General features: G+C 41.9%; 3 protein-coding genes across 8 annotated transcripts; all 3 read left to right on the top strand.

The window, feature by feature from the left end:
• Window positions 1-16,175: 16,175 nt before the first annotated feature.
• Window positions 16,176-95,594, top strand: LOC120822335 (protein turtle homolog B-like). Of its 5 annotated transcripts, XM_078106510.1 has the most exons (22): window positions 16,176-16,479; window positions 32,850-33,041; window positions 44,444-44,590; window positions 51,493-51,644; window positions 53,691-53,808; window positions 60,692-60,833; window positions 62,933-63,078; window positions 67,265-67,407; window positions 67,601-67,741; window positions 67,843-67,959; window positions 68,358-68,508; window positions 68,856-68,979; window positions 71,089-71,264; window positions 72,583-72,809; window positions 74,972-75,056; window positions 77,384-77,548; window positions 78,477-78,522; window positions 80,986-81,072; window positions 84,970-86,607; window positions 91,609-91,736; window positions 92,779-93,010; window positions 93,458-95,594. In XM_078106510.1, the coding sequence occupies exons 1-21, from the start codon at window positions 16,416-16,418 to the stop codon at window positions 92,991-92,993; spliced, it is 4,404 nt and encodes a 1,467-aa protein (XP_077962636.1). In that variant the 5' UTR covers window positions 16,176-16,415; the 3' UTR covers window positions 92,994-93,010; window positions 93,458-95,594. The 5 variants fall into 5 exon arrangements, with proteins under 5 accessions (XP_077962636.1, XP_077962637.1, XP_077962639.1 ...); XM_078106511.1 differs by lacking the exon at window positions 93,458-95,594 and having other exon boundaries at window positions 68,856-68,967; window positions 92,779-93,131; XM_078106513.1 differs by lacking the exons at window positions 92,779-93,010; window positions 93,458-95,594 and adding an exon at window positions 87,674-87,719 and having other exon boundaries at window positions 91,609-91,724.
• A 4,897-nt stretch (window positions 95,595-100,491) lies between these two features.
• Window positions 100,492-106,231, top strand: acat1 (acetyl-CoA acetyltransferase 1). The gene is made up of 12 exons (XM_040182553.2): window positions 100,492-100,640; window positions 101,194-101,241; window positions 101,324-101,441; window positions 101,613-101,708; window positions 102,273-102,373; window positions 102,748-102,891; window positions 103,108-103,258; window positions 103,332-103,427; window positions 103,689-103,802; window positions 104,105-104,169; window positions 105,359-105,516; window positions 105,843-106,231. Exons 1-12 carry the CDS (start codon window positions 100,590-100,592, stop codon window positions 105,961-105,963), a joined length of 1,263 nt encoding a protein of 420 aa, XP_040038487.1. The 5' UTR covers window positions 100,492-100,589; the 3' UTR covers window positions 105,964-106,231.
• Window positions 106,232-107,577: 1,346 nt separating this feature from the next.
• Window positions 107,578-113,822, top strand: tmprss2 (transmembrane serine protease 2). Of its 2 annotated transcripts, none has more exons than XM_040183195.2 (14): window positions 107,578-107,764; window positions 108,094-108,128; window positions 108,273-108,474; window positions 109,592-109,684; window positions 109,800-109,916; window positions 110,011-110,140; window positions 111,137-111,253; window positions 111,359-111,399; window positions 111,552-111,720; window positions 111,847-112,019; window positions 112,094-112,189; window positions 112,354-112,496; window positions 112,581-112,733; window positions 113,603-113,822. In XM_040183195.2, the coding sequence occupies exons 2-14, from the start codon at window positions 108,114-108,116 to the stop codon at window positions 113,609-113,611; spliced, it is 1,458 nt and encodes a 485-aa protein (XP_040039129.2). In that variant the 5' UTR covers window positions 107,578-107,764; window positions 108,094-108,113; the 3' UTR covers window positions 113,612-113,822. The 2 variants fall into 2 exon arrangements, with proteins under 2 accessions (XP_040039129.2, XP_040039130.2); XM_040183196.2 differs by having other exon boundaries at window positions 107,680-107,764; window positions 108,060-108,128.
• Window positions 113,823-124,386: the final 10,564 nt, after the last annotated feature.

A 124,386-nucleotide genomic window follows, 5' to 3' on the forward strand; every position in this document is an offset into this window, starting at 1 on the left:
GGTACTTTTGTGAAAAAACACTGTCTTCCTTCCCTGTTGGGATTAGTCTGCCTATGATGACAAGGTGCACCAATCACCATGGCAACCAGGAACACACACGCGCAAGCACTTACTCTCTGCGTCTGTGATTGTATTGGCTAATTAGTGGAGATGATTAAACAACAAATTAAATTAAACTCACTGTTAAGAGCCAGAGCAGAATTTCTAAATCGAGAAGGAACTTTTACTTTAATGTGTCCAGACCAATCACTCCAACTCTCTCTTCAGATGAGTCCAATGACTTAGGGACATTACAGGAATGAAACGGGGAAAATCACCAGGATGAGATGGTATTCCCACAGAATATTACTTGTCTTTTTGAGATGTATTGGGTCAGTTTCTACTCTATATGACTAACAGTTCTATTGAAAGGCATTTTAGAGGACATTAATTTAGCTTTATTAACGGTATTACCTAAACCTGACATAGATCTCACACTATGTAGCAGCCGATCACCTCCCCACTTTGTCAATGCTGTCCCAAAAGCCTCATTTGCTCGTTCACTTGAACCACTGGCTCAAACTTTAAGAGAACATCCATCTATTTTCCCAATAACCTTTAATGACACTAATCATGTAATTTCTTTATATGCTGATGATACTTTTTAATTCCTCATATTTCAAGGACCCTTTCATACTATAGCTCCTTATCAGGTTATAAAATAAACTCGACCAAATCAGCTGAGATCCATACCTTCTGATATAGATTGTTCCCCCCCTCACAGACACACACACACGCTTTAAATACCTTGGAATAAAAATGTTAATTTCCCTGAATACAATATCACAAAATTATACGGGCATTTACAAATGTATTGAATCACCTAAACAGATGTACTCACAGTACAAAATTGCTACACATTCGAGTTTCAAATGGAAGGATGACTATCCTACCAAGGATCAATTTTTTGCATCCATGTTAGACTTGCAAGTCTCCACCACCTAATTATTGGAGCAAACTTCACTCCTTAATTTCGAGGTTTGTATGAGCTGGGAAACAACCACACGTTCAAAGACATCAATCTACAGGTGGGTTTTCAGTACGAAGTGGTCTTTTGTTTTGTGACCACTCTCAACCTGGTTAAATCCAGATGCACTCGCATCTTGGAAAACAATTGATAAAAACCTTGCCTTACCACATAGGTTAGAGGACCTATAGTTTTCTTTAATATCCCACTCAAACAATCTAAACTCTGCTTTGGCCCAATCATATCATTTGTATTATCAACATGGCACATTGTCGAAAAGGCACCTCCATACCCCAATTTTGAATAACTGCTACTTAGAGGGGTCCCATTTTCATCAACAACATGGTCAAGCAAAAAAGGACATACACTGGTGGATATCTTTGATGAGAATGTCCTGAGGTCATTCTACGATTTACATATTTCCTCTAATTTACCTTGGTCATCATTTTTTCTATACTTACAATTAAGATCATCAGTTAGAGCTTAGAAAAATCTATTAAAAAAGCTAATTAGTGGAGTCTGATACATGACCCTCTCGCCACCCAGTTCAACCATTTCAAAATAAAAGTCCCATGGATTCAATTATTTTAACATAAAGAAAAGGTTTGCTTGAGGCTAATAAGAAGGCTTTTCTTATTAATACTACAACAATTGTTATTAATGCTGCTAATAATTATGGTATTTTGACTGAAACTACTTCTATAACTACTACTACTAATACCACTGCTACAAATACATTTGTTATTACATCTAATACTAGTTCTATTCCTGCGACCACTGATACTAGTACTAGAAACTTTTACCACTACTTATATTCATATATCGTAACATTGATGGGCAGTAGCAGCCACAATGTCAAAATCTTCTAGTTCAAGGATTAGGAGCTAATAATAGTCTTGAACCCAGCGTGAATGTGCATGTCTCGAATGATCAAATTTTAGTTGTTGCATTAACACATATAAAAAGTTAAATTTCCATGATTTTGAAAGATGTTACACACATTTATTTCCAGGAGACTTACGACAACCATGAATGTTCTTTACCTTAAAACTAACCCTTACCTTAACCCAAATCTAAATTTAATTTTATATTATGACATTTAATGGACTTACATTCACTTCCCGAAGATTAACCTAACCATGACAGCTACTTACCTGATTATTACTCTTACCCCACACTCTAAGTCCTCACACTAAAACCTAATGCAGGGGAGGTTCATTTCATCCTCTTAAGGATGGTGATTCCCCACAAGATCACTGTGTAAACATGTATCTCCACAACATGAGTAATGCACACCCACACAAGTCCATATCTTGATAACAGTTTGCAAATGAAAAACATCGCTCTCTGACGCACTCGATATCTAAAATGGATTGTTTTGAATAAATTATTTGCAGCACTGTGTTAATCATGAGACTGACAATAGAAACTTAATGAAATAAGCATTTCCAAAGAAGATTTAAAATATTAATAAGTATGAGCCAGACTGTTTGGTTTATTCATGCTTTAGATCTTGTTGAAAAGCTGTGATGAAACAAAAGCAAAATCAAACTAATTATCCTTTCATGGATTGGATTAAAGTTTCTGGGTCAAGATACAATACTGAATGCAGAACACCGTGGTTTCTGTGAGCTTAAGTGGGTGAAGCGGCTCGTCAGTAAAGTGACAACATTGGTTCACCTCAAAGGTCGATCCTTGGTTCTTAGGGGAGCCTGGTCCAAAGTTGATGCTTAACTTTAGCACCGCATTTTGGCTTCAGAAGCCTTTCTTTAGCAACAAATAGCTACACTGACTTTCACTTTCAGTTTCAAAAACAACTTAAAAACACATTTGTACAAATCCAACATCAAAACTTTGCTGCTGCAGAACAATTTGGGTATATGACTACTGCGCTACAGAAGCTCTTATGCTGAAAAGGACCAATTAACTCTGAAAGCTGTGGTGACACGACAGTGAGTATTCCCGTGTCATCTCTTGCCTAACATAAAGTCAAGTGCGTGGGTACTGAAGCTGTGAACACATGCTCACACCGACACAACCTTTAGCTTGTTAAAGAAAACACAGACCAGCGGCCACCTGGAAAATTAGAATGATACAGGACACAAATGAAACAGTGATCCTGTGCTTTCTTTTTTGTATGCAGATCTTGAGGGAGAGCCGGGAAAGACACAAGTCACGCTGGAGGGATTATATCTCCCAGACGGCCCTCGAACGCCTCTGCATCCGCCAGGAGGAGGAAAATTTGGAGGTGAGTCTTGGTCAATCTGCTGTCCTGCTGCCATAGCAACCTGACCCTGGTCAAGCAGAGGAAAATGAATGAATGGATGTTGGGGCTGAAAAGCAAAGCAAATGGCCAAATGTAGAGGATTGTTGATGGATGGGTGAGAATGTGATGGACGCGTTTTTCAGTGTATAAGTGGGATACTGGGAACTTAAATGAGCCTTGGTTGCTTTTTCTTTTCACCCGGAGGACCAGTTGAAATCCAACACTTGAGTCACCCATTGAAAACCTAGCTCCCTTTCACCAACACGGTCCATGACATTTTATGAAAAAAAGGAGAAAAACCTGTAGGAGCAGATGAGGTGAAGGCGAGGTGGGTGACTCACTCATGTTGGCCACACACGGCGGACACACAGAACGAGACTGAGAGGCCATATCACATCCTGATATCGTGATGACAACCCCCGAAGAGCAACGTAGCGACAGGCTGCTCGCTTTGCATCGGGTGTTGGTGGGTGGAAGCTAAGCAGATGATGTCAGAAGGAAATTTGTCTGCCCGGGCTGTACAGTGCGCGTCGTTGGCTTGACCAAAAAGGTCATCAACGTTAGTCATGATTATTCACAGTCCGAGCCCACGCATGGAAATATCAACCAATGACTCACATTGGCTCCATGCTGGCTACGACTCGGCATGGAGGTTGGACGTATGCATGCGTACAGGACATTTAGTAAAGATATATCTAATAGAGGGTTTCGTAGGTCAAGCCAAACGATTTTCATATGAACTGTTTCGATTTTTTTTTTCGTTTCCTAAATCTCTACCTTTTAAAAAAACAAATCAACTTTAACACTTTTTTTTCCAATTTATGTCACAATATAACATATATAACAAAATGACGTCCCCGGTCATATTTTGCATCTATCCAACAAATGTATGCATTGTATTTCACACAAAACCAATTTTTCCTCCTGTAAAACCAACAATGAGGTATGACGAGGTGAGCTTGTACCAACGAAGACCAAGACTATCAGTCAGCCCTCTGTATTCCGAGCAGTTCACAGTACCAGAATTTGGAGCTCTAAAGTTTCACTAGGACCTGAAAAGAACAATTAAATTAAAGCCAAAAAGAAGATTGAAAGAACGCAGTCTGAAAATAAATTCGAGAGAGAAAACACCAAGTGAATCTGTTTATTACAGTTGCAGACTGCTGTGGTCTCATTTCAATCAATAAGCATTTGTAGATGTTAAGTCACTGTGTTATAGCATCATCCACCACATTTACACACATCTCTGAATTGAAAATCCACTGTGAGCTGAAAGCCATATAGAATATAATAATGTAAATATGAAAGAGTTCAGGAAACTCATTGTCCCACACCGTAACCCACCACTCGCCCACACTGTTAATCACTCATGTCATCCCCTCTACCACTCAGAAAGGTCCGCTGCATGAGTGGTTTCAAGACATTATAAAAAGCCTGAATGAAAATGAGGAGAACTGTCGTAGTAGTGAGTCACAGGGCTGGGTGGTAGCAAGTCAGGTTGACGTATTCCTCCCGCTTATCAGATCAATTTCAAGATTCAATCCAGATGGGATCATTTGTACGCAGTGATGATTGAGATCGGGGGCGTTGCCTGAGCGGCCTCTCATGGCCTCCGTAAACAATCAACATAAATCTCTAGTTTCAAGTCTTAACACAGCATGAATTTTATTTAGTAACTTATGTGCCACGGCCAGGCCGTGCCGCCTGCTTGTCTTTTGTGTGTGTGTGTGTGTGTGTGTGTGGTAGGGGCGTGGCTCCAAACCGAGGTCCTCACCTCACTTGCTCAGGGCACCATGCTGCCTCTAATCTATTAATCGCCCTGCAGTATCTCTACCTCGGTTCTTCATCAAATCATTGCCAGATCGTTGTTTCAGCCAACCTGGTAGTGCCGGCGCTTGGCTGCTCTGCTGACAGTTATTTCAGAGATTTAAAGTAACTGTTTTTGCCTTTCTTCTTCTCCTGTCTTTGTGTTCTCGCAGTCATCCGTCCTCCCGGTTCCCCGGTCTGTCTGCCGTTCTCAGCTCGTGTCTCCATAGCTGTTTCCCTGGCAATGATAAGTTCCCCCTTCTACTCCCTTCTCTGTCAGCATTTGGGTCTACCACATATTGTAACATTGTGGTCCAATAAGAGTCAGAAAAGCAGAGACTGCTTTAGGGCGGCTCTACTGTGATAGACAGGTCACTGCGGTCTCGATTTGCTGTTTATACAACAATTTCCTGCATTCAAAAAATGGTAACATTCATTGACGGCAAAGTAACAACACGGCTGTGGTGACGGCCATAATCCAATATGGCAAATTAGCAATTAGTTATTTGTTTAAAAAAAAAAAGGTCTTCTGCCTTTTTGGGTGTTAAATTAATGTTAGTTTACTATTACTATCTAAGCAGTTAAATGTAGCTGGTTGCGGTGGTATTTATTTAACTTCTTCCCAGCAAACCCTTTATATAGTATACAGTATAATGGTGATATTGTTGTGTTCAAAAATGAAGAAACGCCGGACGGACAGAGGTCATCGTTGATCAAAAGGTTAAATCAAATGTATTTAATAAAAGAGATGGCGTTGTGGTAAAAAGAACATCTCAGCTGAGGAGCCGCTGGTCTCAGCCACCAACAGGCCCCAGGTCAGTCCTTTGACCATCCCTAGTGCCCGTCTGTTGCCTCCACCAGCGAACTCGAGAACAATGGCTCCTACAGGTATTTATAACAATGCTTAAAGGTCTGAAGGTTAGTGTCCACACCTCTGGGAGTGGTCTTCTGGTGAGTTCAATGTAACTCGGATTTTGATTGACCCTTAGTCAATATCAGTTGTTGTGCAAGTATTACATGCATGCATTCCAGTTGATTACATTACATCAAATACAATCATAACTACATTGGTATTATTCTATTACAGTTGCAGAATTACAGTGGTTTTACAATATTGTCATTGCTTTATTTATTACACAGTTTCAGAATCATGATGGTGTACACTAGATGCATTTTATTAATTTTATGAACCGGGTCGTATATTTGTTTCTACTATCCTACAAGGACAAACTCTTAATGCGTAACCTCGCTCACACAACACGTCAGTCCGTTACAATGTGATCAGAAGGTGCCTGCAGATCACGTGACCTGCCGTTGGGATGGTTGAATCAGAATCATGGCTGTATTCTGGTGTACACTATATGCATTTTATTAATTTTATGAACCGGGTCGTATATTTGTTTCTAATATCCTACAATATACATGCAGCTGATTTCTTAGCTCGTTCTTGGCCAATTTATCAATGCTTCACACATTTCTGCTGTAAATAATAGTGACGAAACAGCCCAAAACCGCACCAGACTGACAGAGTAATCTGCTTTAAAATTGTAGCAGTCCGGCTGAGACTTTTCCCCTTCAGATGAGACTTAAATTCTGATCTCCAGCACGCAGTCTGTAAATACTGGCTTAAAACTCACACACACACACACACACACACACACACACACACACACACACACACACACACACACACACACACACACACACTCACACACACACAATCTAGTGTTTGGGAAGATTATTTAGCAATTAACCCGCGGTTGCCATCTGGCTTTAGTGTATGCTGCACCCTGTGTTCAACCTGCTGTGCTCTGAGAGCATATTCAGCAGCTCCTGTTTTGTCTAATACTGCTCTGAGCAAATTAGTTTTATTGTGGAATGGAACAATATGCTCATTAGTGCATTACAACGTCACTGGCTAATACACTTATCACAATAATGTCCCTGTAATTACAGTGCCTATGAAAAGTATCAGACAAATTACTTCAGAGAGTTTAGCCAGATTTACAACATTAAATCAAAAGGGATATATTGAGGGTTATTTCTTTACACTGATTAACAAAGTTATCAAAATTAATTTGTAATATGTAAAATTTCCACACAATAACTGAAGCGGAGAACACCTGTATGTGGCCACGGTTACATTGGTATTCCAGATGTTTGTATCTTAGTTTTACATCTCGCGTTTTACAGCCTGAATTTGCTTCTTTGGTCAGTATCACCACAATTTCCAAGTCATTGAACACCCCTGAAAATCCAGTTAAATCAATCTTAGAAGAGTACGGAACAGCAGTTAATCTGCTCGGTACTCTCCTCCTTTCCCTCTCTTCATTCCCCTCTGCACCTAATCACCCAGCTGGTTGAGTTGGACAAGATGATGATGCAGACACTCGTTGGTATGCAAAGTTGTGCCTGCAGATTGAAAGGTGGGATAAGAGGATGCAGCTCTGCACATGGGCGTGACAAAAAAAAATCAATGCTGACACGAGCGCAACTAGAGTCTTTTTTGCCCAAAGTGTTTTTGGCAGAACACACTGCAGATGTGATGTAGTCTGACATTGTGTCTAACTTAAAAACATTGCTTTTTGTGGTAGGGCATAGAACAGCATTTATGCAACATCAAACAACTTGGCATTTGAGACAGTGGAGTTTTCTAGTTGTCAAACTCTGTGTGGGATGCCTTCACTCTCCTGACGTAGCTTGGCCGGCTACATGTGAGTCCCTGGTTCTGTTCCCCATGGCAGCCGCTGTGGCGCTAATCACGCCATCCCGACCAGAGGGGTCATTGAGGGAGTTTTAACACCCTCTAGTTTTCCCACAAGCAAAGTTTTCTGTTGATGTGTTACCATATGTTTGCACTGTTTTACTTCTAGAGGCCTCGCTCAGCCACAATCATGTTCAGGGTTGTGTTTAGGAGATCTCAGACCTCCGAAACCTCTGAAATCTGTGCAGAGAACGACTGAGCAGGGTTTTGAACAAAGGTATTTTACCCACAATATTCAGAGAGAATATTCACATTGTGATATTTTTTTTTACTTCATAAAGGGTTCTCAGTAAATTGAGTTTGTAGTTATACACATTATCTAACCATAACCATATGGTGCTAGGCAAAGATGTTATAGATCGTCAGAATGTTTTTAATGTAAAAACCTTTGGATATAAAAACAATTTCCATGTAATCTTGTGTTTTGAAGAATCATGCATGTTGATTATCTCCTTTGTAGATTAAATGACACAATTACCGTATAACCCATTATTAGTTGAAGCATAAATTGAATCATCATCCATGTGCAGGAATACGCAGTGTACAATGTGCCTCTGTTCTTCCGGGTTTGCCAGGTTTCTCTCTTGGACAAATACAATTTCCCAACCACATCTTTTCTATCTGAGGATCGCTCGTCTGTGACACGGGAAGGTATTGCATGTCAGCAGCATTAGTGTATGGAAAATGCATCCAACATGTGGATGGCCTTAAGCAAATTAGTTCTGTAAAAATATAAATGAAAAAGACAGGAAGGAATCAATAAATAATTGGTACCCATCAGAACAAAAGTTGGCAGGAAACTCTTTGTACTATCTGTAAAAATAAGTCTAGTAGTAGAAAACTGGTTCAGACGTCTCCATGCAACTCATTTCAAATATTTTTCATCCCATAACTAGTGATAGTCTTTGCTCCTTCTTGACTTTTCTTGATTAAGTGATGACATCCTGCTGAAACATCTATCACTCATCATCGCTTCATCCCCTCGTGCTCAACTGCCCCATTCTATCATTTAACAAAATAATTAAAAACAAATGGTAAACTAAATAAACTACAATCTCTGGCAATGTCCCCAAAAACTGAACATTATAAACACCAATGAGTTCATAGAAATTATGTTATATAACTCTATTTATGTGAACATCTCGTCCGAAGTTGGCTGGGATAGACTCCGGCCCTCCACGACCCTGTGTGCAGGATAAGCGGTTTGACGATGGAGGGATAGATATTCATATGAACAATGAGGGTAAATTGTATGAAATGAATGTACCTTTTTTATTTTACTCTTTGACCTGATGACTTAATGACGCAAGCCATTTGCATTGGAGGCTTTTCCTCCATCCCCTTTTTTCAATGTCCATCTGATTATGGTTTCTCTACATTGTACAGCTCTTCTCACATGCAATCAGGTGTTTGCTTGTTCTTCCAAATCAAGCTTGGACTGTTACTTGGATCATAGAGGCTGCTTAAACGTGTTCTCCAAAAGTGGATGATTACAACGACTGTTCATCTCATTCCACAAGAAAAAGAAAACGCTTGTCCTGTTGACGTAGTCTAAACTGATATATCATTGAGGGATATCTGCTCTGACTCCACTTAACAGTTTTTAAGAGTTAATCATCTCTTCGCCGCTCAATGGCTTTAAGTAAAAGTTTACCATAAAACATTTGATGAGTTGAAGAACGAAAGCACTGGCCAAGAAGCATGAGAAGCACCAAGAAGCATGAGCCAGCATCTCTGCCGAAACAGGAAATAATTTAAAATATATTGAAAGTAAGAAAATAAGGGTGGCAACAAAATATACCTCAACATACTGGACGGTGAACAAATTACGTTTAGTTGTAGAAAACTAATTAGTTAGCTTTGAATTCATAAGCCTGGGATTCTAAAAAGTACTTTCACCAACAACTAAACAAAACGTTCATTACGTTTGAAGGGAAATATATTTAGCGGATTACATTAGTTTTTGAGGTTTCAGAAGTTCATTCACAACAAAACAAAAGTTAGATTTGGACAACAAAACCACAACAACGACAACAACTTTCTGAGTGAAGGTCCCGTGTGAAGGACCCAACGGGGGCCTCTAGGTGCATTTACAAATCCAAATTGAAGCTGCTATAGTGGTGTAAAATAGACTCCTCAAGTAGATTAATTTATATGATAACAAAAACACAATTCTTAAAAAGAAAACATTGTTATGGATGATATACTCTATTTTTGCCAATAAATTCCTATAAATTCTAAAATGGTGCTTTAAAGCACATGTACACCAGGTTTAATTTATTAACTTGTTTTCCTCCCAAAGTATGTTATTGCCTATATCTCATCTCAGCTGAAATTGACGAATGCATTTTTGCACACAACACAGAATTATTTGGGACGTTGTCCCTATTCTCACAGTGTGCTATCAAGGCCAGTGTGAAGATCAATGTAATCCATGAGTGGAATGTGAGCAAATGAATAGCGGCTGTAGGTTCAGCACAGCGTAGCGCCACGAGGTACAAAGTCCAGCCGGGAAGCCTCGCGTCCCTCTGGAGGACCGGGGGGGCTCTTACACCACGGTGACGCTTCATGCTTTGGTTGCATTTCTCTCCAGTGGCACTTCATTCATTTCAAATGAGAAAATATGCTATCACTGTAGTGCTCTGATGTTTTCTCTTTTGAAGTGTGCAAGGTTTAATCAAAGTCATTGCAACACTTTCCTGAACTTCCCAGGAGTCAAAGCAAACACGTTAGAGCGGATGGAATGGCTAAGCTTTCTCCATGCACTGTAGTCACTGCTCCTCCTTCGGTATCTCACAGTCTCCTGTCTTCTACAGCTTCTACCTGTCACATTGGGATGATCAACAAACAAAAAGGTGGCCTGGCGGCTCATACGCTTTCACAGAAGGCATCAATTCAGATCGCGTTAGGCATATTCAACAAATGTAAAGGCCTCTTCTTTATTATTTCTAAATAAGAGGAAACAAATACACAAACTTTACAAATAATGAAAGCCCAAATCAGTGTCAACGATAACGTAATGACAGAGGGGCACTAAATATAGCCGGCCTGTATGAAAAACGTACGTCTTTATTTATGGATGTTAGTGGAGTCAAATTCTCTTGTACTTCTCCAAGATTGAAATGGAGTTGTTCAGCATATTAATAATACACAGTTACAATTTGAATGATATGAAGGATGGTGTATAAGCTACTAAATAGTGCGATTTTTTATATTCTGCAAACCGAAAGCTGTTGCGTCATTCTAAGCGATTTGAGTCACAGGTGTGTGTGAGAGCAGAACGGCCTCTTTAAGTTGAAAACTGAAGATGAATTTAACTGTTTGAAAGGACGAGTTGTGCTCAGACATTTGGAAGGATTTGGTTCTCCCTCGAGCCTCCTATAAATGTGAAGAACTCTGTCTCGCACAAACAACAACAACCACAACACACACTTGGCAGCAGAGAACCACTATGACACAGACACCATATCTTTAAATACAGGAATTATTCAAATCAGGTGCTATACCAGGAAAGTGTTTGGCACAGAATGTGCATTTCTAGATTTATGTATTTTACTGTGTATGTTTTCCCTGAGCCGGGCTGTGATAGTTTGCAGACACAACTGACTATGATTTAGTATCTTTGAATTCCTAAAACTGGTCACATCAGACAAGGTATTGGTATTGTTAAGTCTGGGTTGTCATGAAGAGACAGAAATATTGATTTATCCATTTGACAACATGGATAAATGGGATGTATTGTAACTCTGCGGAACTCAGAGGGGATATTGCTTTTCCTGAAAATGTTAAGAATTATTTTCAGTAAGACTGTTTATAGAGCTGCAAAGATGGAAACTACGTTCCTTCTCTTTTAGAAAATCATGAAAGACTGACTGGCAACGGGAATATGAAGAGCACTTCTGTTTACCACTATTGGTTGAATGAAGGGAAGTGGCAACTGTTTTGTCTGACTCAATGGAGGCACTACACACTCTTCAACCACGCTATCTTTCTCAGAAAGCGATGGTGATATTTTACATATCAAGAAGTCGTCAGACCAAAAAAATATTGTTATCCAACAAAGTAAACTTATTTATGTGTGTGCGTGCAGCACTGCTACAAACATTTGGGAGCAGGAGGGCTGGTGCTGTAGGAAATGTTCTGACTTTAAATCAGATTGCGCTGCATGTTGCGATAACAACATTACTGCTGGTCAGCTGAAGACATTTGTTTGTTAGTTTGGCTGGATTGTAATGGGGTGCATCACGACTTTGAACATCTCAATATACAGAAGAAAAAAGTTAATTGATGTACACCGATTGTTTTGTTATTTATAAATATTTTTCCAATTTATGTTAAATTGACTAATAGATTTTTCAAGGATCTTAATCCTGGGTTCTCCTCTCTTTTACAGTACATACATCTCCTTGAGATATATTATCTTGGGTGGTCTGAAAATGCTGTGAATATATTCTTTCCTGAGTTTGAAGGCGTTTTCCTGTCAGTAACATGATTATAGAAATGTTTTGAACTGCATTAAGCACATCCTCAATGCTGTTAAAATCTTTGATGACACTTTAATGACTTCAGTATACTGTCGGTGAATGCAGTTTGTTTAGTGACCTGGATATCACTTGTTTGTTTGTGCTTTTTGGTTCCCTCCCCGTGGTCGTGGTTTGAGGGGGAGGCCTGGGCAGCATGCCAGCTGGACCTTTAGTTCGCCTGCGTTGGGTCGAGGTAATGAAGAGACACAATATGACTGTGTGAGAAAGAGCAAGCGAGGGGGCAGGCCAGCAGACAACCCTAATTGATGTCCTCCACCACCGTGCCGACCGTAGCCCTGTCATTTGCATAGACAGAATGTGATGGCAGTATTTTTGAAAGCGGTCAAATATATAGAGTTCTGACTGAAATGTGAAGGATGGCCAGAAACGAGGTGAAGCTGTCTAAAAAACTTTCGCTCGGGACTCGTCCACCTTTAAGTTCGGCCTTCAGTTTCACCTCAAGCAGTGATAATGTTATTTTGAAAACTCTGGGATTCCCTTATGGTGCATACGGATGAACTTTGGAGACATTAAGGTACAAACCTGATTGGATCGAAGCAGTCACGACGTGTCCTTCACTTATCACGTGACCCTTTTACGGAAGAAGACAAACAGCCTTGATTAGTGTGTGTGTGTGTGTGTGTGTGTGTGTGTGTGTGTGTGTGTGTGTGTGTGTGTGTGTGTGTGTGGACCGTGCATGCGGGCCGACCCAACGATGTCACTCTAACGGTCAGCTGATGAGCTGACCGACATTCCTGTTGATAAAGACACACCACTAGAATGCATGTAAAGCAATTTTAGACTGTTATGACCATAACACATTCTGAGTTATAATTTGAAAATTGGTTTCTTAATGCGAATTTAACACGGTGATCATTGCCATAAACTACTGGCGCAGTACTAAAGTGGTGAAAAGGGAGAGTCTCATGTGTTGGATCACCATTTGGAGCCATATTGACTAACTGCTACAAGGGGGGGCATTGATTCCCCCCCAAGTACAGACTGAGTGCTCCCAGGCACATGATTAACCTGTTTCCACATTAGCCATCTCCCTCAGCAGGACACACAGAGCCCACTCACTACATTCCAGGCCACTGAAAATGGTGTATTAGCTTTGTTGTGTTTCTGACCAGCTACCTAGGAGAAGTTTCAGTCAGTTTCAACACTCTGGTTTATTCATTTCACCACATTTATTTGAAATGTTGGCTAAACTACCTTGAAGGTTTTGTGTGCTGAGTGATATCTACTCTTCATTAAATGAAGCTTCACTACAATAAAGCGGAGACATTTAGTTAGTCAATTATTAGACAATAAAGTTATGTCACGGTGTGGTTCACTTCCTGTCTTATTTTGTAGTTTTCCGCTTCTTGTCTCCCCGGGTAACTTCCCTTCCTGCCTTGTCCTGTCGTCGTCTGTGATTGACTATTAAGGTCTCTTTTGTTTAAACTCTGCGTTTGAGTCCTGCCTCCCACGCAACCCCTGACAAGCCACTGCAACGTGACTAACTGGGAATTTTTTCCTAATGTTCTTATTCTCTGGTTTGTTGCGTGTTGCCAGTCCCTTTGAAAACATTTCTACATTTGAGAAATTGGAACCAGTGAATGTTCAGTATTTTTGGTTATGACATCACCTATTATCAAACCTGTTGCTGATATTTGTCAATAAACTATGATCATTATAATATTTGTTTCTTTCAGCTTTACTCACTATCCCCCTCAAGCCAACATGTTCTACGTGGAACCGGGTGACAAGTTGCTGGGAGACTGAATTTCATCCTTTAAACCTAAAAAAAACCATGTTGTGTTTCATTATTACCACATATACAGTGCACAAACAGCAGCCACCTGGCTCATTAGTCACCAGGAAAGAACAAAAACCTGATGCGAGCCGAGTGTGAAAAGATCACAGAAACGCCGTGAGTGCTGAATTTGAATATAGCATTTGCACTTCACACAGCTCTTTTAAGGCACGGCGCTCAGTGTGACAGTTAACTCTGAGACATGGCTGCGCTCCCACAGCGTCAGTCTGAAGGACTATTGAGCATCAGGAAAAAGGCCATCGGCTGCATCTGTATAGTCGGTCATAGGCGCTGACATGCTGGGACTTGACATAAAAAACTCCTGGCTGTATCATAAGGAAGAGAGAGCCAACGCGAGTAACCGAGAACTGGCAGGCATTAAGGAGAGAGGCAGATCAAGGTGCCCCGAGAAAAAGAGAATGACAGAGAGAGAGGCAGAGAGAGAGAGACAGAGAGAGAGAGCCAGAGAGAGGAGTAGTCAGTTCGAAGTATATTTTTGGGGCATGTCATATTTGTATTATCATTATATATATTATGATTCATATATATTTGCAAACAAATATCTGATGTTGCAAGATCATGTGTAGCATCTGTCGCCTTTATCATCATTTGGCCAGTGTGGGGGAAATGTGTTGATAAAAAATACTAGATACTAGAAAACTACTAGAAATACTAGAAAAACTAGCCGAGTACATTTGACATGAATAGCAAATGATGAGAAGAAGATAGCAATGTGAAAAATTAGAAGATTTATTTGTCATATTGCTGAAGGCTATTACTAGAACCTCCTCCTCCCGCAGGAGCAGCCGGGGCTCCTGACATTGGAGGTGGGGGAAAAGTGGTTCTGATGAAGAGGATGCTCTGTGAGCGAGGCCGAATGAGTCAGGTGAATATGAAACTGCCCTTGACTAAATTAATCACCGTATCGATGAAGATCCATCCATTTATTCAAATCATTTGAGTCGTTGCTCAATAATCACAGAGCATGGTGTTCCTTTTTCCTACTGCTTCAGTTACACATAGTGGATGCTTTGTCAGAATGTATGGATAGCACATGGCGGTGATCCATATATTGATGCACACAATCAGGCTCGAGGATCCCTCTCGTCTAAATACGCAGGATGATACCGCAGCTCCGCCTCGGGTTTCACACTCCAACCCACCTTAAGGTTCCCTTCGCTGCTGCGTTCACGTCCTATGTCAAAAACGGGGAGATGCAATCATCCTTTTTGCGACAATATAGAAACTTCCAGTTTTGTGCATAACGCTTGAAGCCTCGGACAAAACAACATATAATGTCCGGCATGAACACCTACAGCGAAGTAATGGCTGCATTACTATCTTAAACATGCCCGGGGGCTTTTATTGGATGCCACCTGTTGGATTTCCCTGACTGCAGTTGAGATACTGAAGGGCTAGTTTATGGTGCACGGTAAACTCAATCATTGAAAATATAAAACGAGTTTTAGTCTTACTTAAACCTTAGGATGGTTACCATGTTACAACAGGTGTTATTTAAACTAATATAATAACAAACACGTTGCATCCTCTTTGATGTTTTTACCACAGCCTTCTTTAATAATAATAACAGTAATGTCTTCACCCACAAACTACCTAAAATAAAACTAAGAAAACAAAACAAAAAAAGAAAAGGCACTAAATAGAAGAAAATAGCATAAAGAGTAATGTTTTTCACATATTGCTAGTATAGCATTGAAAACGTGATATCTTCATATTGTTGCCGTCAGTGCAAATTGAAATATGTTACGGTTTTAGAAAAAGCCATTTATGATAAAGGATTGTGTCTTTCTAGCCACTCAAGAGCCAATGAGGCTGTATTCTTTAACTTCACTATAGAATCACCGAGCATTGCCGTGTTCAGTGAATGCAACACTCCACTGAGAAACAGACAGCGCAGGCGGCCAATGGGCGGCCGAACCTCCTCCCGCGCCCTTCAATGGAACAAGTGCGGAGGAGGGGCCGCGCTTATCTGGGAGCTCGCGCTTGGTTTCACTGCGTCGTCTGCTCTCGTCCCATTGGCGCAGGTGATCCGTCTGAGGATGCGAGAGGAGCGCGGAGGAGAGGGGAAGAGAGAGGGGAACGCGCCGATGGAAAAGTGTCCAGGGCTCGGTTAAAAAGAAAACGGGATACCGGCCCTCTTCAGTTCGTCCTGGGACACTCGGAGATGAGAGATTAACCGAAAGGGGCACTTTGAGATATGCTGAGGTTTATTTTTGGCCGGCAATAGTACTATGATTTGGTATGTGGCCACTTTGATAGCAAGTGTATTCAGCACCCGAGGAACGGCCGCTCAAGGTGAGTCGAAGTGCAGCGTATGCATCCAATGACGCGTATTGCTCAAGTTATAACTTACCCCTTCTTCTTAAAACAAACAGTTTACCCGGCTCTCTGTTTGCCAACTTTGAATTTATCGCTAGTATGTTTTCAACATGTCCCGCTTTACGTCATTAAGTTCATACGTGGGTTCATCACCACACCTGAGCGGAGCCGGGCCGGCGGGCCGGCGGACCGCGAGGTCTCCTGTAACAGACGCAGGATAAGGAACTCCTTTGCTCAGAGCTTTTGCGTTTTTTTTAAGTGGGCAACCTGCTCGTTTGTAATACACCGCGGACACGAGTGTAAAACGGGCACTGCCGCCGGTAGTCTACCGGGAGTTGTGTCGTTCGTGTCTCCGGGTGATGGACGGCGGGCCCTTTGGCGTTGACGTTTATCCCTCCCGCGCTGTGTGGGTTCGCGCTCCTGGAGCTCCAGGGCCTTATTGGGGAGTTTTTCCGTTAAATGCAAAAGGCAAGATGTGATTAGCATGGTTCTCTGGTGGATTAATGGTCGCGGTGTGTCCGCTAGAGGGCGCGCTGCGCGAGCCGGCGGGTCTCGCGCGCAGGCTGCGTGGTGCAGCTTCGGTCTCATGGAGGGCGACTGCATGTGAGCTCCTACCTGATTGGAAATAGGAACGAATGCGATTGTTAAGACGAGCTGTGTTTTTTGTTTGACAAGGTGACGTCATGGCCGGAGACTACCTGCAGCTGATCTCTGAACTCCTTTTATATCAAACCGAACGTCATAGTTTTGCCATCTTTCACGATATAAAACACATGGCTATCCAATGAGTATTAATCATCAATTCTCTACTCTTTGAATATCGGAGAATATATAAATTTGGCCACTACAAAATCCCAGATAGAAATAGAAATATATATGCTTTTTTTGATCAGCCCAGAGTCCCAAACCGAATGTTTGAGATTCATGTATAAAACTCTAACTCTAAAAACGTGGCAATATGGACTTGTCTGCAGGTGAAACCAGTGAATTTTTGATGACAAAAATAACTGATAATTGAAAATCCATTAATCATCCAAACGCTCTAATACAAAAATGACATCATCCTGTAATCGCTTCATCGTGCAGTTGAGTGGTGAGCAAGCAAAGCTGCAGCAGCACCTCATGCTCAAAAGAAAAAAGAAGGCATTTCACCCTCATCCTTCCCTCTCGTCCCTACCACTCATTTATCAAAAGGGAGAGGAGGGCTGGGGGAAAGTGGGACAGCGTCTGTGCTTCAGCATCACTGATCAGATGATGAAGGAGAAGCACGGTGAATTTAAAGCAGCTCTACGCGGACACGCTTTGAAACTTTATTTCGTGCAGGTTTTGATGCGTGTTCACTTTCCTTGACATCTCGTTGGCACGACGCCCGGGACCCAGCTACACATTATGTGCAATCATGTAACGTCCCATCTAAAGAGGATACCATTAGAGCATCATCTGCCAAACGGGGGGGGGGGGGGGGGCTTAGGAAGACGTTTTTAAGCAGCTTCCCTCGCCTCTTCTACGGTCAGTAGTGCATGTGACTTGGCGGGCACCGGCCTTCTGAAGAGCTTCCCTTCAGTCGCCAGGCTTCTGCACATATGGTCCCGCGCCGCACCGCTCCGATGCAGCCTGCACGCTGGCCGTCTGAGGCAGGCGAACCACCCGGGCGTGAGCCAGACTGTCTCTCTCTGTTCGCCCCCACCCCTCTCCGGTTTCCTCTTCTCCCAACCCGTTTCATCCCCTTCCTCCTCTCACCCAGGTCCCCGCCGCCCTCCCGTCCCCCGTCCCTCCCCCCCTGCTCCTTCCTGTCGCCTTCCTCTTCCGTAAACTCGGGTGAACTTGTATCCCCCCCGGGTTTCAAGTGGCCTCTCTCTCAGCGATGGGCCAGGTAGCCGAGGAGAAGGGAACGTGGTGGGCTGTGTTAATGGATGCTCGGGGGTAGGGCTCCACGGCAACGTCTGCTGCCACACTTGTTACACAGACGCACACACACACACACACACACACACACACACACGCACACACACACAGGAGGATCCCCCGGAGGGAGCAGTGTGTCTTTAACCAGGATATGAACATATGCCTCCTAACAGGCTTTTTGCCCTGGACTGAGTTGCACTAATTATGACCAAGCTGGGAGATAAGTGCCACTTGGTCGCTCAGTAAATACATATGCCAACAACATGCTAACATGGCTGGGGGCCTGTAGTGAGGGTGGGCGGGGGCAATGACCTTGGAGGAGAGTGGCTGGAAACAACAAAGAAAAAGAAAATAGAAAAAGAAGAAGAATAATTCTCTTTTTTCATAGTTTAGCTATTAAAAGCTCTTTGTAGTGCTTTCATATCCAACCCGTTTGATGCTGAGTCTGGTTCTTTTTTTGGCTGTAACAGATAAGGTGTGATCATAAAGCCTTGGAGATTTGCAATGGATTCCCCCCAACTATGGAGTCCGGACACTGGTGGTGCTGGGGCTGATGAATCCGGTGCACAGATGTAGACTGGGCGGCGCCAAGGAGGCCGTATTGACAGCGGCATCAGTGTACTAAAGGCAGAGACATTCGTACTGCCTTATTGGCTTAAAATGTAGGCGTGTCCCTCGGCCATTGAGAGAACAACTTGATATCACCATTGATTTCCTCTTTTCACACTCATAGATATCCGAGAGGGAATCTGGAACAGTAGAGCCAAGTAGTTTATGTTATGTATTAGTAAATCATTTTTCTCTTTTTTAAAAATCCAAATCACCACTATAAGTGGAGAATTTTTTGGGACGGTTAGTTTTTGATTCTTGCTGTCAATCATAGTTCTTTGAAAGAGAAAGAGTTCTACCTCCCTCTCTGCAGCCCTCCTGCTTCTCTCCGTGTCGTGCCACTTTGTGCTTTTATTGGAACCAATAGATTCATTTAAACTACTTTCCATTTCGGATAGAGAATTGAAGACATCACCTTGAGCTTTTGAGAAAGGATCAATTTAGTGGATTTTTATAGTCCAATTAGTTAGTTAATTGTTGTCAGGTGCGGCCCTACAATTCTTGCCAGCATTTCCCTTCTCTAACATCCTTTTCCTTATCCATGAAAATGCTTGGCTTCCGTTTACGTATTGACAAGAATGTTCCCTGTCCTTTTTTTTAAATGTTGTTATCCTCTTTTTATTGTGTTGTCCCTCTAAGCTGATGGGGGACATTTTTCATTTGCACATCTGACCACCCTTGCAGTGGAATGAATTAATGCAATTACAGCTGCATTATTATTTTGCTGAGTGCTTTGCGTTCCTTCTCGCTGCATATAGTCAAGGACCTGCGTAGGCGGAAGCGAAAATGATTCTGTAGCGCCGAAGCTCCCGGAAAACTTTTGAACTTGTGTTTGTGATTCCGTGATGTGTCTTGTTGTGTATTTCAGAGTGGTGTGTGCGTTTGTGTTCGGCGTTTTTCGCTTAATTTCATTCTATCTTCAAGAACCGTCCTGTTATTCGTATGATCCCGCCAGTGTGATCGCTTGACGAGTGTCAGTCAGAACAGCTGCTGACCGAGAGAAGAAGAGACTTGTGTCTCGTTCACACGGTGGATTGAAATCTTGTGGCTGTTGAGCGTTTTCTCGTGGAAGAAGTGTTGAGCGTTCCGTGTGGAAACTCACTTAGTTATCGTATATATTTATTGAACCGATGCCGATCACTGTCAACAAACGACGGCCGTGTTTACTCTTAATACTTATTGTGATTAAAGAAGTGGATGGTAGAACGGTGGATAAACTTTGTGCCGCTTGCTCGTATTTTCAGTTTAAAAAAAATCTTAGAATAGCCACTAACAAATGGCAAATCCGTATCCTCAATAAAGCATTTCATGCGTATTTGTTCTCCCTACAGTATCAGTACAATCGCTTTATTTAAGAACAGCTGCTAAAAAGTTTTTCTAATTCATCAATAAATTGTTAAGATCTGTACTCAATGCAAGCCAGACCACATGAGCACGTGGATCTCCGTGCGATCTGACCTCAGAGCAAACAGACATCCAGGCATGATGGAATGACTAAAGTCTTAATGAAAAGGACACTGTAACCACGGCCAGAATGACTACACGTATTTTGTGCAGCTCTTCAGATTTTCACCGGTTCACGTATCTTCAACAACGTTGTCTTGGACTCTGCCAGTGGACCTGCGGCCCAGATAAATAAGGAATGAGATGAACTCCCAGCAGCCTATCTTGATGCTTTTAGGACTTCAAGCAGACCAGAGTTGAGACCTGAATCGGAACGAGGTGTTCTGCACTGAGCCCCCATGGCTTCGGATAAAGTGCTTCTCTAATTCCTAACTCCACGCTGTATTGAAATCAAAAATCCTGTAAAATGAGAGGATACATCTCGGCTCAAGCTCTTTCTCACTGAGCCTGACGCCTGGCCAAATGCCCTCAACATTTTTTAAGCTGGCAGTTGGTTGTTATTTTAGACTCAATGTTCCCACTGTCAACTTAATCGGGATCCAACATTGAAGCCAATTTCCACTAGTTTTAATTTGTTCCATGAATCTTTTAAGTGATTGCTCTGCGGTAAGAACCACCGGTACAGAGACAGACCGCAGGCCAGCCGGTCTGTCTGTGTACGCACATGGTAGGTAGAGGAAACACTTCATCTCTTCCACTTTGTGTCCAAACGGGGTATTCATTAGCCAAGTGGTGTATAGGAATTACTCTACCAAAACAATATCATTAGGTGTGTCTAGTGAACTCAATCAACTGGGCAGTTGGGCGGGGAGTGATTACGGTCGTTCACCAATCAGACAATTGGTGGTTCGATCCCAGACCCGGCTAACCCGCATGTCGATTGGGCAAGACACTTGACCCCAACATTGCTCCTGTAGCTGTGACTGCAGTCTGTTAGTTACTGATGGTCAGGAGGCACTTTGTATGGTAGCTGCTGTCATAAGTGTATGAATGGGTGAATGATGTCATGTAGTGTTAAAGCGCTAAAGACTACAAAAGCGCATGACAAGTATTCCACTTAATACATACATATTTCCATATAACTACATTCATTATTAATTGCTTCTAATGGATATTTTTTCAATAATTTGATGAACCATTTGATCTATAAAATGTCTGAAATGAATGAAAATGTCCTGCAGGGCTGCATGTACAGCTGTGCAGAAACATCTGCTCCGCTCCCTACACACGGTCCTTCCCGGCCACTGAGGAGGGTGAAAAGCAGCAGCCCGCTTACAAATGGCAACCTTCATAAAGGTGCTGGGATTAATGTGCTGATATTTATGCATTATCAGGAGGTGGGGAACATTACAACTTGTGGTCTTTTCTTTTTCTACGGGATGTTGTGTAGTTTATAGGCCTCATTACCACGTTGCTCACAGGGTTCTGCAGTTTGGCATATGGAGGGACAGAATCACGCAGCGACGCGGCCTCTGATGGGCACAGGCAACTCTACTCCCATCAGCCAGCAGGGAGGAACCGTGAAGGAAGTCGTTCGGATGCATGGAGGATTTTGATGGTGCTTCTTACTATCGGATACATTTAGGGGTTCAGATAAGGCCTTGATGACGCACAGATGCCCGTGTCCTGTAAGAATAGCTGTGGATGATTTAAAGAGTTGCGTCTGTCAGCTCTTCCATTCAGCCTCCAACAGTCCCGACATCTTGCAGCTGTTAAAGCAGGTCCCCCACGAGGCTCGTCATCGACAACAGCACCATTATGACTCATGTTGAACAGACAACAGACATTTTTTGGAGACATATATATATATATATATATTAAAGGGTGTATTATTTAATTTTGTTCTATTTTGTTTCTATTGGAATGTTGGAAAGCAGCATGGCGGCGTTGGCTTAATATACATCTTCATTTGGAGGGTTTTACGTTTTTTTTTTGGTTTCCTGTAACATACATCTTGGTTACTGTCCTGCTCAGTGTACTTTCTCTCAATACTGCAATCCCCTTCCCTCCCTCCATCCTGAGCCGGCTGGCTTCCTGCCCTGTCTCATTTTACAGCCTGGCCCACTGATGCAGCACAGTCAGCTTCCTCCATGTCGACTTCTCTACACCCATTAAACATTCATCGGATAGGGCCATAAGATACCTCAGTGTGGCCCTCAGCTCTGCTACTTCATTCAATTCAGCCCAATATCTGAACTTTACACTTTTAATGATGATGGCATACTTCTACTACCACTACCAGACTAGCGACGGAAAGCGTAAGTCTCTTCACATGCAGACATACGGGGAGTAGAAGCAGCAAGAAGCTGATTGACTAAATACACTTAAGGCTTTTAAAAATATCAGTATATCGTCATACATACTGTTACATACAGGTGCATTACTATCAGCCCTGTGCCCATGGTGGGATCCATGGCGGCTGCTTCCAAGGTGTCGAGTAACAACTTAGTGTTTTGCTGACATTAACTGTTTTTAATCTTTTCATCAAAAGGGTCAGAGCACTCAAGCCCAGCCATCAAAGAACAATGCAGACACGCGAGGCATCAATGAAGAGCTCTAGTAATTCACTGAAACGTAAAACGGAACTGCTCGGAGATAATGTATTGTAGAGTGTGCGGTTTCACATGTGGAGGATACAGGATGCCTGTGGAGGGATATGAAAAACGGTAGAAGAGAATAGTCCGTGCACTGGCGGCACGAGTGAGCAGGGAATGGCTGTCAAGTCTAAATAGAGACGTATGAGGGGAGCAGGATCGTGTCTCCAAAACCACCAGGTGAAATGTGCTTACTGGACAGCAGCGTTTTGCAGACAATACAGGATATGTGTCCTACACATCTGCCATGAATCCTATTTTAAGACCTCGCGACAGTATGCCGCTGAGTAGCGGCTGCAGGTGTAATGTGTGATCTTCCTCCCTTTGGCCTCTTTCCTTAAACATGATTGTTATTATTTGTGAGTAAAGCTGCGCTACTTAAAAGTAATTTGGTAATAAGAATAGGAAAGATTAATGAAAATTTTCACCCTCACTCGATTTCAAAATCCTGTGCTGCCGTTTCCCTTATCTAGCTGGACCTGATGCCATGACCTTGTCAGAGCAATGACAGGCCGCATTACTCCCTAACACGCAGCAGCACGTAGGTAGAGCCATTCTTTGTGAACAGTGGCTCCTGAGCCCCTTCTCTCTTTGGTGAATCCATTTGTTTATTGATTGTGGTTGGCAAACACAAGTCCACGGGGACAGTCGGTGACTAATTGGAGCAATAGCTCGTATAACTAGAGGATTCTTTCAGAGTGAGTGTCCGCCTCCAACTTGTCCTCACACACACACACACACACACACACACACACACACACACATATACATATATATGATGAAATCACAAGCTATACAATAACAACAGTGAAATTGAGGTAAAGTGCAAATGGAGGTGCAGTATGAAGTGTTCATGTCAAAGACGGCCTGTGGGAAGAAACTGTTTTTGTGTCTTGTAAATTGACGAATCCCCGTCAGCGCAGTTTTAGCGCTCCGGCTCTCTTCCCCTCGTCGGTGTCTCCGGCAAATCCCGAGGGAAGCAGGCGGTCTTCCAAACAAAAGCTCTGTGAACTTTCCAGATCAATGAAGTATAGCAGAAAAGTTTGATAAGTGTCTGAAGTTTAAAGGTTCCTCTCTGCTGAGTGTGAGACAAATAAATAAAACGGAAAAAGTATGAGAGCACCCACTACTGAGGCCCCCATACGCGGCAAATTCATCTCACTCTGGACTTCTTTGAAGCGCCTGTGTTCACCGAGTTAATCAGTAGCTTGTCTGGCTGTCTACCATCCTGACGCTGACTTTCAACTGGTTCACAATCTGCCACGAGCACGCTGGTTTGAAAAAGGTCTTCAGAATAATAATGTCTAATTCAGTAAACGATTTAATACTCACATGTTATGCTTAGGTGCAGTTATATGGCAATTGTTTATTTATTTTGGTCTTCACAGTCTTCACAAAACCAGTTGAATAGAAAAAATATATATTATATCTGACGTGATCCACATGACAAACAAAGTAATTCCACTAACCTTTAAAAAGTCATTATCAGTTTAAAAGGAACCATTTTGCAAAGCCTTTTGCAGAAAGGTCACCTGAGAGATTAGCCTGTAATTTTGTTCAGAATTTAACCTTCTAGATACACAATATATTATTTAGAGTATCAGGATGAATTGTGACATTAAATATGAACATCTAATTTCTAATATTCATAAATCAAACAGGACAAAGGTCAGAAATGTTTTCGAAACTCCACTCAAGGAGCAAGAGACCCAGAAACAATAGGATGACTTTTTTAGTAGCCTCTTAAAAATAAAGTATATTTTCATACTATATAGTAAATATTACTTATACTATGCCCTTTATAGACATGGCAGACAAGTATTGCATTTGGCAGCTTTCTTTTAATAATTTCAGAAAAAAAGATTTTGCAGCAATGATTAGGTTGATTCTATTTGTGAGAACCATTTGGTGCTAAATGTAACCTATTTTCACCACTTGAGGGTGTATAAAAATAATATGTAATAAGTCCCTTCAAATGCCACATCAAGACACTGAGCGGAACGCCGTTGAAGAATCTATATCCCGATATGGTATAAAAAAACGTTGACATTTGAGTTTCTTTTCGCAGCAATTTTCACTTCTTTCCAGACTGCTGTAGAAACTGCTCTCAATGTCAATAAACCCATAGCAATATGTCCCCTGAATGTCCTCGGTCTCTGGTTTGTATTTGTTGAGTTTGAGAATAGCCAAGAGTTCATAATATTTGTGATGTTGGCTGCCATGGTGTGAAATTGATGTGAAATGGCTGCTATGTAACTAGGCCAGGGGTGAAGCTACATGCTTCAAAAGGTATCTCAATACATGGTCAGCAATACAATAGAAAAACAAAATGTTTATCCATGCATATAGAGGTTGGAAATAGCACAATTTGATGCATTGCATCTTAATCAATAGTATTCTCATGACGCGTCATATATTCAATGCAGCTCATTGGTCATGGTTTTATGATAATAGTGCTCATAATAGATAACACAGTCCATAGTATTTAATTACATCATTGCTACCAATGCACGGCAGTTTTATTTGGACACTGCTTGTACTCAGCCAGCTGTTATATTAGTGTAGGACTGGGACACTAGCAGGGTGGACTATTGACTATAGTCAATGCTGGTTTACATGTAGCAGGGTGGACATTAGGTGGTGTAGTCGATGCTAGTTTAGATAGCACTTGCTGATATTTAGGCACCAAGCCTCAAGCTCTCGTGGACTGCTGTTGAAGGTAACCCCTCCCTCTGTTTACAGAAACGTCTGAAATACAAGTAGTGTAGAAATCTTACAAATAGTCGCTGGTTTTGACTTAACCACCGTGGTTGTACGGAGCATAGCTGATAATAAGCGGAGGTATTTTGCTAGTGGTAATGTTGATACCATGTTGATGTGTGGTAAGTGTAATTTTTAGGTCTTGCAGCAGGGAGAAACTACTCATTTAAGGGTGTGCGAAAATCAACCCAAGTTACTAAACACATGATTGCAAGTCTGGAGCCCTGAAGCCCCGCCCCCTTTTATTTAATTGAGTTTATTAATAAAGAACATGTCCAAATTGCACCAACATATGACCAAGATGGGTTCCCAGTAATACAACCGCTTCAACATGTGTGAAATAGACCAGGTAAACAGTGTTGGGGATATCTGAAGGACACAGACAGAAAGCTTGATCGTTAGATGTTTGGGTTATTTGAATGCCGTTCTGCTATCAGACACACACCAGCATGCACAAGGAGCCCAGGAAATGGCGGATGGTCATCATGACCTATCCCAGGTTCTTTAACAAGGAACCTTTCCAAACGAATTGTACCGAGGGTGACGACGTGCTAGAGTTTCATTCAATTGCAGCATTCCAGGCGCTTTCACACTTCAGCTTTAAGAGGAAAACACCGACATCATCCCAACCATATCTTTAGTTTTTTTTTCACATTTCACAAGTCTGCAAAATTACCAAAGGTTCCAGGTTCCGGGTGACACCCTGAAGGTATGACTAGATGTTTAGCCCAATTAAAGTCAAAATATTATAAGGATTAATATCCAAACGCTGATCTGAACGTTGGTCTGCCTGCTTTCACATCTGCTCCTGCCTGCACAAAGAATGTCACAGGCAGAGCATTTCAATAGTAGGACATCTGGGTCAGCAGAAAGGACTCAGACAGATGGCATTAAAACACTCTTCAACAATGTTTGTGACTTGATAGGCACGATAGTCACTTTATATTAAAATGTGAGTTGTGAGTCACGGGAGGGGTGGGGGGGGTCCCTACAGCCGGCTCCAAAACACAAACAGAAAGTGTCCTCTTTACGTCGGGGTTGAGGGAGTCCTGCCGCCCAACAGGTCTCACTTGAGGGATCGGAGTTTTCTCCGATGCTCCGTTCCAGCCCTCCCAGCTCGGTGCTCTCCTCCAGTCGTCCCTCTCGTCAACCAGGTGCTCTGTCTTTTAAGCCCGGCTGCAATCAGGTGGCTGTGCTGTGAGGCATTCTGGGGGCTGTAGTGTGTGGCGGCCATGTTGGGGTAGAGCAGCCGATCCTTTGTGGGAACGTAGCAGCCTTCTACAGCTTGTCCACTTGTGATGCCACAGCTGCCCCTTTGCAAAGCAATGTCAATTCCTTATTAGCTGTTTATTTATGATTAGTTCTTAGATCTTTGGAAGTAAATCCGAGCCCGCAAATCTGGTCCAGAGCAAAAGTCTGTCTCACTTACGAATATTTGATTTGTGCGCTTGGACCTGATTGGCGGTCTCTGATTTTGACATTGATTTGCCTTCATACAGAATACACAGAAATCTGAATTTTGTTCAGGAATTTCAGGTTCAGGACTCCGATCAGGACCAACAATTGGGTCATGGAGAAGGACAGGATTAACGTACGGGGAGAATTTCATTTACACCATGATAGAAACCGTCTGTCCTGAAATCTGTTCTTGTCTGGTTGGACCAGGCAAAGTCACCTTGACCAGGGACCTCAGCTGTTTGCTACTTGAAAATGGAAATGAATTAAGTCAACCATGTTGTCATAATATGCTGACTATAGGCAAATATTTGCCGTGTTACTTAAACCTCCTGTTTGCTCTGCTCCTCGTGTGATGCAGGAGAGTTCAGATGCTTTTGCACCTCGGAAAGATCTCCTGTGAATTCCAGATGATGAAAGCTTGAAAGTAGGAGACCAGAATTTAGGTCAAATCTTTCACCCTTTGGTGTAGTGTTATCGTGTTAAGGTACCCTGATATATGCAAGGTTTAAAGCACAAGCTGACAAACAAAAATATGAGCAATGCAATTTTCCTAAGCTCACAGGCAGAACAGTTTCACTTTCTGGGTTCTGATTTTTTGATTTTGTTCAGTTCAAACAGCCTCAATTCATTCTCCCTCACTGCTCTTCCCAAGTGGATTATCACTTCCTGCAAAAACTATCTGCACAATGAATACGTAGTTCACACATTTTGCCTTATTGATCTAAAACTGTATATGTCTTCAATCTTACACTGGAGAATTGAAGCCCTTAATTAACTTATCTAATGCTTTGGGGTAGAAAATGATTCGGATGAAGTTAAAAAAAAATCATCTTATTATCACTCTAGGTTTTTATGAACATATTGAGCGTTACACTGTCATGTGTGATTCTAAAATATATGAACAATTAGCAATAGTAGTAAACATGTAAAAATAAACTGAATACATCATTGCATTTGCTAAGAGATGAGTCCTCTGTGTTTGTGCCCTCTCAAAGTAAGGCTCGTCTAGGAGTTATATGTTTTCATCTTGCAACTGAACACTTTTAAATTTGGTATTCACTTGTAAAAAACGGAGTGACAATGCCAAAAATGCTGAAACTTACATTGCAACATACGTTGCAGCTTCGAAACAGTAGTCCACAAACCAACGAGCGACGTCACAGGTCCACCTCGTCCACTACGTCCATTCACATTCCCCCCCAAAACATCACAGCCCTTGAAATCAGAAAATGATAATGTCACAGTATTCATTATGCATCAACATGCTTCATTATTTTCAGCTGATATGAGCCACTGCATAACTTTAAAGCCACGCGGGTGACGCCTCCAGATTGTGGTAGCAGATGATAAAGGGGTTTGAAGGCCAAGTGGCAGAAAGAAATAGAAAATATTCTAATAAAGTAGTTATTTCCTGCGAACCACTTGACTTTTTAATAGACAAACTTGGATCATAAAAAAAACCTCCTGCTCATTGTAAATCCCTTTTGGCTTAGCGGGCAGGCCGGTTACATCATTAATGCTTCCATTAATTTCATGGACACATCATCATTTTATTTTCACCACCTCAACTTTGGAATAAGATATGTGAGAACAGGTGCAGGTGCTAGAGTAATAGGTGGCGTGACAATGCACTGACCTTTCTATAGTCATCAATAATTCATGTTGTATTGTGTAAAAATCTCATTTATTTTTCATTTTTGTTGGCACTTAGCAGAGTGGGCCGGTTGTCACTGCTAGACGGAGCCAAGAAGGAGTCAGGGGACCAGCGGAGACAGTGATGAAGGGAAGCTCCTGTACATTTGGTGTTTTAAGTGCTAACACTCTCAAGCTGATATATTACAACAGAGTATGTGTGTGAGTGGTGAGGCTTCCTCCTTGAGTTGTTTATTAATTGCATCTCACTAAAGCTTCACGCGGTCTCATTTGTCACCTTGAATAAATATAGAAGTGCAGTGTTCTCAGAGGCTCCTGTGTTAATATGAGCCTTTCTGCACTGTCACATGGTATTATACAGTCATATATCATCTGTTATACGTCCACATAGTAGAGGAAGAGCTCTCTATCTTTGACTCACCAGCACCTGGGATCAAATATTACTTATAAATTATTTTAGAAAAGCCGTTTACTAAAGCATTATGAAGGACATAATACCATAATCATATCATACATAATATATAAGGCATCTCTCTGTTTGCAACATACATTTACGGCGTGGTGCAAAAAACAGCTTTGGTATGATATGTATATTTTTTTTAAATCAAAGGTCGTGGCCGCTTAGAGCAACAAGTAGGCTAGAATTTCAAAAGGATGTTGTCGCCCAGCAACCGGATGTGGAGAAAGCGGCACGTTCCACAAAGAGGATGCGTTCCAGTTGGACCAAACCAACACCTCCAATGTTCTGTGTTCATGACAGAGAAGGTTTAAAAAAAGGTTTAGGCTTGGCTGTTGAGGAAAGGTTTGTGTAAATTTTGAGGTATAACTCAGCACAAAGGAAACAGAGGCAAATGAATGAGCATGAAATGTGCATCTTCATGTTTGCTGAAAAGGCAAAAATAGATGAAAGCTACTTCTTACCTCAGATTAATTGATGAAGCTGGATATAGATCCCCAATGTTTTTTGTTTGTTTGATGTTTGACTGAAGCCCCTTTTAAATGATCTCAATAGTCAAATATACATATATAACGGTAAGTAGTTGGGTCTCCCATTTGTTTAACATTTCAGTCAGAAATCTGGATTATGGATATTTAAAATGGCTTCAATCTTTTAATGGATTTCAACAGCACAGATCCAACTACAGTACATATTTCACACCACTTCTGATTGAACCATTACACAAACCTCCCAGAAAAATATAAATTACAAAGTAGCATTATTACACAAGTGTTACAGTACTGCTGGAACATCACACATACGCTGCAAACAGACCCTCCCCTTCCCTTCCCTCTTCTGCAGTGCTCAGTGTGTGTGTGTGTGTGTGTGTGTGCATGCGCACTTCAGTGGTTGGACGTAGCGATGATGCCCTCCCTTGGCTCTTTGATTGTAGATGAGCTGAACCCTTATGGGTGGGGATGGGCAAATGAGTGGTCCCCCCACCCTCCTGTTCCCTCTCCCGTCTCATCAGTTACAAACAGTGAAGTCATACCTTCCAAGGGACCTGCTTTCCTTTTTTTTTGGTGCTATCCGCCATGATGTCACCAGCAGCCAATCAACACATGGCACCGCTTGAGGAAGCGTGTGCATGTGTGTGTGTGTGTGTGTGGTGGCTGGGGGTGTTTTCACCACTGGGAAAAGCACAGTTATTATCTGTTCTGCCAGCGTGCTCCAGAGCACACATGCACATCAAAATCACGAAATCCATGGGTTGGTTCTGATCCATGCTGCCTCTCAGTGATGTAATGCTCTCTGCGTTACATAAGAGCGCTGTATGCTGCATGCTATTGATAGGCCTGCGGTGGTAATGATGTATTCAGAGACAGACTCACGGCGCATTGCATTTCATTTCACGAGGTGATTAGCAGCTCCACGTTACACACGGGATACACAGCTCAACTCCTGTTAGAATTTCCCTTTGAATACGCCCCCTCTTATTGCATTAGCTTGGACAATTGGGCCTAATCATAAGATAAACATCCTCGGTTTTGTGAACAACCCAGAAATTTGGTCAAAATACATTTTGACCTCCCCTCAAGGTCACTGTAGATGGCTTTTGTGCTTCTCGGCTGCAGCCGTAATACGGTTAAAACCTTCAAGTCGAGACTGATAATTTGAGTTAGCGCTTCATGGCCAGCCTTGAACGGATATTCAGACATTACAGCGGGGTAATTTGTGTGGTCTGTTCCACAGCGAGCACATTCTGCTAATTGCCAAACGGGAGGAGCATCAAGTGCCTGATGGACTGCAGCTCAGCACAATGTTATTCTCTCAGCGCTTGTGCTCCCAGCGAGCTGCTTCTCCTCACCTTTCTCTTAACTGTTACACATGCAGCACCTCCGCGGTAAGATGTGTGAGATAGCCGCAAGCATTACGTCCCATCCTGCTGTCAGGGAATCCCGTAGTCATCGTTCGCCAACTGTTTGACTACACTACACATTTTTGCAATAAAAATAAATCATCACTGTTTTACCCATGCAATAGTTCTATGTTATTACAAGTTATATTTTTTTCATGAAGCAGTGTAATGACCAGTCAGACTGTAATAATAACGGTAGACTAGCAACAATTAGTTTTTGTCAATGGAGTCTGGGGTCTTTGAAAGGAGAATAGCTAAGAACTTAGAAAGGGCTGTAAAGTAAAACTATTCCTAATAAAGTATGTTTGCATCAACTGGGGATAAGTTCCCCTTACCAGCCCCAAAATATCCAAACTATCCCTTAAAATATACTGTAGGTGCAGTTCTTAATCTATCACCATAGGCTTCCTCATTTTTATCATTATAATATTTTCATTTACCATTCGTCTGCCATATGCACTTGAGTATTTTAGCTGATCTCAGAAAATATGTTTTTGCTCACATCTCCGCATGCTTGGCTACAGAATATAGCGTCCTGCCGCGCACGATGCCCACTGTATGCTCTCAGTAACGAGAGACGTCGCAGGCAGCGGAGCAATATCTGTCTGCGGGAGGAAGTGGCTGCCTCGCTCGGCCTCCTCATCGGTCTCGAATGGCGTGTACGTCTCATTAGCATCCCACATCGACTAGTAAACCGCTCCCGCGCTCATAAAGCCGGGCTACATAGTAATGCCTTTTTTTGATGCCCTTCGAGCAGCTGACACATGTTTTCACTGGGTTAGTCCAATCACTGAGCTAACGGAGGGAATTCTTCATGTGAAAGTGTTATTGAACATCAGTTGCATTATTGTCCCATGCATGTTTTCGTTCTGTCAGTCGGAATTAGATAAAAAAAAAGACTGTCGAGATGAATCACATTCATGTGTCACAAACACTTTCACTCACTTCTCTGGGTGAAACCCTTTTGCTTTCCAGCTTTCCGAAGAACCTGCAGTCTAATCTGAACCATCTCTAATGTACACAGTTCTGTGAAACCAGGGGAATCGCCTTACCCCCCCCCCCCACCCCCCCTGTGTGCTGCGCAGGGTAGATGTTGAGGTGGAAGTAGCCTAGCAGCTAGCTTAGGCTAGCAATGGACAAAGTGGTCCTTTTGCCACTCATCCCTCTTCTGTTCGACATGGAAGAATTCCTCTGCACAGGCCGCTGACTTGTCAAAACGGCCAATGCTTTGAGCAGGTAACGCGCCGTGTATTGAGTGGGCCGGTCTGACAGTAACTCACGGGCCACTTTTTACCCCCAGTCAGCCCCCGGGGGTGGCGATTGTGGCGATCATCTCATCAGATTCTCTGCCAGAAAGCAAATGGGCATATTTTTTTTCCCACGTTTTATACTCTTCCTTAAAACAAAGCTCTTATTTGCAGACTGTTGCTGTTTTTATTGTGTGGATTATAGTAGAAAGCTGGTGTGTGTCACGTGGTTACATATGCCTGAACCCTTAAAAATGACCGGTCTTAACCCTAACCCTAATCCCCCTTTTATATCTGCTTTGTGATTTAAAGATTCAAATAGAATTTGAATGACTCGTCTGACCTGTGTTAACCCCTAGGTGCCCACGGAGTGCGAGAGGAGCCACAGTTTGTGACGGCCCGTGCGGGAGAGAACGTCATCCTGGGATGCGACGTGTCCCACCCCCTGAACGGCCAGCCCTACGTGGTGGAGTGGTTCAAGTATGGAATGCCCATCCCCTTCTTCATCAACTTTCGCTTCTACCCTCCTCACGTGGACCCAGAGTACGCCGGTGAGATGGTGGATGCAGTCACATTCACACTACACACTACCAGGCTGAACTCAAGAAACAATTGTCACGATTTCCCCTGAACGAAGTTTCTCAAAAATTATTTCACTGAATGTTGCCTGATTGCAAACTTTATTTCAAGCTGCAATGGCTAATAATAAACAGTTTTATGAATCTGTTAATCACATACCGTAGAATGCCGGTTATAAACCAATACATTTTTCTTTTCTTTTTCTCATCCCGGCGGCTAAAATAAGGGAGCGACTAATTTTGGGATTTATTTCCGCCATCGCTAATCCCCAGAAATAAACATGTTCAAGACACAACGTAACGCGTACAAAGCAGCTTTTAAACTAAAGGCTATCGACGTGGCCATTGAAAGCTGCTTAGGATCAACGAGTTCACGGGAAGACGTTGGAGACTGCAGCAGGGAGAATTTGCCTCACAAAGCGTTCAGAGAGAAGCTCCTGGCCCGAACTAGGGAACAAACTACAGGACTGGGCCAACACACAGAGAGCCTTGGTGTTTCGATGCATCACAGATGGACATCGGTCAGTTACACCCGCCTTTTTCAACCAGTGTGCCGCGAGAGGCTGTTAGGTGTGGCGTGAAAAAAAATCATTTTTTACATACTGTCACTTCATTGGTGAAAAAAAAAACTTGTGTGCCAACTTGTGTGTTTGTGTGTGTGTGTCGTCGCGCTGTTGGTGGTATGAAGGCTCAATACTTCCCTCTGCCTGTGGGTGGCGGTACGCAGCGTAATTAATAGGCAGATTTGCTGAGGCGACAATTTTAAAAGTGAGATTTAAGGCTGGCGCATGCTTCTGCGTCTGCGTCGCTGCGTCAACGCACTCGTTTCAATTCATGGTTCTAAAGTCTTGTGTGTGTTGCAGAGCAATTCACCGCCAGAACAACAGGCGGAGTAACGTGTTTTTGTTGAAGACGACCTAGAGAGTCACGTCTATTTATTTGTTTGTTTGTTTATTTATCATAGACTTTTTGCCCCGTGCATCACCACTGCTGCTTTTCATCGCGGACACATTTGTCTCGTATTTTCCTCCACAACTTTGTGCACCTCTCAACTGGCAAACCAGCGTTTGCGGCGATCTCCCTCCATGAATCCAACCCGCTTCTACAACCCGCCAATGACGGCTTGTATAAGCGGTCATATTTACGCATTTAACGTCAATCTGATCTGTTCTCTTGTAAACATTCTTCGTTTTAATGGCGGTATCGGGCTATGAAAGCAGAAATGTGAGACTCCGTAAAGGATCTAGTTAGCGGACCAATCGCAGGCCGGTGCGCTGCGGGAGGCTAATGTTACAAGGGGGGACTCAAATAGAAACTGAACTTGGTGCGTTTCCATTAGATTGGTAAACAAAATGTCTCCCTTGATTCATGGAAAAGTGTCTCCCTGACATGTGCAGCGGTGTGTTTTACAGCTCCAGGAAAGGTTTTGCTAGAGTCGTTGCATTCCATCCAGAGATAATTTACATCCAAATGTGTGGATGGAAACATGGTGTTGTAGGAACAGCGTGGGTTTGTTAAGCAATAGCTAAGTGAGTAGAGACGGTGGGCCCACTCAGAGCAGACGCGTGTGAAGGAGTCAGTTAGTAAATATACAGTGAAGGTTGCGGTTCGTCGATGAATATATGTTGCTGCTCCTAAAAACCTGAGCTATGCCATTTAACTCCTTTGAGCCCTGTTTTTTATTATATGGCATCATCATACAAAGGCTGGCTATGATGGCTACGTGGGTTTTCAGCTCAATGAGTTGTGTTTTGTGATGAAAATGTCATGATATTTGCTCAGATCGTACATATATTGAGAATCCACAAAACACATATATTAGATGATGTCTGTTTAGGTTAAAGGGTTCAAATACATCAATGTATCACCTTCTTGACAACAGTGCTGCTTTTTATATGTGGTACCAAACCAGTATCCTAACTAATGCAGACAGCTTTAATGAGAGGACATGTCCTTTAAGGCGGCCTTTCACTGCACACTATTAATATGTTGTGCTCAAGATGAAGTTTGCTGAAGAGGTGAGAGGGCTTTCCCCCTCGCCCTCGTTTGATTTTTCCCCTTTCTAGATTTTTTATTATGTATTTATTCTAGGCCTGTAAAAATGAATGCATTAATCTATGTGATTATTGTGGCCGAGCCGCAAATGCGCTAAAATATTTTAATGCAGTTGGCCCAACTTTGTTTACTTCCGGTGTGTTAGATCATAGAGACGGTAGTTGAAGATGGAGAAAGCTTTTTGCATTGGAAGTAAAGTGACAGCTGTGACAGGCTTAACATAGTATGCTAATGATACTTACATTGCAACACATTTGTCAGCATCAGAGCTCAACATATGTGTGTGTGTGTTGGCCATTTGGAACCAGATCCAGGATTTACGTGTGAATGGCAACTGCGCTCATCTGAAGACTGGAAACACATTTAAAGTCTCAGGGAGACAGATGTGCTGTGAAATGAAATATTTGAGCCGTGTACATTTAAGAGACAATCCAAATCAAATCTTTCACATTTGATTGGACTGCTATAAAAGGGGCCTGGGTAAGAGTTTTGGGGGATACGCACTGGTCCGTCGCTGGTTAGATCAGGAGGATGACAGGTGGGAAGCAGTGCTGGGCCATATTACTGTATTGTCAAACAAACTAAAATATGTATATATTGTTTCTATCACAATCTTTAAAAACCAGCGGCCAAAAGTTACAGCAATGTTTACGTCAGTTGCACGTAGCTTTATGTTCTGATCCTTGCATGGGGGCTCTGGAGAGGACACAACATCCCGAAACATTCCCAAACTCAGATTGAAAACAATACAAGATGTCGCAAGGCAGGTCTGACCTATGACTTTACAACAGCGCTTTCTAGAAAAATACGAATGCACTAGTTCATTGGCATGTAATGGCTGCCTCGCAGTGAGAAACACAGCTGGTTAAATATTAAGTTTACACTTGAATCATATCTCAGCCTCGTTAGTTTGGGAATATTCTCACGTACACGCTCCCCACTTTATGTTTTCTGTTTTACAGAAGCAAAATGATGGATTTTTTAAGTAGAGAAAAAAATCTCTGACTCTGATACCTTACAAACAGATTTATTGACATGCATTTGTCAGATAACAAGAGATGAATCAGTATTAAAAATGTTTACATTTGTTTTCACTGCACAGAGGCACACATTAGTTTGTGAAGTCAATTGCTGAAAGCTTCTAGATATCAGAATTGTCGAACACTATCGAGACTGCATACATTGAACTAGTTTTTAGGGACGATGCGAACGATCTATGCTTAGCATTGTTCTGAAATTATTCCCGCAGTCCTTTGAGCCACATGGCGATTCATGTCGTCTTTTCAAACAGCCAAAGTCAAATATGCGACGTTCTGAAGTCACAGGTCACAGCCAAAAGCTGCTGAGATAAATAGAGGCTCACATTGTACCCTGTTTAGATCGGGAGGATGTGTGGGGTTAATGACCGGAGCCAGCCACAAGGACACAGCTTCCTAGACACCCAACTGCCCTTCTTTCTCAAACAAGCCTTTGTCCCTTTTTAATATAGAGAGGAAAAGGAGGAAGCATCTATGACAAAGTCTTAAACATTTCCATGAGAACCAGTAGAAGAGCTGGACATTGGTTGATAGTCACACAGGAAGAAAGTAACAGAAATTGAAGAATGAAAAATTAAGAAACAGCAGGAAGTGGTCCCAGATTACATTGTTGAATGCACCCACACACCCCTGTGAAAGACCTCCAAGCTGGTCCTGAATGGTCAGCTGAAAACTGTCGATTGGTGCATCTCTGTAGAACTGATCTTATAAAACAAACATAAACACATTTTTCTTTAAGGTCTAAACTGACTGTATGTAGGACAGTCAAATATGGTGTGTGACGGCACCACTGCAGTGCTAACAAGCCAAACCACAGCGTCAGGAGACCTCATGTGAGGTTTTTGAAAATGTGGACCCAAAGGCAAGTCCTCTGATGTGATCACAGTTAACGTCAGTCACGAGGAATGGGACTTTGTGACAGGCTGCAATGTGCTGGCTGAGGGGGCCAATAGAAGAGACCCGAGTAGGTCCGGACTAACTGAATCGAAGACAAGGGGAGGAACAGCTGGTGTGCAATTACTCCCATGATCTAAGGTCCAGCTCACTGCTGCTTTCTTTCCCCATAGGGATACGGTTCTTGTAACGCATTACAATGTGCATATGTCAGTCTCTACTGCTACAGAATTGTAGATTTTTGGGGCATTTCAGTAATTATTATGTCTGACAAAGAAAATATTATTATTATTGCGAAAATATGAATGCCCGAAGCAAAAAAATGCTTGTATGGAAAGTCTTGCCATAGTCTGAGAGCTTCTGAAACATCCTCGGAGGAAGTGGTGCACAGAATCCCAATAGTTTAGGAAATAAACGTACATTTTAGGACTCCGTTGTCACCGTGTTAAAAGAGACCTAAAACCACACACAGACAGCTTTCTGTTGAGCTTGTGCAGCCGAGGGCTGCGTCTCACCCATTCTCTGCACCAAGGCTGCAACAGTTTTATATCTTCTCTACAAAGCGTATCAGCGCTTCACTCCGTGTGTTGCAGCCCCTTACATTACAATCACCACAGACGTACACACACTGGAACACTGCTTTCTCTTTAGTCTTCACTAAGACGCAAATCAACTAAATGACATGCTCTCAATTGTAACAGTTACTCATTAGCCGTGCTTGGATATGATAATGCTTGTTGAACAGGTGGTAGATTATTGTTTTCTTAATTTAAAATGTTTTATCGCATTTAAGAGCTTGGTTGGTTTGCTTTGGCGTCCCCGCTCTCTGATCCGCTGCTCTCTGTCTGTGTAACTTCACTCAAAGCAAAATGTGTAGTCAGACCTTTTTTACCTGACACAGACTGTAGGTCAGCTGCAACATCACATGTGTCAATAGACTTGATTGAGGTGTGAGATCTCTTGAGACTTGAGTCCTCACAAAAAAAGTTGACCGATGACTTTCAAAAGTCCAATTGATTCATTGTGCTTGTGTAGTCTTTAACCCTGTGAACCCCAACCAGCTCAGGGGCGCTTTCATGCTCCTGCTGTGGGCCTGAATTGCTCTGTAATATAAAAGTCCCACACATCTATGGAAACAGAACAATCATGGCTAGGACTAGAGATGCATTTTGTGCAGAGTTATAGTTAGAATGAATGAATTAATTAGTATTGATTGAAGTATTTACATATTTATAACCTCTCCAGTCCTCTTCCTGATGATCTGTGTTCAGCTGCCTACAGTTCACTCAAATATTTACAGAATTTTCTTCACATGACTGTTGATAGGTGAATATAATATCCACAAAGAATACAAATGGATGTTGCACGAAGTGAGTAATTACTGCTGCCCCACAGCATTTTGCTTAATTCATCACCAGTGGCATTCATGAAGTTTGCACCGACCTGAGTTCTTGTATGTAATAATGACACAATTGCTGTTGAAAGCAGTTATTTTAGAATTAATTGAAAACAAAGGGAACGTGGGATGCTCTTTTTAAATGCGGGCAACCTTTAGTGTCCCCTCATCTCAGTCCACAGTAGCTGTAACCTTTCAGTGAACCGTCAAAAAGACATAAAGGTTCAATGTGTCACTTCTGTACTTGTAGGAATGTTGGAATGAAGCTATTGGAATTTTATATGGTGTTGCCATTCCATGGATTTCACATCCTAGAACACATAAATTGGTGAGACTGTACTCACATAATGCACATGTGCATATACTGTAACTATTTGTATCCTGCAGTGCTTCTTAATGAGTTTACATCAGCGCCACTACGGACCGGGGCAATGGGAGATTTTGTGTGACGCTGGACATTACAGCTGTAAACGCTTCCTGTAGGGCTGCAACTAACGATTAATCGGCCGATTATTTATTTGATTAATCGATCGGATAAAAAAAAAAAACAGCATTCTAAAGCTTTAATTTTGCAAAAATACTTCAGAAAGTACAGGTTGCTCCTTTAACATAATAATTTATTATTAAAAAAATAAAGAAAAAATACAAATCAGAAAATGTACAGGATTTCTTTTAGCGTCAGAACTTGTTCTCTATACTACACTCACAAACTCTCACTCACAAACACACCCCCATGTTCACTTATTCATAAAATTATTACCATCATTGTAGTGCAAGTTAAGTAAATGTATACAGCCCATCTAAGTACAGCTAAAAAAAATCCAAGTGCTATGAGATGAATTAAAAATGGCATTTGTAAATAAATGCATTAGAGGCTTCTTAGTTAGCCGCGCTGGTTTAATGGCATAACATCAACTACCGTACAACCCACAGTATATGCGCAAGCGCACAGGACTACCGTACATGACAGCATTACAAAGTACAACACACACAAATATATTTGTCAACAATAACCGATATGGGACAAAGCCCGAAATACAAGACAACAGATTGAAAAAGCAATGGTCCAAAAGAGGCGAGTAAATAAAAACGTGTCTTAGTCCTGCTAACATCTTTACTGTTGTTATTAGCGAGCTAATGCTAGCTTGATCAGCTGGATGACGAGTAGCAGCAAAGCTGCTGGAGGCTAGTGATGGGAAGTTCGGATCATTTTACCGACTCGGTTCTTTGTTCCTGCATTAAAATAATGTATCATGACAGTCTGGATGATTTGACGTGATCATTTATTTTCACACTAGCATTCAAGTATCACGGCATAACTATTACGCTGAACTATTAAGTACAAAAAAGTTAAAATAACGAAACCTGTAATTATTACTTGTGAAGGAATATCATTCACGTCTTACTAAACCTAGCCACGCGAAAGTGAACGAGGTAAACAAATCCTTTCTGTTTCCTCTTCTGAGCGCAGGGCCGTATCCGGCAGATGAACGAATCGTTCACCTCCCGACTGTGTCTTCGGGTCAATGTTTCGTTCATCGTTCATCGTTCATCGTTCATTTTTCACGTGACCTGCATTCAACGAATCATTTCCGTTTCCTTGGCTGAGCCTATGCAAGTCCCGATGCATGGCCACGAGAAAATGAATGAATCTTTTTTTGAGAGGACTCGTTACTCTCGAGTCCTTGTAAGGATTCGTTCAAAATTAACGAATCGGTCACGAAGGACACATCACTACTGGAGGCTCCTTACGTTCCTCACGTTAAAATGGGAGACCGTGGTGCTCCCGTGCCAGGTTACATCGAATTTGCATATTTTGTCATTTCGGCCTTTAGTAACGCGACATGTGACTCACAACAACGGCCGGCGCTGCTGGCTCCTCTTTCCTCTACGTCGGCTCGCCGCTTTTACTGTTGCGCATCTCCGCAACTCGTTGAGTGATGTAATAATCGCACGACACAACGAATCGATAATGAAATTCGTTGCCAACGCTTTTAATAATCAAATGTTATCGTCTTAATCGATTCGTTGTTGCAGCCCTAGCTTCCTGACTGACCTCCACCAGGTTTTAGGAATAAAAGATTCTAAATCGACTCTAATTTAATCCAACAATTACAATTTGAGCTTCCAAGGATTTTGAAAACAAAATAAGATAAAATAGTAATAGTTCTGCGTTCTGTTTCATAATGATGGTCTTTTGTTAAAAAATCAGCACAACCCATCTTATCTACAGTGGTAAATACTGCAGACATGACTAGTGGGCATATTCTGTCAATGTCATGGCAGTTCATGGTTTAGGTTTCCTAAATGAGGAGGGACTACAAGTACCGTGGTTGTGCTTTAGGTCTCCATGCAGGCTTCCTCTTCTGCAACCCGGTGGATTGCACGACAACGACATCATCTGAGCTTTGAGGCTCTGGGCGAACATTCTGATGAGAATACACTCAGTGTTCAGTCACACTAAAGCCATCTGCATCACATCTTTCTCAGACTGCTCTGATGTCCACCAGCATCTCTGGCATCTAACCCTTTGGGAGAAGCAAACAATGTATTCCAACATGGAAGGACCTGCTTGTAAAGGTTCTGTTAATGCTACTCTACATTTCTCCAGTATGTATTTCTAAAAACACACCCTTAAAAAGTATCCGCCAGTCCCGAACGACGTGACTGCTTCTCACTCTCCATAAGAAAAGAATACATAACCTTCAGAAGCTCACAGGAAATGGTTGTGGCACCATCTGATATCGGCAGAATCACACAGAAAGAGCATGACACATGCCCTACGCTATATTTCTCTACAATAATCCTACTTTTGGGTTGTTTTCACACAACAGAGGAATTCAGAAAATATATTGAAATGCACAAACTCACTGTTGGTCAACCTGCTAGACCAATTCACCATTTGGCGTTGGAAAACAAATATATTTGGGCTTCCCTGTGTACCTACTGCACAACTGATGCGTTGCAGTGTAAATAACATTAGGGCAACTGTGATAAGCTTTTTCTCCTAGCTGTGTTTACACATCCTCTGTCCCGGTAGCATATTTTCTCATTAGCATAGGCTGTCAGGCAAATGACAATTTACTGACGTGAACACAAGACCTGCATTCATACACGTAAAAATAGCTTTCAGCTGACAGGTGTTAAAATGTATCCAGCCTCAGTGAACTCACAGAGCCAACAGAAAGAAACAATACCGTGGTGCTGTGTTGACTGAGCAGTGGAGATTTTCTGTGATAAATGAGGAGGATGTGACCTCATGGGAAGGGCAGGTGGTGGGGGGGCACAGAGCCTGGAGGCCATGTCATCAACTGGTAGTAGATATAGCACACATCATTAACAGGGTTGTGGCATACGGTGTTGTTTGACTTCTGTGTGAGCAATGCTTTCACAAGGCATTAGATTTTTGGGTGTGGGGGGGTTCAGTACTAAGTTTCAAGGCTCTATGTACACATGGTGCTCAAAGTCCTATGTTTTCGTTCTAGGATCTCAAGTCTATATTCTCATGTTCCCGAGGTCGCACACTCCCTGTGCTCCATATGCAGTCCTATGTTCTCAGTGTGGTATGTTCCCAGGGTTCGATATGCCTAACATCCTTTTTCATTCCATTCTCATAGGTCACATTGCCCCAGTGTCCAAAATGAGAGATTTAAGGATTCTAAACAGTAGACAAATACAAGGGCCATGTGTGAAAATGACGCACCACTAACAGCAACCTGTTTATACAGACACACTCATGCCTGATTTCTTGTTCATTAACTTTAATGCATCAGGTCCAGAAAAGGACACCCACTGCTGTTTGGACACGTTGTTTACCCTCAGACAAAGAGACACGTAGGTGGAATTAAAGGGTATGTACACAGTGAAGGATACATATACTATATACTAAAGGCCGAGTTCACACTCAATAATTAACATGGAGTGTCATTATCAGCTCTTTCCAGTCAGGCAAGAGAGGAGGCAGACATGGTTGGAAGCTGGAAAAATATAATCTAGTTAGTATAGGACACACACACATACGCGTGCACACACACACATAGACACACACACATAAATATAACATTGTTTTTATCTGAACGCTTTGAGGGAGCTGAGTGTATGGAGCCAAATCCAGCCCAAAAGTTTTGATCATTTGAGAAAGTTTTAGCTTTGCAGAGGTGTCGTTTGTGTTTTAACGACGTTTTGCTGACCAGCTTTTGAGTCCGAATCTGTGAATATCTTGCAAACTTTACCAAACTCGTTCACAGTTGTTTGTGAATGTGCTCAACTTCAGAGATTCATGTGTAGTTGTTGAATGGTACAATCTGAGATAGTTGAATGCTCTTACTCTGCGATTAATGGCAAGTATCCAAAACAGCTCGCTAAACAGAACTTTGTCACTGGCGTCAATGGTTTTACATCCAATCCCAAATACAGGCTGAATGGAATTGACAAAAGAATTACCTACTAACATCTATTCCTAACCACTATTCCTTGACCTATGTGGAAATTGCCACGGGGTCAAGGAAAGGTGGTTCATAGAACCCATAAGGAGTTAAGAAAAGACAACTGCGGTGTTTCGGGAATCCCACCCTGCTCTCACTAAGCTTATGTGCGTTTCTCATTCATGATCTTTATTTCTTGCGAACGGCTGAATGATAAGTCCCTTTAAAAATATTGACGCCGCAAAGAATTGTGGGATGGAATTACCTCCTTTCTTTTCGTAGAGGATGGTCCAGTAGTTTCTATGCTAAAGGAGCTAAGTAGGGAAGCATTGAAGCTCCCATCCTTGCATTAGAAAACTCGAACAGCCACTTACACTCCATCCGGGTCATTTCACTCAGTTAGGAACCTTCTTGAGCAAATTTGACAATTCGAATCCAGCCATACCGTATAGAAAGTGTTGATTCATAAGTCTCGGGGTGACTACGTTTCCTGAAGGCAACGCGGTTGAGGAAGGTTTTCAGCCTTATTTGTTAAGCTGTCAATCATGATTACCCACCCCTCCCGCTTGAGGCCACGCCCCCTACACAAGATCAGGGCCAAAAGTTTGAATGTAAAAAAAAAAGATTTTAAAGTGAAAAAAAGATTTAATCCGAAACCATAAAATCTGCAACCGAAAAATAAAATACCGCAAATATCAAAAGAATATTTATGTAAACAATTAATCATTTTCAAATGATTTAAACTTTTGGCCCAGATTTGGCTCCATACCAGTGCAGCTGATACATGTTTACCTGGCGTGTCATGCTGCAGATGGGATTTAGGAGGGCAAACAAAAATTAGTCAGGAACACCTTTAAAGTTGACCGGGCTGGGGAGCGCAGGGTGTGAGGGTTCGGGTTAGGGGATTAATGAAGGATAGCAGGGCTTTGAAAGGCCGACGGAAAGCCCTTTGTTTAGCCTCTATTGCCAGTCGCCATCTGTTATGATCCAGTTGCCAGATTGCCCCGAGCTACATCATCAACTCCCCCACCCCTCCGCCCCCGCCTACAGCTTTTGATCCCTAAAAGTAAGCCGTTCCTGACTCCGTGGTACTCACCAAGTCGCTATCTGTTTTAACGGATGGTTGGCTGCTGCGTAACACGAGGCTCCTCCGCTGTCACGCTGGCCACTTCCCACTCCTCAAAGGAAGCAACGACCTGGAAGCAAAGACCGACCTTGCTTTGGCTCGTCTCCAAAATAGACCGCTACACACTCACAGGGTAGCGCAAGTGACAGTTTTCACTGTGCGCAAGCATCTGCAGCCGGTCTCCCACTTTGATGTTGTGTTGCTAAAATACTGGCCGGTGACTCTCTGTGCTCTGATGCCTGCTTGTTTGTATCACAAGCTGTTCAAAGGTTGATTTTCACTTCAGCATTTACTTGGCATTCCCTCTCCACCTATCACCTGCTCCTTCCCCGTCCCCTTCATTTACCTCATTAAATTCAAACCCACCCGTCTCTCCTGACCTCTCCACTCGCCTCCTTGTTCTGCTGATTCATCATCTCTCTGTGTCTCTTTCTCTCATCCAGGCCGGGCCAGTCTGCACGGCAAGTCCTCCCTGCGGATAGAGAACGTGCGCTCAGACGACCAGGGCTGGTATGAGTGTAAGGTGCTGATGCTGGAGCAGCAGTATGACACCTTCCACAATGGCAGCTGGGTGCATCTGACCGTCAACGGTGAGCCCCGTGAGCAAACTTCTCTCACGCTGTTAAATACAAACATACTGTACTATAACACTCAGCAGATTTAATCGCTTGATTATTCATCAACCAAGATACCAAATCAGATATGGGAGCCTATGTTAAATTTCTTTGTATCTCTGTCTATGTAAAAAAAAAAGAGTGATAGTGATCACAGAGAGACAAAAGACTCTCAAATTACTTTTTTGAAGAATAAGTGGTTTGAAGATGGATGGATGGATGTATGGTTCCAGAGTTAAAGCTTAAGTCCCCACATCGAGAGGTCCAGAGTAAGTAACAGGACACTGATTGTGCTTTATTGTTTGTGGTGTCTCACTGTCATAACTAGAAGACCCATGAAGCCATCTCTGATACAAGCGCAGAGCTCCTTTCCATGCCCTGTCACCAGTTACGTCTCCAGAGATGAGTCACACCTGAGTGTCGAATGAGTAACCCACACAAGTGTGAACACAGATTATTCTTGCCATAAGTTGGTAGCTCAAGCGTTCTTGAGACACATAATCAAACGGCATGTGATGATGCCGGTTGCCGTGGCAACAGACACTCCAGCTATGGTCCCCGCACACGTGGTCATGGTGTATCAGCTTGGTTTCCTCGCTGCTGTTGGTCTATTTGACTTTTCCCTGCCTCTTTTCCCTTTCTCTCCCTTTCTCTCTCCCTCTCTCTCTTTCTCCACTAGAAGTGCTTTTAAGGCCTCTAGCTCCTCTCCTCCTCTCTCCTCCTCTCTCTTTCTGTCTCCACGTTCATCACTCCTCTGCTGTCCTTCCGTGTCCTGTTGACACGGCAGACATAGAACAAGGCACTGTTGCAGACAGGCATTGGAGTTGGTACAGGGCGTCAACTTTCGGAAATCTTTTGGGAATAAAAAAACACAGAAATTGTCAATTTACTCAAAGGTCTGTCTAATTATGTCAACATTATTGTATAAAGGTATATTCCTAAGATGTACCGTACTTCTGGGCATGCTGAATAAACAAACAACAAACTGGAGGTTGATACTATAAATCCAGATTTGAAACATGATCCCACAACGCTAAATGGATGAACTGTACATCTTACCGTAATCACTGCGTCCTCCCTGAGACTTGTGTAAATCAGGAAACGGTTGTGATATTAACCTTCTGGTCCCTGAGACCGTATATTTTCAAATACTATTACGTTTCTGGACGAGATTCCATTGTTCTTATTAAAGAAAAAAGAGCTAAATGTCAGTGAGTAAACAGCCAGTGTGGGTGGGAGGTCAATATGAGAGCATACAATATTCAACTTTCTCTTTAAAAAATAGTAGCTTATAACATGGATGGTGAAAAAAGATGGTAGAACCTTGTTATGCAATAAAAACAGGCGGAATAAGGCTCGTCTTTGCTACCGTAGTGGTGACCCACATGATGCAAGGCAGACAGCCTTTACAGAGTTCTCCTTCATTGTCACGTTTGGAACCGTCTCTGAGGAGATGGGGGTTCACATGGAGGATAGGAGGCGGCATCGTATAACAGCAGCTGCATTGAGTGCTCTAGCAATGTCTCGATTCTTTCACAGACGAGGCCGCCGAGACCGAGGAGGCTTGCTCGATGAAATAAGGTCCTTTGATCGGGAGATTTATGGCCTCCCAACAAGATTGTGAGGCTCTGACAAGCCAGCATGTTTTTTTGAGAGGGGGGGAACGGGGTGGAAAACAACAAGGGTATGGTTTAAAACATATGCTAAAAGGACAAACTTCTGAAGTAAAGTCAGACTCCCTCCATGCTTGTCCCGCTCATCACCTCCTGCATTTATTAAGTTAGTGTGTTCAATGTGAAACTTAGTGATCCAGCACCGTCTGTGAAGTGTGGCTAATATTCTCTCAGAAATTGCCTCTGCGGTATCTGCAAGGTTTCAGGTCCAGCGGTGCTGCTATTCATAGACCCCGCCTCCCCCCTCCCTGCCAATCCAACTCTCTCCCTATTGTCGTCAAACATCAGTGGCTGTAAAGGCTGTGTGTGGAAGTCGTTGGTTTGTTTATTTATTTATCATAGACTTTATTGCCCCGTGCATCGCCACTGCTGCTTTTCATCGCGGAAGCATTTGTCCCGTATTTTCCTCCACAACTTTGTTCACCTCTCGACCGGCAAACCGACGTTTGCGGAGATCTCCCTCCATGAATCAGAGGCCATCCTCGCGTCCTTATAGTCCGCCAATGACGGCTTGTATAAGCAGATTGTAGGTGAGAGCGCAAAAAAACGCTGATGCTTTTCTTCTACAAATTGACACCTGTGCTCGATCCCCGTGAACGTCTGTTTCTGAGACACGGCCTGTGTGTCGAACAGGAGGTGAAGGAAGTGAGACTGGGTTTGGAAAAGTGATGTAATTATTCTGCCGTGTGCTTGAATTGAGAGAATTCCAGACGTTTTGCACTGAAAAAACCCTGCCCTAAAATCCCTGTAACTCTTACGGCTTATTGCTTTTATAAAATGATTACGACACAAACCGCCTGGCAAGGTTTCATTAAACAACCACACAGCAGCAGCAAAAAAAATAATCCCAATGTCTACCAAGCAATGTAGTTCCTCAACAAACATAGCGGAAAGATTGACAAGCGACACAGTAGCACACAAATAAAGCATGCTTAGTGGTGATTGTTAGCATTTATTTATTTGTATGAAGTAGCATTCTATCATGTTAACATTCTTCTTTACTGGTACAGGTGAGGCCATTGGCTTACCGGTACTTAACGTGAGGAGAAAAACGAGTAGTCACAATGTTGCAATTATAGTATAACCATCATGTATCTTCCATCAGTGACTATTATGTTCAAAAAATGGCTTGCAAAAACATGACAATAGTGAGAAAACACATGCAAGTCGAGAGTAAATTGTGCGCTGTGGAAGGAGGAGTTGCTGTCACAGTCATCACCTCTGTGGTGTGGGGAAGTGTGTGCTGCGGGAATTAGCACTATGCCTGGGTTTATGGTTGCAGATAGAAGGACATGTCAGCCATTGAGAGGCTCGTGGATTACACATGTAAGCAGATCAGCTTTGGTCCTAAGGTGATTAGATTGAGAATATCAAAACAGGAATTATGACCAAACAAAATCTGCATCAAATCACAGACAATGATATCAACATGCGTGGAAGATGTGCCAACTGTCTTGTATGATCATCCATCCTCATAAACTAGAATGCCTCTTAGCTAAAGAGGATTCTGAAAAATGGTTTTACAAAATGCAGCATTTCTGGCCCCTCCCTAAAGCAGTAATTTGAGTATAAGGGCCCTGTTGGGCTAGGAGATTTTATTTTTTTGCAGTTTGTTTAGCTCAAATTGTTCATTAGATATTAAGACATACTCGTTTCTAAAACTTCACTATACTGTGTGTTCAAAATATGCTAAGCACATTAAGTCTGGTTATGAATGGATGGTTTTACACAAAACTTGAAATACAAAGAACTTCCTTGAAGAAAAGATTAGAACTCCTATTTCTTAAAAAGAATTATGCTGCTGCTGCAGATACAAGGCAGTTCATATAAATGCTCTTTTCATCCTGTTCAAAGGCATTCAGGTTAATTCCATTGCTACCTGCCCTCAAGTGTCCAACTGAGAGAAATCTAAAATGTTGAACTTTGACACATGCAATCAAGTGTCTCCAAGGTCTCTTGGTCGCCTGTTGGACTTCTGCTGCCAATTAGAACAAACCTTTAAAGGTGAAATAAAGTCAACTAACCGATTTTGCTTTTGAGTAGTTTAAAAAATTAAAAAATGTATTTTTCAAGTGACAGGTGACAAGTTTGGGTTCATCATTAGACATTCCAAACCAATGTGTGGAGGGTGCTTTGCAAGTAAAAAACACATATTTGTACATCCATGACCACTGAGGGCATTTAGAAAAAGATGGCAGATAAACGAAGAAACAGATTATATTGTGACAGTGTGGTTAAATGTACTGGTTTATTTTGTAGTTTCCTGCCTGTCCCGTCCCTGGGAAAACTTCCCTTCCTGCCCTCGTGTGTTTTCTCCTGTTGCTGATTGCCTGCCGGGCCCCTGTGTCCAATCACCTGCACTTTCCTAGTGTATTTAAACCATTTCTATCCGCTGTCTCTTATCGCATCATTGGGCTGTCTATGTCGCTGTTGGAGAGTCGTGTTGTTAGTCAGTGTCCCAGTTGTTCGTGAAGTCTGCCATTTGGTCCTACTTCTGCACACGAGAGGGCGGAAACCGGAAAAATAATAACAGAACATTAACCCACACTGTCACACATATCCCTTTTACATTAGATGATATTAAATTGAAAATTATGTCACATACAGTGCAGTGAAAAGACATTTTTTCCTAGTTTCTTACTTTTTCCATACATGTCACATATCATCATACAAATTTTAATGTTAGAGAAAGATAACCCGAGTAAACAAACAAATGATGACTTCCAAACATCCCTGGCCTGATGTGAAAAAGTAAAGTGTAGACCCTAGAACAACATGAGAAGAACTGCAGGCCTCAATAGCCTCAGTTAAGGTCAGAGGTTATGTTCTGACCATTTCCTGTTGAAAATGCGTTGGAATGCTAAAAGCTGAAAGCTGAAATGAACTTCAGAAAATTGCTGAAATTACAGATATTAGAAAAGCTGAAATTAATTTGAAATTGCTGAAAAAGCAGAAATGAAAACAGCTGAAATGGATTAGAAAAATAATAACAAAAAAATACAGAAATGAATATTAAAACATTCCTGTTAATACAGGCATAATAAAAACTGAAATTATTTTAAAGAATTTTGATTATCATCACATTTATGAGGGAAAAAACAATTACTTCTCTATGCTTTTGACCTCAGGTGATGATGAGACTTTATGTAACTGACATAGATGAGTCCGATGTCAAGGATTCTCTCATTTCCCGCTCAACAATTGAATGAAAGATTTTTATTGGACAAGAGTAGACAGTATGTGATTGACCCCACGTGCACAGTCTGTCAGACTGCGTAGGGGTCTGACAGACACACATGCTTCTGTAAAGGATGTAGTTAGCGGACCAATCACAGCCTTGCGGGCTGCAGGAGGCTTGCGTCGAAAGCGACGCATTGTTTACACAAACACAGGAAAAGTTGCAGTGTGTTATTTCGTTGTGAACCAAATTGTTTGACAAATTAGCCTTCTCAGTTTCGTGAGACTGATTAACAAACTGGGAAAATGAGGTAAGCAAAATATGTGACATGACAAATTACTGAACTACGAATACCAATATTGGACGGAAAATCACTTGTCGTTGTAGTAACCTAGAGTCCTTTCTACTGTCATTATTTTTTGGTCCAAGTTTACTTTCTGTCATCGACTGCATCAACAAATATTAGAACAGCAATAAGAATCATCATTGTTTAAAATAATGAAAAAGAAAAAACATCACTGTCATGAGTCAAGACGTTTGTTTAGGTTTATAGTGTATACGTTTCTTCACAAACTGAATGAAGTAGAGGTCGATGAGGCTTAAAAAGCTAAAGAAACGTTTTAGTTCGATCTCATCATGTAATTAGCACTCTGGGCTAAGAACTAGTGAAACCTAATCAGTGATTATGAAAAAAGTAGAATAGATATCAACAAGAAGTTTTTTTTATAAAATAGTTGAGACTTGTGTCAACATTTGAAAGAGATTGGCGAAGCTGAAACATCTGAAAGTTGAAGAACTTTAAGAGGATTTGAAAACGAACTGCATTGGAAAACCATGTTAAAATGATTATTGATTTATATAAATTCAAGCATAAGAGGTAGAAAGCTGAAAAGTCATAGCTGGAAAGCCAGAAAGAAGCAGAACATTTTAATATTTGACCGGTTTTAATAGCTGAAATTGTGAAGGAGTTGAAAGGTGCCACGGAAGAAATAGAAGAAGTAGTTGATTAAAGATTTGAAGAACAATACTCCTAATGCATTGCAACAATAAGAAAGAGATGGCGCAAACATGGCATCCATGGGACTGCTGACCAAAAAAAACACGATGGCTTGTCTCACAGATGCCAAAAAAATATCTTGATGGTCCCAAAGACTTTTGGGGAAACATTTGTTGGACTGATGAGACCAAAGTGGGAAGATATGCATTCTGTTACATCTGGTGTAAAACTAACACAACATTACATAAAAACACACATCTTAAGTGGTGGGATGGTCTGGGTCTGCACCACTTGGGTTCTGCAGCAGGCCAATGATCCAAAACCACCCAGCAGGTCCACCTCTAATGGCTCAGAAGTAGATAGACGCCTTTGGAGTGGCCTAGCCAAAGTCTGGACTTAAATCTGATGAGTCAGTTGAATCGTTAGTTAGTGGCCACCATTACAGTTTAACTACTTTTATAACCCCTTTACAGACACGCCACTAGCTTGAGAAGAGTTATATACTTTATTACTATTATTATACTTCCACTTCTTGCAAGTCCTGATTAAGATGTAATGAAAACACGTTTCTTAAGTATAAATTAAACTTCAAGGAGGCTTTTTTCCCCACATTGTCCCACACTGAAAAACAACAACCGACCATTAACATATTATTTTATTTCTGGAAATAGACAACAATATGCCAGTAGTGCAGTCTGTCTTCATCTGTGTGTCCAGAGTTTTAGGATGGACTGCTCACTTACTGCTCACTCACTACTCACTCTGATTGCCGTGAGCGCTTCACAATAAAAATGTACAAGTACAAGAAAGTCCCAGAAGGTTTTGAACTCATAAGGTTGTTGTTTTGTCTCTCATAGTGTGAATGTAGCTCAACTGTTATCTAATGAATGCTGTTTAATCCTGCTAACAGTATGCAACACTTCATATTGGGTCAAATGAAGAAGGCTTCAGATATCTGTGCTTCGTCCTTTTGAAGCATATTTGACCTGCCCTTGTTTTTTCTTTTTCTCACCCTCCTCTGACCCCTCAGCTCCCCCCACGTTCACCGATACGCCACCTCAGTATGTAGAAGCCAAGGAGGGGGGCAGCATCACTTTGACTTGCACGGCCTTCGGCAACCCCAGACCCTCGGTCAGCTGGCTGCGGGAAGGCAGCCTCATGATCAGCAGTGCCAAGTATAAGGTATGCAACTTCTGTCCTTTGGTTCCTGATTATGGATTGTCTTCCTCCTCTAAGGTTATGTGTAGACTGAATATGGAGCTTCATGTAAATAGACAGCCTCCTCAATAATTTGAATGAGACTACTGCATGGGCTAAAAGACAGGAGAATACATTTGTTTTTCATGAGCTCTTTAATCTTGTTTAAACTTCTACGACTTTCTAAGTCCCTTCCTTCCGGAAGTGGTGAATGCTCCCTTGAGATGTTACAAGGCAGTGGCAGTCCATAAGGCATCCCAACTAGGAGTGTTAAAAGCAGTCTTCCATTCATACCCATCCCCAGATAATAGGCATTTCTTAAGATGAGCTTAGTAATGATCTTAGCTCTGTAACAGATCAAATGCCGATGAAATAAGAGGGAGTTATACTTGTTCTTGAAGCGGTTGCTGTTCAAACGCCTGCTATCAATAGGTAGGTGAAGGGTCTTGTCCTTCTTGCTGATAAACCCACCCTGTACCTGCTGGCGACGATTTTGGTCTGATCAGACCCTTGCACTATGGTTCTGATGACGATGGCAAACTCAGCTTGGCTACAGGATGCGTGAAGCAACTTCTAGGGCCTAGAAGGGGCGGCTGTAAGGAGGCCTAAAGGACCTGCTGTCCAAGCTGGTTCACCTCCACAGAAAGGAATTGGAGGGACCCCATTATGTCCCAGACAAGTTGGTCATGGTGGCCCATGAGAGCACCTTGCGAGGCGAGGCGAGGCTGTGATTTTATGTTGTATGACAAAAACACTTCTCAATTGTTTATAATTCATATGATTTATATGTATATCCCAAGTCTTTACACAGTACAACAGCTTCTGATAATGAAAAACTGGTGCTAACAATTAGGAAAAGGCACAAAGTTGTCTCAGGTATAGAACAAAATTCTGATATGGAAAAATGGAATAACCCATATGTGGATCGCAAACATTTCGATCAGGACGGTTGTCAAGCAACTGCTCAGTGAATGAATTGGCATTGCAATCAAGGTTTTTGTATTCAGTTTTGTTTGAATTTTAGAACTTGTGTTTAATGAGAAGAAAAAAGCTTCTCTGTAAAAGCCGTGTAGTATCTGGCATTTAGTGCTGTGTGTAAGAATGGGAATCACTGCCCCACATGAGTACAATTAGGTAAGCTTTGTTTATAGCAAAGTCATGTATCAGTCGCAGGCAGCAGCTTTTCACAGGTCGCTCTATAATATTATTCCGTAGACTTGCAATGCTTAATTTGAGTCAGTCTTAATTCAAAAGTATCTCCGACATCTGTGTTTGAAGCTGCTGCTTCTTGCTTAGCATTTAAAAATATCATTGAAGGGAAGGGGACGTCTTGTGAGTCTGTCTTCTTGGCGTTAACTGTGTTGATTTCATTTGACATGCCGTGTTTTTGCTAGCTAGATTTTAAAACAGTACTGTGACGTAAAGCAGTGGAGCTCAACTGCTCAACCATCACTTCCAAGATCTGTAAAGTGAAATATTTTCACTGGGTCACAGCTCGGCCCTGTGGGTGACAATGTGTAGTAAAACCTCCATCCGTCCTGTTAACTGTTAAGGTTCTTGTACAGGAAGTCTTGACTAAGTCACTTTCCAACTAAATCAGCAATTATTCATTTTGTGATACAGCCAGAAGAAACAGGTTTGGTTTTGATTATTTCACATATTTCTATAAAATGCTGATCTGATGCATTTCTTCACCTCTATTTTAACTGAAGTACTTTGGATCATCTCTGTGTCTGAAAGATGTTTAAAGTTACTGTATGCTTTAACCTTTTCTCTACTCTCCCACATATTTCCATTCATGTATCATCATGTTCATATATATCGTAAAAGGATCTTTATTATTTTGCTTATTTGCTTCACTTTTTGTGAATTTATTTGGACTTAAACCATAACACACGTATTTGTGTGTTTGTAGTGAGTGACTCACTAGATAAATGTACATGATTTATTTGGAAGACCAGTTGAAGGCCTTTTGTTAGACATAGTACACCTAAACAGTAGTTCAATTTGTGTGTGTGTGTGTGTGTTTAGGTGTCTGATGGGAGTCTGACGGTGCTGTCCATCACCAGGGAGGACCGTGGGGCCTACACGTGTCGGGCCTTCAGCCCCCAGGGAGAGGTCATTCACACCACACGGCTGCTGGTACAAGGTACGCATATGTGTCCATGTTGGGTATTCTTACATGTTCTCAAGGCACACACGTCTTTGGAAAAAAAACATTTCTCTTGGGAAGATACAATGGCAGTGGTTTAACTTCAAAATGAAAAACCATACTGTGTTAGAAAACCAAGCATCATCATGTAAACATCACGCCACTGGACCTGCGCTGTCCTCCCGTAAAATGCACAGCTAGATCCGTAATGAGCAAGATGTGGACTCAACAGTCACTGACTGCTTGAGATCTTGTCTCATCCATTCTACTTCCCTGTGACCGGACATCAAACAGCCGGGAGCAGGCTGGGTGGTGGAGCACCTGAGTTAGCTTAGCTTCCATCTTGGCTCTCCTTACTGCGGCAGTTCAGTAGCATTTAGACAGAAGGATTCTGCACCTGCTCCGATATTGAGTCTATCAAAGGCCATGGTTGCTCCAGCAATAAACACGGAATAAATCCTAAATCAGACAAAGAAAGTCAATCAGTCAAATTTCCAGCCAAGCGTGCTATCACTTTGAAGTTGTTATACGTAGGAACACAACCGGCTGAGCAGACTTTAGCGTATGATGCAGTAAAGGCTGTGCTGTCTGCCATTTTAACCGGTATAAAATTCCCTCACGGTATGAATCTTTCACATACCGTCATACCGGTATCACTAGCTGTTGCTCTAGAACTTGTCCAGACACATTGAGCAGATAAAGCATTGTCTGCAATGGGCAACATCTTGCACACATTGGTGATCAACGTAATGCTTTTTTTTACCTGACATGTAAAAGTAAACACAGTATTAAATGTGTGTCTGTGAGGCAACCTTTGATTTGCCTCAAACATGCTGTTCCAGGTCATCTCATTTAGAGATTGCTGCCCCAGATCCACACAGCTGAGAGGTCATGACGTCATATCAACTGAGGGGGAATTGCTGGATTTCATTGATTCAACATTTCCCCTGTTAATTCCGAAGATTATTATTATGAAAATTAAACAAAGTAACAAAAAACATGCTCTTTTCATAACAACAGTGCCAGTTAGAGACCAGAGAAAGGACTAAGCAAGGCGGGACTTTGAGACCTTTAAGGTGGCTGTCGGCCATATGATGCGCTGCCAAACCAGAGAATTATGCTGAATGACTTCTACTTGTAGTTCTTTCACTGTGCTGTTTGACCTTCACTGTGCAGAATGAAGAGCAGAGTTTGTTTCTCGTCCGTTACTAAGAAAAATAATTATATTGACACATCCTACATTACTGTATATTAGTGGTTCCCAAACTGTAGGGGGCGCGGCTTCATCACAAACCTTAACACAGCCACGACGGTAAAAAACAAAAATAAAAATAAAAAACAGAAACTAGATGAGGACTTGACATGCGCTGTGTTGGAACCACGTCCTCCACACGGCTCAGGTTACAAGCGGACAAGCGCAGGAAAGAGAAAGAGGGAGAGCAGAAAAAGACACGATACAAACAAAAAATAAGACATTAGAAAGAAAAACATTTTTTAAGGATATATTATAATTCAATTATTTCAAAATAAAGAAAGAGATATTTTACTTTGTTCGGGAGTGTTAGGGTTGCTTACACTATGCATACATAGAGAGGAATATAGAAGGTCATAACCATTGCAAGTATGTGAATCTTTAAAAAAAGGACAATACAATGCTGTTTATTAGCCCGGCGTAAATGTTCAAGGTTCATTGATTGTCATTATACAACTGTAAAATGAAATGCATGTTAACTTTAAGCTACAATAAGCAACAACAAACTATTAGTAGTATAGCGGATGACTTAAGGAGAGATGCAGTCTAAGAAAACAAGCTGCTCTTTGGTCAAGATTTGCATGTGTGAATGGAGAAGTATCTGTGTCTTTGCATGTCGGCCGTCGGTCGCTCTCATTCGTCAGGGAACAGACGGCAAACAAGTTAACAGAGGTCGCCTATTTGCTTTTGCCACTGAGCATCAAAAGCACTGCAGAGCTAGAGCACTTGTTTGACCCCGTCCTGTATAATTTACGGGGGAGACGGATTAATAGAGGCCCTCCTGGAAAGCCACTGAGCAGCAGATCAGCTAAGAGACTACAGTGCCAACAAATCTCCAGCACTCAGCTGGTTCCAAATAGGGCGGGTTGGCACAGACACACACACATACACACATGCAAACGCACACGCTCAAACACCAATGACACAGTCATCCAACGCGGCTCTATTCCTGCTTGTCCTGCTGAGGGCCTGGCAGATGGAAATGCTGTGGCTGTTAAAGGATCAGGCCGTGGGCTACAGATCAGCATTAACATATGGGACTGGCAGTTTATAGTTGCAACAGTGGCTAAACACAGCTGTATGTGTTTATCTGTGGTTGTGTGTGCTGGGTTTTTCCTATTGTGGACAAGTTATTAACCAATTGGGGAATACAAGGATAACTGCTGGTGTGTGCGTGTGTGTGTACATCGGTCGCCAGGAGAAAGTGTTGAAAGGTTATTGTAAACCAGCCTCTCATGAACGCTGCCTCACAGCTGAGTGTTTATGCAAGCTGCTCGTATTTATGTCTGACAGCCGGTGTAATATTCATTGGCTTTGAGGGGTTTCCCCTGACAGGAACGCCAGAGAGAAACATGACGACAAGGTCCGGCTCTGTGTCTACTCTTCCTGAAGGTTGTTTGTATCGTGTCTTGGAACTATGTGAACATACAAAGCGAAGCACACTTTCTAAAATAACTTTTTAGAAATTTGCTATAGCAAGTCATTTGTCATTACACATATTTAGCAATTATACAATAACATAAAACTTTTTTAAAACTGATATTCAGTAGGAATAATTGAATGTTGACCTTTGAAGCCACACTATGCTGTAAAGTAAACATTTGTTCTCATTTGTTCTCATTTGTTCTCTCAACAGTTGAATTGCATGAATTAAAAAGTCCAAAGATTCATTATAGATAATCAACTGGTTTTATTTCTTGAAAGATACCCTGTAGTAAGATTATAGATTGTATTATTTAGAGGAATCTTTTGGTTATTTTATAGAATGAAGTTGTTATTATTATTATCTAATAAATGGTAGAGTTGACAGGAAAAGAAAGACATACTAAGAAAGGTGTTTGAAATGAAGCTCTGGTTTGTTGTCAGTTGGGTTGAGTGTGATCAATATATATAGTATAGTTTTGGCTGAAATGATGCATTGACGAGACGTATTAAAGCGTCTCTAGTAAAACCATACCTGTAATTGATCCTTTTTGTACCCAGATCAAGAAAAACATTTTTTTTTGTCTTTGCCACAGCCAATCGTGGCAAGCCTTGATTGACTTAATACAATATTTGATTGGGAACAGCAGCCACACAGTCCTGAGGTGGCGGAGTCGAGAGTGCAAATTTACAAAATTGGTGCCGTGGAACCTTGTTTAAAAGTATGACTCTACTACACAGCTGTGGTGTCTGTTGAAGATAAATGCGCTGGCGGCATTTTACCTAACTAATGCTTCCACATGTTTCAAACATCTGTATACAAGCAGTGGACATAGTCATTGTGACGTCCCCCATTGGTTTGTGGAATGCTCTTCTATAGCCTGACAATTTCGCCATGTTAGGTTACATCCAGCGTTTTTTGTTCACAGCTACTGAACGCAACTTACCATATTTAGAATGTGCTAGGGACCTAGAACAGTATACCCCCAAAAATGTATCAACGGAAGACCTCAACAGGTATCAGTTTAAGTGATTTTTCATTTTGAGTAGAACTAGAAAAATATTAGCAGTGTAGGGATCCGAGCCCCGGGAGAAAAAACACATAGAGGGCGAAAAAGGAAAGAGAGGGTATGAAGTTTTGGACCAATGAAGTTGTGAGGGGTGCGGCCTAATAGATAAAGACAAATAACTTCAAAAGTACTTGGCTTCTCTTCACCAAATCTTCAGCATATGTTCTCATTGAGTCCCCGAACAACCCTTTTTTCAGAATATTTATACCCTAGGGAGCGCTTCAGTTAATTGCTGAATATTTGCACTTTTCGGCAAGGTACTTTCCTAACTCTGGCCAAATGTTCTTTTTCAGGATGCTAGTGTCTCAAAGTGTTACCGTGAACTGATTTTCAAAAAAATATAGTGCCACCTATGGGCAAAGGGAAATAAAAACGTTTTACACTGACATGTAAAGAGGCTCAAACTCTGAATGATTTGACAATGGGACAGAACTGAACCCTTACGTGTTTCTGCGGGAGCAGGTACCTTTTACGTACACCGGTACACTGTGCAACAGTAGTTGAGACTCTGCTCAGCAACCTGAGATAGGAACGGAAAAAACAATATTATATTATACAGGTAATATCAATATAACCAATCATAACAACAGCAGTGGTCCTCAAGCACCACGGCAACGAGAGCAACCACGATCCAGGTGCAATCATGGCCCATGGCAACCTGCTAGACAACAGGTTCACCAAAATCATTATAATGTACACTTTACACCTATGGCTAGAACAACTTCTGCTAACAACATCGGCTTCTTCTTGGCATTGACTGCAGGCAACTTTTGGAAATAATTACAAAACAAATTCCACAGTGTCTCACCCTATGAGTTACTATGTGTGGTTTAATATGCTTCAAAACTGTATTTAAAAATAGATAGCTGATATAACAATGCTAAACAAATCCACATATGGTCATCACGGCATGCAATTTGCAGCACTTCCGGATTGTGTCAAATTCTCTTACTCAAACAGCTGCTTATGTCAGGCCCTGTTCAGAGGATTATCCTCCCTCATACCCAGTCTTACACCTTCTGTATGATCATCTGTTACTGTAAATGTAATGTTCTCCTTGCACCCTCGCATCCCATTTCAAGAGATGGGGCGCTCTGTTAGGACTATCAAACTGCATCAAGGCAATCCCTCTTTTATTTTTCTGTCCTAGCACGCTGCTCCGATGTCGTTGGCAGCGTACCGGTTGTCATATTTTCTGTTTACCAGTGGACTGACAAACACGTAGCCAAAAAAGTAATTCCTCTGGTGTATCTGGCAGCGCTTATAAATAAGCCTCACAAACAAGCAAGATAATTTGTGGATAAGAATATGTCCATGCGAAAGCCAAATTAAATAAAAAAACACTCTGAACATTCAGCTGTCTTTGAATGTCAGTATTTCTTTACCTTCTTTAACTTCTATCCTGTTCTTTTCACTGACTTAACGTTAAGGTGCTCTTGTAGCAGCAAGGTTCAGACCCTTGAAACCCCACAGCACCACAGCCGTTTCATCAATCTTTTCATCGCCAATTGTCTCCTCAGCCTGTGGATTTAGGCCTTGGTGGCCCTACTCTTTTGGACCCTTGCAAATAATCTTTTGAGCGTGGGCTCCCATGTGTCTTTGTCCTTTTTCAGGTACTACTCATCCAGGCCAATTGAAGTGATCTTTTACTTGATACTTGGTCCAGCTGAGTCTACCTGTCCTTCTCCCCACCCATTTCTTAGCTTTACCTGCACATATGCAAATTCTGCATCATGACTTTTTAAGCAAATGCGAATTTTCCTGTTGCCTAGAAATTTGCATTCAATTGTGATCTTTCACACAAAACGTCTCAGTGTGCCTTAGCGGTACTGATGTGTAGTGTTACCTATTTTGGGTAGCAATGCCATACTCGCTCACACTCTAAAGCGAGGCTCTTAAATAAATCCAACAACCAAAGTGTGTTGTAAGAAGCTGAAAGTAGTCAAAGTAGAATAGGTTGACCAAACTAAGCACGCTTATGGATGCATTATGTTAGGGGATTATTGGAGATTCAATGTCAGAAGGTAAATATATACAGTAACATTCAAAAGTTTGGAACCCTTCTTATTCAATTCAATGAGAAAGTGTGCCCAAACCTTTGACTGATACTGTATGCATGCATGCAAGGAAGAGTATCCATCTGGCACACCGAGGATCACTTAATACATTTCTCATAATCCTTTCCTAAGTGCAGGATGAGTATGTGATATGGCTCAGGGGTCCGCCACAGAGGAGATGCACCGGTGTTATTCCCATGGGTGTCTTCACAGCATGTGCAAATGGCCATAAATACCCCACTACAGTCCTCGCCAGCTGTTAACAAATGACAGTGTTGTGTCTGCAGTGGGTGGTACGTGGCAGAATAGGAGGTTCTCACTGAGGGAAGTTGTATCAGTGTCACGTCCTAGTGGATGCTGTGCTGTGCCGTGTTCCCTCTATGGACGCTGCAGTTAGTTTCTTGTGGCTTATGTTTCATGTTTTAACATAGCTCTGGTTGAAGAATAAATGGTGCACTTGTTTTGTTGTACACTGAGAATTTTACATTTTAAATTGAAGTATAACTCAGGTTTGAATTTTGAAATTAGTAGTTTGAATTTTGACTAAAAGGTGACACCCCTGTTGACTTATATTTCAAGTCTGTATGTGTGTCCTTTGCATATCTGAAGAACTGATCATCTTCTTCACATTGGCACGGGCTGGGGTTCCAACTACGCGCAGCGGTGATGTTGGTGCCATTTGGACTCGCAACATGTTCACAAATACGTTTTTGACAAACAAGCAAGTTGTCAAGAAAGCAGTTCGCAATAGCACTATTATCAAGCATTCTTATTGAAGGGAGACTGAATCAGGTGTATAGTGTTTATTTTCATCTGAAATATAGTTTTTCTCAATATTGTCGGCCATATTTCTTGTTTTGTATATGTGAAACAAAATCTGGACTGGATATAAGAATATAAGAATGGACGTCATCCATTGGTTTTGGGACTGCCATCAGAAAGAATTAGTGGGATTTTCTCCTGGACTTCTATACAACCAGACTTCTTTTTGCAATTGATTGTATCTCAATTTCCTTTGGCAAGAAATCTACTGTACTTAGATTTATCAAGACAACCTCTGTGTTTCTTTTCTCCTCCAGGCCCTCCATTCATTATATCACCACCTGAGAACATCACAGTGAACATCTCGCAAGATGCCTTCTTCACCTGCCAGGCGGAGGCCTATCCTCGCAACCTGACCTACACCTGGTTCTGGGAGGAGGACAACGTCTTCTTCAAGAAGTAAAGTTATGATCGGTTTCCTTGTTGACTCCCACATCACTCACAATCTGTCCCTACTGTTCACCTCCGTCATTCCTGTCCCGGGTTATGATGGGGCTTTTGTGCTGGATATTCACTGTAGGTTAAGGATCTACGTTTCATTTAGTTTTTAAAAAATCAAGCAAAGTGATAGCAGTTATTTAGCTTGAGAAAACTTTTAATCACTTTGAATAACTTTCACATTTGACCTCTCACAAGTACAGAATTAATCTGTAAAGTAATTTCCCCCTCATGTTGCAGTACAATGGTTGAATGTAAGGACATTTACTGAATCAGAGTAGTGAAGAGCAATGCTACGTTTTACTTCTAGTAAATGAAGTAAATTATTTTTGTAATAAAAAGAAAGAAGAAAATGTACCAATTATCTTGTTCTCTTGAAATGTCCGTCAGTTGGCACATCTCCCTCCATTGTCACTTTACTGGTGTAAACGATTTGAAGCGGTTCAGTCAGATGTACAATGCAGGGCGACGCATTTTCTTGCACTTTTGTGATCACATCCCTGTGGCTGTAAAGCTCTGGTTTCATAATAATGATATTCTGCAAGCAGCTTGTGTCATGGTTCTCAGCAAGATGGTTGCTTTCAGAGGAACTGTAATTCTATTGTGTACAAAGGTACACACTGTGAATGCATTCCCCTTGTTTGTTATTTATTGTTCAATATCCCAAACTCTTAAGAATAACTATATTCACAGTTGTGAGCCTGAAGGATTTATTGAAACCAATACTTTGCGGGTTGCACATATTTCCAACTTTAAAAGTCCCTCTAATCCGCAGCTCGAAGGCTTTGTGTTGGAACTCAAGAAGGGGATCACTGAAATTGTGGTTCATGCTTGACTCATCCAAAAAGCCATTTTTCAAGATGCTTGAATATTGTGGGGTGTTTGTGTGTGTCCGTTTCTGCAGAACTAAACTAAAGTCACACTTGTTTTCTGAAACTACTGAAATAAAAAAAAAATGATTAATTTATACATGCTTAGGAGGTGCCAGCGGCGGACTTTGGTTTGAGACCAACAACAAGTCTAGGATAAAGTAGCATTTTCAAGTAAAACTTATTATCATGACAGTAACTCCAGAAACTACCTCATTTTGCATTTTTACCCATCCAACTCCAAAAAGAAACTGGATCAAACACAAATGCATCATTTCAGCTGGTGTTTCTTAAATGAAGGTGACGGTTTGGTGACGAGCCACTTGCAGTAGCCAAGGCAACAGATATTTGGCATTCAGTTGCTTTGCTCCCTTCTCTCACTTATTCTAAATTAGACTGGAAGAGTACAAAATTGGTCACGATTGCAACTTTTCAAAGGCCTGCATATTACAAATACCATTTCAGAGAGAAGCATGAGGGAAAATCCAGTACTTCTTGGCAAAGGAAGTCAATTATCATATCAAGTCAGTCTTCAGTCATTAAAAATGATACTGCCATGAGAAGCAGCCTGCACCAATGCCCTGTGTGGGTCACTGTGGCAGGGGTTGTTCAAATAGACGATCGGATTAAAGGTTTGAATGCCTTTGTCCCATTTTATGATGGAAAATGTGATTTTGTGTTGTAGTGGCTATATAAGTGTGACTTATGGAGTGAATGAAGGGCTAAAAGACCAACAAATATGAATTGAAGCAGAATATTCTATTGAATAAAAATATGCTGGGAATTTTGGAAACAATGAAGCTGGACTATTGCACGGTCGCTTTCTGATATCATTCAGAAATGAAACTTCAAGCTTCAAACTATTTGGGACTGAATTAGGTTGTAACATTAAAGGTAAGGTTGTTGTTCAGAGGACAGATAGCTTTTAAATACAAAGGTATTTTGAATAAAATGTTCACACGCTTTTATAAATGGTGACCACGCTATTTTAAATGCATGGCTCGTAAAATATTTAATTTCTCTCACAACAGCATATTGAACTAATTCACCAGATGAGCCGTTACAATTAATTACTCAGCATCGGCTGTGCAGTGTCAGTGTCTGTTACCTGGATTTTAATTCTTCACATGATGTAAAATAAATGCTATTCAGATCCAAACTTAAATGTCTGTATGTTTGTGATTTTCACAGTGACCTAAAGCGCAGAGTCAGTATTCTCATCGACGGTTCCCTCATCATTGCCCAAGTCAAGCCGGAGGATGCTGGGAAATACACCTGTGCTCCAAGCAACAGCCTGGGCCAACCACCGACTGCCTCTGCCTACATAACAGTGCAATGTGAGTGTCTTTTACTCTGCTTCTGCTGCATGTGCTAAACGCTGATTGTGTCCTTATTGGTAGCAACGGTCCGTCCCTCTTCTCTTTGTCCTTTCTCGGCATTTGGGTCAAAGCCACAGTACTATTAATACCCAAATAAAAAACGCTAATCATGCTGGAGGGTCACTGGAAAGGAGCATGGCCCAACATGTCCACCGCAAGTTGACGGATAACTTCAAGCCCCTGAAAACTTGAGTGAAATTTTCAACATTGAATGTAGAAAAAATCTATTTTAACAAGTAAATTATGTATTTTCCTTAAAAGAAAGAATCAATTTTACAATCTCATTTTATTTTGAGAAACCTTGACCTTAGTTATAAATGATTAAACAAAGTTTAAAACTTCTAAGTATTATTTCATGTCAGGCTTCACAGGGGGGAAAAAAGACAATGGAAAAGTGATCCACAATGAAAATGACTTGTGGATGAGCATTTCACATCGTGCTTCATCAGACTCCTAAACACTCTGTAAACAGCCACTGACTCAAATAAGATGTCAAAGTCAATATTCCTGAATACATAATTGCACACAGTAAAATGGAAGGCACACGGAAATGTGTATTCAGTAAAACCCGTTGGGCAGAACATAAACTAAACACTATGTTGATGATTTCTATTCTCAACCGTTTTATCATTACAATTAATAATAACAACAGCCCTGCTCATTCTTTTTTAGATGTTTTATTGCATGTATGGGTTTTAAACAATAGTTTTATGGAGTCTTTCTGTACGATTGCCTTTATACAATATGTATTTCAGTTCGTGTTAAAAACAAATTAACCCACATGATGCATTAAGTTCAACATTAAAAGATAGATGTGAGTTCAGTGCTCCTGAAAAGTTAATCCACGTCTGTGTGTCAGCGGCAGACCAAACTGTCTGACTGAGAGTAGAGGGCACCGTATACTGCGCTGTTTTATTTTTGATGGATTAATAAACTTTACCCTGCCCCCTACTGTGGAGAATAAACATATGCCTGCATTGGAACAAGTCTGTGGGATTTGAAGAACTTCCTGTGGAGATTATCCTCCAATAAGCGCTCCAAAGGGGGAATAAAAAACACAAGCTTCCTTTGATCCCTAAAGGGAGAGTGGCTTATAGTGTGTGTATATATATATATACATTTGATAATATTGGAAATAAAAAAAAAATGTTGTAATGTATGGGACAAGTTCCAACGCTCTAAAAATGTACCCCAAAAAACACCAAACTTTACAAATTGATATGCCGGTGATGCCCGATGGAATGATTTAAACAATGTTTAAATCATGACTTCTTTGACACATTTTAACTTTCAAGTTCAACTCTTCAAGTTCAAAAATCAAACGCTCATCAAAGCCAGGCGTGACAAGAGTGAATACATCTATTTGTCTTCTGTGTTGTTCTTTTTCACAGAAGAAATACTCTAACCCCTCTAGTTGTGGTCTGTCCATCAGACACTATTGGATTACTTGAACCTGGATCTTAAGTCATCAAGCGATTCTCGTGTGACCTCGTGAAATTACGAAAATCGGCAATAAGTGAATTTTTGATCTAAAGAGCTCTTAAATACAGACCAGGCTCCCATTAGGAACCATCGGCGGTATACGTATCTCCTTCTCCAGCAGAACTCTGCTCATACGTGTAAAACCTCTTCATCCACATCAGCCCCCGTCTAATTCGTCTTCAGGGAGTTTCCCATGTTGAGGTGGAAGCCACAATACATTTGAAATGTTCAGATTCAGCGTTATTGGCTACCGTAGACTTCAATAATTATCCAGCACATTATCCCTCTCTAGCTAACAGGTTATTAATGCGGAGGAACATAGTGATCTGCTAGCTGGGTCAAGAATACACCTCAAGAGTATGATGTTTGACGACTATTGTCAGACCCAGTTTCAGCCAAAGGCTTGTCCATAAATGGAGGTTTCTGGCAAGCTGCTGGCGTGTCCAATACGACACTGCTGTCGGGCTGCATGTCCTACCTCCTCTTCACTGTGGAATGGATGTGGACACTCCAACCAGTCTCCAGGCCAACTCTGCTCCACCTCTCCGCCAACAAACACCCATTTGCTCTCTCAAATCCACTCTTCTCTTTTATCATGTTTGCTATCTGCCTCTCCCTCCTACTCCCTCTCCCTCTCCTCTGCCTCTTACTATCCGCGTTTGGCATCTGTCTGTATGTGCACATTTATATATATTTATATATATATATATATTTATATATATATATATGTATATATATATATATATATATATATATATATATATATATATATATATATATATATATATATATATTCACATGCACATCTCTATATCTCTCCCCCCTCTCCCCCTGCCTTCATCATGGTTAGCCGCCTCCATGTTCACCCCGCCCGTAAAATACCCTCCCAGTCCCACAGTCACTGTGAGCTCCATAATTGTGGGGAATTTGTCCCTTTGGAAAAGCATCTGGCTCCTGCCAGGAGGCAGGCAGGTAGAGGCAGGACGAGCGTTGACATTTTTAGGCCCCGTCGACCAGTCACCGGCCACCGGCAGTAGTCAAGGCAACAGACATTTTGCATTCCTTCGCTCCTGCCTCTTTTGATGGCTGTATATTAGACCGTGGAGTTTGTGTGTGTGTGTGTGTGTGACAAACAGAGGCGGGTAACACTGGTCGTGAGAGGGAGGGGGAAGTGAGAAGGGGGATTACATCATTGCTATAAGACCAGGGACTTTTCTCCCTGCAGACTGCAGACTGCTCTTCATCCTATTCTCTCCCTACCCTATTTTGTTATGCATTTTCTCTTCTCTCCCTGCTTCATTTCTGTCGAGGTCTCTCTCTCTCTCTCCCACAGTCTCCATCTTTCTGAAACGCTTGCCGGTGAATAACTTCCCTCAAAGCATCTTGCAGTATAGGGAAAGTGGCGTATCGTGACCCGTAGCGCCGGCTGAGGGCTATATTTAGAAACTTGGCGGATATTCTTGTCTGGTGCCGGCGGTGTCTTTGTTGCAGAGCGCCGGCGTGGGGGCTGTTATGGTTAAGGCAGCTGTGGAACAAAGTTGTTCTGCGGTCAACTGATCCACCGCCGTGTTTCACTCCCTCCATCCCTCCTCATCAAGGCATACTGTCATTTGCTTGCTCTCTCATCGCCTCTCATCCTTGTAATGCTGGATGAACCGCTTGTTTTCACAGCGGCTTCATCGCTCTCAACCAGCAACTCATCTTCCTCTCTCCTCCAGTGGATCCTCTCCACCTTACGTCATCTAGTCACATCCCTCCCTCCCTCTCTCTCTCTCTCTCTCTCACCCGCACACCTGTCCTCTTTCCCACGATGCTACTCAGCCTCACTCACACGCCCCTCATATCGCTCACCCCTCCTCCTCTTCCTTCTCCTGCTCCTCCCCACTCACATCATTTCTGCTCCTCATCACTCGCTGCGTACTTTGAAGCTCTCCTCCTTGACCTCATTCAGCCAAGCTGTTCTCTCCCCTCTTCTGAATTTAGGATTTAGAAATGAGAAGCTTTAACACCCCCCCCTCCCTGGTCATTTTCCTCCTGTTAGCCCCTTTCCTCCGCCAGATGGACTCCCTTTTTTTCTTGTGTGTGCCCTGTTTCGCCCAAAGGGTATTTGGCTCAACCATATCAAATCCCAATTATTTAAGACTCAAAGTACAGAGGGGGAAACTTGAAAGGACGGCCACTAATGTCGAGCAAATAAAGAAATGTAATTCATTACAATTGCTTAAACGCTCATGTAATTGGACTGATTGAGAAGAGGCTGGTCAGGTGTTTTGGTTAGATTGGTTAGATAGTAGTTAATAGTGAATAGCACAACAGGAGAAACACAGATATTATTCCTATCAGATGACATAATTGTTGAAGTTGGGAGAGTAGACCGTCAGTCGCGGCGCATCGTCAGATATCTTCAGTATGAGAACATTACATTGAATTAAACAGTAAATCTCAATTTAATTGAAGCTTTTGTGTTACATCGGTCCTACATTACGACCTACCCAGTCACATGGTTTTTAGAATTTGAGTTGAAAGTTTCATCACAACCTTTCGATTGAAGAGCTGTAGTTCTCCATTTTCTACTCCACCCTTTGCCAATTGTCATCCGGTTACTTAGAGGCAGGTTATCTTCTTCAAAAACATTTTTTATATTTTTGTTGAAATTGTCCAGATCCTGCCCGTGTGGTAAACATGCCATCCGTCATCTACGTCGCCATTGGTCTGCCTGGCTTTATCCGCTGTCCCATAGATGCCAACCCCCCTGTAACTCTGGTTAAGTGGAAGAAAGATGGCCTCCCTCTCCGGATTGATAAGGTGAGCCAGTGCCGCATGGTGTTCCGCTCACTTGAGCGCGCCTCAAACACGTGCGGCATTTCCTTATTCAAAGCTCCAAGGGAGCGACAGGGGATTCCATTTCACTTATTTGATTTCAGTGCTCCTCCAGCTCTTATTTGAAATGATCACAACAAAACATGAACTTACCCGTCCTTGACTTATGCATCCACAGTACCCTGGTTGGAGCCAAAGGGACGATGGGAGCATCCGTGTGGCAGAGGTGACGGAGGACTCTCTGGGCACCTACACCTGCATGCCTTACAATGCCCTGGGTTCCATGGGATGGTCCCCTCCTGCTCCCCTGGTGCTAAAGGTACGTCCACAGTCCTGTCGCCAGTGCATTTAGATGCATCACGAGACCGACACCTTTGTTTTTTACTTACCTGCTTTGTCTGTTTCCCCCCCCCGGGGCAGGACCCTCCCAAATTCTCAGTGGTTCCTGGTGGGGAGTACAGGCAGGAGGCTGGCAGAGAACTGGTCATCCCCTGTGAGGCGGAGGGAGACCCCTTTCCCAACATCACATGGAGGAAGGTGCGACTGCCTCCACACTCTACACCACACCTGCATGTGTGTTAACGACTTTGTGTTGTTTGAAGTCACATTATGTCATTGTTTTTTTTTTAATTCACATTTTAATGATGTGTATAAAATATGCAATCAAGAGAACATTAGATTAGATTCTCTCAATCGTTGGCTTGATTGTGAAGCATGTTGATTTGCTATTGTTTAGGCCTCCGCCCTTCTGTGAAATGTTGTAATCAAATGTGATATTTAAATCAATGTTATTGTTGCAAATGTAAAATTGTAGATTGATACCTCAAACTGTCCCTGCTGTATCTTTTAACCGTTTCTTGCTGTCTCTCCATCTCTCTCTCTCTCTCCCTTCCGTCTCGATGGTTCTGTGTTTCTCCGGCTGGGTTGGACGGCAGGTAGGGAAGCCCAGCAAAAGCAAGCACAATGTTCTGCCCCGAGGCAGCCTGCAGTTCAAGTCACTCACAAAGGAGGACCACGGGGAGTGGGAGTGTGTCGCCACCAACGTTGCCACGAGCATCACTGCCAGCACGCACGTCCAAGTCATAGGTAACTCGACATGGAAAAGCCTGTGAAGAAAGCTAGATGTATTACTTGTGCAATCATGGACTGTTCACTGTATTGAACTGGCTTCTGGTTTCCTGTTTCTTTGGCCCACTACAGGAATGAAAAATGTATATTGAGAATTGGGTTTAGATAAATTATTCAAAGCACTTATTCACACAGGTCAAAAGTAGAAAAAAAGTAATTTGAGGTTTTTGTAAATTAAATGATAAACCTAGTCCAGCTTACAGTAAATCCATTTGACATCTAAAATGAATGTAGTGTGTCACAGCGAGGCTCCGCAGTGACTAATGTGCCCTTTTCAAGCACCTCTCTAACCACCCTCCCTTCAGGCACAAGCCCCCACGCCCCCACCAACATCCACGTGGCGGTGTCCTCCACCTGGGCCAACGTGTCCTGGGAGGTGGGATACGACGGAGGCTTCCAGCAGACATTCTCAGTCTGGTATGGCCATGTGTGAGTCATCCCAGCATGCTTTGCTTCCTGCTTTTTCTTCTTCCGATACTTCCTCTGTTGTTTCTGAAAACGTCTTTTCCCAGGGTTGTGTTCAGAGCAGTTGAGAGAACGTAGTGATGAAAACACACAGGGGATCCAGACGTGTGAGTGACTTTCAGCTCTGATCTTGGAAGAACACATAAAATAGTTGCAACTAAACTGAACATGACTCAACATTCTCTGTCCTGCTGCTGCTGCTGCTTCGCTGCTGCTTCACTGGGAAAAATGGCCTGGGTCAAAATATTCATTTATTCAATGACTTCCAGCGATACCAATGCATTCAAGTAAAGCTCCCTTTAAAGCTCCTTGGAAGAAGGAGAGTGGACACAAACCTATTGGCGTTCAATCCATGAGACATTTCTTTTCTGCATTGTCAGTGGGAGCTGTAGGTTGATTTAATACTAACATACTCCTCCACCACAGTGCTGACTCAGTGGAACGAATGCGGTTATTGACATTATTATTGGCGTATTTAATATACAGTATATTACAATTGTGATAGCAGAAACTGCTGCTAGTAATACGTGCTGAGGACTGTGTGAAAATGCTTTGTGTTATCTCAGTCATTATTTCACCGATAGGCCTGTGCAGTTCTGACAGGCTCACCAGATGAGATAATATTATTATCAGACTGCTTCATTGGGCTTCACTTGCTGTATGCAAGTCTGTTCCTTAAGCTTCCCAAACATCATGCAGGACACCAAAAAACAGTAAATAGTACCCCTTTGTTTAAATTGGGACGTCCTGAACCAATCCACAGCCTCAACTATAAAGAGCCCAACTCCTGTCATGCTTTATTAAAACAGAGAGGGAACCGCAGAGCAGCACACATATAGAGAAAAGCAGATAGCAGCTTTAATTAATGATATTCATACTGACAGCAAACATCAGTGAATGATGCGAGCTGAGCAGCTTTTGGATGCATCCATCTCAGGGACATTTCTCAGGTTGTTCTTCTGAAACTGCCTTTGGTTTAAGTGCATTTAAACTTATGCGTGTTGAAAACCTTTCTGCCAAAAAAAACAAATGCACACTGACTCTGTTGAATATTACTATGTAAAACTCTGCAGTGGACTATTCCAAGTATTCCTTGACATTAAAACCTGCAACATTTAATACAAAAGCACTCAGCTGTCAAGCATATCTAAACTGGATTTGCATTACTAATTTTAATTAAGGCTCAGAGTGTGTTGTGCAGCTGTTTCAAAGAGGGACAAAAACCTCAATAACCCGTGGGTTATTTGTACCCGTAGGTAGACTTGGTCTGCAGTAGAAGGCAAAGCATCCATCTCGACACACATTACAATCCACACAGACTAAGACGAAAAAAAGTACCCAAGGCTGCAAATCCGGACTGTGTCTGGTCTTATTGTCCTGAAGCCGAGTAACAATAACAAAGTCATCTGCATACTTCAATTTGCTCATTTTTTCATACCTGCTCTGACACATATTAGTGTAGTGGATGAATAATAGTGGTGAAAGCACACATCCTCGTGGGGGAGCCAGTGGAGGAGCAAAGGCGGGTATACTCTAATGAGCCTGAATGTGAAAGTGGAAGGGGAACCAAATCGGATTGTCTTATTTCACACAAGCACTGAAAAGTGCTGAGTTACTCATGAAATGTCACCTTTAATTCATACATTAAATTCTAATATGCGTATTTCACAGCACTAAAGTAGCTATGTTGGTCAGAAAGACCGTCTCAGAAGGTGATAGCATGGAGGTTTGAGAGATAGGGTGTTGCATGTGTGGGGTGTTGTGCTTTATCTGTTGATCGGGTGCAGCTGAGTGTATGCATGAGCAAAACGCAAAGCTAAGCGCAGCATGGGCTATACTACCATCACGTGAAGGTCGCATTGTGAAAAATAGATGATGTTGCATTAATGACAGAACTTGACCTGTTGCAAAAGTGAAGGTACATAACAAGTTACATGACAAAATACTTACCCTGGTACACTTGTTTTTATCAGCATCATCAAGTCGACTTTTACCATCTGTATGAAAGTGATCGTGTTTCAAAATCTCTCCTGTCCCTCCGCTGACCTCCTGTGATCCCTGGCTCCTGTCCAGGCTGAAGAGGGAGCGTTTAGGTCCACACGACTGGCTTTCCATACCCGTGTCCGGAGGCCACGACTGGATGGTGGTGCCCAGCTTGGAGCCAGAGACAACATACCAGTTCAGCATCCTAGCCCAAAACAAGCTCGGCACAGGCCCTTTCAGCGAGGTTGTCACCGTCAACACACCAGGTCAGTGGTCTCCCTGCTGCCCGACTGAGACTAAAGGGCTCCTGCAAAGCAATGGCTTTGCTTGGTCAAGTAAATCTTCCTTGAAACAAAACGTTTCTTATCTTTTTGTCAAAAATGTAAATGTCCTGAATCACCAAGGATCCCAAAGATTTTTTCTCATTTTCAATCCAAGGGGACATATTAGGGAACTATAGGTCCTCTACGCGTTAATAATAATCCTTTATGGTATATTGACCAAAGTATGTGTTAGACATTTCATTCAGACCACAAAGAACCATATCAACACGTGGTAAAAGGGCATAAAATGTTGTCTTTAAAGAATTGTTCTCGACAGAAGTAGGATCAATGTGCATTGATTGTCTTGTGTGCATGAATGATTCAGCTGATAATGAACCAGATGAATCTAAACAGAAAATGATCTTTTTTTAAATCGTTGAGAGGCGAAACTATGACAGCGTCTCAGAGCTGGACGGACACACATTTGCATATGACTGTATTCGTCTTATATTGTCAACATTAGACTCCTAATCGCTCAAAATAAAAGGTGCATGAAAACGGAATCCATATTTTCAGTTTTTACATGCAAACACCTGGTTGCCACTTTTAAAAGTCAAACCGGAAAAAAGCGATAGGACAATAAGTGATGTTTCTTCTAACCAGCTGTGACTAAAAAGTGCAGACAGAGGACAGATGCAGGAATCTATTCACCAGATAACGACATGACACTGCCCTGTTATTGTTGTGACAACATGCAACTAATATTCAGTTAGGGTGCTTTTAAGACTAAATTTTTACTGGTTAAAAAGATATTATCAAAGCACAATAAAAAAGGTTAAAGTAGGCTGTGGCTGAATCATTCATTATAACCGTTTCTCCTGGCAGAGATAAAATGGACCTTTATTAAGTATAAATGAAGCTGTCACAGACTATTACTTAAAGATAAGTGACGTGCTGAAAATTGGGGTTACCGTTCATCACTTTTTGTGTCGGCCATCGAGCAGAGACCAAGACGATAAGCATTCAGCTCAGAGGCTGCTGCTTTTTCTTTCCCTCTAAAAAATATATTTTCAAGTTACTAGCAGGAAAACCTCTGTTAAAAATCAATGGTTATTTTTATTGAGGCAAAAGAAAAAACAAGCGGTACCTCACATGTTGGATACAATCTATAGTGTTTGAGTACTGAATGAATAAATGAGGAGTTGAACTAGAAGTCATGTGAAGTAATGTTCTGATACAGTGTCAAAGTGTAAACTTCTCACTGAATATGTAACTGAGTGACTCACACACACACATTCCCAACCCGCATGTGCTCTTCCAGTATTTCCCATAAGTACCCCCGAACCATTGGTGCTGCTTACCCCACCACGGTGCCTCACAGCCAATCGCACCCAGCAGGGAGTCCTGCTCACCTGGATCCTGCCTGCCAATCATACAGCACCAATCCAGCATTACGTCATGGAGTTCCGCCTGGGGGAGCGATGGGAGGTCTTGGACGACAGCATTCCTGCTGGGGAGACGGACTTGCTCGCCCGAGACTTGATCCAGGTAAAAGACAGTGGTCAGACAGCATCTGACCAGTTCCACACTGGAGAAGTATCAGAGAAGAGGTGCAGGGTAAAATATGCCAGTTTGCACACAGGTGCATGTTCCCATTGACTTCTATACAATCAGACTTACCACTACCACATTTTGCCACCAGAGGAGTCGCCCCCTGTTGGCCATTAAAAACATGCAGCTTTAAGACACTTCTTCACTGGCTTCACTTTGACAGACCTGAATGTTGTCCCTTGACTTACACCTGGAATATATGCGGTCAGATCAGTCTCAATAATTGCAATTAAGAACAGAAAGAAAACTTGATCTAAGAGCTTACCTGCACAAATTACATTGAGGCTAACATGTTCAGAGTTCAGGTAAACTTGATTAATTTGCAATATCTGCCATTTCTGGTTATTATATGTTACGTCTAACGCCCAGAGCACACACGCATGCTTTTAATTCTGCAGGTCTCCTACTAGCTTGCACCGAGCGAGAAGATGGACTAGCAACCGAAACGATGCACCTTTTACTAACTCTTTTTTTGAGGTCATTTCAACAGGGAGGGAAATGCCCTGTTTGGCCGTTTAGGACTCAACTACTGAGACACCCTCACATTACTAATGAAACACTACGTTCACCATTGAAACGCTCACACACACACACTACTGAAACACTCATACATACTTTATAAACCTATGCACGTGCATATATAAAACTTTATACATACTCGTCTGAAACACTTACACATACATATGAGAAGCACACACGCTTACATATATACCTTTGTGTCATATACACACACATATGAAATCCTTACATGAATACAAGTTAAACATTTATGTGTATTTATGTGAAACACTCAAGCATGCACATATGAAAAGGTTGTATGTGTATATATTGTTGAACACGTATACATTTATAACTGAATCTCTTGCATGCGATTGCAAAGAAAATACATATGCAAGTCTTTCACATATATTTGTTTAAATGTTTCAAATGTGTATGTATACGTTTTTCAGTTATATGTATGTATGCTCTTACTTGAAGATGTGCAAGCGTTTTACATCACATTAATTTATACAAGTCATGTCAGTAGCGGCACGGTGGCGTGGTGGTTAGCACTGTCGCCTCACAGCAAGAAGGTCCTGGGTTTGACTTTCTGTGTGGAGTCTGCATGTTCTCCCCGTGTCTGCTTGGGTTCTCTCCGGGTTCTCCGGCTTCCTCCCACAGTCCAAAGACATGCTCTGGGGATCAGGTTGATTGGTGACTCTAAATTGCCCGTAGGGGTGTGAGTGTGAGGTTGTATGTCTCTGTGTTAGCCCTGCGATTGGCTGGCGACCAATACGAGGTGTACCCTGTCCCTTGCCCGAAGTTGGCTTAGACTCTAGCCCTGTGTGCAGGATAAGTGGTTTGTAGATGGATGGATGGATTTCAGTAGTCACCATAAGAGCTTTTCACTAGTGTGTATGCATGAAGGCAGGTAGAAAGGTTGAAGGCAGATCTGAGTGCAGGTTTTGAAGTGCCAATCTTATGCGCTTCCTCACTATGGACTTGTGGACCTGTGGAACGTCAACAGTCGTAGCCCAAGTACTGTTCCAATTTTGCAGAGAACGGTCATAATGCCCATTTTACCAAGAACAAATATCCCATATATACATATACTCTCTGTATGTATATACATATACATAACTCATAAACTTACTTCTTATAAACATCATCATTAGTGCTTAACCTCATAGTATTTCATATATATGATACTGTGATACTGTGTGTAAGGCAAGACTGTAATATTTCGAACAGTGTGAAGCACTAATATATTCAGTACACGAGTACACAATATTTCTGTTCGAAGTTGGTTCTGCCCGGTTCCTGGAGTACAACAGACGATTATGAATTAGTGTAACTTTTAATGACATAACTATGCACCATAAAAGTGATGGTTCACAATTATTGAAATTACAAAAGCCCGGCTAAATTTAAATGTCAATGTCGACATCACATCAAGAGTGGAATTTTGTTTTGTTTCTAGAAAGCTCAAGAAGTCGTACAATTGATTTCATTAGCTGATCAGAATTTATTTAGTAAAAGACTATAAGTGAACTATTGATGCATCCACAAAGCCTGTGTGACTCATCCGGCTGGTCTCCCTGTCACCTCTCTGCTCCTAGGAGGCGTGGTACGAGTTCCGCGTCATGGCCGTCATGGACGACACCATCAGCGAGCCCAGCAACGTAGTAGGAGTGTCCAGCACAGGTGAGAGGGGGCCGAGCCGCTGCCTTGATGAAACTCGAAAGGAGCTTCCTCAAAGCCGGCAGTGTCTGCGAGCATCGGCGTGTATCCGTAACCTGGGGCGGTGCTGGTGAGGCATCCGAGGGGATGCTGCGGATGTAGTGCACACGCAGCAGCTCTCAACTTTACATTTCGCCCACTCGGCACTATTAAATGTGAGCTGTTTTACGTGCCCACATCCTTAGTGCCGATCTGAAAAGCATGACATCATCGCTCCGTCAGTCTCCCATTGATTGTAGTGGGCGGCTTTGTGCTACAGAAAAAGATTCAAAGATCAAAGCCACTCTTTTCTTGGTGCTTATGTCTCTTTTAAATCTGAAACGAAACCCGTCAAAATGTGATGTTCCTCATCTGCAGAGGTCACTGGGTACGCGGTATTTGGATGGAACAGCTGTTGGCAGCATTTGTAGAGTGGATGAGCTCACGGATCTGTGGAAGCACTCTGCTGCCCCCTACTGCTGAATATGTAGAGCTGCGCGAAGTATTGAGTCGACTGCTTTTTCTCTCTGTGCTTATCGTCAATCAGCATCATACTCCATACATTATGTAGATGCACCCTCCCCTTGTGGAGATGAAAGGTATTATCTAGCTGATCAGTAGTTATTTCTTAAACCCAATTTACCAAAGGTGCAGCACTTTGCATTTTGCTGTATCGTGCTTGTGGCTGGGTTTTATCTCCTTCATGATATTGATAGTGCACTACTGTGTGGGTTGCTCTGATGCATCTCCTAAACGTGAAGAGCTGAGGAGAGCAGCCGGGCGCCATGTTGAACGGAGTATCAGACAACAGAGGAGAACTCTTCTAGAATGGAAGGCTGCAGGATTAAAACGAGCCAAAATGATGACTGCGGCCATTTTTCAGCAATTGATCAATCATTGATTTTAGCATGCAAAACTTTTTTGTTGCGCTTACTCATAGTAGGTATAGAGATCACTGCTGACTTCACGTTGTGCCGCATCTTGCCGGTGATTGGACACAAGTGGAAACAATCCGACAATCACAGGGGATGACAGGACCAGGCAGGAAGTGAAGTTACCCGGGGACACGAGTGGCAGAAAACTACAAAATAAGACAGGAAGTGCACCACACCGTGACAAATATATAAAAAATAGAGACTTACGTCTTTAGGATCGATTATGGCATCCTGTAGATGTATTAAGAGTACCCTGCTCCTATTCCCTACAGTTTAAGTTGACAAAGCATTAAGACAAACCAACAAAAAAAATAAAATTGGAAACCAGCCTCTCTGTTCATATTTTGTCTGTCAAGGAGAGCAACCGGAGGAGGGGCAATACACAAAAATGGTGGACGGCAAACGTGCAAAAAGGCTTAGGCAGTCGGAATCCAAACATGTAGCAGGGCGGTAGACTTGGTTCAGAAGACTAACTGACAGATGACATGAGGGCACCTGAAACAGGAGGGAGACATGGCGATGTCAAAGTAACACAGGAAACAGTAAACAGTGCTTCATTGCCCGGCCTGACATCATAGTAAATTTATTTGCTTTTTTTTTTTTTTTTACCACTGTTGCGAATAGACTTTTCAGTGAAGTAAGGGACATCTGTTTTTTAACAGTAAAACATGTTTGCATATTCATAGATTTATTTACAGGATGAGAGTATTCATTGCATATGAGAATTTAAAGCATTTAGGAACGTTGAACTTGTTATTTAACGCTCAATCATGTTATTTAACACAACATTATTCCAAGCACAGCGCAACCTAAAGAGGCAGCAACCAGATAATGCATTGCATGTGTAGCCTCTGCAGATTTTTACAGTGTAAGGGGAAAAATATTTACAATTCTACTTAGTCATCATGGCATGTATTGTGAAGAAATGCCCATTTTGAAGACACATGCGATAGTAAAGGTCAGCTCCTGCATATTTGAATCTCATTGGAAGGGCTTTTGCTTTCACTTCAAAGGCTCCTCTGCAGGTACCAAGGTGTCTATTTTTAACGTTATACGAACCTGATTCAGTCTCTCATATAGTTAAATACCAGCTTAATCACAGCACAGTGTGTTCTCGCAAAGGACAGCATGCTCTTTTTTCATGAGACATCTGCGTGGTAATCTCATGGTAAATATCAGCCCCGGGATATGAATGTTGACATTAGCTTTAATCTCCAGCAGTGGCATATTACAAGTCGAGTGAGCAAACTTGAGGTTTGACATTTCTTTCTTTATTCTCGCTCCTCCATTCAACTGTTCATTTGTCTTCTTCCACCGGAAAAGGCCACACCAGATCCCAACTGCAGCGCCCCTGACTCCTCCCTCCTCACCCCACAGACTTCTTCCCTCCTCCGGAGATGGTGGAGGAACGTGGACTGGCGCGGCCGGTAGTGGCCGGCATCGTGGCCACCATTTGTTTCCTGGCAGCAGCTGTCCTGTTCAGCACGATGGCGGCCTGTTTCGTCAACAAGCAGCGCAGGAGGAAGCTCAAGAGGAAAAGAGGTGAGGACAAAGTCATTAATGGCTGTCTCTGATATCACGAAGCCAACGTTTTGGGAACTTCTCCAATATGGCAAAGAAGGAGATGAGAAGATTTTGTCGTGGCGCACACCATCCATCACAGGAATACTGTGTAGCGTTCGGGAGAATCAATTGACAGAAAATGTTTTGCCAGGAAACATTCTTAGTTTGGGGGACAAATGTTTTGCTTGGAGACTTGGTGGCGGACTCCAGTCACTTGAGTGTAACATCAACAAACTATTTTCACCCTGCTAGATGTTTTCACTGACTGAAACTAATTTCAAGGAACCAAGAAACTCTTTGAAAATGGATCGCCAGAGGCTTCTTACTCTCTTGAGTCCCAGGGCTTGCCTGCTTTTACGTCCAAAGTTATTAATAATGAAAACATCTATTATGTAAGCTCAACTGTGACAAACTACCAGACATGATACATAAATGATTTGTGTACGTTAGCTGCAGCCTTTATTTCCAGTACCAACAGAAAACATCAAACATTGTTTCACTAGAATGTAAGCAAAAATAAGTTTGATGACACTTCAGAAAGAAGCCCTTGTTGCTTCAGGTATTTTTATTTGATCATTTTCCTTTTAACTTGGTGTCAAACCTTGCGCTCGGCTCCGCCGCACTGATGTTGTCCTTAGGGGAAGTCTCTATAAACTTTATTTGACAATGTCTCTGATGTGGTTTATCTTGAATACTTTTTGAATACATGAATACAATTTGTGTGCACTTAGGATACAATTTTACCCTGAATGTGAAAGCACTTCATCTCATCCCTCTGCTACACTGCCTCTAACTGTATTTATTCTTCATTCATCGTGAACTTTTTCATTTGAGTAGTTATCATACCAGCATACTAAAATGTACTTGAAATGTAAAATAGCTCTAACGGCTTTTTTCCATCTTCCAGACCCCCCTCTCTCCATAACCCACTGCAGAAAAAGCATGGAAACACCGTAAGTAACCCCAACATGACTCCCACCACTGCTTCACTGCTCCGCTGCACAGAGCTCTACTGCAGACCCCATCAAACAGCACGCCTTAGTTAGTATCATACATATATCAACTTATACCCGTTGATAAATAAATTGTCCTTATCGACCCTGGAATACATGTCCTTCAATAAAGTCATAGCAGGAAGAGCGCAGGTGTGGCTTATAACATTAACCGCGGCTCTAGTAAGACGTACCTGTGGGCGGATGTGCGCAGGCTGGAGCCGGGCGACGTCCACCGTATGAATGGAACATCATGATGTTACACCGGTATCAGGCCGGAGAAAATGTCTGCCAGGAGGAAGGTCCGCTCTGCTCCGGGGAGTGAGGCTTAAGTGAGATATACGACTCCTCCACTGGCTGTTTTTAGAGTTGCATACTGGATGGTGTTTTCAAATGAAATATCCACAAAACCTCAGTTTTTGTTCAATTGGAAATATTTTATTCATTTTCTGATTCATGAACTAGTTAAACCTATTTCATACGTGTCGAAAGTTTGCTGTGGTTTTAACAGTTTCTTCCCATTGTGAACAAAGTTGTTTCATTGTCTACAAATCCCATGTGAGGACAGAATCCTGCAGGGAATCTGTACTACCAAGTACTGTATGTATCAAAGCCTAGTGCGTCTTTGTCCTCTGTTCCATCGAGAGCCGAGCACACATCACCGACAAACACTGTTGGACTGGGTGTTTACTTTTCTAACGCAATGCACTTTAATTTGACTCAGTCCCATGAATACTCACTAGCTCACCTCATCCACGGCTGAAAATATTCCCCAATATATGCACAATGTTACTCCTGTTTTAGGGGCGTTGTTGTTTATTTGACCCTTTATATTGAAAGATAGTAAATGTAATTGACATCTTCATTAGGAACCAGTGGGCTTGAGTCTCAGCACCACAGACAGGGTAGGGATGCATGATGTAATGGGGGACAGACACATGGTTTGGCATGTATTGGGTAGTTTGTTGTCGATAAGATAATATGTACACAGGGCGTTAAAAGCGGGTCCTGTTTCGCTTCCATCGGGACTCTTTTTGGGACGCAGTTTGTTTGTGGTGTGAAAGAAACCACTAACCACAGGATTCCCTGATCACATAATTGACACCTAGTATGATTTCAAAAGCTAGACTACTAATAATCCATGTTTATAGGCTTCCCTATTCATGCATACAATTTAATTAGTTCAGTATGTCCATTATAAATGTGTGGCAGCGAACGCTCAGTAATAAGCCCTTAAACTCCTTACTGTCTCTACCTATAAGTAATAAGTCATGACATATGCTTGGTTTGCAGTCTAACAATACTAAAAATGCTTATTCTCTTGTGACACTTAACCAGATAAATACACATAAGAAGCATCTAAGTGCTGCATGACCTTCAGTCAGCATTGGAATTTGATTCCCCCCAAGTGCACCTGATGATGCAGGATCGACCAAACTAACTAACAGTCAGTCTGTAAAACTATAAATAGCCTTGCCATCTAGATGTGTTTGTAAAAGGTCAGTGTGTACGGGAACCAGACCATAACATTATACTTGTTTCACTGGTGTGGACGGTAAGAACTCGCCTACAAGTCAAACTTGGAATAAAGATCAAAGCCCTGGCGTTTATTGGCCACTCAAAGCGCTCTAACACTGCATGACATCATCCACACATTCACGCCCATTCCCACGCTGATGGCAGGGCAGACACGTTGCATGTAGACTAAAAGCTCCTACCAATTGGGACTCTGACTGGCAGTCATAACCATTCAGAGCAATTTGGGGTTGTGATTGATGATCTGATTCATGGAGCAATTAATAATCATCTGGGAGAAAAACCAACCAACCAATTTGAATCTTGTTTATAGTACATATATATTATGCATATTAGTATACATATTTACTCAGTTTGACTGATCTGCACAGTCCAAATATGGGGTTGCTGTACTCTTGTGGAGGCTTTTTTTTGGAGTGCATTGTTGACTTTAGCCTTAGCTAATTCTTCACGGAGAGGCACCACAGGGCTGCCGTCGCCATCAGAAAGTCGCACACTGGGAAGCATGTGTCATTTTGACAAAACACCTGTTGACTTGATTTCTCCCTGCTGACCCTTCTTCCACCTTCTCGTGTCTGTGGGGTACAATGATATGTACCTGGAGAGAGAGTTTTTATCAGATGAATAGGGCTCTGGTGTGAGATTTTGGCACCGGGCCACATCCTTTCCTCTCTTTTGCCTTTATCTCCCTCTAGTTGCTCCATGGAAGACCTTCTCTGCAGCTTACTTATTCATCTTCCCATTTCTCTCCTTTCCCTCTCACTTAAAGACATCCCGCTGTTTCCTCTCTTTTTCTCTTGCTGTTTCAAACATACCTCTCATTGCCATGCTTCCTGCTAACCTCCATATTCTTCCCATTTCTTACTGTCTGATCTCCCCAATCTACAGGAGCCCACTTAGCCTCATTCCCAGCATTGAACCCTACTGGGAGGGGCTGGACGCAGGCAGGTACAGGCCCCGACCCTCCAGTCCTCAGTGAGTGTGCCAACCGCTGTCCCCCCCCCCATTCTTGCACACAGTTTACACCTCCCCCTTTTGCTCCTTGTTTCAAGTCCTGGCCTGGCTGCATGCGTCTGGCCAAATGTACCCACAAGGCCAACAACAAAACTCGCCTGGGTCTTTCGTTGATGAAAAGATTATGGATCTTAATTGTTATTAGGGATGTAAAAGCACACGGGATACGGTTTAAAGACAGGGAAGGATTACAAAATCTGTTCAACACTCAATACAGGTCATTTAGCTGAAGCTTTTATCTAGAGCAACTTACATTGCATTTTTAACCCATGGTTTTACACTTTGCCCGGGGAGCACTTAGGGGTTGGGTGTCATGCTCAGGGACACGGGACATGGAGCAGCCGGGTTTGACAAGCCAACCTTGCGGTTCCCGGTGCACCCTCTCTACTCCATGCGCCACCGTCACTCCTCACCAATCAGGGCGGCAGGGGTCATTAATGGGACGTTCGTGCCGTTATTTCTGAACTTGTTGATGTTTCATTGAATCAATTACCACACCAGTTATAACACTTTTATTGGTCATTATACAGTATGTAATGAGGATCTCGAAGCTTTACTATTATTGTAAAAAGAGAGATTTCCTATTTTGGTTAAAAAGATGCTTCACAAAAATGCTCAATCGAGAGACAATGCACACTTTTCCTTGAAAGCCGGTAGAGGTGCTGCTAAACTGTACTTCATACAAGATTGAGTCCTAAGGCTGCAGGGACGCTGTAAAGACGACGACCCAGAAGCGCAGAACAATTATGACCAATCAGTGCAGACAGGGCTTTTATAAGGGGAATAGTTATATTCAAACAGACAGGATGAGAAACGTTATGTGTCTTATGAACCTTAAAGTGTGTAAACACATTTTAGTAAATAAGAAAAATACACATTGGATCTATAGATATGGCTCCCTTTTAAAGGAATAGTTTGTATTTTTGGTAAAACTCATCAGTCTCTTGAAATATGAATCGGTACTCACGCTGCATGGAAGCGTTAGGGTTAGAGTTGGTTAGCTTAGCGGTGCATATACTGGAGGCAGAGGGGGGAAATTACATTATCCATTGCAGTGAGCAAGGCAAGCAGTCTCCTCCTGCTCCCCGTCCTAATGTTAACCTAACCGTCCGGTAGCTCTTGCTTCATATATACAGACATCAGAATAATCCCTGTATTGTACTGGTTCGTTGAAACATCAATGCGGGGAAGATGAATTTAAATGAAAAAGAAAATATTTTTATTGTAATAAACAACATCACACATTGCATGAGAAATGTTAGTATTAAAATAAGGCATATATAGCTGCTTTTGTTGGAAATTAATATCTAAATATTTACTCCTTCCAGGGACAATAAAATCATCCCTGACATGTCATTACTCAAGTCATTACTCAATGATGGAGTCTTTATAGTAAGCTAAGCTAACTGTCTCTAGTCGTGTGCTATCAATTCAGATATAAGTCAATCCTTTAGAAACTATTGCTTTAACCTAATCGCTGTTCTGCATTGATCGCAGCACTCTATGCGTTGTACCCATTCCTACGGTTTGAGCTGAGCACTCAATGGTGTAATTGTCACTCCTTGAGATTTCTGTTTCACCTCCAAGTGACCTGGAACACTTTCCTTTTGACACTTTGGAAATGATACTCGTCACCACGTTTCCTTTTCTCATCCCAGATGTGTCATAGTCACACCTTTTCTTATGCCTGTTAATCCACTTTGTTCCATTAAATGAAAGTTAAATGTTTCAGTGTTTAATCTGCATTTTTTAACTTTACGATTCCAGTGCCAACTGCTGCTCATTATAATATGTGTGAAAAAACTTCTGTCTGTACTTTAATGGTCTGTAGTATTTCAACTTAGAAATATAGAATAAGTAAATTTGAAGGACCTATCTTTTTTTTTAAATAGTTTTAAGTAGTGAGGAGCATTCATTCAATTGCTGTTTAATGACACAGTAAGTTACTTTCTTCGGGAAACCGACACGTTTTCCAGGTTCAGCTGTATTTTCATCATCACGGCCACTCTTCCTCTTGGTTATTGTCCAAATTTCTTAGAGAAAAGGTGAAGCAATAATATCGTCAACATATGTTGCAGTTTCTTAGTATTGTAACCAATAGGAATGATGGTTAAATCAACAGACATAACAGAAACTAAATTGTTATGATTGTTACATTGTACTTGCAGTCTTTTATGTGGTCACAGAAAAGTACTCCATTATAAAAGCAAATATAGTTTTTGTTATGTATGTATTTGTTACATTATATATCCATAGTGTATGAGAACAAGCTACGCATTATTTGTCTCTGTAGCTCAAATAAGCAGATGTGCTTTTTCAGAGAAACCATAACACAGTAGGCACCACAGTTGCCTAATAAAGACAACTAGAGTGATTCCTTTATGGTTTGGCTATATGTTTTATTTCCCACTAAATAAAGTAACTGTGGCTTCAAACCAAATTGTTTTCATTTTGCTTTCTTATAGGAAGATAAAGTCATTAACAAGAAATGTCTAATGAATGGGAACAGAGTTTAATGCCGTGTACTTTAAACTGTGTTGTGTACAGTGTGAACTTAAATTCTATGATGCCCCTCAAGCTGGCCTCAGAAAAGGGGACAGTTGCAGAAATTGGGCTGTCCCAACTTGCTTTCATTCGAATGACATTTTACTGTCACTCCCAGCTTTGGTTTGTAATATTGTCAATCCTCTGCAGGGGTCTTGGATGAAAGCTCTGCACCCACACCTGTCAGTCGCACCTGCCTGCCATACCGGAGTGTTACATTGCTGATGAAAGCTAGCGAAAAGGCCAGCTCTTTTTCCTCTTACGGCACTGTCATAGATTTTAACCTTTTGGCCCTGTAGCGGTCAAACAAGCTGTAACTTCCAAGCTTGAGTCCAAACATTACGGCAGTTACCTCCTGGAAAAATCCCAGTGAGCATTAAGTAGTGCATTAGGCTGGGTAAATGTTTAGCCTTGTCAGAAAGTAAGGAAAACTTTTTGAAAAAGCTGCAAGTGCATATATGAATGTGAACATTTTCACTTTTATAATACCGAAATATATTTTTACTTTAATGTTTTAAAGTATTTTAATGGAATATGTTTTTTCATAATCACTACATTATTATTTCATTTCAAATCAAGTACGTAGACAGGAAAAATGAAAGGGGGTCACTCTCCAAATAGCTGGTATGAAAGGCACGGTTTGTGTACCAATAAAGAATGTGGAATTCCATGAAATTGATAAAATGTACGTCAGAAATGTCTCTAGACTTCCTTCATTATGTGCACCTTCCTGACTACTTGACAATCAAAACAATCATCTCATCAAGTTGGGGGCAACGTGGAAGCATATGATGCCTTTTGCGACTGTTGAATGAAAAGTTAGGATGCAATTAATACATATTAATTCCCAGCTGTCTGCCAAAGTTCATTACATTTTGTTTTGAGAAAAAAGCTGGTATCAAATTAGTCATCATCTTTCTTCAGTTCCCATTGGTCACGCCATATTTATGTTCAAGACAGTGGATGTTTTCCTATTAACTTGTGAAGATGTTGCTAACGCCCTGGTTATTTAGTGAAGGCCCTTCTTGATTCCTAATTGTACTGATTCAAAGTTAGCAGGCAACATTGTTTTATTTTCTATCTATTCACTTATGACTCCGCATCAAACAGGTGTTTTGAAGTAGATGTCATAATCCTGTCATTTGAGTGCAGCCGTCCTTGATGTTATTAATTAAACCTGTGTTTTTATATCTCATCTTCATATTCCTTTATTTTGTAGCTCCATCCGTTTTCAGCACCTTCAGTGGGGCTTTGCACCGAATACGGGCTTTATGGTGATTTAAAGAATCAATTCTTCTGTATTTTCTTCTGTAGGTCATCGTCAGGAAAGGTGAGCCCAGAGAGCATGCGTTCAAAGGCATCCCTGTCACATTCATCTGAAGATGGTCATGAGCAGCGGGGGACGAAACCCCCCCCAAGTCCGGGGAGGAGGGAGGAGTTGTCTTTATACAAGAAGACTAAAAGAGCAATATCAAGCAAGAAATACGGCATCTCCAAGCATGAAGCTGAAGCAACAACACCAATTGAACTTATCTGCCGAGGCCCAGATGGACGCTTTGTCATAGATCCCACTGACCCAGAAATGTCTGTTAAGCCTCGGCGGATTGTGGGCTTCCCCTTTGTGGAAGAATCAGACCTCTATCCTGAATTCCGTCAGTCAGATGAAGAGAATGACGATCCCAGGCCTCTGCCCCCAGTTATGGCACCACTGCGGCCTCACCAGATTTCCCCGATCTCCAGTCAGGAATCCTACCTGCAACCTCCGGCTTACAGCCCTCGTTTCCAGAGGCCCTTCGAAGGTATGACCATCATGGAGAGCAGTCGGCTCCAGGCCACTGGGCAGATCCGAGGTTCTCTCCACCACAGAGCTTTCTATGGCTACCTAGGCCCCCCTGGGGATCATGATCCCCCACCTCCTTTTTACATGCCTGATACTAGCCCTCTCAGCTCAGTCATGTCCTCCCCTCCATACCTTGCTGAAGGTCCTTTCGGTCACCCAATGATTCCTGAAGAAATGGGGGAGGGGGATTTCCCACAATATGCTGTTCCTGGTTTCCCACTTCCTCTGACACTCGCCTCTTCCTCTCGTTCCCCAGAGATTTGGCAAGGACTGGATTTTACCTTTGCAAGTCTGGAGGGGCCCCAATTCATTTTTCCGCCCCATCACCCTTTGCATCTCCGCCACGACTCACCCTATCCTCCTGCCCCTCATGTTCTTCCCCTGAGTGCTTTCCAGCCCTCCTCTCTTCCAATGCCCACTTATCCAGCTGTCCTGCCACTGGGGGTCCAAAAGAGCCGCTCAACCAAGTCTCCAAGCAAGGCCAGGCTTCGTGGCTCCCCAGCCAAGCATTTTGCTATGCAAGAGGCACATTTAGGGCACCTAAGACACGCAAGCCAGGGTATTGGTCTGCCTGTTTTTCCTTACACCGATCAAATGGCACATATTGTCCCCAGCACATTCAGTAGCTTGGACACGCGATGGTTTGAAACCACCCCTCGTTTCAGTCCCAGACAGGCTCGTAGGATGGATTCTGGCATGCATCAGGTGGTTCTTCAGCCCTCCCGACTCTCACCCCTCACCCAAAGCCCACTTAGTTCTCACAATGGCTCGCCAGAGATTGTAGTACGCCCCAGGCCACGTCCCAGCATTGTCCAACCACACATTCCCCCAGAGATGTCTGAGATTACGCTCCTCCCTCCTTCCACAGCCAGCTTCTCAAGGAGATCTACCCCCTCCCCCTTACCTGCTCAAGGCAAGGTTAGCAGAAGAGCAAGTCCCAGCTACCGTTCCCACATGGCTTTTGCCACCTCTGCAACCAGCTACCCAGCTTCCCAGTCCCCATCACCCCCCATGGAAAGCAGCAACATTTTTGGGCAGATGCCATCTCAGAGGAGGACTGAGGAGGGGATCCTTCCATCCGAGCCCTCTCCAGCCCAGTTGTCAGCTTCAGGGTAGGTGCATTAGTCATGCAGAGAGGGATACCATTTAAATCATCTGCGCAAACCCATAATGCTTGGATGTATAGAGTTGTTTTTACATCTTGGTTAGTGACAGAGCTGTCTAATATCCATACATACATTTTAAAACAATCGCTGTGATTAATTCATTTTGTTTTCTTTTAAATGTTTTTTTTTTTCATTTTTTTCAACACTTCAATGTGAAAAAATGACAACTGAAGGTTTAAGGAAACGTTTGGTTGTGAAGATTCATCTGATGAGCTCTGGAAGTTCAGTTCAGTTTCAGCTTGGTCAATGCTGCTTTTCATGTCAGACATCAAGTTAGAGGTATTCACCATTGAATCTGTGAAGCATTGTCCCAAAATGATCACCTTAAAAAATACATAGTATTTTCCAGTCAAAAAGTCCAAACTGTGAAAGAAATTATTTGTTGAATTGACAAGAGAATGCATTTGCTTCACAGATTACATTTCAGACCTTTTGGGGCTACAGTCCACTCAGATGAGTAACAATATTTCCAGTGCAATTTGCTTGGTACAAGCCCCTGAAGGCCTGGGAACTTACAGATCACCACAGATCCCTGTTTTTCCATCTGTATCATGCGTTACCCTGCTTTAACCTAACAGGAGGAATCCCACAATATTCATTTGATTGCCCAGACAAAGCAAACCATTGTTATGTCTAGTTCCAAGCCTTTGAAGATGCCTTTGTCATGGAGAGGGGTGCTTAAAGAAGAGTTCATCCTGGCAGGCCCTGCGGCCCATCCTCGGCCTTAGTGACCTGACTGCATGACCAACCCTCCCTTACCTTCCAACCACTCAGATTTTCTCCTACCCTACTTCCACTTCTCTTTCTGTAACCCTCCTTTACCCAACGCCTTTAATTGCGCCCATGACATCCCCAGGTCTGACTACCAAGGATAGGTTGTGGGGCCAAGTGTGTCACAGGGCCTGTCCGCTTCTCATGTACTACAATGTCTCCATCATTATGAATCAGGGGCATTATGGTGGTTCTTGATGGCTCCTGGAGTCTTACCTGCTTTGTTTTTGATTGATCTCAGCTATCTGGGCAGCGTTGTTGTGACCAGGTCCTCTACACCACAATAGGTAAGGGTTGGATCCATGTCTGAAAGGGGGGGGTTAGCAGGTGGGATTTTTTTTGATCACCTCGTCCTTTAAAGGGGAATACAAGACGCTGAGTCTTTGTTTGATTTGTTCCTTTCTTCAGTCAACATGTGTGTAGTTCATTTCAGTTCTTTACTTTTTCCTTTTTCTTCAAGTGGCTATGCATTTTAAGTTCTGCAGTCTCCAGTACATTATGCATTCTGATATGCATATGCCATCAGTTAGCCAACGAATTAGGTCGGTTGTATCACCAACATGACTTCATGCTTGAGTGGTTTGCTAACTGACCATGTTCAACCAAATCCACCACAGGTCTATGCAAACGTAAGGCACTAGTGCTCTTATCAGCCTCCGATTTAAATATTTATTTTTCATTCATAATTATTTATTGCTTTATTCTGAAAATTGGTTGAGCAAATGGCACATGGGAATATAATACATTTCATTATAGTATTCGGAGAAAAATCCTAAAAACATGTGTGCAAAGCCAAACTGACTGTTCTTTTCTGAGACTTTACTAATGAAACTACACATTACACACTTAAGTTGTCATGGGTCCAATATCAGTTAAATGATTGTCAGTCCAGAGAGAAGCCTCGGAAAATAACTGTAACCACAGTAATTGGTACAAACGTGTAAGTTCTACTGACTTATTGACCAATTCCCTCCAGTAATATGCAATAATTGAATTGGACAATTTGTGTTAACCTCAGATTACCTTTAATCCATGCAAATGAAAGAACTCTTAAGTAAACATGACTATTCAAGGTTATTCAAGATACCATCATAAAGGAGAACTGTTCCTGTTCCACTCTGATCTCAGCTAAAGGTGTAAAGTATAAAACCTGGTTTATATGTCTCAATTTCATTACCCAAGGAAAGAACAGAAGGCATTGCTAAATGCTGATTGTGTGGCAATGTCTTTTTCTATGGAGCGCATGGTCAAAGATAGCACATGTCCAAAATACAGTCAGTGCCTCCTTCCCTCTTTTTCTCTTTAGCCCAGTTAAGTAATTCATATCCTTTTTTCTCCTGTGCAATTTCTTTCATGTTATTGCTGCTTATGGTTCAAATCAAGCAAGCCTCATAGCAGACATCCTCACATTTACAAGACCCATCTGATTGCAGAGTTGATATTCAAGGACTACCACACTTCTTAACAGGATGCCTTTAGTGTTTACTATCACCTGTGAGACAACCGTGTGCTCTACATACTGTAGGACGGATATAGGCGCCTTTGGTTGAACCATCTAATTCTCAACATGCCATTCCTCCAACTCACTTTTCCAAAGTTCAGCAAGATTTTAATCTGACATCCAGGTGCTCCAAGTTCTCCTTGCCCTACCTCTGGGTCAGAAGAAGCCTCATAGGGATGTGAAGGGCCAATCAATTGCGTTCCTTGGCCACTGACCAGAGGCCGGCAAAGCAGTCAGGCCACACTGCCTTTGTGCGTTGGGTAATGTCTTGCTGTTTAGTTTTAGCGCCCATGTAAACAGGCTCGAGCAGACTTGAGAAAGTGAAAAGGATCTTATGACAGTGTATTAAAATCATACCAGCAACATTACTACAATTCTATGGCTGTAGATCATGTCACAGATATGAGAAAAGAACCCAGATATGAGGGAGCGAGTCGGCAACCAGTTTCCATGGAGACTTTGACACGAGGGGTAGAGGAGCGGGACATTAGACCACCTATCTGCTGTACTACTAATACTCCCTCACCTGTGTGGACACCACATGAGTTCAGCGAGGCGGCATGCTAATAATAAAGGCAGCTGTCTTACTAAATACTTTATTTACAAAAAACAACTAATAGTGATTACAATAAAATGGCTCGTTACATATTCTTGTAACTTGAGTTAGATCGAGGTTATGTTGACTGCTTATAACTAAAAGTTCTCAGCAGGTGTGATAACCAGTCTATGTTGGTGTCCTGTCTTTTTGTACAATATATATTAATACAAGGCAGCATACTGTGTATTTGTTTACGGTCGGACTATTGGGACGTCTACATTGACATCCTTTATCGTCTAACAATCACGTTCTAAAATGCTCTTAGCATTCTCCTCAAGCGTGACACATTCTGCTATTAATATATTTTACAGATGCTTGTATTGTATGACACCAATTGAAATCTTTTGGACCCCAATCTCCAAGAAATGATTTGTAAGATTGCAGGACGTCAACTTAAGCTGTGTGTCCACTGGGATCCAGCTTCCGCTTTTTTTGGCATTAACAATAAAGCAAAACTGATGGTGCATGTTCCTGGCAATGACGATGGCTTAGCATGCGTGTGAAGAAGCAAGTGAAGAAAAACATCTGCTTTTGTCAGAAATGCAAAAGATACTTACCTAGTTTTAAACAATAACAGAGCAATAGCAGGGGCCATGACCAGTGCTTTAATCTCTATCTAGCCCCAGTAACTAAAAGCAGATTCCTGGTGGACACATGGCCTTAACCTCGTGTAGAAAGCATCTGTATAGAGCATCAATCTACTGTAAGTATATATTTGCACTTTATGTTTGGACTGGAGAACATTTCCGACAAGACAGCTTACGCACTTCTCTTTATTCTAAGGAACAAATATTTTGCCAAGGGCTTGCAGAGAGGGTGACACACAAGGGGGCTTAAGGACCCCTCATGTGTGAGTGAACTACCTGAGTACTTTTGAATGTATTCCCCTTTAAAGTCGTGTTCCATGTGCAATCTGCCATGCATGCCATCGCTAAATATTGCTCCTCCGTTTAAAAAAAAAAAGAAAAAAAAGAAAAAATTCTATGGATAAATTCTTGTTACATTTGTTGTCCTAGTGCTTCGCTTTTCTTTGGCTTATTTTTCATTATGTGACTGTTCCCGAGTAGTCATTTTCCCCTCCCGCCATCTCTCCCCCTGTCAGCATGGTGAAGCCCATTGTAGACAGTATCCATGTCTATGAATACATATTGATGATGCTTTGTTGCTCAGCTATGATTCTCCCCCTCTACTAACAACGTTCGGTTTCTCTCTGCAGCCACGGTGGGAAGATGGCCTCTGTGTAATGCTTACTGTTGTCTGTGCCTTGGAACCGAATGTATGTTTGTGGCAGAGATCTGTGGGCCTGCCAAGTCATAAAGCTGCCTCCACGAATGGGAGGGAGGTCTGTGCAGTCGTGAGCTGACTGAGAAATATACACTCAAAAACAAGAAAACATTTGTTCTGTTATTTTCAGAGAGCGATAAATAATAAAAATACAAAAAATTAAACAATCTGCAAAAGTATCGTAAATTCATATTTTTGCTTATATTTTGTTAAAAAATATTTTTTGCCCCCATCTTTTGGACATTTTTCCTCTGAAACCAACAGCGCATGTATTTTTTTGAATGATGTATCTTCTCAAAATGTACTCAGGGGTCTGATCTGCACTATGAGGTCAATAGATGGTTTCAGGGTTCATGTAATACTTTGCTTTCCTTTTGATAAAGATTGTTTGGATCAATTTGAGCAAAATGTCTTCAATGTCCCTGAAGAGCAGGGAAATTACAAGATGCACAATTTGATACACCATCTGGATTTATCAACATATTTTGTGAAGTACAATCCTCTTTTAGTTGAACATAACTGTAAGTAAATCCAGATGACGTACAAGGTTTTGCCAATAGTATAATTAATGGCACTATTCTTCAAACTTTTATGAAGAAAACTTTGGTTAGTTTTCCTGTTGTCTCATATTGATCCTTTGGCAGAGTGCTGCACCTCTTTGCTTAGCACGAGCAGTGCAACAGAGGTTGTGTGGGTTCCTGGCTCCGTTGCACTCCGTAGTGCAGGCACACAGTCCACTGACCATGTTTGGCCCGGAGTTACCCGTCTTCCCCTCTCTCTGCTCTTCATCCAGAAAACGTCGAGGTGCGCCGAGTGCCCTTTCGGGGTCTGAGAGGATTGATGCTCTGAGATACCAACGTATTAAGAAGGCCAAGAAGATGATGATGAACAACAATAACTCCAAGTCCAGAAAGAAAGCAGGTGTGAAACCTGTTCCTCTCACTTATTACGCAGAGATTATTTTTTAAATAGCAATTTCATAATGACCACATGTAAAAATCTTATTTTTCTTTTATATGAAGCATTCGTATGCCTTTTGTGACCTGTGAAGGATGTTTCTATGGTTGTTTGTTCATTTCCAAAAACTCTTTTGTTGAATCAATTGGGTGGTCGCTACTGATTCGGCATTTTACTTTGTAAAAACGTTGCCATTGCAAGCAGTATTGTCCAGTCAGAGGTCGTTCAGAACGCGTGCCAGCTCATAGCATCCGATTGCTTAGGCTCCAGACACGGAGGCATGCGTATGCAGTGACAATCTGGGGAGGCGAAGAAGAGCTTGGTTTTATCGTTAATACTTTTAGCATTACAAGAAAATTGCTGTGTATGAGCCGGCCTGGAAAGGCCTGCAGCAGATATATGGCTTGACCCCAGAGACCCCCCAAGCCCCGCCCCCTAGTACTGCACTTCTCTATTGACTTTGAATGTGTCCAAATAGTCAAAATCTTGCATTGCCAGGTAAGTAGATCAGATGAGCGGCTCTTGAGGTTTGCAGAGGAAACACAGGCCGACAGATTTGTGGCTTTAAAGTTAAACATCTTAACTTTTGGAGGAGTTTTCCAACAATTAAGCATTGCAATTCCATAAAATTGGATGACTCACAAGAGACAGTTTTAAAGAAAGATGAGGTTATTCAAGTCCTGAATGTCTGTATGTCTTATACACAACACAAAAGCTCACTTCATTAGACCACCCTGCTTTGTAGATTCCCACCTATGAGCAACTATCAACGACATTTGCTGTTCATTATTTTGAAGTTAAGATGACATCATCAAAGTTAAGACTCCTGAATATTCATATTAACTAGAGCACATAATGGCAGACTCTAGCCTTTGTATAGTTGTGGGTCACTGAAACGCTTCCAGTCACGTCAGTGTGGTTAATGTGCAGAAGTGCCAGTAAAATATTGTCACCATGGGTTCCATTGGCTTAGACCCTACCTGTTATCTCCCCCCCCCCCCTCCAGGTGTCACCACCTCTCAGACCCAGCAGGCCTGCACCTCTCAGGTACTCCAGCCCGAAGAAGCTCTCTACTTCCGCAAGAAGAAGAAGCGGCCCATCCTCCACGACCCGTACACTCGCTTTTCTGCTCTGCTGTACCGCCGCCCACCCCGAGAGGACCAGAAGGCTATTCTGGCCAGCATGGACAACATAGACCTGGACCACGCCACGCTCCTCTGAAAGCCCTTGAGATCAAGGTTACAATCATGCAATATGCCCTCATTCCAAAAACAACACTTTACGGTATTTACCGTACGGTAAATACAAACAAGATGTTTTGTCGGCAATGTATTGTCGAAAAATGGGGCAAGCACTAAATTTCAGCTCTCAGATTTGGTAAAAAGTTTGTTAAAAAGTACAGATTAGTGATTGTGCGCACACAAAATTTCTGAACATTTGTACTTAGCGCTAAAATCTAATTGCAGTCCCGTCAAATATACATTGTAAATCAAAACGAAAGCTGTCACAAGTTTTACTCCAGTGCAAAAAGATAAATTCAAAAAGTGGCGATACATTTTCCAAACCAAACCAAACCAGTTTTCCCTCGTCAGTGTTACAGTTTCGGCTTCTCCAGACCTACATCATGTTTCCTTTGCTGAGTCCCCCCAACGAAAAAACTATCCTTTGTTGGTCTCCGTTTACAGCCCCTTCAAGCAACGTCTCCTTTCTACCGAGAAACCTGCCTCACAAATGTGGACGTTCTCACTTCCTACCGATTATACCTCAGAGCACAGGACACGAGACCACACGACCACCAGACCAGCCAGCAGGACAAACTAGCCTTTCTCCATCTCTTTACCAGCTCTGTGTTCCACTGGCCTCCCGTACAGAATATCCACATGTTAAAGCTCTGTTCCCTTGGGTTGTTTCTTTAGATGTGTATAGGTTGAGTTCATTTAGCTTGCATGATGATAATTTGGTCACATTCTAACACAAAATGACTTCACTCAGCCTACTGAAGGGATTCTCTTGACTTTTACCATATTCCATTTGTTATGGAACGGACCGTACATTTGCATTCCACACACTAATGATGAACCACTAAAGCGCTGATTTAATTACTTTCAGTTGCTCTATGTTACCTGTAACTGTTTGCACTGGAGCAAAACCTTCTCTGTTTTACTTCCAATGTGTGTTTGCTTCTTTACATCCACAGTTCTTCTACTTTAGGAAATGTAGGGGGTTCAGAAAGACCTATAGTTATGCCAAAAGCAATTCAATTAAAAAAAACATACCTAGTGGAGGGTCAGATTGTGTGCCATAGTATACTATAGTATTCTCTTCATGCATAGAAGGAGGGCATGACAAACAATGGCTTTGTTTGGCCTTAATTGAGCTTCTAGTTGGTTGCCTGCTTCACTCGTGTCTATTATTTATTTCTAATCAATTGTTTTGTAGTTCTTTTTCTTTGTGTGTGCTAATGGTTTGTGACAGTTTTACTTACATACTGCCCCACTTTCAGTTTGAAGCTTCCAGTAATGAGATGATTCAACTTTTCAAACTGACATGAAAATGTCGCGGGCTGTTTTTATTGGATGCGTGCCATAACATCAAAAACGTAACTGTATCACCCACTGCACACGTTTGATCTCATTCATATTTTAGATTTAACAGAGAGGTTGTATACTGAAACAGTTTGCTGCTGTTTTTTAAATGTTATATTTAAAGGTGCTCAGATTCTTCAGAAGTTGAATTCATAACATATCTCGGGTTTCTGTACTTCTGAAATGTGAGTAGCATCGCTCATAGTAATTTACTTGTTTGGTTTTTTATTTTCACTGGATCCGATTCTGTTAACTACAACATAGGCTTCTGTAATCGACCCAATTCTCAATCAGTAAACTCAGTTGCTTGATTAAGATATTTCCACAATGAATGCCTGCAAAATGAGAGTTGTGAAACTATTTAAGAGAAACTGACTTCTCCTCTAATATTAGATATTTAAAGTGCAGGAAAAGTGTATGATGTGATGATAAATGATGAGATCTATTTACATAAAGTCGTCATGCACATACATTGGGCTTATTTTATCAGTTACAAAAAATCGAATCGTTTTAGTAAAGGAGCTAGTGCCTTCATGATGGAATTATGGTGTCTGCAACAGTTGGAGCATCTGGTAGCTAACAGAAAAAATGTGTCAATATAATAATAATATAGCACTTATTGTGGAAATAACTTTTATTTAATTACATTTAATGTTAACAGGTCATCACAAGGCACTGAGCGGTTGTATCAAATACTTGATGCTAATGGTGCTAAGCGAGCCGCGTATGTGCAACGCCATACCGGTGAGCATATATATATTAATGATTACAAATGCCACTTTCAAGACCAGGCGCTAGAAGGCGCTTGTTGGAGAGATGCGGTGGGATTTTGAAATCATCCAAAAGAGCCCTCTTCCTCTATAAAACCCTTTATTTATAGTAAATGAACCACAATATCGCAGGCTCTTTACTGCATAATGTTCCCCAAGACAAACATTTCTGAATTATCTCAAAGCAGTGTGGAGAAAATACCTAAATATACATTGTATTAATCATGGAAATGTGTAGAATGAATCTATATATTGTAAAATGGAAAGAAAAATATAAGTAATAGAATATTTTACTAAAATTGTGCAATATGCATGCAATTACAGAAATCAATCTGAAACATATACCCATTTATTTTTATCTGAATATGAATGAGTTATTTTGTGGATATATGGAAATAAACAAGGTGAGCATTTACATCCCCTTCGATGCAAAGTGTAAACTAACCCATTAAAAGCCCTGAAATTTGCGCCGCCCTGTCCATAGTGAGGGTTCAGTGCTATCATTATATTTTTTCATGTTTCTGGTTGAATGTAGAGGGAACGAACACCTTGAGTAAACTCAGAAAGGCCCAGAGGTTTGGGGTTTTTTGTCAGAAATTGTGTCTGCAGGAGGTACAAATGGCTGCTGTGACACATCTAATCAAGGACAGTGTGAGCTGGACGGACGAGACATATTAACAAGGCTGAGCGGGAAACCAGAACTGCCTCAGCGTAGAAGTACTGTATACCTCTTAATATACCACTGTGAAATATGTACATAGTATACAGTATAGTGAAAGATATTACATGGCAACAGTTGAATGCTACTGACAAAAATGGGAGATTGCTACTTCTATAGTAAGCGATCTGTAGTTGTTTGTAACAAAAGCTGTGGTCCTGAATATAGAAAGAATACACCTGACGAAACAGCTTTGAGGCTTTTAAACTGACAAAACAATAAATTAAGCTGACCGTGAAGGGGAGACACCACAGGAGGACAATTTGAACTAATAGTTATCAACGTGGGACTTCTCTAGTTATTTAAATGTTACGGTTTTGAGCAATAAAATGTTCAATAAAGATAAAGGTCTACAGTATATATGAAGAAATGAACCTGGGGAGTTAAGTTTATGTAATGCTGCTGAACACATTTGGCTCATTAGAAAACTTTAAATACATGTTGAGGTCATTGACAAATGACAATTCATGTCGTTTTCTCAAATGTTGAGTTAACATGATAAACAAGGTGTGGTCAAATGGTCACTTTTTGGTGAATTTGGGAGAAATTGTGTATTTTGGACTTTTTCTTCCCACTAGACCAAAATCTCTAAATTGACCAGTGCATGTAAAACAATTGTTACCGGCAGTTTCTCCCCATTTACAAAAGCATTGCGATGCAATAAAATGACATAGATTTAGTGGATTGGAAGCTACAACAGCTAGAATAGATTCAAGATGATTTGGTAATTGGAACGTGTAGAGTTGCTTTTTTACTTCTGTGATCACAATTCATTTAATTGATATTTACGTGCTAGGTAAAGAAAAGTCCAGTCTAGTTGCGCAACTACAATATGACTTGTGTAAAGTCCAGTGCATAGATGTAAACTTCTATGTGAAATATATGTTAGAATGATGACGGACTACGTACCATAATGAAGGTATCTTTGAGTCACGCATGTATACAGTAGCTTTGACATAGGAGCTCTCGCACTAGAGGGGAGAGGACAGCAACCTACGACTCTTAAATAGCTTACAAAGCGTTGTGTTTGTGGTGGCTAATGGGGAAAAAAGGATTTATTAAGAATTTCTCAGTACTGTATCACTCCGGACTCTTCTGCTCTGGCTCCACATCCTGTACGATGCATTTAGAGAGAGACTTTGGTGCTTACATGTGCCGCACAGGTTGTTCTGTTGTGGACGCATTGTAACCCGATACTCCCCCTTTAAATGCACCTCTCTGACCTCATTGCATCTTTATAAAACTTTGCTTTTTGCCCAAACATGCAACTAACTGTTGTAAAAATATACTTTAATCATCATATCACTGAGATCCATGAGATTTCTGTAAATATATTGACATATTCCCATTTCGACTCAAAGTCAGCTGTCAGCTGACATTCTGACAATGTTATTGATCTATTAGCATACGTCACAAATGTAAACGTTCTTCTGCACAGACTTGTAAAATAACTTGATAACAATGAATTACCTGACATTCACGAAAGGATCGCAACCGTGATCTGACCTAAATTTTAGATGATACACGATGAGAATTGCGTTATGATGTATCTTTTCTCCTCATTTGAGTGTACAAAAAGGCATCACGTATTTGAGATTTAACAACAAAAAAACATTTTGTTACTCTTTGTAAATAATATCCCAAATAAGCTTTACTTGTCATATATCTATTTTTTGTAGAAGAAAATATGATGCACATTCAACCCTATTGAAGACTGAGTGGGAACTGAGTACTCTCCTTCAGTGACACAATATAAAATGGCGCAGCAGACCCATCACTATCTTCTAAATGCTAGAATTTAGTTCAAGAATTTAATATCATAGAGGCAGGAAATATAAATAGACACAAATATATTGTCATTGAACTAAAATTGTTATATATATATATATACATATATATATACACACATATGTGTGTGTGTGTGTGTGTGTGTGTGTGTATATATATTTGGGGATAGTACTTGTTTTCAAGAATGTATAAGTCTATATTCTATTATTTTTATATCCATTTGTTGCTCTTTATTGTAGCAAATACACAAAGTAGAGAAAATGGGTCTCAGTTTTTTAGCTTGTGTGCAAAACAAAAGAGAATGGTGCACCAACACCAACACTGTCACTGTACTGTATATCTCACGTGTGTCACACGGAGAAGGATACAGCAACCTAGCTATCATAGCTATATCCATTTGGTGTGAATAGAAAATGTACTTGTTGTATTATGTGTGGGCCATCTTCTTACCTTTACTACCTAACTATATACATACATTTTTCACCAGGTTAGCTTCTGCGTTTACACACATATCTTATTTTAATTTAATTTATTTTTTTTGGCATGAAAGAATGGCGAGACTCTCTTTCCCGACTATGGTGCTCCTTTGCGACGTGAATCACAGCAGAGCACACAAACATTAATGTAATCTACGGATAGAAACCTACATGGGAGGCACGTGCGAGCTAACGCTAGCATCTCCAGCCTTTGGCTCAGAAGTGGGGGGAGAGTGGCTGCTAAACGTTTCTCCTAGACTTTCAATTCAGTGCTGTACATTGCCAAAAAGAAACATGTGATATACATTCTGACAACTGGTGCTATTTAAACACATCTGTGGTGCTTTTTTTAAGTTTGATGTTTCCTTGCTTCAGACAAAATGTAGCTGTACAATCCTGTACTGTAAGATTGCCGTCAGTCAGTGTTGGAATTTAGATGGTTTGCTTTGACTGCTCGCTGTTTCAGGGAAACACAGATAATTGAACGGCTAATTCAAAAGCAAAGGAAATTGAAAATGAGCGGTTCACTCAAATCCACATGTCCTAACATGTTTGGTCCCCAGGGGTTCAGTTTACTTTAAGTCTCTTGTTCTTTTTTTTGCTCTGAACTTGCTTCGAAGTCTGGCGATAGTGTCCACACATTGTGTTTGGTGCTGAGTGAACAGATATGCTCACAATGACTTTTGATATTTCTTCATAGACATTCAGCTCACTGGCTCTGTAGTCTTTCTATCAGGTCCGGTAGACATACCACCAAACCCTGCAGGTGCCCTTTCCCTTCACAGAATAAGCAGCATCAACATCTAGTTGTCCTGTGACGCAGCAGCTACAACAGCAACCACTGGGTGGAGGTGGTTGCTTATTAAGAGACCTGCAGTGTCACCATCTTTGAAAACCGGAGGAAGCATTGAAATCTTGTCTTATCTGGATGTTTAAAAGTAGTTAACACTCATCCTTTATGGAGCATCTTTAAATGACAAACCTCATGTTTTTTAAGTTATGTTATGTTTATCCCAAAATGCAATACAAGCGGAAGAAGAACAAGAGAGTTGTCTACTCTCAATTGTTTCCTATAGTCTTCCTCAGATATGTAGAACTGGTTTGAGTTACAGACTTTATTTTTATTTCAGGACTCTCTGGAAAGGAGTGTATTCTCTGTTAGTTACAGGCGTAGACAACTCAGTACCTCAAATTGTCTCTTCATGGAAATCTTCAGTCCAGATATGTACTATTCTGTTTCTTTTTTATTCTTGTATTTTTTTTAATCTTTTTTTACGTTGACCATCATGGAGAAGTCAGTGCTCATGAAGCTTTTTTATATTTGTTGGCACACACACTAATAAGAATGTATGGCTAATGTAATTTCTGCTCACTCCCACTCTTTCTAAAAATTAAGCTTTTCAAGCAAACAGCCGTTCTTTTGTATTTCAAATGTCTTGGTATGCTTGTTGTAGTTGTATATTCACAATGGTGTATATTACATCAGTTTTTATTTATTAAAATGTTTGAATTTTCTAAGATGACTGTTCTTGTTATTGAGCATGTATCCTTATTCATTTAAAGATGCAGAGATGTATTTACTCTCCTCAACACGTGTGAGTAATGGTGTTGCATGCAGAAAAGACCAGAAACACGGGTCAACCTTTTCAGTCCCTTATGTCCACAACTACCTCCTGTGGAAAAGTTGAATTCGCCATGTTATGATGAAGGAGTATCCAGACTGAATGCCTCACTGAGGGAACATACTCCTGAGAGAAAATCTTTTAACAATGGTATAATCAGCTATTAATGATAATGATTACTGTATTCAGGGCAAGCAGCAGTGCGTGTCTTTCTGTGAGTTCTTGGCTCAACTGAAGAAGCGCTCATCGAATTTTCTTCTCACTTGGTTGGTGTTTTGCTGGGGATCCGAGGGAGTGCTTCGTCAAATTTGGCTCATTTTGGACACAAACGTACATGACCACCCCACCTAGTGCATCCTCCACGGCTCTGTAGTCAAGCACGTAGGCAGACAATCATTCATTTAAATATATCTCTAAACCGGAATAAGAGGAAACAAGTAAATATTCTCTGCGTTTGAATATAGATGAGTTACAAAGGAAACCATTTCTCTCAGGAGCTGATTCGACAGGAACGATTGTGGTTTAAGGAAAACATCAAAGACCAGACCAGGCCGAATGAATCCACTTGCAGAGCAGCTAAAACAGCTTTAACAGACTTCCAATTCAAGTCAAGTCCAGAATACACATACAACATTACATTGATATATTTATTCAAATAAACTATGAGTTGGAATGAAATAATATAATCAATCACTTACTGACACGTTGTGCGATGCGATTGGGGAAAACTACATGTACCACAATGCACCGCTGACGGTGACGTCAGGTAACACACCTCCCACTGTGATTGGCTGACGGGTTTTAACCTGCTGCTGTATGTTTGAAGGTGAAGTTTGTGTGTGAACCCCACACTCCAGAATGTCATCCAGTGGACTTTTGACCGTGCGCACGCAACTTTGTAAACGCCTGGTAAGCGGTAGCAATGATGCGTTGTGTTTCCTATGTTTCATTGTGATTTAAATTTGAATGCTGTGGCGACAGTCTGTAAACACAAGGCCCCGGTGGTTTGCTCGCGGCGGCCCGGCTAACTTCTGTGTGTTGTCCTTGACCAAAGGAATCAACCTGGACGGCTCCAACACACCTGGGAGCTCAACGTGGCGTTACGAGCTCTCATAGCACCGTTCCGCTAAAACAACAAACGGATTAACAATCAAACCACATTAGCTAGCTCAAGTGACAACATTCAAAAAGTCCAAAGGGGTCCTCGCAGGGGGAGGAGGGTGACACGGGGTGACACGGGGTGACGTCGCTCCTTCAAGGTTCTTAGTACGTGTTCTGGCGTTGTACTTGGTGCTAGCTAGCTAACGCCAGCTGTGTTGTTAGCATAGCTGCGTATTCCTCTCGTTACCCGCTTGAGTTCAAACGGAGTTCAGCCCATGATCACATCAAGGCGCTTAATGTTGAATAGCTGACTGTAGTGAGAAGTATTCTTTACCCTCCCGTCTTTGACCTGCCACCATAGGCTCACAAGTACGTCTCCAGAAGCTACACGTCTCGCCCGTCGCTCAATGTGAGTACAACGACTTTCAGAACTTGATCACTTTCAAATGTTTTGGACCTCTCGCTCATAAGACCGTTCCGGCGGGTTGCAGGATGTCGTCATCGTTAGTGCGGTCCGCACTCCGATGGGCTCCTTCAGGGGCAGCTTGGCGGCAGTGCCCGCCACCAAGCTGGGCTCCATCGCCATAAAGGGAGCCGTAGATAAAGCAGGTGTGTTCTGGTGGTTCACTTTGCCTGGAGGAACCTGTTGTTTCCATTAAGCCTTGAGGTAACATCAGCTGATCATCCTCAGTGATGAGGATGCACATCAGCGGTATGTATGAGCAGGTGGAGGGCTGCATCAGAGGGAGGACCGTGTACATTTGTGTGTTTGCTTTGTAGGAATTGCTCCAGAGGAGGTGAAGGAAGTCTACATGGGCAACGTGCTTCAGGCAGGAGAAGGGCAAGCCCCCACAAGACAAGCCTTGCTTGGAGCAGGTATTGCCCTCATTCTACAAATTTCCGTATGTTTGAATGTCCAAAAATATCTGTGAATCAGCGAGGATAGCACTTGTCTTTCAATGAGAACATATTGTGATAGAACAATAGTTGGCAGTATGGAAATTGATAATTAAAGGACGTACTGACTCAAATTCCATATCAATCTTGTTGCTCTAGAATACTTATGTCATGCAGTAACTGCAAAATATTTTCTTTAAAAATCATACAATGTGATTTTCTGGATTTGTTTTAGATTCCGTCACTCACAGTTGAGTACCTATGATAAAAATGACAGACATGCTTTGTAAGTGGGGAAAACCTGCAACATTGACAGTATCAAATACTTGTTCTCCGCACTGTAATTGGTGAAAAGAAGCTAATGTAACTTGCACAATAGCTCCGGTAGACGGTCCCCTCTGAAATAATATAGTACCATCGTAAATGATGCAGATTCCTGGTGCCAGACTGACGCGAAGATGCACAAATGAATGAAGGTCAAGATGCCATTTTCTTTTTTTCCCAATCAGTCTTTGCCAATGCAATTGTTGTGTTTACCTTCAGGCTTGACCCTTGGCACTCCAGCAACCACCATCAACAAGGTCTGTGCTTCTGGCATGAAGGCCATCATGATGGCATCTCAGAGTCTAATGTGTGGACACCAGGTAGGATCGGCATTGGATACACTCTCTTCTGCTCGCTCAAGTCCAAATAAAGACTGACCGCTGCCAACATCCGGAAAATCTTTGTTGTGCAGAAAATGCGATGTGATTTTTCTTTCTTTTTATTTTTTTGCACCACAGGATTATTTGCATAGTATTAGGGGAAATTTAATGTAATTTAGTGGCGCACAAACCCCCCTCCCCCCTGGCGCTTTTGAGGTGAAGCAAAACATTCACGCCGTGTTTGGTTTGAACACATCATGACACATTTTTACTTTTCTTTGAGAGATCTGCTCTAATTTATAAATCCTTTCAATCCTAGGATACAGAGGAAGTGCATCTTCTAATAGCAATAAAACGTGGATGTGTGTTTTCAGGACGTTATGGTGGCCGGAGGCATGGAGAGCATGTCCAACGTACCTTATGTGATGTCCAGAGATACCCCGACCTACGGCGGCGTGAGGATGGAAGACATCATTGTTAAGGATGGACTCACTGACGTCTATAACAAATTCCACATGGTAAACCACATGTCAAACTCCTGATAAATATCAACATGCCATATATTGAAATGCTTTTGGTCAAAGCTGTATTATTATTCATTAGTGTGATCTGGAAGAGGGTCTGAACATTTATACCTTATTTTTTCCCATCACTAAAATATGATGGGAAATTCGGTTCCGCATTGATTTGTTTGACTTTTTTTGTTTGTTTTGCATTTGCTCTCTCTCTTGCAGGGCAATTGTGCAGAGAACACAGCGAAGACCAGCAGCATCAGCAGGGAGGAGCAGGACGCCTACGCCATTGGCTCGTACAGCCGCAGCAAAGCGGCGTACGAGTCCGGCGTGCTGGCCAGGGAGATCGTGCCAGTCAGCATTCCCCAGAGAGGTACTGGGTCGAGGCGACGTTGGTCGTTTATTAAACACAGCCAAGCCTTTCTGATGTGGATGTGGTTCTGCAGGAAAACCAGATTTGGTTGTGTCTGAGGATGAAGAGTGGAGGCGGGTCGACTTCAGCAAAGTTCCCAAACTGAAGGCTGTGTTCCAGAAAGAGAATGGTAATGATGCCGCTGTCATTATTTACATCCTTTTTGAATTGAAAGTGATTCCTTTACAGATCGTTCACACTCAAATAAGAAATATGTGTATAGTGTAGTGCTCCTGGTGCAAATTCTCTTTGAAATGTAGCCCCTCTTGTCAATTCTGAACACAAGACCGTTTTTTTTCCTTCTTTTTTTTACAGTAAAATAATGATTGTAATTTTATGTAAATATTTAAAAATGTTATGTAAATTTTGTTTCTCATCGCCTGCTCTTCAGGTACAGTGACGGCGGCCAATGCCAGCACACTGAACGATGGAGCAGCTGCTCTCGTTTTAATGACTGCAGATGCTGCGAAGAGACTCAACGTCACTCCACTGGCAAGGATCGTTTGTAAGACGCGCACACACACGTGCACACACGCACACACACACACATACTCCAACTAAGCTGTTCTTGCAAAGCTGAACTGAAAAGGACATTTTTACACACTGCAGATCCACAGATGAAACATTTTGTGTCACATTTACTCTAACGGGCAGATGTTAGTATGCTAGTTAAAAGCAATAAAAGGTTTGTATTCGGGTAAATAAAACGGCGTGAAAGCAATGAAAGAAATTGCTAAACATGACCTTTTTATTTGTATTTATATTTAATTGCAAAATTGATATGCAATGTTGTTTTTCTTTGTTTAGCTTTTGCTGATGCTGCTGTCGCACCCATTGATTTCCCCATTGCTCCCGCATTCGCCGTACCAAAGGTGAGTACATGTGGCTTTTAGTGATCCTTGAATATTGGGTCTGATATAATACATGTATATACATGTTACATTACAGGTCATTTAGCAGACGCTTTTATCCAAAGCGACTTACATTACACTTTAAACTCATGGCTTTTTTCACATTTTTGCCTGGGGAGCAATTAGGGGTTAGGTGTCTTGCTCAGGGACACTTCGACATGGAACATGGGGCAGCCTGGACTCGAACCACCAACCTTGTGCTTCCCAGCACACCTTCTCTAATTCAAAACTTTACTATAGTGAAAAATAAGCTGTTGACATGATTTGGATGAAACTTTATCTGTTGAGAGCGAGTTTGAATATTGTCCGGCTATCAAATCCCTTGCAGAATATTAAAGTTGATTTAGCAACGGTTGCTATGATCGGTCACCGGAGACGTATCAAGTAAACTGGTGAAAGATTTGGTCAGCAGCACCGACCAAAGCTGAGAAGCTTTGTGTCATGAGTCAATCGGTGTATGTATCACCTGGGAGACTGAACATAATTGGCAAATTATTTTTAACTTGTACACTCATTGACAATGAATATATCAATAATGGAAGGATGAACTCTATTTCCCCAATACATTAGGAAATGCTCCAGTAGGATCCTAGGGGTCTGCTTTGGACATCTCTTAATTCATCTCTTTTGCTCATCTGTTTTTACAGTTGTGTTATTTTACGTTTCAACTTGGTTAATCCCAGCAAACGATGTGACATTTTGCCCAGCAGTGAAGCTGAAAGAGTTTGTGTATTCCTTGTGTCTCTTGTGTTATACGCCTCGGCTGTGCTTACAGCCATGACTGGGGCGTTATGTCTTATTAGAATTTTATGCTTAAAGGTCCTTTTTAGCTTAAGAATTCATAGGTTATTTATGACAATTCCACAAGGATAAGATAATATGATGAAGTAATAACATTCTGGATCAACGTGGATGTAAACTGCAACTTCACTGATTGTTGAAGATTTACAACCCAGAGGCAATAATTCTTGTGTACATTGTAGTTTATTAAGTAAATTCTATAAGCCAGGTTTAATTCATGTTAATCTGTTTCGACAAGGTCTCATATTCTGTTGAGAGATATATGTATTTGGGTCTAAAAGAGCTAAACGTTTTATATATGTGTGTGTGTGTGTGTGTGTGTGTGTGTGTGTGTGTGTGTGTGTGTCAGGTCCTGGGTGCAGCGGGGTTGAAGAAGGATGACATCGCCATGTGGGAGATCAACGAGGCGTTCAGCGTGGTCGTGCTGGCCAACATCAAGATGTTGGACATCGACCCCAAGAAAGTCAATGTGAACGGGGGTGCCGTGTCGCTGGGACATCCCATTGGGTAAGCAGCTGAGTCACACTGAGTGAACTAAAAGTATAATTATTCTCCTTTGGATGTGGAAACTGTCAAGTAAGACACAAAAAGCAAATTAATGACATTTAACCTCCCACCGTAGTAGTTTGTTGTTTGTTGTTTTCAGGACCGTTGTCAAATACCATTTTCTTCTCCACTTGTACTAAACTCTAATTGCTGTGTAATTTCGTTCACAAATTGTTTGTATTCAGCCACAATTCTGTTGTTTTTCTTCATAATCACTGTAAGCTATTTTTAGTATTAAAATTGCGCGCGTTCAGGCAAAGTTCTGATCACTGATGCTGTATTTTTAGGATGTCTGGGGCGAGGATCGTCGGCCACATGGTGCACAGTCTGAAGTCAGGCCAGTACGGACTGGCAGGCATCTGCAATGGAGGTGGTGGAGCGTCATCTATTCTGATCCAGAAAATGTAGGAACGTGGATGTAGGAATTTGTGTCTCTGTGAAACACTGTGTTAAACTGTTCACTAGCTGTGGTCTCCAAAGGCTCTGGCATCTGTCCACTCCCCTTCCTTCTGTGAACAATGCCTCTGTTACACCTTCATGCCAGTGGCCCTACCCAGGCAGCAAAGTGGGACCTGATACCTGGCGCGACGCCAGTGTTCAAAACACTCCTTTTGTTTGATGAAACAAAATGTATTTCTGAATTGAAATGGTTAAATAAATAGTTTTTATGAAACCACGTTTGTGTTATTAATCTATTCGTATTTTTGTTTTTGATTTAGAAATTACTTTACTACCGTAATATATAGTTGGCCAATACATGCTTCCCTTACCTCTATAATGTGTGCACATTAACCATGCAGTACGTAACGGGTCAGCGGTGAATTTTGTGTTCTTAGTTTTTGTCCAGTTGAAAACAGCCCAATGTCCTCCCCTTATGATTCATTAGCATACACGTGTGGTGTGCAAATACAAAAGGCCTTAAATTATGCAAAATATGTTGATCAAAAAATGTACAACATATTTCACACAACACTTCCTTGCACAGGTCCTGATTCTTGGCAAGTGGCCACAACGCCCTGGAAATTACTTTTTATGGGGAAAGGAAGTTAATTGACTGGCATTTTTACAAAGCCTTTATTTCCGGGTATGCAGTTTCCTTGTCCTCGGGTAAGTATTAACTCCTAAAATATTATTTTAAAATTTGAGTGAAAAGGGTCTTTATTCCAGTTTCTGAATGGTGTTGTTTTTCTTCGCACAATCCCCAACAGCATAAACATTTTGTTAATAAAATCAATGTGTTTTTATTTATTTTAAGCCGGTTTTGTGAAAACAAGTGCGTAAAGCACTGTAAAATAACTGTGGACCACATGTAATTCACAAGTAGTTTACACCATACCCTGTTACAGTAAAGCAGTGAGGAGGAGTATGCTAAGAAGGAAAGAATGGCCTTCGAGGTGATCACTTGATAGGACTTTCTGTTCTCGTGGTCTCTTGCTGGTTCTTCATTCCTTTGTTAGTGCCAGTTAACGCAGTACGGCTTTCAGTTAAATATTAACAGGGTCTGAAAGTCCTTCAACCAAAAGTATTTTTAAGCACACTTGCCTGTTTGTTTGGGCGTTACTGATTAAACTGTCAGACATGTCTGGTTTGGAGGATGGAGAATAGCTGGTGCGATGTCTCTATGCCTTTTCCACTTCACTTCACTTTCTAGTTTTGGTCCTATTGGGCTGAATCTGATTGAAGGCTTATCACTTGTGTACCTTTCCTCTCACATTGTGATTACATTGTTTGTAAAATACAAAGTTATGTCAGCTATTTCCCCTGTATTATTTACAAAATTGCCCTGCTTGTGGGACGTTGGAATTTCTGTTTGGTTTTAGTTTGTAAGATTAGATTTTTGCACCGACTCATTCCAACTGTTTAGTGAAATCCAACAGGGAAGTTTTACCACACAGCACCGTATTCACTTCTTCAACGAGGTTTTGTCATAAATCAATAGGTCATTAGTCTCACTTTGATTACACTCATCTCAGTCTAGTATCCGCAGGCATCGGTTTTGGCCTTGATCCGTTCCGGCTTCTTGCCTGTTTTGAAGTGTTGCGCATCGATCAGGTGGCGCCCAAACAGGGTGACTTGTGCACACAGTGGGACGGGTGTGGTCACGGCTGTTTAATAAATAAAGGAATGGGGGGGACATGAGGCAGAGAGAGACGGACAGGGAGTCGAGGTACAGACCTCAGAGGCAGAAGGGATTTGTAGCTCTTTCAAGGTAGGTGGATATCTGGTGCACAATGTGGATAAAAGTGTTCATCTTAGTGTGAACTATTTAGTCGGCCTACCCGGGTGGCGTGTGAGTGTTTTTGGCTCTGTTTTTTTTGTAATATCAAGCCTAAGAATTATCAGTCATTTGGAGATGATTGTAATGTCTGCTATGTAGTTTTGTTCAACCTAGTGGTTATGTTTCTGAATATTTCTGTAATTTATGCTACAGTTTAGTCATGAGGTGAGTCATGTAGCCTGCTTTACACATGGCCAGTTGTCTGTTGGTTTTTAAAATCGTTCAGAACCTTTTCATCGAGCCACAGTCTCCCTCCCCAGAACGTGTAACCAATTTCGTTATGAATGATAATTGGGTAAGTTCATTTTAGGTTTTCCTTTCCATTGTTGTCATATATTTTACTGTAGAACACACCACCGTATCAGAATCAGGATCACCTTCTGTCATCTGAGGATTGTTTTTGTGATTTCTTCCTTAAACGTCTCCACTGCACCTGCAGGCAAATGGTCCCACCTATGACAACATCGGGTTCCGCCATGACGAAGGGAGACCCCCTCCTACGACCCCTCAGCAGGGTATGTACCCTCACCGCATACAAGCGACCCCCAGCTACATCGCCGCGCCTCCCAAAACCATCAACACCCACCACACCGTGACGCCTGGACTTAACCCTGACCCGCGCCCCACGGGCCCAAAGACAGGTACAGTAACGGATGATTGCTGTTGCCTTTTGTGAATGTGTGGGTTCAGCGAAGAAAGGCAAATATCCAGAACAAAAACCGCTTCATTTAAGTTTTTTTTTACTCATACTTCAGAAACAGAAATGATGCCATACTAAAGGCTCGACTAAATGACTCAAACCAAATATTGAATTAATTAGCAATATAACAAACTGCTGCAGTTTTACTAACGCAGCTGAAAGGTAAAGCATTGTGTAAGTGAAGTAAGAAGGTTTTAGCCAGCTCTATATTATGCTGCTGTTTTTTTAATGCACAGAACTACTGTCCAATATCCTCACTGTCCGCTGATTTTAAACAAAATAACATAAAATAATGATAAACATATACAAGCAATTAGCCCACAATTATGTTAGAATACATGAAGTTAAACTATATATTTGGAGTGATAAAAACTTCCCCATCACGGTCATGAGGTTTCAAGCGCTGTATCACATCAGTGATTTAAAGCTCCGTAGCGCTGTGTGTAAATTATTGGGATGAGGAAGACTTTACAGTTCACTATTTCATCTAGAAAAGTACCCTCGGTAGAATGCACAGCTCTGCAAGGTGTTTCATCATCTCACTAGCGAGCCACTTGTGGAGCCTATTGGTCGGCTAAGAGTCGGCAGTCCACGACGCAGAGAAACAGCCGAAACAAGTATGACGCACCACGAGAGGTTCCTGGAGCATACAACCCTAAATATGCAAAGAAAACATCAGTCCAATGGGTCCAGTTGTACTGTATGTGGAGCTGGGAACACACACACACACACACAGCGATTCTGTGTGTGTGTTCGAGTCACAGCTAACGTTGGGCGAGAGACACAGTACACCCTGGAGCGGCTGCCAGTCAATCACAGGGCTCAATTTAGAGTCACCAATCAACCTTATCCACAGAGCACGTCTGTGCACCGAGGGAGGAAACCACCTCCAAGTTATATATCATATCCTATAGATTCTTCATAAAGAAAATGCAGAAGCTTCCCTCAGTTTTGTGTCATTACTGTATTTGAGTTTACAGTACGTTTTGTTTTTGTATCTGCTAGGCCGTTTTGCATGCACATACATATTTTTTAACAGTTCTTTGTTTGCATTGCAGGAACAAGGAAATGTCAGGGGAAATATATTTTAAGTGCATCACTGTTTGTGCTTCTCATCCTGGCAATTGCCGCCACGCTACTCTGGTACTTCTGTAAGTTCAGTAGAAGAGCCTTGTGCCTGCATCAAACGTCATTTTCTTCACCCGTGTGTTTGGTTTGCTGTGTGTTGTAACACGCGTGATGCCTGCTGTACACGTGTGTTTGCAGTGTACTACCAGTGTTTACTGGGAAGGTCGTGTGGCAACTGGGACAAGTGTTTGAGCTCCTCCCAGTGGTGTGACGGTGTAAAGGACTGTTCTCATGGAGAGGATGAGTCTCAGTGCTGTGAGTCGTTTACATCAGCACCTTCACTCGCACGCACACATTCAATCAGTGAACGCCATGGCGGTGAAAGAGTGTTGTCCTGCCTGCTCCACAGTTCGCCTCCATGGGATCAACCTCATGCTTCAGGGCTACTCATCAGAGCGGGCGGCCTGGATGCCGGTGTGTGCTGAAAACTGGGACAACGACTACGGGAGAGACGTGTGCGAGATGATGGGGTACAAGAGGTGGTGACCGCCTTCTTCAACACTGGCCACGCCCCCTCTTCCAGCTCAGTCTAACTGCTGCACCACACATGACACTTAAAATAAAGTCATGTTTTTTTAATTGTACAACATGTGATCTGTAGTGTACAACAGGACTTAATAGCTTAATGTCCAAACATCATATTTTCTTCAGTTTGATGGCGGGATCCGAAAAATGTTTGAACATAATTAGACAACTTTCAATAGAAAAGAAGGTCATTTGCAAACCCAGAACTCAGAATTATTTGCACTCTTGACCATTGTAGGCCAATGTATTGCAACACCCCCCAAATAATTGAAAGACAAAGTCCTTGCGTGCGCTAAACTACATCAATACATTATTTATTGACAATAAATAAGCTAATCTCTGAAAAGTCACTCAGATTTATTTCTCCTTAGATGTTAATTTACCAATCTAAATATAACCTACAAAAAGCATTTTAAGTATCAATCATACATTTGTTTTTTCCAAAAAATATGCTTGTTGTGCTATTTTCGGCAAGGTCTCCCAGCAAGTTGGGGGATAAGGACTCAATACAGAGAAATGTGTAGTATTAGCCAAAACATAATGTGCAATACAGTATACAAAAATGAATTGCTGGATCTCGATATTGCAATCATGTTGCTATTAGTATCTTTATTATTTGTATTAATAATTCGGTGGACCGGATTCGGTGCAAAAAAGAAAACTACTTCATCTCCTGCTCCAGCCCAGGTCCTATTCTCTCACTCGCTAGTAGGAGGTACGGGGGGCTGTCTGACCCTGCTGCAGGAAAAATCACATTTCCCAAATAGAATTTGGCGCTGGAAAAGAGCGCAAAATAAAAGTAAAAAAGTAATATGATCTGCAGATAAACATAGCATAAACTGCGGTCTGCAAGAAACCAGATCAACATCGCACGAGTTGCTGATATCTTAACCTCTTTTTTAAAGTGTGTTGATCTCCCCTGGCTCATCACACATTGGTCCATCCCACAGGCAGGATTATAAGTCCTCCACCCAAACCAGCGCAGGTGCTATGGCCTCAAAGGGATACATGAAGCTGAAGACTCGAAGTAACCACGGAGCAGCTCTACAGTCCCTGCTCTCCTACAGGTATAACACTCCACTTATCACCCAAAACACTCTGTAAGCTGTATCAGTCTTACATTTCCATGATTGTTTTATCCTTACCAATTTCTGTTATCCTCTCCTTTGCAGCCAACAGTGCTTAGGCCCAGTAGTCAGGCTTCAATGTCTTGGTAAGATTTCGCTTTAACAAGTAAATTAAGGCTAACTTTAGCACTTACAAATGTAGGAAATTAGGTGACCTGAGCAAATTCTGAAAATGTGATTTAGCCATGCAGGAGTCAAATATCCACTAGAACACAACTTACCCCCCACCTCCCCTTAGCATGCGGAGTGAGTTCAGCACCCCCCACTTCTCGCATCGTGGGTGGAACGCGAGCAGCACAAGGGGCGTGGCCGTGGCAGGTCAGTCTGCAGATCAACGGCAAACACGTTTGCGGAGGCTCCATCATCAGCCCTCACTGGATCCTATCGGCCGCGCACTGCTTCCAAACGTGAGCTTTTGTCTTCTCAAATGGACTCAATTATACCATCTCTATTGTCTTGTTCATTTTTTTCACTGTTTTGTAGAGATTCAGAAAATAAATGTCCTATCCTCTGACTGCTTGACCTCATGGCAGGTTCTCCTTTGCTGAAATATGGAAAGTACAGTCGGGCGATGTGAGCTTGCGCCAGATGAGCGTCCGCTCTGGCAAAAGAGTTAAAAAAATTATCATGCACCCAAAGTTTAACAGGAATACTAACGACAACGACATCGCCCTGCTCAGGCTCAACTCGCCTCTCCAAATCACAAGTTAGTATTTCATCATTTAAAAGACAATTTCTTCATTGGTAACGGCCAACATTGAAGGCATATTTGTGTATCAGGTACGGTGATGCCAGTGTGTCTCCCCAACTCTGCCATTGACCTGTCTGCTGGACGTGAAGCCTGGATCACGGGATGGGGAGCACTGCGCTCTTCCGGTGTTTATATTTTCCAACTTCTCATGTGTCCTTTCAGAACTTGTCATTAGATTATTTGTCCAGAATGTGTGAAAGGGTCAATTATATCTTAAGGCTGAAAGTCCCAGTAAGGGTACTTTTGACTGAGCGGAACTGTGGGTGTGGTTATCATTGATATTTCTCAGGACCTTCTCCGGACCTCCTCAATCAAGCAGAGGTCACCATCTACAGCAGAAAGACCTGTAACAGGGCTCATGTGTTGGATGGAACGGTCACTGAGACCATGATCTGTGCCGGCAAGCTGCGGGGAGGAGTTGACACATGTCAGGTTAGAATGAGTTACATGAGTTACCCATGTCTCACACACACGCACACGCACACACGCACAGACCTGAGATACTGTCTCCTGCAGGGGGACAGTGGAGGACCCCTGGTGGTCAAGCAGGGAGATGTATGGTGGCTGGCAGGGGACACTAGCTGGGGGATCGGATGTGCTCTCAGGAACAAGCCAGGAGTCTACGGCAATGTCAGCCACTTCATCAACTGGATATCTGAACAAATGCAGGTACGCTATGTTTATGAAAGAAGAATAGTTATTCTCAGTATTCTGTACAAATGCTATTAGAATTACTCAAATGCAATGTTGCTTGTGAGAAATTAACTTGATTTACACCCTCGTGAAGGCCAGTAAAGTTCCAGTTTTAAGTCTACGGCCAAAATCCATTCATTATTTTATCATTTTAGATATTTGTATATAGATATCAGTTCATCCTTGAGGTGGATTTCAGTGAGCAACATTCCATTTGATATCATGTCCACAGGAACAGTGCAGATTTGAGATCCTATTGACCTTTGATTTCCAAAACCATATCCATTCATCCCAGTCGTGAACTTTTGGGTTTGATAAGTGAAGCCAATGCAGAAGTACCTTCAATCTGCACTTTTCATCAAGATTAGACTCTTCTGGTTGCATAGAACACTATGAGGAAATGACTCTACTTTTCTCTTGATTACCTGAGTAAACATTGCAAACACGGTTTTATAGTCCCAATCCATCTATAATCTAGTCTTTTCACTCAAAGTATTCATCAATACAGCATGATGTCCATTAAGTAAATGATGTTCCCTCTAAAGTCAAATAGGCCACAAAGCAGAGAATGCTTTAGGGCGGGGCTACCTTGTGATTGACAGGTGGCTACCACATTGTTGTGCGGCCTGGAGGCTGTTAGTGGTTCCGTCCAACAACTTGAACCCGATCACATGGTGTTTTCACCTCATGAAGGAATTATCTTACGTGGACGTCTGGTTGCGAAAAGCCAAGATGCCACAAATAATTAAGGTTTTTAAACCAAGAAGGTATAGAAATAGTAATAATGACTAGTAACTATGCAACGTGTTCATGTTTTTAACTTTGTTTTTCATTTATCTGCACAGAATGATTGACTGAGTTCTGGATGAACCCAAAGACAAACCTCTTTCATCAATCAGCGGTACTTCCTCTATCACACACTGTGCACTTTAAATCTGAAACTTCAATGTGTCATTATATTATTTTTATATAATTCTTCTCATTAGCACAGATTGAATGTTTGTATCCGAAACAAAAATCTAACAAATATCTATTTGTTTTAATAAAACAAATGTTGCACTATGAGCAGTTTCAATTTGATGTAACACATGAGGTGTAGACGGAAAGACAGTTGGACAATACAGAGCTCTAAAAAGATGACTTCACCTTTGATATGAATATTTGCATTTCAGTAAAACGATAAAAATAAATTCACATGTATTTTTGCCATTATAGTCATGTCGCCCATTATTGCTGTAGAGGAAGATAGTGCCAAAAATGCTGGTTAAAAATGGGACTGAGAAATACAAACATAGGGTGAGTAATTTAACATACAAATGGTCCTTTTGTGGATGAATTTAACCTGCCTCCACCTGTTGGCTCTCACCTCAGTGCTGTCTGCATGACGAGGACTACTGAGGAAGAACAGACACACTGTCTTAATTAATAATCACAGATGGATGTAAATCACATCGTGTCTGCGTCATGTTTACATTTTAATGCCACAGGCCTTCCTTGTGCTTTACAACACATTCAAAAATGCAGTATGTCACTGTGTCATTGATAATGAGCACTGAGACACAGTGATCTACATGTGATGTTTCATTAAGTGAAGTTACCCGACACTTTATGTTATCCTCAAACTCATCAAGCCCTTTAAGTCAACAATATTGTTTGCTTTTGAGAATAAACTATAGGTTGTCCCGAGCTATAAAGCCTCTGAAGGTCCAAAAAGCCACAGAAGGGCTGATTTGAGCTTTGCGATTTCCTTCGTTCTCAATCGTCATCCCCTCACCTCTTCCTGTAATCTACCACAATATCTAAATTAAGATTCAGGAAGTCCACATATGGGCACGACTGAGGACAGATGGATAAACAAGCAGTCTGAAATGTATTTCATGTGCTGAATGAGCTATACTCGATTGCGCGGGCAACTTAATAAATCAGTTTTGTCATGTTTTGGTATAGTATTCATTTTTGAGGTGTATCAATAGCCGATCACTTTTTGCAAGTTATAATATCTACAGCCTTCAGAGAACTCCAGTAACAGCTTATGTTACATTTGTAACTCTGAATGTTATCTGCAAATAGGAAACCTTATATAAACCCACCAGCACCAAAGGTAAGGACGCTCACAAAACACACTAGCTGTGTTTTAAAGTCACTAGGCTGCATCCTTGTAGCCTGCAGCCTTCAGCAGCCTTCGTGGTAGACCTGTACTGAGTCCTCCAACAACCGCAGGCTGAACCGAGCGCTCTCTGAAATGGGACGGTCTGGCCTACGGGGGGGACATCCTGCTTGCGTCATCAGCTTTACTTCCGCTGTTCCCGTTGCCTAGCAACCTGCTGATCATAACAATAAATGCCCTAAAACCCCAAAAACTTGTAGAGAAGGAAAATAAACTTCTTATTTCATGTAGATACAATTCTCCTCCGCCGATATATTTCGGGAAGAGAAGAACATTTTCTGGTTATTTTAAATTCAAATTAAATCAGTTAATGTATAATACTTTACTAATTTATCATTACTTTCAGCTTAAAGTAATATTGCAATCTTAAGGCAGAGAAGATTCCATCAATGTTGGCAATAAAAACCACAACCGTAAACACATTTCTTTTTAGTATACAAGCTATTTCAACTGTAAAATATTACAGACTATGTCCACGCTACAGTAGCTTAATGTCAATACACACGCATCGTTGATGCTTCATCCTGCTCCATAAAACCCAACTAAATATAAAGTTAGTTTAAAATCCCACCACAAGTAGCCGTGGTCTAAATCATGGTTACTTTGATCGACTTCTGTTCATAATATGAAGTATAACTATACTTAACTATATGAATATAAAGTTACTTTTCACTAATAACTACGGGCGGATGCGGGCAGACGAGTGCTGTTAACAGCGCAGCGGCTCCCGGTACTGTCAGCGGCATGGACCCGGGGGGGGGTTCAGGTGCGAGTGGGGTGGAGGTTAAAAACACGACGACATTGGTCAAATTCACATAACAGGCAAGTCGCGGCCGAGTCGCAGCGGAAGTGACGCAGGCGGTCGACGAATGGATCCTTAAGGATGCAGCCTAGCAACTTTGAGACACAGCCACTATCATCACAGATGCCCACTGGCCCCCATGAAGCAGAAGATGGCAGCTTCCTCAAGGGGAGGAGAACGGCAGCAGGAAGAGTAGGCCGGTCCGGGTACCACGGTCCTACCGGAAATAGAACCACTCTTTAAAACTTCTTGAATTCGTATGACAAATGAAGAGTCTGATTGGAGGTTTTTAAGTTAAGACACTTTGTGATATAAAACCAGATTTTTTTTCTTCAAAAATTATATTAGTATGGTTAATTTTACTTGTACATGTCATCATTAACCTACATTTATACTCTGATGTCAGAACCAGACTCTTTCTGTGCAAACACTTAAGGATCAATAACTTATATATCTTCGCCGTAACATCCTCCTTGACCCCCACCAGTCAGGCTTCAGAGCAGGCCATTCCACAGACTGAGACTGCTCTCCTCGCTGTCTCAGAGCAACTCCACACTGCTAGAGCCGTGTAATCCTGAATATAGTGTGTAAAAAGTGTTGATCCATAAGAACTAATGCAGAAGCAATGGTCAAAGATGTCCTTGCTCCAAAGGCAGTGGCTGAAAAATATAGAGCTAAAGAGTAGAGTTAAAACTATATTCATCCCGAAAATATTTTTCGTCCACTTTTTTTAAATTTTCTTTAAACTCTGAGTGATTCCCCTTGTTTGTGGAGAAGGGGCCTTAGACCTTCAGCACAACATTTTGTAAAAAACCACCAGCCGCCACTGCGTTTCTAAACATTCTTTGAGAGAGCATGATCACTATAACAAGTCTATACTATAACAAATAGAATATATATAGTGTATAGTATAGTAACAAGTTGTCACTAGTACCAGCAGGTGTCTGTGTTGCACTGCGTGCAGCGTGGTTGCATGGGTTGTAACGGCAAAGTGTGCTTCGCCTAAACCAGGGGTCTTTTCAGGCCATGGTACTGCAAACTGATGGCGAGATGGAGCAGGGACGCCCTATTCTATTCGAGTTTGGTCTGCCATCTTTTATTTTTGAGCTTTGCGTTCTTTAGACGTGAGCGTAAACACGATCTGATTGGCTAGTGCCTGTGCTGTCGTATTTGCATGACAGAAGCTGAGAGAGCTTATAGCTGAACGTGTGTATTGCGGACTGGAAGATAACAAAAACTATTCTGTATTTGTCTAATCTTGAACACCAGCTTCTGGTCAGTCTGGTAATGATGTGCTGCAGCGAAGGTTTACAACAAGCAGCACAGGCTGCGCTGTTGGTATTCTGAACTGACTAAAAGGCTGAGAGGAGCTAAATGCAGCTATTGATTATCTTAATAATTGATTGTCTACATATTAATTATCTTCATTATTATTTACTGGGTATTGCGTCAATTAATAGAGAAGTTAAATAAAAATACTATTTATTTCTTACAGCTTATTGGTAATTATTGATTGAGCAACAGCAAGTTAACATACGGTATATATTGTTTTTTTTCTGAGCAAGTACCATAAGAATCATTTTTCTTTTATCACGAAAGAGCATAAACAGTCAATGTTCAGTAAGGTTCCTTGTTAGAGAGGTTAAAGTGTTTTTTTTAGTCTGAAAAGTTTGTATTTCCTTTGAATGTGAGAGAAAAAAACGATGCTTAGTGATGCAGGTTGAGCCGTTACCCGAGGACAAAGTTAACTTTTAAAATCCACAGTTTTATCTATTCTTCCTACTTTGCATTTTCTTACTCTGCACCGAGCCAGTTGCTGAGACACACACAAGGAAATTTACGCTTTCTGAAGAAACTTCTCCTCTTCTGAACAATATGACCAGCAAGAGAAAACCACCTTTCACAGGCTTCAGATGTTGTACTTCAGTCTGCATGTCGTCAGTGAGAACAGTTGGTGCTCGTTTTAACGCCGTCACTCCGTTTTCATAAAACGTATGTTTTCTCCTCACGGTTGTGCGTGTTGTTAGTCCGCTCCAGTGGTTGTTGTAGTACTTCAGATCGTAGTACTTGATAAGATACTTCCGGTTTGCAGTGATTACAAATAGCTTCTGGTCGAGATTTTAAATGAAAATGTCCATTTAAAAGCGCAGTACCTTTCTCCATTTTCTTAATGTGCACAGCAGCGTTAAGCCCCTCCCAGTGCAAAAGAAAGAAATGCTGTCAACACGTGATAAAACCATTGTCAGCGTTAATGGATTGTTAAGTTAACACATTTATAACGCGTTAATGTGCCCAGCCCTAATTTATTTTTATTTATCTATACATCTTTAATGCGATCGTCTTAGCCTGATGGAATTGTTTATATTGTATGTGCTTCATTTCATAAAATGTATTGATGCTTATTAATAACTCTTATTAATGTAATTGTCAGAGGCATTTGAAGTCTCAAGATGATGTTGGGACATTTGCAAGGCTTATAATGTCAACGTTTCCCATGTGAATACATAACACTAAAAACCTCTAAACTGTTAATTAATCACCCAACCTTGATTCAACATTATATTTTTAGAATATGTTGAAGTGAAATTATTATTGAATTAACTCATTTTTTTGTTATTCTAACCAGATTAACCAGCAGGTCCACAAATAATTGAAAAAGGATCCTACAAATTAGCTTTGCTAAATTACACTTTTGTAAATGTGTACGCAGCTGTCTTTCTCTTCTGCTACGCTTTCTCTTTTTCTTCTGTTCTCTCCTCTAGTTTCCTCTCCTTTTCTTTAAGCCTCTCCTCTCGCCTCCCTCTTCTTTGATTTCTCTCCATCAGCTTGCCTGTCTAATTGCTGCTGATGGAGGTTGGCTCACTAAATGGCAGATGCTCAAACCCAGAGCCTGCATCTGCTACCTGTTTGTACCAATTAATAGGCCCATGATACCGCGCTGACGCCTCTTCAATGGGTTAAAGGATGCCACAATTAGCCACTCATTTGAATAGCCTCCTGCTTAGCGAGAGGACCCTTAGTGCATCATCTCCAACTGTGGGCTCCGCCTTTCATCTATTTGCATTTTCCTTGCTGACTCGCAAATGAGGCATGGAGAGGCCGGGAACCCCCGCGTGTTGAGCAAACAGTCTTTTCACCAGATCCCCAAATTAGACTCACGGGTAGCTGCAGAGTTGCATGGCAAAATGCTCTTCAGACATGAGAAGGCCGGTTCCCAGTGGTCTGCATGTGGACACATTTGGTTCTCTTCTGGCCTGCTGGGCTTTGGTTAAGTGTTCTAAGTTACTCATGTGGCGATACTAAATCTGTTTAGAGAATAATCCCTACTACAAGACAATATCACATCTTCTTAAGCATTGTTGCTTTCTGACACCCCGCTCACTGAAAGCTTTGTGGTTGTTCTTATACAATGGATGTGAAGGAGAAGCCAGCTCGCCTAAACCAACAGACACAGGAGCAGCGTCTCCCCTCAGGTCCTCTCTCTGGTGAGATCAACTGCACCTCCGTTGGCACCATCTCCTCTTTCTGCGCTTTCACCTTAGTGGTTGTGTCATTGTTGTACATGTTTAATTTCACTTATGTGTGTGTGTGTGTATATGTAAGTTCTGAGTTTATGATGGCAGCCTGATCTCCAAAACCTGTTCGTAAAAATGTATATGAAAATCTTGAACATACAAATTCGTAGCGATACATACTAAATAAATACGGACTGCAACTGATGACGTCACGCTATTCAAAGTGAATGGGGACCTGCACCCCGTAAACACACTTCGTGAAGTCTAACGATGTAAAATAAACGTGTTATGATTGCATTTTTAACGAGAAATCAATGTTAACTTGTAAGAATAGAATACTAACCCTAACCCCCTCAAAAAATCCAACATGGCGGAGAGACGTTCACTCAAGAATCCAACATGGGCGTGGTTAACCACCGCCAGTTTGTATGCATTGTTACGAATTTGTATGTTCAAGATTTTCGTATACATTTTTACGAACAGGTTTTGGAGATCACGTTGATGATGGTTGATTGGGTTTTGGACTGAAAAAACAGAACATTTTAAGAAGCCATCTTGGGCTGTGGGAAGCTGCAGCATCTATTATTATATATAACATTTTATAAGAAAAGTGTTCATGTTATTGGAATGTTCAGGCTAAATAAATGTATTTTGTTAAATGCTTCTGTGCTGTTGTAAAAAGCAGAGTAAGCAACCCACCACTTGAACTAAGGTGGGTGAAGAGTTACAACAAAATGACTGCACAATGACGCGCTAATCTTGTGAAAGAGTGTGAAAAAATGAATTCTCAGAGGATATTTAAGTAAAGAAGAGGCTTGCTGGTGCGGTTCTGCCCTAGTTCTCACCAACACTTTGCCGCTGTGTGAAAGTGAGAATCGTGTGTACGCGTATTTGTGCACACACATGCAGAAGGGTGTGTAAGCCTCTCAGCGTGCATGCACACTCACACGCTACTGTCTGTTTGAGTGTGTGAGCATTTGCAGTAATCCTTCCCCCTTATGCTTGGATCAAAACCATATGTGTCATTTTTCGCAAAAAAATGTAGTGATGATCATGCAGCCAATAAGGAGGCAGACCCTGTTACTGGGCAGTGCCATGTTTATCCCCCCCGCCCATTCTTTGAGGTGGGTGTCACGCGTCAAGCCTCGTAGACCCTCAGATCTGCATGACGCTTTACGACACACGAGGGTCGTGCGGTTGTGATGAACATCAGCACTCTTGCTGGTTTTGTAGGTCAACCAGTACTTAGCTACGGGTTGAGCCCAGCTCCCAACACGTGTAATTGTGTGCACAGCCTTTATTCACAGAGCAAAGGTCACGCAGTAGGCACCGTTCTTGAAAGAACGGGATAGATGCAGGAGTCGGTGAAGGAAAATGTCCTGCAACTTTGACATATTTGATATTATATTGTTTGATATCATAATTGTTTTGCACAGATGTTATATTCTACAGATATTACTATAGGCACAATTTCTATTTAGTTTATTTGTATTACTATTATTAATATCTTTTTTTTCTGGCTCTTGGATCATCTAACTCTGTTACCTGAGAATGAGCCTTTGATGTCTGCATAGGGAGAGAGTCGTCATACGGAGTCCGCTGTGATGCATCACCATGTCGCTACAGTAGCCCAGAGCGGACAAACAGTAGAGATATGACCTCGGCCTTGGAAACTGCCGGCTGTTTCATGATTAATTGAAAAAAATCATTCACCTTTCTGTCAATTTATGAAATGAACAGTTAGGTATACTACAGAAATTACACCAGTAAAGGACAAGTACCCCACAATTGCACTGAGGTATAGTACTTCATTAGGTGTGCTCAGTTATCCTACAGACTGCAGTATGCAGTGGCGACGAATAATTAACATAAATAAACAAGAGCGAAACAAACCCCAGCCAATGTCATGCCCTTCAGATCGTCTTTTCCATTGTCCTTTCAGTTGTCAATTAAGACGGACGCAAAACAAATGGTGAGATGTGTGTCCAAACTGAAGACACATATTAAAATTCCACTCACCCCTTGCATGGTTATGGTGCAAATTACCCAATGTAAAGAAACTTAACGGCAAGCATGCATCCTGATTTCCACAGTGGGGAGGGCTCATATTGTGTTCCTCCCCTGACCACACGGTGGCGTCCGTCCTCACTGACTCCATGACCTCAGCACCACTGATGAGCTGAATGGAGAGAAATCCTCTTTAACAGGTTGGAGTTAAACTCTAATCTTAACAATCTCTTTTCACCCTTCATGTGAAAACCATAAGTCAGTCACAATAGGGCAAACACATCTGGCTAAACCTTTCTCAAGTAAACAAGAGGAACAAAAGGATATACAAATAAGCCGCTGTGTTCATAATAACACAACCTCTTTGTACAGAGACAGCATGTTCTTTACTGAACATAACATGTATTTTTTCCCCAGAAAGCTGCATTTAGTGCACCACATTGTGGAACTTGTCCTATGAAATATTGAAGAAAGCCTTTCATTTTCAGGTACTGATGCCGTCTTTGCAGAGCTAAATGTCTGTGTCCCCAGTGTTCCCTTTTGGTCGGTCAGTGTAGGATTGCTGTTGACAATTTTGTATTTAGGTCAGTGTGGCCCCCTTAGGGTCTGACAAACCATTTTTTCCCCGAGTCCCCATGATTGACACATTTTCTTATGTCAAATGAAGTCCTGCTCCTCCGGTTTTAAATTCTTGATGAGTAACATGTTATAAAATACAAGACTAAATGCTGAGGTGCACTCTCATTTAGATGAGATCCCTCGATACCATTTGGTTATTCCCTGTATAGATAGCATTGATAGTATTAATAAAAACAATGAGAATTACATTATAATTATCTTGCAAACATCTCTCCATTCCCTGAATTGTAATCCCATCTCTCCATAATACACTACAAATAGACTTTTGTCTCCTCGGAGACAACTTGGAGATGTTGTTTTGCATAGAGGGCAGACGCACGAGATGACTACCTGTTGTCCTCCGTGCTGCCTCTCATCTCCACCACTCCTAGACAGCGTGGTAATGATCAGCAGCCTGGCAAAACACAGAATTACCAGGCCATCCTCTAAGAACATAATGCCTGTCTTAGACACCGGGCATCTGTTGGCATTTGCTGGGTACGGGGCTGAGGGGGAGGGTGAGGTGAGGATGACGAAGGGAGGGAGCTTCAGGCCGGGATTATGGGGGAGCTGTGAAGGGGGTGAAGAGAAGGAGAGGAGATGACCTGACCACATGCTTAATCCGTAAAGCGCTTTTCTTCCGTGCTGGCCCCGAGCCCTGGACAGCAAGTTCAGGTCAAACCCGGGTGCCCCACTGGGCAGTGCCCCGTGCTGCAGTCAACAGCCATTGTGATCTGCTGGTTTGGCCAATTGGCCTCGTCCAGACCCGTCCAGGAACTGCATTCTTCTGATTTCTTGCCATCAGATGTTGTAGATGTTCTTTGGCCACATCTTAATGTGACACATACATTGCACATTCAACTTCGTTGTGCTTTTGAATGTACTGTATCTGTAATTTGAGGTGACCCTGCTAAACACATCATGAAGCCCTGTTTTCCCTTCCTGGGTCATGTTAGCCAGAACTGCTCCTCCATAGTCTCGCTAAAATCCTTCCGGTACGAATCTCTTCTGATTGACAAGCACCGATGATTCAATTAACACAACCTGTGGCAATACGCGGCCCAGCTTTGAACATGAGCCGTTGAGGTTCCACATCCCCATGCTCCCCCGGGATGCACAAGAGATTATTTTGGAGGACCAGACAGGTGCCACTGTCAGACGTTCTCTGTTCACCCTGACTGCACAATTGGGTTTACCAGGCCCGACGGTTGCCCCCACCCCTCCAATCCAACTCACTACAAAGTGGTGATCAGTCGGCTCCAGCCTTCATCACTGCATACAGGACATATGGCCGCAGGTCTCATGCTGTGACCACAAAGTTTGTGTCTCGTACCAAGAATTAATATGAATCACACATTGCTTGAACGTGGTGTTAGTTATGACCCATCGCTGACCAGCACAGAAGTCCACTCAGGTTCAGGTCATCATCCCTCTCCCCCCGGGGTCTTGGTGTGACCCCTCTCCTTGGATCACTTTGCAGCCCCCAGGGTCACAGTACAACCCACACCTCTGTTTTTTTGGATCCAATTATTAAAAGCTGATTCCAAAACATGATTTTCATTCATACCCTGAATAAACTTTAGGCACAATGATAACTGCATATTTCTTCACCTCATTTGATTTTTTCAAATAAATATTCAAAGTTTTTATATTAGTGAATATTTTCTGTCTCTCTGCCAATGATAAGTTAATGGAAGATAGTTGGAGGATAAAGGCCCCAAGAAACGCATGTTAAAATAACATTAGGTAATGCTTTCATGCAGTTCAAGGATTATTTTTTGCAACCAATTTGCCGTCAGAATAATGATTTACAGTAACACTGTGTACTGGGGAAACACGGCATCAAGAACGATATGCAGGTATTGTATGGACAATACTACGCTGCATTCTCCAGACTTAAAACCCATTTTCAAGGACCATCTTGTCATAGTTCCTCCGTAAATCTAAGCAGCTACGCCTGACATGACTAACTAACAGTTAACTGGATGATTGTTGTGAGATCGCAACATAGCACGTCGCAAGAATCAAGCTAAGACGGGCTCTTGCCGTTGGTCTGGTAAATTAAGCTCACACGCAGCGTATGAATGCCCCCCCCTCCGCCCAGAGAGTACAATGTTTTGTGCAAGGTGACTTCCAACTCCTGACAGGCTTTCTGTCCAGTAAACGTTGAAGGTGCCCTGGGGCAGAGTGCCAGCACCGAGGCCAGATGGGAGATTCAGTCTCTACCTGCCACCCCCCCCCACCCAGCCGGTGCCAGTCCCCTGACACCCCCTTCCTCCATCTGTGCCGACCTGCCCCTAGCTGTCAACAGTTCAAGAGCGGGTTGTGGCATTTCCCACCCGTGCGTGGCAGCCGACTACACAGCTGTGCAGATGTTGTCTACTGCGAGGCCTAACATCTGTGCGCCCTGTGGGAACACTTTGCTAAGAAGCGGGTCGCTGTGATACTGTGTCACGTTTCTTGACGTCCTGTGTGGAATCATCAGCCCTGCACAATCGAACGAGGCTCCACCATGGCATT

This window comes from Gasterosteus aculeatus, chromosome 7, assembly GCF_964276395.1.
Source record: "Gasterosteus aculeatus chromosome 7, fGasAcu3.hap1.1, whole genome shotgun sequence".
Lineage (NCBI taxonomy): Eukaryota > Metazoa > Chordata > Actinopteri > Perciformes > Gasterosteidae > Gasterosteus > Gasterosteus aculeatus.

Excerpts from the sequence above, each read along its gene's own strand:
- acat1 (XM_040182553.2), top strand. The coding sequence starts at position 100,590 with ATGTCATCCAGTGGACTTTTGACCGTGCGCACGCAACTTTGTAAACGC. Across the intron at positions 101,709-102,272 it reads ACAAGCCTTGCTTGGAGCAG|GCTTGACCCTTGGCACTCCA; the intron begins GTATTGCCCTCA and ends GTTTACCTTCAG. Across the intron at positions 103,259-103,331 it reads AGTCAGCATTCCCCAGAGAG|GAAAACCAGATTTGGTTGTG; the intron begins GTACTGGGTCGA and ends GTGGTTCTGCAG.
- LOC120822335 (XM_078106510.1), top strand. The coding sequence starts at position 16,416 with ATGATTTGGTATGTGGCCACTTTGATAGCAAGTGTATTCAGCACCCGA. Across the intron at positions 67,742-67,842 it reads CTGCTCCCCTGGTGCTAAAG|GACCCTCCCAAATTCTCAGT; the intron begins GTACGTCCACAG and ends CCCCCGGGGCAG. Across the intron at positions 91,737-92,778 it reads CAAGTCCAGAAAGAAAGCAG|GTGTCACCACCTCTCAGACC; the intron begins GTGTGAAACCTG and ends CCCCCCCTCCAG.
- tmprss2 (XM_040183195.2), top strand. Across the intron at positions 109,685-109,799 it reads CACGCTACTCTGGTACTTCT|TGTACTACCAGTGTTTACTG; the intron begins GTAAGTTCAGTA and ends GTGTGTTTGCAG. Across the intron at positions 112,497-112,580 it reads GAGGAGTTGACACATGTCAG|GGGGACAGTGGAGGACCCCT; the intron begins GTTAGAATGAGT and ends TGTCTCCTGCAG.